This window comes from Schistocerca gregaria, chromosome X (genome assembly GCF_023897955.1).
Source record: "Schistocerca gregaria isolate iqSchGreg1 chromosome X, iqSchGreg1.2, whole genome shotgun sequence".
Lineage (NCBI taxonomy): Eukaryota > Metazoa > Arthropoda > Insecta > Orthoptera > Acrididae > Schistocerca > Schistocerca gregaria.
This window is the reverse complement of record NC_064931.1, coordinates 403,246,374-403,390,552: the sequence shown is the minus strand read 5'-3', so window position 1 is coordinate 403,390,552 and position 144,179 is coordinate 403,246,374.

Sequence of the window (144,179 nt, the reverse complement as noted above, 5' to 3'; positions counted from 1 at the left end):
CACTGAAAAATCTCCAAAATCTCATGATATACCACTACACCTACCTGAACCCGAAGACAAGGGCAGCAAGGCAAATGTTTTTATTTGATCAGAAAAAATGTATCATTTCACGACTTAAATTAGAATTACCTAGGAAATGGACCACACTTAATAATACCTATGCTACATATACTACAGTTGGAGTACCCTCTGAGGAATGATACAGCGTGTTGTCACCTTGCATGAGAGCTTGTGACAGCAAAATGCATATCCGTCCAGAATCCACCGATACTCCTCGGTGATGAAGACAGCGCTAAAATCTAGAACCTTTGTCAAAACGATGTTATGCTCATGTAGTATAATACTAACATGCCAAGCAGTTTTGTGACGGATAGACTTATCTCATCCTATGACATCCATTAAAAAAAAATATGTACTTGTTTCTGTCTCTGACGCCATACACAACGTTACAAGTTACACGTGACTTCACCCGAAGTTACGCACATCGGCAAAGACATACATACATTTAAAATAGTTTTGCATCACCTCGGTTCCGAGAGTTCCGGAACCTGTACAGAACATTGCAGTAGTGATCAAAATAAATATCATTTCTGCCCTTTTTATTGCTCATAAAAACCACACGTTGCATGTTGTACCACCATACCACGAAACCTTCAGAGGTGGTGGTCCAGATTGCTGCACACACCGGTACCTCTAATATCCAGTAGCTCGTCCTCTTGCATTGATGCATGCCTATGTTCGTCGTGGCATACTATCCACAAGTTCATCAATGCACTGTTGGTTCAGATTGTCCCATCCTCAACGGCGTTTCGGCGTAGATCCCTCAGAGTGGTTGATGGGTCGCGTTGTCCATAAACAGCTCTAATCAATACATCCCAGGCATGAATGATAGTGATCATATCTGGAAAACATGCTGGCCTCTCTAGTCGAGCGATGTCGTTATCCTGAAAGAAGTCATTCACAAGACGTACTCGACGGGAGCGCGAATTGTAGTCCATGAAGATGAATTCCTCGCCAATATGTTGTCGATATGGTTGCACTATTGGTCGGAGGATGACATTCACGTGTCGCACAGCCGTTACGGCACCTTCCATGAGCACCAGCGGCGTACGACGGCCCCACATAATGCCACCCCAAAACAGCACGGAGTCTGCACCTTGCTGCACTCGCTGGAGAGTGTGTCTAAGGCGTTCAGCCCGACCGTGTTGCCTCCAAACACGTCTCCGATGATTGTCTGGTTGAAGGCATATACGACACTCATCGGTGAAGAGAATGTAATGCCAATCCTGAGCGATCCATTCGGCATATTGTTGGGCCCATCTGTACCGCGCTGCATGTTGTCGTGGTTGCAAAGATGGATCTCGCCATTGTCGTCGGGAGTGAAGTTGCGCATCATGCAGCTTTCTACGCACAGTTGGAGAAGTCCTGTGGCTGCACGAAAAGCATTATTCGACAGGGTGACGTTTCTGTCAGGGCTCCTCCGAGCCATAATTCGTAGATAGTGGTCATCCACTGCAGTAGTAGCTCTTGGGCGTCCTGAGAGAGACATGTCATCGACAGTTCCTGTCTCTCTGTGTCTCCTCCATGTCAGAACATCGCTTTGGTTCACTCCGAGACGCCTGGACACTTCCCTTGTTGAGAGCCCTTCCGGGCACAAAGTAACAATGCGGACGCGATCGAACCGCGGTATTGACCATCTTGGCGTGATTGAACTGCAAACAACACGAGCCGTGTACCTCATTCCCGGTGGAATGACCGGAACTGATTGGCTGTCGGATCCCCTCCGTCTAATAGGTGCTGCTATTGCAGGGTTGTTTACATCTTTGGGCTGATTTAGTGACACCTCTGAACCGTCAGAGTGACTGTGTCTGTGATACAATATCCACAGTTGTAAGGTGGTAGCTTCAATGAATGTAAATTTCGCACCTTAAATGAGATTTTATACTTCGTTTATGTGTTTTGAGTAAAAGTAGTTGTGTATGACAAACTGTGAAAGGCGTTGATAATCATGTGTTAATGTCAAAAGAGATTTCTATGATAATTTGGAGACGTGTCACCTCGTATAACTTCATGTTGACTAGATCTCAGGCTCGCACACATCGTCAAGGACAGAGGTCAGTTAAACGGTCTGAGATGGTAGAAGGACGCAGATCATCGCATGTAGGGCAAACTGAAGATATTGATAGAATAGAAAATGACGTACAACAAAATGTATCGAATGCGAGTCACGAAACCGAACCAAGTGGCAATGCAGAGGCAAAGGTGGCAGTTTCGCGATCGGTATCTCTGGTTGAAACCGCACAAAACCGAAGAGATGACGGATCTGGTGGTTAAGGAGCGGAATCAGAGGGTGAAACTTCAATACATTGAACCGAACTTTGTAATTATGAATCAAACTGGACAGTTTCCTACGGAAAGAATGTGTGTAAGTGCGTAGGCACCAGACACAGAAGTCGCTGAGACGTCACAAGAAAGACGCGAATGGCAAAATTTACAGCAGACGATGACAGATGACGATGGCGAAGCGTCTGACAGTGTGTTCGCAATGTTGAAGCAACTCACTATTGTTGTCAAGCAAACAAGTGAAACAATGAGAGCAGGGTTAGCAGACTTAAAAACACAACACATGCAGGGTTAGCAGACTTAAAATCAGAAAAAAATGCTGCTTTGAATGGTCTAAAAATTGAAATCAATGTTGGGTTAGAAAAAGTGCACAAAGATCAGCAAAAGACTCAAACGGAAGTTAATGAACAGTTTATTGAAATCCGGAAAGAGGCAAGAGACTCTCGTGAACTATTTCAATCGATTATGGACGATAAGAAAAAGATGCGTACTGACATTGACCAGGTGCAGGATGCAGTGTCTAATACCAACCAAAGAGTTGATAATGTAGCACGTAAGGCGTCTAGTAAGGCACAACAAATCGTGGAAGAACTCAACGTAAGAAAAAGATTCGATACACGCACTGTAAACAACGTCTCGAAAAAAAGCAGCAGTATCATCAGCTTCGTACAAAACTGAACCAGTATATTGAGAACCGTTCAGAAAGCAGTAATGAGGCGACGGAATCGGTAGTATTATCTGACACAATGGGGGAAAAATATCCAGAGATAACCAAGTCCGTTATGCAATCTTTCGTTTCAGTTGCTGAACACAAAAAAGGTCATGAGATTCCACTTGTATGTTCACACGATGTTGCGTCGGTATTTTTCGACCCGAAACAGAAGCAAATGGTAGAAGTACAGTTGAGACAGGTGAGAGAAGCAGGTAATGTGTGTTCACAGCAGACAATGGTAACTCCGCACATACCAGCAGAGCGGCAACCGACCCTCGGAACGTACGCGAATGACGCGATAACAGAGCAGTTTACTGTGCAACGTGTACCTAATTCTCAAATTTATGAGTTGTAGTACAACAGGCCATATACCGCAGGTCAATATGAAGCAAGTACAAAGACACAACACTGATCCAGTAACGGAAAATTTAAAGTGTCTTGTAGTTCCATACACGAGGAACTGTACGGTTTAGATAACTGCACACCACAGCGTAGATGCGATGCTAGATGAGGCTCAGATGTGTCGTCTCAGGATACAAATTTGTAGTACGAATAAAGGAAAACATAACGCAATTGAAGGGAAAGGAGAATGTTGAGAAAACACGAACGCCACATGGTGCAATACAAAAGTTTGACAATGATCATTTTTTGAAAGTCAGAAAATTCCTACATTACAGGGAAAAAGGGAACAGCTTACACACTCGTACGTTTATACACCAATTCCAAATTGGTTTACCAGAACACTGGCCACTTAGACATAAGCTTGATTTCATTTGTGGTCATATGAAAGGCGCAATAGCGGAAATGATGCAAAGAGTCCCTATAAACTGTCAGTCGTATGAACAACTCAAGTCTGCGTTCTTTGGGCGATATTGGTCCTCGGAAACCCAAAATGGGATAAAATATGAATAGTTGCAGATGACGTCATTTGAAAATTCGGGAGGAAAGAGGCTAATTAGATTTTTTGAAGAAATGACGAAAAAGAATCAGTGTTTAGACTATAAATACAGTCGTGGGGACTCACAGAGGTCAAACAATAATTATGGTTTTGATGAGCCACGGAATTATAACAGCTTTGGTTCCAGAAATTATGGTGGTAACTATAAATCGCGATATGCTCATCATTCAAACGAAGCAGGAAGAAGGTTTAGAGGTTTTCCATCACAAAACCCGAAGTATTCGGGTGGGACTAGAGTGCCTAGTTTTCCACAGAAAAAGACGCTGGATTCGGTGTCAAGGTGCGGAGTTTTTATAATTTGATGTACCTATAGTTAAATAAAAAAATAGGCTCTAACCACCATTACCATCAATTTTCCTCTTACTATCCATTGTGCTGAAGTTGAGGAAACCACTACCTTCATACTAATATGGAAAAATGTATATATAGAATGGGGATGGATGTCGATCTGTTGAAGTGGATGTAAAGTTATGAAGAGTATAATAAGGAGAGTCTTACGTATAATTTAAATGCGGAACTTTTGTAAAGTCTCTTAGTACTTTAGTATTTGTAAAACTTGTAATGTATCTTAAGGGAGAAAGGGTTGCGAAAAGATAGGTGGTAGTGACATGTAAATGAGAGAAATTTGGGGAATTTAAGATGGACAAAAGTGTGCACAATGTTGTATTATACACGACGTCATCAAGAACGATGCGTCATCAAAATATCCACAGGTGTACTGCCGGTCTACAGTGTCTAACGGGCACAATATTTCCGCAGTCATACATATCGCCATCATCAGGTGAACTGACGGACTGAGCTCCTGTGAACGTGCCGGCACGGAGATCCGTACGCTATGGCTGCTCAGGGGGAACTGGGTTCGGTCGCGGCGGCTGATTTAAATACCCTCCGCCCGCCGCGCTCACCCCGCCGTACGCGCCTCGCGCAACGGTCGCGCTTTGGAACAGATTGCGACGGTGTCTGAGATGACGGTGTGATGGCTCTGTCCGCCGTGGTCGTCACAACTATACGTTTGCTCGATTTACTCTTGATTAATCCAATCGCTGGTTCCCAAGCCTAGCAACAGTCACGGTTTATGAGGTCGTTATTGGTGCGAATTTCGATGGCCTCTCTAACAACGCTGTCCCAGTATCTCGACATCTGTACCAGAATCCTCGTGCGGTCATACTCCATAGCGTGATTTTCCGACGAACAATGTTCAGCGACCGCCGACTTGCTCCGATACATCAGTCGAGTGTGCCTCTGGTGTTCACGGCATCGATCCTCGACGGTACGCATCGTCTGACCAATATACGACTCGCCACATTGACACGGAATCTGGTACACGCCGGCCTTCCTCAAACCGAGGTCATCATATGCGCTCCCCACCAGTGTACGAGTTTTATTCGGAGGACAAAACACAGTTCAGACCCGGTGTTTCTTCAAAATGCGGGCGATTTTCCCCGAGAGTGCACCTGTATATGGAATAAACGCAGTGCCTACCTCCTCCCTCGTCATTTCATCCATCTCCACAGGTTGTGCTGTAGTGGTTGGGCGGAGAGCACGTTGAATGTGCCACTCTGAGTATCCATTTTTTCGAAATACAGTTCTCAGATGTTCCTATTCCTGGGGTGGACTCTCTGCGTCAGAGATAGTGCGCGCCCTATGTACTAGAGTTTTAAGTACCCCATTCCTCTGTGAAGGGAGGTGGCAGCTGTCTGCGTGCAAATACAGATCAGTGTGCGTTGTCTTCCGATACACCCCATGACCTAGGGTGCCGTCAGCCCTTCTCTTGACCAAGACGTCTAGGAAAGGTAATTTATTCTCCGTTTCAGTCTCCATAGTGCATTTGATGTTGGGGTGTATGGAATTTAGATGTGTAAGGAAGTCAAGGAGTTTATCCATACCATGCGGCAAGATGACGAACGTGTCGTCCACGTAACGGAAAAAGCAAGTAGGTTTCCATTCGGATGACGACAGGGCTTCCTCCTCGAAGTTCTCCATGTACAAATTCGCTACCACCGGTGAGAGTGGGCTACCCACGGCGACTCCCTCCGTTTGTTCGTAGTATTCTCCATTAAAAAGAAAATACGTGGAAGTCAAGACATGCCTAAAAAGTTCAGTGGTCTTATCGTCAATCTTCTGACTAATCAATTCTAGTGACTCTCACCGGTGGTAGCGAATTTGTACATGGAGAACTTGGGTTAATCAAGAGTAAATCGAGGAAACGTATAGTTGTGACGACCACGGCGGACAGAGCCATCACACCGACGTCATCTCAGACGCTGTCGCAATTTGTTCCACCGCGGGACCGTGGCGCGGGGCGCGGACGGCGGAGGGAGTAGGAGTAATCCATTTAACTACAGACCTATATCATTGACGTCGGTTTGCAGTAGGGTTTTGGAGCATATACTGTATTCAAACATCATGAATCACCTCGAAGGGCACGATCTATTGACACGTAATCAGCATGGCTTCAGAAAACATCGCTCTTGTGCAACGCAGCTAGCTCTTTATTCGCACGAAGTAATGGCCGCTATCGACAGGGGATCTCAAGTTGATTCCGTATTTCTAGATTTCCGGAAAGCTTTTGACACCGTTCCTCACAAGCGACTTCTAATCAAGCTGCGGAGCTATGGGGTATCGTCTCAGCTGTGCGACTGGATTCGTGATTTCCTGTCAGGAAGGTCGCAGTTCGTAGTAATAGACGGAAAATCATCGAGTAAAACTGAAGTGATATCAGGTGTTCCCCAGGGAAGCGTCCTGGGACCTCTACTGTTCCTGATCTATATAAATGATCTGGGTGACAATCTGAGCAGTTCTCTTAGACTGTTCGCAGATGATGCTGTAATTTACCGTCTAGTAAGGTCATCCGAGGACCAGTATCAGCTGCAAAGCGATTTAGAAAAGATTGCTGTATGGTGTGTCAGGTGGCAGTTGACGCTAAATAACGAAAAGTGTTAGATGATCCACATGAGTTCCAAAAGAAATCCGTTGGAATTCGATTACTCGATAAATAGTACAATTCTCAAGGCTGTCAATTCAACTAAGTACCTGGGTGTTAAAATTACGAACAACTTCAGTTGGAAGTACCACATAGATAATATTGTCGGGAAGGCGAGCCAAAGGTTGCGTTTCATTGGCAGGACACTTAGAAGATGCAACAAGTCCACTAAAGAGACAGCTTACACTACACTCGTTCGTCCTCTGTTAGAATATTGCTGCGCGGTGTGGGATCCTTACCAGGTGGGATTGACGGAGGACATCGAGAGGGTGCAAAGAAGGGCAGCTCGTTTTGTATTATTGCGTTATAGGGGAGAGAGTGTGGCAGATATGATACACGAGTTGGGATGGAAGTCATTACAGCATAGACGTTTTTCGTCGCGGCGAGACCTTTTTACGAAATTTCAGTCACCAACTTTCTCTTCCGAATGCGAAAATATTTTGTTGAGCCCAACCTACATAGGTAGGAATGATAATCAAAATAAAATAAGAGAAATCAGAGCTCGAACAGAAAGGTTTAGGTGTTCGTTTTTCCCGCTCGCTGTTCGGGAGTGGAATAGTAGAGAGATAGTATGATTGTGGTTCGATGAACCCTCTGCCAAGCACTTAAATGTGAATTGCAGAGTAGTCATGTAGATGTAGATGTAGATGTAGAGGGTATTTAAATCGGCCGCCGCCGCGACCACACCCAGTTCCCTCTGAGCAGCCATAGCGTACGGATCTCCGTGCCGGCACGTTCACAGGTGCTCAGTCCGTCAGTTCACCTAATGATGTATGATCGCCGAAATATTGTGCCCGTTGGACACTGTAGACTGGCAGTACACCCGTGGATATTTTGATTAGTAAAACCATGTTAAATTCTGGAAAAACATTACTTCAGTGCTCAAATCTGTAGTATATTGTAAGTCAATTGCGGTGGAAAAATAACAAAAAGAGACTGAAAGAACAACTGTTTGAATATCCCATATTAAAATAAAGAGTTGGTCAATATAAATATATAACAGTTACCACATTCAGCAGTAGACAACAATTTTGCATTGACTTCAATCAATTTCTCAACCGTTCATTGGCCCAGCGCGAAATTGAAAATGGAAGGAGGCGGATATGTAACGTGCCAGATTGAATGAAAGTTAATTTCGTACCTTACAAGAGATTTTATATGTCGTAACAAGTAGATGGATATGGCACCTGATATACTTCTGCGATAATGAGCAGATTTGCCTATAAAAGTATACAGTATGTTATGCTGAGGGATGGCACTCCATTCATCAATATTAACACACCGAACTCAAATCCTGCATGTCAACCACCAAAAGGTGAAAAATGCTGATGGAAGAAACGTTTTAGTTTGGGGGCAGACGCGAGTTGCGCCATCACGGCCCGCATACAGTGAAAGGCTTCTAACAGGGGTTGGTCACGCGCGGTGTGAGGGACAATGAGGGCGCAGAGCGATACATAGAGGGAAGAAGGTAGTGGCCCAGCGCTGCTTGCGGTGGAGAGAAATTCTTTAGGAAACTGCGTTGGGGAATTTCCAGATGGGTACAAACAGGCCAAAAACGCAGTTGATCACATGAAAGGCCCGTGGAGACCTCGTGATCTATGAGGGTAGCTCTTAGGCGTCAGTAGCGGGCACAAAATGTCTGTTTGGCTGAAATGCCTAGGAAGGAGTAAAAGTGGCAATATTTCGATGCACTTTAAAGGTAGACTCTTTGCGATTGGCAGAGATAGTGTCCGCAACATGAAAGGAATGCTCCCATTGGTCTGAAAAAGCCGTGACGTGAAGCACGAAAGGACACAGGTGGAGGACAGTTTGCTATGAAGGACACAACACCAAAAACTTTGGGGGCTCTCCTCTGAACCAGCGTCAAGTGTAGAACATGGCGCATCACGCTCTGTACGAATCCAAAAGGGGAATTTTTGTGTGATCACTGCTTTCACGTCTGCTGACATTCAGCTAGAAATTAGCTGAAGAGTTGTTGAGCTCCGATATCGGAAAATGAAACAGTCACGTAGTTAATTGTTCTTGGGAGAACTGAGAGGGCACTGAAGTATACACGCTGCTCCATCCATGCACGTGTATATCGACATATTTTCCACAGTAGGAATGATTGCATGTTTTCTCATCTAATGTGAAACAGAGGATGGTTTCAGTCGATAAAATCAGTAAAGACTTTGATTAGCTTTCTACAGGATTTTAAGAGGGCGAGAGCAACCATGCAGCCGACAGCACGTTGCAGCTAAATGTAAATGCCGCTTGCAGAGGCGTAAAATTGTTGGATCACCAACTTGCGTCCACTGTGACCTCCAGCAACCTTGAGTTATATTTTGATCATTTTGTCACATAAACTGAACATCCTCCATAGACTTGATTGTCATACTAAATAGTACCGAACTTAGAACCGGAATCGGATAATTTGTCGAAGTGTTGATGAAGTTAGACAGCATCTCACTGTCTATAGGTGCGAAAAATCTTGCAGAGAAACTTCTATTTAAATTTGATGTTGTTGTGTACAGTGTTATTTCTGCTAAACAGGACATAATACGTTATCTTGACAACTGTCCTGAAATTTTCGTGTCACAATCTATGCAAATCCATGTGCTTCTTTGACAACAACAGAGAAATTTAACAAATTTTACAGTTAAACACCGATGCGTTCTGTCATAGAATAAGGATCCACTCCTAGCCCCAGTAATTTATTCTAATGACGCTGACGCTCTCACAGTGTGCTTTTGCTGATGTCTGACGAATGTGAAAAGGAGTGGAGTGTCAGACAGTCAATGTCTATCTTCAGGAGTTCTGGGAACCAGAGTGATGCAAAACTTTTTTTTTACATGTCTACTAACCACAAGAAAACAGCTCATTATACAAAAACACGAATATATACTTCCAGATAACCACAAGCAAGGATTTGTGGGCAAGGTGAAGCTGCTTAATTTATTTCCATAGTAGTCCCAGACTGCTCAGACAACTGTACTGTAAAATGCCTACTTGTTTGAAAAGTGAATGATTCTTCTTGTCCATGACGTTTCCAGCACTGCTTTGTTTGCAAAAAAACAGGTGCTAGGTGCTTTATTCTAAATGATCCAACATACATCGAGAATAGTTCTTGTGAACTTGTCTTGGCTTGCAGGAGAGACACTGATTTTTCACTAGGACCTTCTACTCAGGATAGATGAAACACTGTTCTGTATTCCTGGTATCCCTCCTTTGCCATTGTAATGCCGCTCTCCTTATGTTATTGAGTGCTCCTTCAACCATCTGCCTGTACCTGGCCAATTGCTGAGGCAGAAAGACAGTCACAGCCCGGATTTTGTACTCCGGGTGTTGGTTAAGTACAAATCTTATTGGAGACATCTCAGTTGAGCTGTGAGGGAGCTGATTCATTACTAACTTAAAGCCCTAGATGTACTCGTCCCAAATGCCATGCTTTTTTTTCGATTGGTCCAGTAAAGCCTCGTCAGCTCCCGCACAATCCTTTGTGTTGAGCTCGCTTGTGGGTGATATGCTGCAGAATAGATTGCCTTCACCCATCTCCTCTTTAGCATGACTGACAATGCCTTCTAAACGATCAGCTTGCCATTGTCTGAGAGTATACATCTCAAGTGTCCAACTACATCCAGGAAGTCTCTGGCAAAAGGTTTCACGACAGAAGTCCCAGTAGTGTTACTCAGAAATATGAGTGTAAAGCACTTTGACACCAACGCGACGGGGACCAAAATATATCAGAGTCTGCCTTTTGTCCTCACGTTAGACAGAACAATAACGGCACGTGGTCGCAGGAACAGTATAACAATTGGTATATTCATAAAGCAAATCACTGAGACGATAGGCCCAACTAGGAAAAGACTTTTCCATTTCCCCACTGCTTCTTCCGTGAGTTTCAATGCTGATACCGCCCAGAAACAGGGATCATTTCATTGTTTCGTCATATGTAATCATCTAAGTCAATTATAACCGACATAAACGCCTCCAGATCTCTCTTCTACGCGCAAAGCAACGATCTTTTGTGCTCAGTTGATAGTGTCCTCGTGAAAAGTTGGATCAGTCATCCAGCATTGTATGAGTGATCAAAATGCTGTTTCCTCTTCAACATCTAGTCAAAATAGAACTGGAAGTGTGTTGCTGTCAGGGGTGGAGCTTTTATTACACTTAATTACATCCTGTTTTATTCTGTGGCAGAGTAATACACTATCATGATTTCCTCTTTGAATTCTGTGAACGTGGTTCACTGTCTGGTGATTCATAACACTTTCGCTATAATATCTCCACTCATGTGATTGTTCATGACGTCTAATTTTACCTGGTTTTGGTCAAAAGTCTGGTAGTTGTCTCAAAATTGTACTACTCAGGTTATGATGGGAGTAAGTCTCAGCCGGCGGAATACTGAGAAAAAAATCTTTTCATCAACGCCCTGTGTGAAATCAGACACATGAATCTACGACTGAAACGCTCCTCTGACAACCGCCCTGAGCAGTCTCGCTGACGGCGCGTCACTTTATTCTGATTTCGCAGAGCTGTACCGTTCATTGTTAATGCGTAAACTACTCTCCGCAGGAGGCATTGATAGGTCCACAACTCGTCGCTGCCCTGCTCATTTTCTTACATTCTCAATGCTGTGTTTAAGTGACAAAAACACCTCAGTTTCAGAGAATCGCAGGGGTTCCGTATTTTCAGACTCAGTTCGTTTCTCCAAACACTACGTTTTACCAGAAAGCAAGATGTCTGCCTCTTCTCTTTTTTTTAATTTGCTCAGCCTAACTCACCCTGGTCATGCTGTTCCCGGCTGTCTTTGACACCTAATTCACCATTTCTTCAACAGATTTAATTCTTCTATCAACTTCTCAGTGCAGCGCCGTATATATTCTCTAAACAGTTTCCTGCCTGCTTTAGCCTTTTCCCTTTCTCCTTCTGTCTTTCTCCCCTGCGTACCTCCTATATTGTTCTTCCTTTTTCTGTTTTTTTCTTAGATCTATTATTTAACATGTTTCCAAATTCCTTGTTCTCCTGTGCCACGCACTATTCTGCCTCACGAATGTCGTTATAGTTACTAAATTCAACTGCCACTTCAGTATCCTGGGTTACAGGTAACGCAGAAAATTTTCTCGCTATCTCCCCCTACAAGATTCAACACAAAGAAATTAATTTGTAAATAAGAAAAATGTTTTCACGTGCAAGGCTATGAATCATCACATTAACCGACGTATAAGATCTGCACTTTGCAAATTAATTCTCTATACAAATCACCAAAATATGGGTACATCCTCCAGTAGTCTACACACATCACATAATGTGCAAGCACGGTGTGTGCTTGAAACAAGAACCACGACGGGTTGACATGAAAAGGGGCTCGTCTCAAATTAAAGCTCTACTTGCTCGGTAGAGCATGTGTGCTAAAACTGCTTCTGGCCACTGTAAACAAAGGACAACAATGACACAGCAAAGCACAACTTGATAGTACACTTGGTTGTCTTCATTCTGTTTAATTTTGTAAGCTATGGCACAGGTTAAGGGTCTTGTAATGGAAGTCAGATCTGCATTTAACAACTTTATTATTGATTACAAAGATGAACCAAACAGTTGTTTGTCTTTAACAGGATTATTAATTTTTATGAAACTGAGGTTACTTACAATAACTCTGCTTTCATCAGAATGTTATTTTTCTCTTAAGTTAAGCAGGTACTGAACAAACTTCAACAATGAAGAAGGAAATCAATTAGTCTTCGAATTAGTTCAACCAAATGCATGATAGAGATGACCCCTACGGAAGTAAGACTCTATGGAAGCAACAACTACTATATGTCGCTGATGTAATATTAAAGAAATGGAATTCAAATTGGAATGAAATCAGCAACTTGGACTGTACATATGAGAAACGAAAGCCTCACTTTTAGGATCGTGCTATCGTGGATTGTGAAAACCCATCTCTTGTTCAGGACAGCAAAATAGCCGGTCGCTTCCGTGTCTCTCAGTCAGCGTGTGCGCCGCTCGGACCACTGTACCCAGTTCACTGAAAAAATTCCTTCCTCGCGCTCAGCTCCAAACCTCTCAAATCATAGGTGGAGAGGCTGAATCTATACCATTGCCAATGTGATGGCCGATAGATACACAAATTTTTGGCAAACCACAAAAAGTTTGCAAAATACTTCTCTCTGCATATGCGGAACACATTTAATTTCCACAGAGTTGGTACTAGCCTGAAACCAAGCAGTTTCCGACTGTCCGGCTCGTCTGCGACGTGCGTTAGACCAACAGAAACTCGTTGGCTGAATTACAAGCTTTGGAACAAAAAAGAAAGGCGCCACTCCAACGTTCTGTTAGCGTTTGGACGTCGATCCTCAAAAGGCCAAGGCAGAGCAGACATACCGTAATCACTTACCTTCACGTGTTGGTGGGACAGGTTCCACTGCCAAATTCTCGCTTCCACTCCTCAAAACACTGTGGGGGGTCCAAAGTGACCCAAAGACGACAAAGTTATTCCACCCACAAGAGGGGCGTGGTTGATGGCCTTATCCGTCACTACAATCGCATCCTCAGCGCACTCCAGCCTCGGCAGTCGGATGCGAAACAAAACTCTTTTCTAACACGCAGTTCGGAGACTAACAACTAAGAATGGAAAAATATGCTGACTGTGTAAATGAATCGGTATCATGGTCAGGTCAAAAGTGAATGTGAGCATTTAAGACAGAAACCACCTGGAATTAATTTGCTGCCAATATCAGTTTACACTAAGTGCCAAAATACAAAAGGGATCAAACTATTGACATTTTTATCCGTTTTCCGCCTAGTTTCTCTAAATTCGTGAGGGTATGTACCGTCTATGCTACTAAATGAAGACAGTTTGTTTGTTGCCACACGCGATTCGCTTCATTTGTTTGGGAATCATCATCAGTAAGCTGAAATAGATCTTTCTTTTTATACATACAATAAACATATTATGTGCTAGATATAATATACTGATACATTACATTTAGTTGCGTTTTCTCTTGCTTTTTAGGTTAGAAGCAACTTTCGTAGAGAAGTTCCGTATTGTATATGTATCGTTCTGTGTTACGATTTCCAACGCTGTTAACACATGTATGTGTTCCTGGAGATGTATTTGTTGGTCTTCACGCTCCAGCTGGCCGATTTCTGGTGGTGTCACATTGCATGTTTCACTTTCACTTCCATTTGGTGATCAACATATCTGTGTTTTCGGTGTGTAGTGTTGCCAACTGTTGTTGTGTGTTTGTCTATCTTTTGTTTCTGGCCGATCGGGTTAGCCGAGGGGTTCTAGGCGCTACAGTCTTGAACCACGTGACCGCTACGGTCGCAGGTTCGAATCCTGCCTCGTGCATGGATGTGTGTGGTATCCTTAGGTTAGTTAGGTTTAAGTAGTTCAAGGTTCTAGGGGACTGATGACCTCAGGTGTTAAGTCCCATAGTGCTCAGAGCCATTTGAACATTCATAGATTCATTAATTATTGATCCCGGTTACATTTCGGTTTGTTATGTTTTGGTTGCGAGCATGATCAGGGAGTTATTGTTTATATGGATTGGGTCATTGAATGTATTCTTTTCCATTTCAATGGCTCTTTGTATGTGAAAGTCTTATTGCAATGCCAGGAGCTTTTTGTTGTGACTATTCACTCTGATAACTGTCATGTCACATTCCATATTGAATGGTTCATGCCCATGTTTTATCAGGTATTCAGCGAAGGTAGAGTGACTGTTTACATATTTCCAACTTCTTATATGTTCTTTATATCTAGTTTTAAAGTTCCTGCTTGTCATCCTCAGATATACTGATTTACATTCTTGGCACTCTAGCTGGTATATACCTGCTTCTTGGTATTTATTTGCTTTTTCTGTTGTTTGTAAATGTAATTGGAGTGTGTTTCTCGTTCTGTAAGCTATTTTTAATCCCTGTTTATTTAGTGTATTTGCTATCTTGTGTGTTGCTTTATGTCTGCATGTATGAGTGTACCACTTTTTTCGGTTGTTCATGTCATGAGTGTTATTGTTTTGTGTTTCCGTGTGTGCTGTAGTGTCTGTGTGGTTCCGTGCTCTCTGCTTGTTTTGATTTTTCTTTAGCTGTGTTTTAATTTTTTGACTGAGTTTATGTTCTGTATTAGTGCTGTAACCATTGTTAGTGGCTATGAGTTGTATTGTTTGTAACTCTTTTTCGTAATTTTCTTTGCTGAGTTGGATGTTATTTAGCCTGTGTAAAATCTGTCGTAGGGCCGCTAATTTTTGATTATGAAGGTGGTTGGATGAAGTATGTATGATTATGTCTGTGGCTGTTGGTTTTCTGAAGATGTCAAATGTGTGTCTATTCTTCTCTCTCTTTATTGTTATATCCAACAACTGTATTTGTTTTTGTGTTTCTTTTTCTATGGTAAACTGAATATTTTTGTATATGTTGTTTATATCTGTATGAAGTTCATCAATTTTCTCTGTTGTTTCTTCTACCGTACAGATTATGTCGTCCACATATCTGTACCAGTAAACAATTTTGTATCCTTCCTTTGTGATGACTGTATGAAAGATATGGTTTTCTTTATTGTTGACGAATATGTTTACTAGTGTTCCTGAAATTGGGGATCCCATTGAAAGTCCATCTTCTAGTAAGTAAAATTCCTTTTCAAATTGGAAGTAATTTTGGGATGTGATTGCTTTGAGGGTTTTTCTTATTTCGTTAATATTGTCTGCAGGTAGATTGTTGTATGTCAATAACATTTTTTCTATTAGTTTTATTGTGCCAGCAGTGGGTATTGAGGTGTACATGTTCTGTACATCAAATGAGATGAGTGATGCTGTTCGTGGGATTTATTTTATTTAATCGTATGGCTAGGGCCCCCCGCCGGGCAGGCCGTTCGCCGGGTGCCGGTCTTTCAGTTGATGCCACTTCGACGACTTGTAGTCGATGAGGATGATAGGATGATGATGAGGACAGCACAACACCAGTCCCTGGGAGGAGAAAATTCCCCGACCCAGCCTTGTGTTGCTTTCTGAGTGTTGGTGCTTTCGGGTTCTTCTGTGTGATGTCTTGTTTTTGTTTATCTGTGAGTAAGTGTCTGATCTCTTTGGGGTGGTTTTTTACGTATTTTTATGTATGTCTGAAAGCCTGCTGTTGGATCAGATTTTTCAGTTTTGTGATATTGTTAGAATAGATAAAACCTTTACTTTTTTATATATAATGTTCTTTATTGGTCACTCCTATGCTGTTTTCTTTATCAGCTCTTGTGACTATGAAGTTGTTAGCTTGTAGTTTTTCTTTTAATTTCTTAGTGTTTTTTTCTATTTAAAGCACACACAGAAACACAAAACAGTAACACTCATGACATGAATAACAGAAGAAAATGGTACCCTCTTACATACAGACACAAAGCAACACACAAGACAGCAAATATACCAAAGAAACAGCGATTACAATAAGCTTACAGAACAAGACTGGCAATGACAAGGAAAGCGTTTCTGAAGAAGAGGGATTTGTTCACATCGAGCATAGATTTAAGTGTCAGGAAGTTGTTTCTGAAAATATTTGTATGGAGTGTAGCCTTGTATGGAAGTGAAACGTGGACGATAAATAGTTTGGACAAGAAGAGAATAGAAGCTTCCGAAATGTGGTGCTACAGAAGAATGCTGAAGATTAGATGGGTAGATCACGTAACTAATGAGGAGGTATTGAATAGGATTGGTGAGAAGAGGAGTTTGTGGCACAACTTGACTAGAAGAAGCGATCAGTTGGTAGGACATGTTCTAAGGCATCAAGGGATAACCAACCAATTTAGTATTGGAGGGCAGCGTGGAGGGTAAAAATCATAGAGGGAGGCCAAGAGATGAATACATTAAGCAGATTCAGAATGACGTAGGTTGCAGTAGGTACTGGGAGATGAAGAAGCTTGCACAGGATAGAGTAGCATGGATAGCTGCATCAAACCAGTCACAGGACTGAAGACTACAACAACAGCAGAACAGGAAACACACTCCAATTACATTTACAAACAACATAAAAAGCAAATAAATACCAAGGAGCAGGTATATACCAGCTAGAGTGACAATAATGTAAATCAGTATATCAGGCGTTGACAAGCCGGAACTTTAAAACTAGATATAAAGAACATACAAGAAGTTGGAAATATGGAAACAGTCACTCTACCTTCGCTGAACATCTGATAAAATATGTACATGAACCATCTAACATGGAATGTGACATGACAGTTATCAGACTGAGTAATCACAACAAAAAGCTCCTGACATTGCAAGATACTTTCACATACAAAGAGCCGTTGCAGTGGAAAAGAAGGTACTCAGTGACCAAATCAATATAAACAATAATTCCCTGATCATGCTAGCCACCAAAACATAACAAACCGAAATGTAACGAGGATAAATAATTGATGACTCTCCTTCCCCTCTTCTCCCTCCCTCTCTCTCTCTCTCTCTCTCTCTGCCTCTCCCCCTTCCCTCCCCCCTACCCCCACAGACACAGACACATGAACTTATATTTATTAATACAAATAAAAAGAAGAAAATTAAAAAAAAGACAATGTTATATTTGCGCACAGTAAATTACACACACACACACACACACACACACACACACACACACACACACACACACATACACAAACTCATAACTATTTAATAATAATATTAATAATAATACATTTGCACACAGCAAATTATGTGCCTACATAAACTAATATTAATTTTTTTTAAAGCGGAACTCACGCCCATACACACACGCACACACACACACACTTACGCGCACGAGTGCACAATCACACACACACACACAAACACACACACACAATGAAAAACATCAATCACAACAGAAAGAAAAAACAGACAAACACACAACAACAGTTAGGAACACTACATACCGAAAACACACATATGTTGATCACCAAATTAAAGTGAAAGTGAAACATGAGACGAAGACCACCAAATACATCTCCAGGATCACATACATGTGTTAACAGTACTGGAAATCGTAACTAACACCGAATGATACATTCATAATACGAAACTTACGTTACAAAAGTTGCTTCTAACCTGAAAAGCGCCCGCCACGGTGGCCGAGCGGTTCTGGACACTACAGTCAGGAACCGAGCGACTGCTACGGTCGCAGGTTCGAATCCTGCCTCGAGCATGGATGTGTGTGATGTCCTTAGGTTAGTTAGGTTTAAGTAGTTCTAAGTTCTAGGCGACTGATGACGTAAATGCTCAGAGCCATTTGAACCATTTTTTGAACCTGAAAAGCAATAGAAAAACACGACAAAGTGTAATGTATCAGCACATTATATCTATCACATAATACGTTTATTGTATGTGATGATGCCTCCCAAACAAATGAAGCGAAACGCGTGTGGCAACAACCAAACTGCCTTTATTTAGTTGCATAGACGGTACGTACCTCTACGAATCAATCTGTTGTTTGCTAGTAAAAGAAAGAAATTATTTCCACAGACTGGGCCTACAGCCTTCGGGAAGCACATTGACTGTTTGTTTATACAAGGAATCAACGTTACAGTCTAATGGGCCATGATAATGTGGTGACTAGAGACAGAGTAAAAGAAGGGAAGGGAAGGGAAGGAATATGACAGCATTCTTTCAAGGAAACCATCCACGCATTTGCCTTAAGCGATTTAGGAAAACCACTGAAAACACAAATCTGCATTGCGGGATAAGGATTTAGACTGCCATCCTCTGGCTGGTAGATGGTTTGGGGGATGGAAACAAACAGCGAGTTCATCGGTATCATCGGATTAGGGAAGGATGAGGAAGGAACTCAGCTGTGGCGTTTCAACGGAACTATCCCGGCATTTACCTGAAGCGACTTAGGGATATCACAGAAAACCGACGTCAGAATGCCCGGACGCGCGTTTGAATCGTCGTCCTTCCGAATGCGAGTCAATTATGCTAACTACTGCGCTATGCTCTGGAATACAAGTCTACTTCATATGAGTGTGTGAGTGTGTGTGTGCGTACAGTGACCAGCGAACTGTTATTGGTGCATATAGTATCAGTGAGCGTGCTTCGGTTGTGTGAAAGGGGAGGGCGCGCGATCTGTCTGAGTTTGACAGAGTGCTGACTGTAACGGATGGCTTGGAGGCTCAGTACAAGCATTTTGGCAATTGCACGAACTATCAGGTGTTTGAGGAATGTTGTGGCGAATGTCTTCAACTCGTGGCGAAACCAAGGTGAAACCACGTCCAAATGTCGTGGGGTTGAGCAGCCATCCCTAATTACATATGTCGGACGTCGTAGACTGGGCAGACTGGAACAACAGGGCAGGTGGTGACCTGTGGTGGAACTAACAGCAGACTTTAATGTTGTGAAAGATGGACCGCCGCAGCCAGTCGCCTATGTTAACACCACGACAGCGCTAACTACGACTGAAATGGGTGCTGTACCATGGGCACTGCAAGTTGTCGCAGTGGTAGAACGTTTCAGAGCCAGATGACTCCCGACACATTCTTTATCACGGCGATGGGAGGGCGCGAATCCGTAGTCTTTCAGGCGAACGGGTCGTTGACACCTGTAATGTTGGAGGGAGACAGGCTGACGGTGGCTTCATTATGCTCGGGAGAACATACACTTTGACATACATGGGACCAGTCGAGCTCGTACAAGGTACCATTACGGCCAACGAGTTTCGTACTCTGGTTGCAGACCACGTATACTCCTTTACGATGATCATGTTTCCCGGCGACAGTGGCATTTTTCGGCAAGATAATGTGCCATGTTACAAGGCAAGGAATGTGATGGAGTGGTTCGAAGAACACAGTGGCGAATTACAATTGATTCACTGGCCCCCCAATTCACCAAATCTGAACCCGGTCGAACACATCTGGAAAATGATTGGACGTAGTGTCAGATCTCATCGCCACCCTCCCAGGGATTTATGAAAATTTGGTTACTTGTTTGTGCAGATATGATTGCAGCTGCCTACCAAAGCCTCATTACCTCCATGCCAAGACGCGTCGCCGCTGTTATTGGTGCCAAGGATGGACGTGCCACGTATTAGGCAGGTAATCATAACGTTTTGGTCAGTGCACTTCTGCCTCAGATTACAGAAGTTTGTCATTAACTGATAAATCAAGCTACTGTAAGACACTGGACGAATGTCTAATAGTTGCCCGATTTATAAATTGTTTCATGTTACCTCTTAAGTGTACGCTTGTGGCCGCTAATACAAGTTTGCTACTTGGAGATGACATCCGCAAGCAGGCGTCATCTTGAAACATTGCTATTAGCCTAAAATCGTTGCAACGATATGATTATTTCGGGCGCGCAGTTTCTGGTGTTTAGCGTCTCCCAAGATGCATGTGAAAGTTGTTCCTAGATTGCCTTGTCCTCTGCACTTTGAGCCAACAGGTTGGCCGAAACACAAGTATCTTATCGAAAGTTCTTTGCATGTCGTGACGAAAGGCGGCCCGCTAACACACCACAGGAGTGAGTTGTGTTAGAATTTGTAGTTATTCTCTTCCATTGTCCGGATATGAAGGACCTCATCACCCTGTTTGCAGTTTTATTCAGTGATATTTACACTGGAGCCCAAAATTAAAGCCACAAACGGAAATTTTGCAAGGTTGTATTTATTTTGCCACAAAATAGTATTACAAGGTAGAAACAATGTAAAGAATACACTCCGTGAACAATTGCTATATACATAACGGTAGACAAAAATGTTCTTCATGATTTCCAACTTAACGCATTTGGTCACACACTCCAACAACTGATTAATGTGCTCAGCATGGGGTGTGACCACCTCTGGCAGCAATGCAAACCTGACAACGACGGGAGCATGCTGTGAATGATATCATCAGTATCATGTTGAGGCCATAACGTCCATTCGTCTTGGAGTGTTGCTCGAAAATCTTGGGGAGTGGTTGGTGGATGCTGAAGTGATGCAACCTGTCTTCCTAGCGCACACCAGACATTCTCTATGGGATTAAAATCGATAGAGCGAGCTGATCACACCACGCGTGCAATAACTCCCTTTACCAAGAAAATATCAACCACTCTTGTTCTATGAGTTCGATCAATATCGTCCATCAAAATGAAGTCTCGGCCCGCACCACCTCGGCACAACCGCACATGAAATCCCAAGATCTCGTCACGATGCCTGACAGTAGTTAAACTTTGCCCATCACGTTGAAGAAGCACTGTCTGTGCGGGTGAGGGGGCTTGTGTGTTTGCAGGAAGCTGAGGGCTATGCCGGCTGTGGGAACCTACAGCCGGTAAGGCCTTGGCTGGTGGACCAGACTATGTGTGTCCGACAACGACTTGTCATCCCACATCCACTCCTTGTCCTTTCCCACTTTCCCAACTCCTCAATACCCAAGCCAACATGTGATGCGATCCATGCCGAGGGGTATGTGGCACATGGGAAGATGTGTCGTGAACGGAGCCTCAGGGTTACTGGGCGACCTCCCTGAGAAATACCTCAGACATCCAAACATCGGTGCTGGAACTGATGGAAAATAGCCTCTCAACTGAACAGGGGCAGAACTGTTCAAGGAGTGGGAATGGTTACTAAGAAGTTGGATCAGATTAAGATCAAAGACTTATCTGGGGCTCAGAGTAGGAAACTTCTTAGAGAACAAAAGCTAAAGGAAGGAAAACAGTGGCTTCCTAAACAAAAGCAGAGGGAACTAAAACGGTTTGAGCCCAAGACCTCCAAGAAAAGACTGTCTCAGCGTGAAGGGGGTGTACAAATCCCTTCTACATTGAGGGCAGGCAGTAAGCGAACAAGGGAGGAATCTAAGGCTGCCACTTCTCAGGATAAGCATATCCAGAAAAAGCCAAGGCAAGAAATAGGGAAACCAGACCTACAGTACCACAGTCAGGGTTTTTAGGGTGGTAGTTATCCAGCAAGGCTATTCACTGGTCAAGATCACCTCTCAGCAGGAGGAGCTCATGCAGATGGATCTCTTTGAGAAGATTAGGGGGGAAGGACGCTGGTGCAGGATCCAATTTTAGGAGAGTCTATCGGGATCGCAGTGTTCTTATCTTCGTCTGTGAGGGGGTGGGTACAGTGGAGACGGTTAAGGAAAAGGTACCCCTAATATCACTATGGGATTATGCAAAACTGCTGGTAAAGACAGCGGCTGAGCACTTAAAGATATTGATCTGGGTGCCTCTCCAGAGACTCTGAGTGAAAAAATAGGGTCCCAAAATGAAGAAGTCTCGACAGAGGATTGGAAGGTAATCAAACGGAAGATTGCACCAATTGGCCAAACACTTGTGGTGGATGTGGGACAGAAGTCCCTGATGGCCATGTGGGAACAGGTCCAGAGACTATTCTTGGGGTTCTCACAGGTTGCTGTCAGGATAATCAAAGATATCAGAAGCGACAATGGCGGCAAGATGAACACTGAACGTGCTGAAGTAAAATTTGCAGCACTGCTGCGATGAGTCTTTTTCTGGGAAGACAAGAAGTGGATGTGGCCCTGATTCAGGAACCCAACTTATATGAGGGGGGTGTATTGGGCCTCGGCTGCACTGGAGGTAAGCTGGTTTATGTTGGAAATTAAGAAACTCCAGGATGTACATTTCTGTAAAAAAATGGAATCCCCTTCACGCCGATGGCGGACTTTCGTTCTAGAGACTTAGTGACCATCAGGATGCGGTAACGTGAGGAAGGCATCACGAGGAAATTTGTAATGGCCTCGGCATACTTTCCTTATGAGGACAGTGCTCCTCCTTCTCAAAAGGTTAGGAGACTGACAGTAGCCTGTGCACAACAGGGCGACCAACTATTGGTTGGATGCACTACTAATGCCCAAAACTTAGTGAGGGGCAGTACCGACATCTACAGTGAAGGTAAAAACCTTCTAGAATTTCTTCTAGCTAATAACTTAGAGATCCTCAATAGGGGCAAGGAAGCTTCATTTAGAAGTATAAGAAGGAAAGAAGTAATTGACATAACCTTCAGTTCCACTTTGGTGGATAGTTACGTCAAACAATGGTAGGTGGCTTCATAGGCATCCTCTTCAGACCACATATATATTAAGTTCGAGGTTGAAATTGGCATTAGACAGGTCATGTCCTATAGGATTCCCAGGAAAACGGACTGGGAGGCGTATCGTAATGACCTCGTCTCAAGCCTATCGGAAATCAGTACTTCGATAAGGAATCCATTAGAGTTTGAGGAGGTAGCAGAGGCAGTGAACCCTGCCATCATGACTTCATATCATGACAACTGCTCAGTCATCAAGAAGTGCACGAATAGGAATGTGTCTTGGTGGAACAACAACCTGAAACCGCAGAGGAAACATGCACAAAGACTGTTTAACCTTGCGAGAAGGGAAGAACAATGGGCAGAATATCGGGAGCCCTTGCCAAATAAAATCTTGCAATTAAGCAATAACGTAGAGGGTACGGCTGTTCAGGCCAGACTTCACAAAATCCTCACTAGGAAACCAACTAATCCAACAGGAACTTAAAGGAAAGAGGATGGGTAGCATATAAGGACAGCACATGAAATGCTGGAACTACTCCTAAAGACTCATTTTCCTCAATGTACTCTGACAGACAACATATACTAGGACGAGAGTCCAGGGAGATATCAGTTTTCAGGTATTTGAAGGGATAACTGGGAATCTGCCAGAGAATGTATTGACCATAGTAAAATCCAATGGGACGTGGGAACATTCCAACTGTTCAAGTCACCTGGCTCAGATGTAATTTCTCCAGCGCTCCTGCCACAAGCAGGAGTGAAAGTAATAAGATTTCTATGCAGGTTGTCATCATTCGAAAGCCAGGGTGAATTGATCAACCAAGGCCAAGGATACGAGACCAATGATTCTGTCCTCCTCTCTTCTTAAAACATTAGAAAAACTGGTCTACGTGCATGTTAGGGAGACGAGGTTAAGTAGGGTCCCTCTACACATATACCAATATGCATACCAACCAGGAAAATAGTGTGAAACTGGACTCCACCAACTTTTTGGTAAGGGGGAGAAAGCACTACACTTTCAGGAAATATCCCTCTGCATCTTCTTGGACATCGAAGGGGCTTTTAGCAACACAACCTTCGAATTCATGGTTAAGGCAGCAAGCATGGCTTGGAGACCACCATTTGCAGGTGGATTAGAGCTATGCTTAGTAGTAGAAAGGTAGAAGCCAGCATGATGCAAGAAGAAATGGTAATCAACGCCAACAGAGGCTGTTCACAAGTAGGGGTACTGTCCCCTCTACTGTGGAACCTTATGGTGAATAAACTCAATGTAGAATTAAACTCTACACAGTACTTTTGCCGCTGATACGCAGATGATCTTGTCATAGTAATACTTTGCAAATTTTCAAGTACAGTCAGAGCTATGGTACAAGGAGCATTGAACATTGTGCAAAATTGGTGCATGAAACAGGATCTAAGGGTCCATCCTAAAAGGACTGTTGTAATACCATTTACAAGGAAGCAGATCCTACACACATCTTGGAATCTAAGGCTTCTTGATGAAACTCTACCAGTGAAGGGGATAGTGAAATATCTAGGGGTAACCCTGGATGAGAAACTATCGTGGAACTCTTAGATAAGGAGCACCTGTTCGAAGGCAAGAGGTACTCTAATAAGTACCAGGAGGGCTTGTGGTAAAACTGCGGCTTAAGCCCCAAGAGTATGTACTGGATACACACCACTGTAATAAGACCTATGATCACTTATGGACCTACAGTGTGGTGAAAAAAGGTAAAACAGCAGATAGATGCTAAGGTGCAGAGATTTCCAGCTTAGGCATTACAGGCGGAAATAGCAGCATACCCATAACTGGGATGGGAACCATGCTGGACATGCCCTCATTACACCTGTGGGTAAAGGTAAAGGCAGCAGCTGGAGCACACAGCTTAAACACTGGCAAAAACTGTAACTCACTTGGCTATACAGGATCTCACACTAAAATAATGAGTGAGGTACACATAGGTATGGTTGGAGAAATGCTGGCCGACTATATAATAATTCCCAGCTGCTTCAACAAGCCTTTCAGTGTAATAATTGTAAGTAGAGAGCTCCGGGAGAACAAATTTCGACACCGTACTTGGAAGGCCAAGGTGTTGGGTCCAAGGTATATGGAGTGACGATGATGATGTTTGGTTTGCGGCCGCTCAACTGAGCGGTCATCAGCGCCCATTCAAATCCCAATCTTTACAGAGTCATATCTAGCCTCGTTAACGAATGGTGATGATGGCGATATGATGAGGAAAATACAAACACCTAGTCTACAGGCACATGAAATCCCTAACCCGGCTGGGAATCAAACCTCGTGATCCAGAGACAGCAAAGCTAGCCACTAGACCACGAGGTGCGGATGATATACGGAATGCAGCCAAGGCTGGAAGAGCAACCTCTCTAGGGAAGATGACCACTGTGTTTCAAGCAAAAATATCTGCTGTCAGGGTGTGCGTGGTGGAGAATTTCGAGAGGTGCTACAGAGGTCATAGTATTTTCATTTATTCAGACAGCCAAACAACCCTGGAAGCACTGGCAGCCTCTGCTACAAGATCAAAGATTGTGGCAGAATGCCACAAAGTCCTTGTGGAGCTAGGGGAAAGCAATAGGGTAAACGTATTGTCAGTCCCTGGTCACTCAGGGATTAGTGGTAATGAGTAAACCGATAGATTGGTCAGGATAGGGGCAATGACACCATTTGTTGGACCGGAACCTGTCCTGATAATCACCAAGGCGATGATCAAAATAAAACTACGAGACTGGACCAGGAGACAGCATGTAGAATATTGGGCTAACATCCAGATGTAAAAACATGGCAGGATATGTCTGCACAGCCCTGGGATGAAGAAATTCCCACCAAAATGTGAAATTCCTGCCAAAATTCGAAATTCCCGCTGAAATTCGAAATTCCTGCCAAAAGGGTAGATTAGGGTGAGGAGGGCTGAGGGAGAGGAGGAGACTGGGGCACACGTGCGGAGGAGAAAACACGTTACGTCTTCCGGGGGTGGGGGTGGGCGTGATCGGGGGTGGGGGTTGTTTGGGGTGAGTGTGATTAATTGATCAATTTAATTGATTTGCATATCGATTTGATATCACAATTGCACCGGCTCCGCCAGTTCCTTACTACTCTCTTGCTACCTGGAAAGAAGCAGGGTGTGGGTAAGAACTAACTACCTTCAATAGGGATGGGGGTAATAAAGTAGTGTAACACACCGCGTGCAAATACCCATACTGTATCATCCAGTGTATGAAGTGAGAGCACTCAGTGACTAGCAACAAATATTCCAAACGTTTAAGAAACTTTTTTATGACAACTGCAATAGGATGATAAAAGGAAAAATGTTTCTCTCTTATTAACTTTTCGCTGTTCATGCAGTTAAACTGCCTCATGAGGCATAACGTTTTAATATATTACTCCTATATTCGTAACACTTTTTCAGGGAGTATTCACATGTATCATGGAATATACCTGCAAAGTAGTTCAGGAGATGTGATATCATAAGCGTTCAGCCGAGTGGTAAACTTCCTTTTCTTAAAACGGAACGCACGCAGATTACTCCAACTATAGTCATCCAGACACTCAGCTCCTTCAAACAATCTATAAATGTAATTTCAAACCTTTTCTTGTTTACGTGTTTAACGTCAGATATTTAACACATTAACTCATTGTAAAGTAATCATAAGTTTGAAGCTGTTTTATGAAGGGAATTTCCATTCTCTAAAAAATCGAGGAATTACTGGTTACCTACTCTCTGGAAAGATGCACTATGGGACCATATTTGTTAGTTACATGGCCTACTTGCATAAAAATACTGTGAGAATAAGATTCCTCACTACCACTAAATGTGTGTGTGCATGAGAAAGAGTCACGCAAAATGTTCTGAAATGACCTGCTCGTATTTATTTTCTGTATATAGTTGACTTGGAACACTTTTAAACGTATAGGCGCACTTCATACATTTAAAACCAGGTCGCGCGTATAAGCTCTGCAGAAGCCAATAATTTTGTCAAAGTGTTTTGAGACCTAAGATATAGCCACATGGATAGATACCATTAACAAATATAGCAACCTCACTGGAGCGACGCTGTGTAAAACACCAGAGAATCAGGCAGACACAGAGTGTCAGCTGCCCCTACCGATGTCGATTTATACAACCAACAATGTTATATCTGACCTACTAAAACTACAAGCAAGATTTCCATATGCTCTCACTCGCAACGTTTCTATTATTAGTGACACAGGAAAAAATTAACTGTTTCACCTAGTCGTAAGAAATTTGGCGTAGTTAAATTTTGTGCTGGATACGTTCTCACTGGACTCCAAGGTTTTCGAATTATTCAAGAAAAATGTACCAACGTGATCTCTAAAGGTTTTTTTGGCCATTCAGATGAACTGCCGCAGGAGGCAAGACGCTTTAATATGTTACTTGTGTGTTGGCAACACTTATCCCTCTATAGTCAGGATTTCCAATATGTTGTTTGTGGCATTCCTCCCTACCACTATTAAAAAATTTTCGGGTACACGGACTATTCCCGATATTCTACGTTCTCTGGTCTCTATTAATTACGCTACAGCGCCGCCAGCATAGTCGTCTATCTCGTTAATATTATTAATTAAAATGTGCCCTTGAGGGAATTGAAAGAAAAAGACTTTGTAAACGTTACCCTAAAACTGTTTATGTTGACAATTCGAACCAAACGTAACCCTTACAAGTCCGGTAGTTTCTTAGTCAGAACTCTTATGTATTTTATGCTGTTAAAATTAACAAAATTTTAAGTAAAATTTACACAGATGTCAGTTTTACAATTTTTAAACGCTCGACTAAGCCTGTGGCTTAATAACGCCAGCCAACGACCTAAAAATGGTTTAATGTGGGAAATAATTCGTGGAATCGCAATTTTTTTTACAGTGGTAAGAAGGAGTGCCAAGAACAACATATTAGAAATCTTAAACGGTGGTGGTGAATGTGGAACTGGGTTTTCAATTGCGGCTTACCTTTGTTTCTTGAATCAGACAAAAACTAGTGGTATTCTGGTTCGAAATTTAACTACAATGAATATTCTACAAAATGGTCCTGTTCATTTTTTCTGTTGGACTAATAGTTTTTGCAAGGCATGAAATTCACGCACTCGCTTTCTGAAGGGCAGCTATAACACTACAGTTTGCATAAAACGAGATCGGTAGGGGTGCTGTATCATCCTGAATATTTGCAGTAAATGTCATACACAAATCTCCTTCTAGCCAAAAATGGTTCAAATAGCTCTGAGCACTATGGGACTTAACTGCTGAGGTCATCAGTCCTCTTGAACATAGAACTACTTAAACCTAACTAACCTAAGGACATCACACACATCCATGCCCGAGACAGGATTCGAATCTATGACCGTAGCGGTCGCGCGGTGCCAGACTGTAGCGCTTAGAACCTCTCGACCACCCGGACCGGCTAATGTGTAGGGAAAAAACCACCAACCGCTCATTGTGGTGGGGGTGTAGGTGCTAAAAGGCTAACCTACAGAGAAGGGAGGGGGTGGAGGAGATGGACGGACAGAGGTGAAATGAAGAGATGGACGGAGAGGGGGAGGAAGAGACTGACGGAGAGAGAGGGATGAGGAGATGGGCACATACAGGGGGGGGGGGAGGAGATGGACAGGGAGAGAGGGAGTAGGAGATGGACTAATAGACGGCTAGAGTAAATAAATGCCCAGGTAACGCTAGGTTTATGAGATAGTATACGATAAAAACGGCGACATACGTAAATGTACATCAGTGGTGAGTCTTATTCGAATATTGTCTTTGTGAGCGTATCAAAGGCATCTCGTAACCAATAGACGGTAAGACCCCATTATTTGACAGCAGTCTTGCGCATCTAATCACTCGTTGATCACCGTAAACATCCTTCACAAAAAGGGGAGCCAAACTGGATTAATTAGCGCGCGGTTTGTGATGGCAATGTTATTCATTAGACGAGCTCTGGAGCCGCTGCCGGCCAGTGGCGCTTTGTAGCGCGCTTTCATGGGCGGATCAAACAACACAGCCGGCTGCGCTACACCTGCCCAATTAGACTGCAGTGACAGAGACTCCAGCGCCGCTACCGCGTGTAAACAGTGTGACATTTCTAAAGGCCCTCGTAAACGATCAGACTTGTTTGTGAAATTTTCTCTTGTCTAGTCTCTGATTTATAGAACGAGCCTGTACATGTACCAACAGAGTTTGTCAATTAAACGTGACTTTTGAAGTAGATGCTGTTCATGTATACTGTATTTTGACACTAGTGGGAATGGCTGCAAATGCAGACAAAGCATTCCGGACAATGACTGTAGGCTGTGTTTAAGGAAGAAGAAAGAGAGAAAACAAGATGTTCAAATGTTTCAAAATACGAAAGAAATCGTTAAACTCGAAACGTGATGATAACATTAACTTTAAGCGAATAGACAGTGAAACTTTTAATAAAGTGTTTAAACTAACTTCACCCTCACATTGAAAAACAAGACACCAAGTGTGCGAAAAATTATTCTATTCTACTTGTACCGCTAATGATAATTCATCAAAATACTATACTGCTGGAATACACTATGTGATTTAAGGTATTCGGACACCCCCAAAAACATATGCTTTTCATATTAGGTGCATTGTGCTGCCACGTACTGCCAGGTACTCCATATCAGCGACCTCAATAGTCATTACACTTCGTGAGAGAGCAGAATGGGGCGCTCCATGGAACTCACGGCCTTCGAACTTGGTCAGGTGATTGGGTGTCACTTGTGTCACACGTCTGTACGCGATATTTCCACACCCCTAAACATCCCTAGGTCCATTGTTTCAGATGTGATAGTGAAATGGAAACGTGAACGAACACGTAAGCCACAAAAGCGTACAGGCCGACCTGTTGACTAACAGACAGCCTTCAGTTGAAGAGGGTCGTAATGTGTAATAGGCAGGCATCTATCCAGACCCTCACACAGGAATTCCAAACTGCATCAGGATCCACTGCAAGTACTATGATAGTTAGGGATAAAGTGAGAAAACTTGGATTTCATGGTCGAACGGCTGGTCATAAGCCACACATCACGCCGGGAAAGTCCAAACGACGCCTCGTTTGGTGTACGGACCGTAAACATTGAACAATTGAGCAGTGGAAAAACGTTGTGTGGAGTGACGAATCACGGTACACAATGTGGCGATCCGATGGCAGGGTGTGGGTATGGCGAATGCCTGGTGAACGTCATCAGCCAGCGTGTGTAGTGCCAACAGTAAAATTCGGAGGCGGTAATGTTAGAATGTGATCGTGTTTTTCACAGAAGGGGCTTGCATTCTCTTTTTGCATGGTGCTATCACAGCACAGGCATACATCGATGTTTTAAGCACCTTCTTGCTTCCTACTATTGAAGAACAATTCGGGGACAGTGAGCAGCATGTTCATAATGCACGACCTGTGGCGTAGTGGTTACACGACAATAACATCCCTGTAATGGACTGGCCTGCGCAGCGTCCTGACCTGAATCCTATAGAACACCTTTGGAATTTTTTGGAGCACCAAATTCATGCCAGGCCCCACCGACCGACATCGATACCTCTCCTCAGTGCAGCACTCAGTGAAGAATGGGTTGCCATTCCCCAAGAAACCATCCAGCACCTGACTGAACGTATGCCTGCGAGAGTGGAAGCTGTCATCAAGGTTAAGGATGAGCCAACACCATATTGAATTCCAACATTACCGATGGATGGCACCACGATCTTGTAAGTCATTTTCAGCCAGGTGTCCAGATACTTTCGGTCACATAGTGTATGTAGTTACTTCGTCTGTAAAATAACTGGAGAACTTAGATTATTTTTTATTTTATTGTGCTTCCCTTTGTATGTTGTGCAGTTTCTGACAAACATATCAGACACGCACGATGTTTGACAAATACGTCAAGCAGCACCATATGCTAACAAATATTAGACAAACATTGTAAAAATCGACAAATTCTCTTGATCGTTGACAGGGGCCTTAAACAGTGATAAGCTGAGAGGTCATTGAGCACCTGGGCAAATGGGCTTTATCTGTAATCTACTGCTTGTCAGTATGAGTTTCTGTAGGTGTAGTGTTTATGCAATTTGTTTAGTATAATTAAAAGCCTGCGTCCTACAGGCAGGGCTTGAGATGAACTACTCAACAAAACTTGCTGTGGACACTCAGATTTCTACATGCTACATGCAGTTGAGAAAGGACAAGTTACTCTCTCACCTATTTTTCATATACGCAAAATTATTAAAGATTTCATTACAACTGGACGTACCTTGAGCGAGGCTCTAGAAAGTTATCAGCCCGAGCAGACGTTGATGGAGCATAATAGGGCATTAAAAGCATGAGGGTTTTTTATGGTTCTTTGCTCATAGAAATGGCATTTGGAAGTTGAAAGCAATTGGCCGCGAGCCCATCTGTTAGTAAATTCTGCCGCACAGATCCACAGATGTACAGGCAGATAGGGCAGCCCCTTGTTGAGACAAGTCTCCAGCAGAACAATGCTGCGCTACCTGCCGAGGCACCAGCAGAAACCGGGGCTGGGGGCCACGGACTGAAGGAACAGGTCTAAACAGTGGAGTTGTGAACCTGACATTGTGTTCAGAGCCACACATAATAAAAAAATCACCTGTTATTGTGTTCACCAATAGTGCAAATAGGCCTGTGAACCATTTCCATCAGCCACCTCAGTTTTGTAAGAAACTCAAACGTGTGAGAAACATTTAGAGATAGAATCTTTATTACACCTCATAGCTAGGAGTAACAAGCTCCAAGGCACAGGTGATTTAGATAAAGATATTTAAGATTGTATCTGTTTGCTTGTTGCTATGGGAAGTGATACAACTTCTTCCCCCTCTGCAAAAACTTAAAAAAGCCTGTAATTGGCAGTTTATTTTTTTCCTGAGACGAAGGTTTCTTAACTCTTGCCCTCGTTTGACATGAGTTTCGGTGTCGTTCGTGGACTTTGTGGGAAAACGGTTTTTTTTTTCTTTCGGGAGAGGTGCGAAGCACTTGGGTGTGTGACTTCAGTCTGGAAGGACTTCTCGTCAAGGCTGTGGCACATGTGCTACCAACCATCTGTCCTGGGACTGATTTCACTTGCGAGTAGTTCAGACTGGGCATCCTATGGTGAACTTCTTACTGCACCGACAGTGTGGCTCCAAATGTCTCGGATTGCTCATTTGTCGAGGGCACACTTCTTCATTTTTGGTTTACCAATCTTGATGTTTGGCATTCTTGTGCACTCTGTCATATATGGGAGCCAGATTGGTCCTTGGTATGACCAGCGAACGGGTATGTCACCCACTGAAATCTCCCATGATTTCGGGCTCTGGTAGAGAGTAAATTGCGATTAATCTGCCTGATTCCTAGACTGTGAGATTTTCGCATTTGTTTCGTGGCCGCGATCGATTCACATGTGCCACCTCCACGTCTCGCCTCCACCACACACATCTCGCCAGCTGCAATTTACATCGCTGTGCGAAGGAAACAGGGTAACGTACTGCCACTCCGGCATTGTACAGATCTCAGTCGCCACTTGTTCTCGGCTGCATTTATACAGATAAACGTCAGTAGATTTGATCAATCAAAGTCTGCTTAGCGTCAGATCAATTCACATTGCATTATCCACATTTTTAGGCCCAGAGTTAAACTGTCTTTGCCAACCCAGGATCCTTGTCCAGAGTAGACTTAAACCACCTGTTATTTGTTTACGGTATTTAAGCAGTAACTTGCTTATGTCTGTTTTTTTAGGAAAAATAAATGTTGTTTGGACCCTAAAATTATGCCACACACAATCAATCATTTAAACAGTCCTCACTTGGGTTACCTTCCCCAGGGTACCTCGTTAAGGAGTCTATCATGACCATAATACAGAGACAAAGCTTCAACCTGAAACAGTCGTATGTAAGAGACACATTGTAGTTATCCAGCTGTGCTTCCACATTCAGCTACCTTCAGACTAACATATTTCTTAATGTAGCTATGGTATGTGATGTAGTGTCAAGGAAAAGCTGCATACTCGGTTCACTAGACAAACAAACCAGTCGTATTAATGACTTATTTCAATTAGAAAATTACAATACTTAACTTAAGCAATTACACAGATGTGTCACAAGCAAAGAGCACCATACAAAATAACCAATCTTCTTCAATACAGACAATCCCAAGTCTGTGCTACATAGAGAGTACAAGCGAAGTGTCTAGCGTTGATGCTGCTATCGAAGGCGCTAATCCTGAAGCTGCTATTGAAAGGAGTCGTCACCAGGCGGTCGCGGTGCTTATGGTCCCTTCACTTAGGGGCCACTGTTGTCGCTTTGTCGTCCTGGAGGGAAATCCGTTCAGTGTGTGATTGGCTGACTTCGTCTCACAGTCTTCTCTTCCCTGTCGTTCCCGACGTGCCGTAACAGTCCTCCCCCCCCCCCCCCCCCCCAAAGCGACGGACCGTCGTCGTATAAGGAGCACTACAACGGGAGGCGACGCAGGCATGTGAAATCTCTGAGAGACCGGAAGCTGTGACTGCAGGGGACGTCAGACTTCCGGTCGTACCTCGCCCTCCGGGGTTCCCTCTGGTGGGAACGTCCCTCGTAAAATGCCCAGAAGGGTACGTGTCCACCTCCTGAGGCCCCTGACAGAAGGAGGCGACTGCTGCGGCGTGGGCGGGTCCTGCTCCGTCGGTAGAACGAGAGGAGGCGAAGGCTCCGTCTCCATGAGGTCATCCCACGGTGTTGTGATGACACCCTCTGATAGCTGCTGTATCCGTGCTGTCCTCGGGGTCCGTGAATCTGGGGGAGGAGATACATAAGGATCGCCGTGCACATGACAGTGGCAAATTGATTTTTATGTCGGCTCTGCAATCCGTCTGGGCCTGGGCCAAGTCGACGAAAGATCTCGCCTCGCGTCCACCGTGTGCTGCCGCAAAAAACCTTGAAAAACACAGTATCGTGAGGCGCGAGTCTTACTTCGGCGTCCGATGCTGAGGAGGGTGGACCAGATGGAGAGCACTATCCGATGGCGGCGGCCGTGAAGCAATTCCTCCGGCGATGGTCAATTTCGTAAATGCGAACGGTAGGAGGCGAGAAACAGTCCCCTGTGTGTGCAATGCGAAGTCTGGCCATCTGGTGCTAGAATCTTCTGACAAAATGTTCCGCTTCTCCATTTGACTGTGGATGGAACGGTGCACGAGGCAAAAAATAGGGGACAACGCCAGAACTGTGCTACGTGACGTTGTCGACCTATTGGCACTGCGAAAGGAAACTTGCTGTAAGACTCTACCACAATCAACCACACTGTGACGTCACGTGTTTCATTTGGGTGTCCATACCTTGCCAAGCATAGTGTCGACGCGCTAACTGTTTCATACGAACAATCCGCCAGTGCCCTTGGTGAAGTAACTGTAACATGTCTTTTTGCACGGCTTTAGGGATCAACACACGTGACTGTCCACTGTCATTTTGGGCAAGTATCACACCTTGCAGTATAGCGAGGCTATACCGACGTGCAACAGAGTTCTTTATGCTATGCAATGAGCGAGGCCAAGGTGTGCGAATGTATTTTAGCAAAATGTTCAAATTTGAATCAGCTTCCATGGCCAGTGCAATTTTTCTGTAGATCAGAGGAAAGGATTGAAGCAGTTCAGAATCGTGAGCATCGATGTGACAACAAAATGCAGCAGAAGCGTCAAAGTCTTTATCAGAGCAAATCGGAGGACGTGAAACTGCGTCCGCTTACAATGTTGAGCTATCGGACGACACACAATCTCGCATTGGTATTGAGACAACAACAATGCCCATCTTTGCAATTTTTCGGCAGTTCGTACAGGAATCGGCTTCATCGGATGAAACAAGGACTGCAGTGACTTGTGATTCGTTACTACGTAGAATTTTCTGCCATACAAATATGGTGGAATTTGGTGACACTATACACAATAGCCAATGCCTCTCTCTGTATTTGTGAACAGTTACATTAAGCTTTGGACATGACGTTTGATGCGAAAGTAATAGGCCTGTCTCTAGCACCAAATCTGTGTGAAAGCACAACACCGATTCCCTATGAAGAAGCGTCAACTTGCAACACAGCTGGTTTCTCAGGATCAAAGTGGACCAAGCATCGATCACTGAGCAATGCAACTGTAAGTTTTTGAAAAGCTTCTTGGCACTAATCTATCCAGACAAAGAGGACGTTCTTGCGACGCAAGCGATGCAATGGAGCTGCGATTTGTGCAGCATTCGGTATGAACCGAATATAATAGTTGATTTTCCTAAGCCTAACTGCAATTCTGTGAGATTGCGAGGAACTGGAAGGCCTCGTATGGCTAACAAATGTGACTGCAGAGAATGTACAACTTGACTGTTTATGATATGACGAAGGTACTGCAACTCATGTTTAAAAAAAATCGCACTTGTCCAGTCAACACTTTAGTCCTGCATCAGATAACACACGAAACAAAGCATGTAAATTCGCGATGTGTTCTTCAGCTGTACGACCTGCTACGACAATATCGTCCAAATAGTTTGAACAGTTTTGTACTTGAGCTGTCAGCTGTTCCAAATACCGTTGGAAAATGGATGGTGCGGAAGCACTGCCAAAAGGCAAACGCAGTTATTTAAACAAGCCCAAATCAGTGTTCACAACACATTCTCCATCGAGTGGTATTTGAAGATATGCGTTCCGCAAATCAGTTTTTGAAAAGTAGTGACCAGCGCCTAATCTGTCCATGAGACCCTCTGGGTGTGGCAATGGTTAAGTATCAATCACAGTTTGTGAGTTGACTGTAGACTTGAAGTCAACACAGAGACGAATGCAACCTGAAGGCTTGGGGAGTAAAACCAGTGGACTTGCCCACTGACTAGCTCGTATGGGCGCAATAGCTCTTCTATCTTGCAATTAAGCAACAACTTTGTTTCCTAACGCAATGGGCCAGGCGAAATTGCGGCTGATCATTGTCTTTCACAATAATATGTGCAACAAAATTGTTAGCCTTGCCTAAACCTTCAGATAAGAGTTCAGGGAATTCTTTCAACAAGCGAGCTACACTATCTTTGGCATTGAATACAGACACTGACAACATGTTATCCTGAATTTGAAAGCCAAACAAATAAGACGAATCAAGGCCAAATATGTTCTCACAATCGCCTGATGGTAGCACAGTTGAAGTCACGGTTCGCGTATACATGGCAGCCAAAGTACATTTTTCGAGAACAGCAATGTCTTGTCCATTGGCAGCCGTCAGGTGCGTGCTCGTTATAGACAGACGTGGGGAGCCTAATAGTTCAGCAATGTAACAGAGGCACCCATTCCCTACTAAAATTCACACGTTTTCCACAAATATGCAAATGAACAAAAAAGCTTGTTGAACTGGCGTAGCGCTGAAGAAACTTTTTGCTTGCTAATTTTGCTACTGCCTGCAGCAGGCTTTGAATACAACGCATGGATTACTTGGACCTTGTGACGACAATTGTGCGGGTGGGCAGAATTCGTATGTTTGTTCCGTTGCAAATATACGCTTTGTGCGTGACCTTTCTGGGAACGAGGATCACACTATGCTTGTCTGGACGAGCAGTCTTGGCGTTTGTGCAGTGAATAACACTGAGGGCATGACGTAATTCTCTTCACCTCTTAACAGAACTGTTCACACGGACTGGCACGCATGGGCTGTTGCTGCCTACTGGGCCAGTCGTGAGCAAGGGACGACTCAGCCTGACAAATTGCTGGCTGCTCAGATTTATTGGCCGCAATGGCACCTGAATCATACTGATGTAGAATTTGCACTACGAGCTGAAATGATGGATCTCACTGTTTCAAAATCTGTTCTCAAAGTCTGACATCAGTGACATTGTACATGATCGCATCACGCAACGTAACATCTGAATATAAAGCATCACAATCACATTTGAATTTGTATTTCCTCGTCATACCCTGTAAATCTGTTACCCACTCGCGATAAGTTTGTTCTGACCTTTCCTTGCAACGAAAAAAAGACACCTAGCTACCACCACATTCACTTCTCGGTCGCAATAGTTAGTTAGAAAATCTATGACCTGATCATACGGAAGTTCACTCAGAGTGGCGTTAGGGAACAATTTCTGAATGATGTGAAAGACTGCACTTCCAACCACTGATAAAAAGTAATGTACTTTCACAGTATCTGATACTCTGTGATCAATGGTGTGGGCTTCATACTGTTGCAACGACTCGAGCCATTCCCCTTCTTTTTCGTTAAACGCGAGGTGCCACACCAGGGGGTGGGACAGGTGGGCTACTCACTTTGAACAGGCAAATGCAATAAACAGACAATGCAAGCAATACAAATACGCACACAAGCAAAGAAAATTTCTTCAACGCCCACTTGAAAACCCTGAATAGAAGAAACACTATAAGATACTGTTAAAACATGTAGACACATCCCTGCAAAGAAAAGACAAAGAAAAGGCCCAGTTCAAGACAAAAGCCCAAGACAAAACAAAATTATTGCAGCTTGGATTTGGGTTGTCGCATTGGTGCTCGTTCACTTCCTCGTCACAAAATATGTAGTGTCTAGGAAACCTGCATAGGTTCGCTAGACAAACAATCAAACAAGTAGTATTAATGACTTTTATTCTAATAAGAAAATTACAATACTTAACTTTGGCAATTACACAGATGTGTTGCAAGCAAAGGGTGACATACAAAATAACCAGTATCCTTAAGTACAAACAATCCCAAGTCTGTGTACATAGAGAGTACAAGCGAAGTATCTGGCGATGACGGTGCTATCGAAGACGCTAATCTTGAAGCTGCTATTGAACTGAGTCGTCACCAGTCGATCACGGCGCTTACGTTCTCTTCACATAGGGGCCGCTGCTGTCGCGTTGTCATCCTGGAGGGAGGTCCAGTCAGCATGCTGTTGGCTAACTTTTTCTCACAGCTTTCTCTTCCTTGTCGTTCCCGACTGGCGTGCCGGCGCTTGCCTTTACGCGGTTGCATTGCAAATCGTGGGCTCTGCATCAGGTGGATATTTCCCTGAACGCTGAAAACTGAAGCCAATGTACGTTGATGGTAATAATAGAAGGATATTGTAGTCAACAAAGGGCATCATTAACAACGATGAGGAAAATTGGAATACATCAAGCGTAAAGAAGCGTAACAAACATGGAATTTATTTATAATCATTAGTCTGCTGACAGGAAATCCCAAACAGTACTGAACTGTCCTGCATCTGAAAGGAATTTTTCACTCTGGGGGTGTATACGCATAAGACATAATGATTCACTTAATGGTGATAATGGTGACATGCATCAAACGAGGCAGAAAATTTCACAAAAGACTGAGAATATCATTACTACTTCTGAAAAGAACAAAACAACAAGAAAAGTGATGCAATTCTTATTACAAGCATTGAAAGACTGAAGTTAATTCTGTATCACAGTGAAATGTAAAGTAGCTAGGCTTTTTGGCAAAAGAATGTCCTACTCACTGAACCAAGAAGCCAGAGGCAGTTGTAATCAGTGAGACAAATGTGTATTTATTACGTGGGATTGTTTACCACATAAACATTCTAAAACACGTTCCGTATACTCCCTAGTCATATCAAATAGGAAGGCTACTTTCAAATACGAAAAATTTCCTAACAGGTGGCGCTTTTAAACACCTGACCAAGAATCTGAATAAACTCATAACAAAGAGAGACCACAAATAATTATTTATTGACAAAACTACGTGAATGTTCCACCAGATAAAAAGGGGGTCCCATAAAGAACGCAATTCTTAAATAGAGAACCTCTTGTAGTTTGTTAGATTGTCGGACGTGAAATTCAAGCGACTGTTATCTGTTGATATTGCGATTATCAGTTGTCATTGTCAATTGGCATCTGTGCGTACTAAAACGGAGCGGCACACGATGGACCAACACATTCATATTTTGAAACTGTATTTCTAGTACACCGAATGACATTCAGAATCCGTTCGGTGACTTAGTTAATTTTAGGTAGGTGAAATGCGTCTAATGTGTCAACAGTGCAGAAACTGGTAAGGAAATTTGACACAGGATCGAGAGTGAACATCAGATGACTTGGACATCCTCATTCCCGACGATCGGTCAAGAATGTCGCTGTCTTCAAGTCCAATGAAGTCGATTCGCCGCCGTTTTCAACAGTTAGCCATACCGAAAAGCAGTTTAGTTTGCATCGAATCTTAACGAAAGATCTGCATTTGCATTTTTTTACTATCCAGCTAACACAAGAGCTGAAGCCGATTGACCATCTGAAACGTAGAGCATTTTCTGATGGCGTACTCATAAAACAAGAATTCGATAGTGATTTTCATAAGGCATTACTTTTTTGACGAGGCAAACTTCCAGATTAATGGCTATGTGAATAAAAAAAGTACCAGATTTGTGGCACAGGAAACCTCACATGGTTCATGAGAAGTGTTCTTATCCAGAACCAGTCACTGTTTAGTGTGTTTTATGGGCTGGCGAACTAATTGGGTGACACGTTTTTGAAGACGCTACTGGACAATCTATCACAGCCACTGGTGTTCGTTATTGGCATATGATATCACAGTTTTTAAGCCCGCCATTATGCAAGAACTGAATGTGGAACATACGTTGTTCCAACAGAATGGGGCAGCCTGCTGCACTGTCGTTGCAACAACAAGGTTGCTGAGACAAATATTCCCTGGTCGGACTCTTTTCAAACTTTGTTTATCTTACATAGAGCCCGACGTCATCAGACGTGAATTAGGTGAAAAGCGATACATTAACTTCAATGATCGAAAGCATTCACGATAATAGATCTATAGAAGTATCGTTTACCTCACGACATAAGCTTCCATAACATTGCTAATACGTTATCGAGACAAACGATCTATATAATTAAGGCTTTCACTGTCGGTTGTCTTACCTGCTGCTGACTCTTCTTGGTTGTACGGTTGTGGCTCACGAATCTTCGAAGTGACAGGTTGTGAGTCTCGACTTAGTTTGTCCGTTTAATGGCTGACCCTGTCTGGGCATCTGAAAATGAGAACACTCACCATGTGATCATATACGTAATGTAAAAATTTAGCACAATGGATAGCACAAAAAGATATTCATAAATGAACCATTGGAGCTAGTCTTGCACAAATTGTTAAATGATATTGGCAGGGATTGACTAACTAAGAAACATGTGTCAGTGAGCCTCGGTGAACTGCTAAAAACAAACGAAAATGATCGTCTCTGAGGATCTCGTTCAGATTTATGTTCACAAGTGATGCAGAGGCACTGGGCATCTAATACGGAGAGGGAATTTGATCCGACATGCAAGAAGTTAAAGGTGAGTCCTTGGCGCTGTTGATCAATCTTATAGAAAAGTGTGCAACGATTCATTAAAACAAGGCCCACTCGTGAACCAGAGAAAAGAAACAATGATACAATTAATGTTTTACTGAATAAATGACACATGCCTATAAAATACCTTAAGAATTAACAACGCCTACCTGAGCCTTCGTCCTATCCCCTTTCCATCTATGTAGTTTCCCGGAACTAAGCGGCACTTGAAGGTAGAGTCTGTGCCCATCGAAATCTGCTAGCAGAGTGTGGTAAAATTTCACGTTCATATGCTACCTAGCGCCCCCATGAAAAAGAAGCCGCAACTACACTTAGATCAGCCAGTGAAGATGAGTAACCAGTGGTGACACATTGAGATGAGAGGAGATCGACATTCCGAATCCCCCTCCAACGACAATTTTGAAAATAACTGACTGGACGTTCCCATGCTAGAAGAGAAAGGTTTCTAGTAACTCACTGGCGTGGTGTCTCCTCGCTGATACGTTCCTTTATATAGAAAACTTCAAACGCATCCGACAAGTCGCTTCTGCGAAACAGAGGGATATGCCTTGGTTTGGCAATCGCCAGTCGTGGCACCAGGCTGTTGTCTCCCTATTGTCGAGAGTGGCGACCGGCGTCAGAAGTTTCTACTCAGGGAGTTTAAGCCTAACAGACTGCATGCTTTTGCAAGATAAGAAAGGCCTGCCTGTTGACAGTTGTAAAGCTGGGCCAACTGTCCATCCAAACTTGAATACTCAAAATATCTTTTCAGCCCATGGGCATAAATTAGTTTGGAGTGACGTCATCTAGGTTCTGTATATTACACAGCAGATCTCTTATTCAGTAATCATTATTGAGTTGTTTGTGAGAAGATAGTGTTATACTTTGTGCAAGGAGGATACTCGTTTATCCACGTATGTCGACATTCGACAGCTGCAGAATCGTGGCCTTTCGACTCTGGTTTATCGCTCCCCGATATTGCTGCTCGTGTTATTCAGGATACCATGACTATCATGCGACTACTATGTAAACGTTTGTATCTCGTCGAGATAGGAATGACGATTGCTCCACAGGCAGTACACAGTCTAAACAGTGAGGTTGCTGGGCATAGAAACTTACGACAGACGGCGCTTCTCGACCTGGCAACGCCATCTGAGGAGTTATTGCTTTATAAACCAGAATCAGTACCATCACGCGTAGAATTATCACTGAATAAAGACTACTTACGTCCTCTTCGTGACGCATGTCTGGAGTCTGGTAGCTCTCTATTGAATATCGATTTCGACTGATAATTCCTGTGCTGCTAACAACGTCTGCGAGGAAAAACGGTCTTTCTGCTATTATTCTTTACCAGTCTAGTTTGATAGCTCTGGCCAACTCATCACGTTCAGGTTTTGTAAGTTTTTACTTTGTTTCTTGATTACATTAATTCATAATTAATAAAGACTGTACACGTTGACACACAGGAGCCTTACTATACTAACATTGTCCATAAAACGAAGGCCATAATCATCGCCTTGCACGATCTCGGTGGTCCCGTACGACTAGTGTCCGAAGGGACACACATATTATTCGATTGTTCATGCAAGATCACACACACACGTCACACGTCACGTACCTTCTGTCAGGTCATGGAATTGTTTGCAGCAAGACAAGTACAGACAAGGACATTTTTGTTTTATTTTTTCATCCTTCAAAACTGCATTATTGGAAACTAACACATGCCATACAAATATTATTTTTGTATATAACAAAAGGTATAAAAATAAATATCTGTACCTGGCACTTACAACATTACGAAACTAAATTGTCATGCTACAAAAAATTCTAATACTGCAACAAAGAAACAAAACTGAAGAAAACTGCTTTCTGCCACTGCAAAACTATCATTAACCCCTTAACCATTTCCCAACTACTATTGCTGCTCTTGGTACTGCATTTTATGTGAGGGAAATCAGTACATTTCTGTTTCAGTTCAATCATCAAGATACATTTAAACTGTAGATGGGTGCTAGATCTGGCGTCAAACTACTTGTAATCCTGTCAACAGCCATTGTCTGCTGGACTCCTAGGGCATAGGGCAGCACGTCAGCAGCGTTTCCACTGTGGCAATAGAATACGTGTTTCACTGTAACTTTCTAGAATGCACTGTTCTGTAACCCTTTGCAGCCACGATATAGATAGTCTTCAAAACTGTACTATTCTGTGATAGCCAACCTCAGTCGTTTTCTATGCATTTGTACGGAATATTCTATTTCCAGTACGGCAAAATGCCGATGTTTGGTTGAATGCCTCGAGAAATCTTCCTTTACTTCCTGGATACTGCGGCTGCAGTATCGTCCAAGATGCACCAGGACGACTCGTTGCCCTGCACTGCTTTGGGATCCATCGTCCTTAATACCAGATAAATATTACCAGCTCCATCTTCGTAGAGTTTACTATCTCAAAAGTGTGTTTCGGAATCCCGATAATGTTACATGCGCAATTACCATTGATTTATGATTTATTTCGTACAGATATTTCACATACGTAACATGACTGGTCAGGTAAAGGATCAGTACACTTGACGGGTAAATAAATCTAATTTTTAGCCTCTTCCTGACTTTATGAAGAAATTTGTATGTTCTCTTTCCAGTGGCTGAAGTGTGCCATTCATTTCTCAACAGTTGTAATATGCGATTTGGCATTAAATTTTTAGTATAGACCTTTGTTTCAAGTTTCCTACGTACCTTCTTTCGACTGTCTTCATTTAAATGATACATGGCTGCTCTTTCTCTGATTTGCAAATCCAGTGGATGTATTCGTGAGAGCCATTGTTGCTGCCAGAGCTGGCTATTCTGTATACAAAACTTCGCACCCGGTTTCAGTCGAACTACATACAAGTTTAACGGCGCATTCTTCCTGCTGTATTGCGTACACATAAAAAATAAAATTTCGATATCTGCTATACTTCCTGGTGCTCAGTATGAATCACCAGCTGATTAGAAGTGTCAATCTCCAACACCTCTCTTTTCTTATATGTTTAGTTAGGTGCTAAACGTTCTTTGGATTATTTGCTGACATCTGCTCTCGTTCAGACGTAACATTATCAGAAAGTATTAGAACTAATAGGCTAGCTGGAGCTATTGGAGTCTGATGCTGGGATGAAGAGCATCTGGACACTTGTGTGGGGAGTCTACAGTTTAGTATCCTCGCTGGGAGATGATGGATTTAATAGTTCCACATACTGTCCCTGCGCTCGATTCGAAGTTATAGAGCATGATTGGCGCAATCGATATTTAGTGACTAACAGCCAGGTAAACGTTGACACAGAGACAGAGTAAGTCCACCATAAGCCGTTTACGAAGGCCGCTCCACCGCAGGGAACACATCCGCCGCAATGCATTCTGCTAAAGCCCCTGAATCACATGTCGTTTAAGAACCCCAAATAATCACATATGAGCCAGAACGTTATGACCACTTGCTTAACAGCGTATTGGCGCACGTTTCGAACGCAGTGTAGCATGAATTCTGCGTGGCATGAATTAGACAAGTCACTGGAAGATTTCCGGAGGTATGTGGCACCGGATGTAGCTTTAAGGGTCGGGCAATTACTCTTCTATCCATCAGGCAAACATGTAGGGGTCGACTGAGAAAGCCTCATGTTCAACAACGTACGCTGAACATCTGGACCAGAACTTCCATTGTTTTCTGTTATCATATCCTCCACACATCGCTGCCTATCCTGTTTTATAGTGTGTGCAAACATCCGACCTCTGTGTTCTGTTGTGAGGCGTAGATATCCAACACATTTTCATAAGTAGTAGGACAGTAACAAATCTGGTGCCAGATTCAACGCCACATCCAGTGTACCATCTTACACCTGAACCAGTTCTACAAGGTACAGGGAGTCCAGAATTAAAGTTCATGTTTCAAAACGCAGTAGAAAGAGAACCATTGCTCTCAATGAAGTCAAATTTGAACAGCGTATTATTGACACAGAGAGAATCGACATGTAACAAAAAAATTTAACGAAAACCTTGTCATCAGGTGGCGCTGTAAGAGTTAACGTAAACGGGGTCAGCTATAAATGACAAATGAATCACAATATGGTGGCTATGATTTGATTTGCATGTTACACTATGCATACTCTTCAGTGTGTGTAACTGCACATGTCTGGCAGTAAACCGTTGGGACACTGTTAGTTAGGTAAGCCCATCCACCATGCAAAAGGTCGTACCATATTGTATGGGAAAAATCGGCTTTAATAGTTCTAAGGCAAAAAACCGCATAGAAATCAAAATGACATTGGTTTCTAATTGTTCTGAGACTGGTGCAACACACGTTCAACATGTTGCCTACCACTTTCTGCCAAAAGTTGAAATCGAGAAACAGAATATTCCACAAAAGATCAGAGTGTCTCAGGGATCGCTTTCAGACTATGTTGTTCAATGTGTGCCTTCGGCTCAGCTACATTCGTAATTGGGGCATTGAACACAACATCTTGCAGATCAACCCACAGCCAGAAGTCACAGGGTTTAAGATCAAATCTTCAGAACAGCCAGACTGTAGGAAAATGACATCTGATATTTCTAGCATTTCGGGAATCCCTCTGCGTCAGCCACTTCACCGGCTGTGCAATATGCAGAGGAGTACCATCTTGTATAAAAATGATCTTTCACACACATCCATGCTGTTGAATGGTTGCAATGGCGTTGGTGTACAAGAGGCTCTCAAAGGGTTTGCTAGTGACGGTTCAGGTAACAGGACACAAAGGACTCATCTGCTTGAAAAAATATGGCCATACGATAAACAATGCCATTAACCTGGACCACACAGTCACATCTGCAGAACGAAGTGGTACTGGTTGGCGAGCATGAGAAATTTCTGTTACCATATTATGCAATTCTGAGTACTGACATGTTGTTGAAAATGGAAACGGGCTTCATTTGTACACTGTGTTGATTCATTGTCCACTTCAATGTAAGCAATAATATTAGTATTCTTGGAGAATTGTGACATGGTATCATTGTAATAAAACTGGTAGAGAATATTGACGTAATTAATTACTAAAAATGTGTGCTTTCACATATTGTATCTTAACACAAGCATCAGCGAAGTATTGGGCATTTCCTGTAAGCACGACCAACCCCCCATTGCAGATGGTTTCAGTTTTACCGATTTTCTAAATAATCACATTTCAGTCCTAAGATATACGTAAATGCATTGTTCAACAAATACCCGAGCACTATATTTAAACAAGTTATGATGAAATTTCCCATTAAATGATTTCCAGAATACATTATTAACAACAAATTCACCCTTTCTGAGAGTTCAAATGACATGATATTTAAGTAAATCAGCTCTTGCTAAATACCAGATCTACATTATCCGTACATTACTACTGTGTGCGATGTCATACTGTGTGTGTTAGAACGGATGCATTACCCTACTGACAAAAAATGGTTCAAATGGCTCTGAGCACTATGGGACTTAACATCTATGGTCATCAGTCCCCTAGAACTTAGAACTACTTAAACCTAACTAACCTAAGGACAGCACACAACGCCCAGCCATCACGAGGCAGAGAAAATCCCTGACCCGCCGGGAATCGAACCCGGGAACCCGGCCCTACTGACAGTAATACTAAAACGTACTAACGTCATGACGTTTTATCTAAGCTATAACAACATGCAAGTGGTTTGTGAAACCACAGAGTATATTTTGACAGTAATACAACGCCTGACAATGTCTGACAATGGACTGCAGGTAGCTATCTCATTAGTACCTTTAAGTGACTGCAATAGGAGTATCTGGTATTTTAGCAATAGCACTTCAGAGTATCTTCCAGCTTCACTTTGGTTACTCCTGTACACACATGTACGCAATATTTTATTTGTTTAGCATTATAACAGAGGTTTCCTTCCTTAGTACTTTATTTTAGTGTCTTGTAAGTATTGTAATTACATAGAATATTCTTACAAGGCAGAAGAGTAGTAAATTAGTTGTCATTATTATTTTTCAACACAAATAAGAAAGAACATGTGAAAGAAGAGAATTCTTGAGGCATCTTTCTTTTGAGCCTCAGCAAGACCACCTTCAGCAAAGGGCAATTTCAAAAACTTTGCCAGAATAGGTAACTAAGAGAACTGGAGAGCTTTTTGATGTAAAACACTCTGGTTAGAATCATCAGGAAGCTCACAATCATGGCTTGTGGACTGCAAAAGCAAAAACAGAAAAAACGAGATGTGTTTGTAGAGCTGTAGGAGATACATTTCCCTTGAACATTTTATTACTGTGTGCCAAGGCTGTATGGACAATACGAGGTGCATTCAAGTTCTAAGGCCTCCGATTTTTTTCTAATTAACTACTCACCCGAAATCGATGAAACTGGCGTTACGTCTCGACGTAATCGCCCTGCAGACGTACACCTTTTTCACAACGATGACGCCACGATTCCATGGCAGCGGCGAAGGCTTCTTTAGGAGTCTGTTTTGGCCACTGGAAAATCGCTGAGGCAACAGCAGCACGGCTGGTGAATGTGCGGCCACGGAGAGTGTCTTTCATTGTTGGAAAAAGCCAAAAGTCACTAGGAGCCAGGTCAGGTGAGTAGGGAGCATGAGGAATCACTTCAAAGTTGTTATCACGAAGAAACTGTTGCGTAATGTTAGCTCGATGTGCGGGTGCGTTGTCTCGGTGAAACAGCACACGCGCAGCGCTTCCCGGAAGTTTTTGTTGCAGTGCAGGAAGGAATTTGTTCTTCAAAACATTTTCGTACACTGCACCTGTTACCGTAGTGCCCTTTGGAACGCAATGGGTAAGGATTACGCCCTCACTGTCCCAGAACATGGACACCATCATTTTTTCAGCACTGGCGGTTACCCGAAATTTTTTTGGTGGCGGTGAATCTGTGTGCTTCCATTGATCTGACTGGCGCTTTGTTTCTGGATTGAAAAATGGCATCCACGTCTCATCCATTGTCACAACCGGCGAAAAGAAAGTCCCATTTGTGCTGTCGTTGCGCGTCAACATTGCTCGGCAACGTGCCACACGGGCAGCTGTGTGTTCGTCTGTCAGCATTCGTGGCACCCACCAGGATGACACTTTTCGCATTTTCAGGTCGTCGTGCAGGATTGTGTGTACAGAACCCACAGAAATGCCAACTCTGGAGACGATCTGTTCAACAGTCATTCGGCGATCCCCCAAAACAATTCTCTCCACTTTCTCGATCGTGTCGTCAGACCGGCTTGTGCGAGCCCGAGGTTGTTTCGGTTTGTTGTCACACGATGTTCTGCCTTCATTAAACTGTCGCACCCACGAACGCACTTTCGACACATCCATAACTCCATCACCACATGTCTCCTTCAACTTTCGATGAAATTCAATTGGTTTCACACCACGAAAATTCAGAAAACGAATGATTGCACGCTGTTCAAGTAAGGAAAACGTCGCTATTTTAAGTATTTAAAACAGTTCTCATTCTCGCCGCTGGCTGTACAATTCCATCTGCCGTCCGGTGCTGCCATCTCTGGGACGTATTGACAATGAATGCGGCCTCATTTTAAAACAATGCGCATGTTTCTATCTCTTTCCAGTCCGGAGAAAAAAAATCAGAGGCCTTAGAACTTGAATGCACCTCGTATATCCCATTGAATATGTGTCTTATTTTTATGTTTCTCCATTTGCCATAAATGTCTTAGATCAAAATATAGATTTCTTCTTTCAAACACATATATTAAAGTCACTGGAAATAATACTACTTCATTACGAATAATCCCTTCCTTAATACATACAACAACGCAAATTAAAATTGATGAAACTCTGGCTGTATTTAAAACCAGCTATATGTACTGACATCATGTTTCTAGTCATGTGCACCATCGGGTTACACACTGGAAAATATGATCACCACTCAGTATTGCAAATCACATATGTTAATACGAGACTCTTGAATGTTTAACAGTTTCTGCAGTGCATTTTTCAACAACAAATATGCACTTGCTAAGTATCAAGTGTGCATTAACCATGCACTGTTACCGTGTGACGTCACTATAAGATTGCCACTATTAGAGTGATAAATAACGATGGAAGAATCCCAATATGTACCCTCACAACACATCACTAAATCCCATCCCGCCACAAGTGTTAACAAAATGATACCATAGAATGTTAAAACAATAAGACTGGTCACAGGAGATTTATAAGTAATGACTGTAGTTCTGAAGTACATAGACACACTCTCAAGGACATATTGTTAAAAAATGTATGGTATTCTCTTACAGAGCTTATTCATTAAGAGTACCTCAGAGGCCAGTTTTGGGGGAAATATCAGTGAGTGTTATGCTTATGTAAACAGCATATACTTCTGATGCATCATTACTGCCTGATGTAGGCAAAGAACCACGTGCATATCTGTGCACCCCACAAAACTAGCTGAGCTCACAAAAAAAAAAAAATAGGTGTCTCTAATATTCAGTGTATTATTCAGCACACTTTTCAGGAAGAATATGCACGTAACTGCTTGATAGGACAACTAGCACACATACTATTAGTACATATGTTCCGTTCTCCACTGCCCCCACCATCCCTGACACTGCCACCACTGCCCTACAGAACGGCCACCAGCACTGCCACCACTACCAACACAGTTGCCAATGCACAGATCACCAATGTCACCACCACCATCCCGGTCTACAGTATATTGTTGACAATACTCGCGGCTGTGACGGTTTTCTCCGCACCAGGACCATACCACGATCAATAGTAACGACCACAGCGTTCCGCACACCACTAATTTTACTGGATATAGCGGAAGCAGAGAAGCACCCAAGAGCAATTGAGGGAGAATGCAGCCAGGCTTAAAAAACGATTTAAAATTTACTATTAGATCTATGTATTTCGAGAAATGAGCAAACTTCAGCTGTGTAGATAGCTTTAAAAGTCAGAATAGCAGTAAATTAGTTGCCATTATTATTTTCAACACTAATGAGAAAGAACATCTGCAAAGAAGAGAATTTTTGAGTCAACTTCCTTTCGCACCTCAGCAAGATATCTTCAGCAAAGGGCAATTTCAAAAACTTTGCCAGAAAAGGTACCTGAGAGAACTGGAGAGCTTTTTGATGTGAAAAACTCTGAAGTGGAATCAACGGCTAGCTCACAATCATGGCGTGTGGACTGCAAAAGCAAAACAAAAACGAGATATCTTTGTAGAGTTGCAAGAGATACATACGCCTTCAACATTTTGTTACTGTATGGCAAGGCTGTATCGACAATATATCCCACTGAATACACGTATTATTTTGGTAGCAGCTTTTTTATGCACATTCATTACCCGTAAATCACTTAGAGCAAAATATAAATTTCTTTTTAAACCAATATATTAAAGTGATTGGTAATGATACTACCTCATTTACGAATACTCCCTTCCATAATACATAGGAAAATGCAAATTAAAATCAATGGAAACTCTATCGGCCTTTGAGACAAGGCGTGTGTACTACAGTTACAGTCATTTTTAATTTATTGTTTAACACAATTGCTGCTTGTGTAAACATGAAAATGCAGTTACAAACTCCTTAGGTCCTGATGGATGATATTATCGAAGGTTGCTCATGGATATCTGGGTTTGTTGTACAGGTAATTGCATTTATTTTAAGATGGGTTGTTATCAACATTCCAGCATTATGAGATTGCAACACATACTATTAGTGATTCTTGAGTTTCTCCCGGCGTATTTGATAATCAAAATATCCACGGGTGTACTGCCGGTCTACAGTGTCCAACGGGTACAATATTTCGGCGATCATACATGTCGCCATCATCAGGTGAACTGACGGACTGAGCTCCTGTGAACGTGCCGGTTCGGAGGTCCGTACGCTATGGCTGCTCAGGGGGAACTGGGTTGGGTCGCGGCGGCGGCCGATTTAAATACCCTCCGCCCGCGGCGCACTCCCTCTTCCGTCCGCTCCCCGCGCCACAGTCACGCGGTGGAACAGATTGCGACGGCGTCTGAGATGGCGTCGGTGTGATGGATCTGTCCGCCGTGGTCGTCACAACTATACGTTTGCTCGATTGACTCTTGATTAACACAATCGCAGGTTCGCAAGCCTTGCTAAGATTATAGCTACAGTCACGGTTTATGAGCTCGTCATTGGTGCGAATTTCTATGGCTTCTCTAACAACGCTGTGCCAGTATCTCGACGTCTGTACCAGAATCCTCGTGCGTTCATACTTCATAGCGTGATTTTCTGACAAACAATGTTCAGCGACCGCCGACTTGCTCCGATACATCTGTCGATGATAACAAAAAACATTTAGATATGGTTCCTAACTGAGTTTTGAAACATAAGTGTCGGTTTTAGGACTTTTAAGTAATTTTCTCAATCTTAGTAACTATAATAGACAAAAATCTATTATCCCTTCTTTAATGACAAGAGATTGTGTACCAAGTTTGAACAAAATCGGATGATAATTACTATGGTTTATTTATTTTCGTGTGGGGTATGATTTGCGTGCCGCCTGAATGTTACATGAGACCTTTCTCACGGCTGATAGCGCCAGCTGTGCTGTGAGTCAGGGCAAAGAAAAAAACGTAGCCATCCTGAAGCTACCGTGCTACATGGCTGCGTGCCGTACTGCAACGAATGTTATCTCGTAATAACATGCTACGTTAAAAAGAGAAGACGAGGAGATTGACAGACAGTGAGAGAGAAGGAAAACATAGGCAGAGACATGAGGATTAGTAGGCGGACAGTGATAGAGGAAGGGAAAATGGATGGAGAGAGGAGAGAGGAGGAGGTAGACAGAGAAAGAAAAGATGGGTAGGCGGACAGATGGCTGCGGACAGGTTGAGATGTATAGAGGACGGGATGGACAGGGTGAGAGAAGGGAATATCAGAGACAGGGGAAGGAAGAATCTCAGTTTGAAAAAAATTTGCGCTTGTCTCTGTTACACTTTAATCCTCCCCGCAAAAGTACAGTAAATAAGGCACGCAAATTCTGCAAATGTTCGTCAGGGGTGCGACGTGATACAACAATATCGTCCAGATAACTGGAATAACCAGGGACAGAAGCACACAGTTGCTGCAAATAAGACTCAAAAATCGCAGGAGCCGAAGCACAACCAAACGGAAGGCGGCGAAACTTGAACAATCCAAGGTGGGTGTTGATCAGAAAATAGCGCTGCGACTGTTCGTCAAGCGGAATCTAAAAGTATGCGTCCCACAAGTCAATTGTGGAAAAGAATTTTTCCGCACCATGCTTATCAAAAATGTCTTCAGGACGCGGTAAAGGAAACGTAGCTACCACCGTCTGTAGACTTAAAGTCAGCACAAATACGGATACAACTGTCTGGTTTCTTCACACACACACTATAGGCGAAGTCCATGGAACAGAAACAGGTTCAATGACACCACTGTTTTGCAAATGCGTTAGTTCAACAGCTACGGCGTCGCGCACCCCGGAAAGCATGCATGGCATTGCCTTTGACTACAACATGTGCTGAAAAGTCCGTGGCACAACCAAGGCCATCAGGAAAGTTCAGCAAAATCACCGCATAGTGCGGCAACACTGTCTGCATGGACACTAGCGTTGATGCAAAGTACGTTGTCCTGAATGGCGCGGCCAAAAAGTTCAAATGCTTCCATGCCAAAAATGTTCGTAGCATCACTAGAGCGGAGTACATGGAAAGACACTGTACGTGGCTTGCAAACTACACACGCCGAGCACTGAGATTTCCTGTCCAGCAAATGCAGTCATTGTGGAATGTGAATGATGAAGTGGGGCCAAACCAAGCAAGTCATACGTTGATTTGTTCAGTGAAGTCACAAAACGTTTCCTCGAATCGTGCTGAATACGTGAGGAAGTGTCTGGCAAAACTTGATTCACACGACGAGGTGTGGAAGCATGTGAATCATAAGGCTTTGAATAAATGGTATTAACATCCATATGCTGATGTGAATGATGATTACGGCGATTTCCGTTGCGGTGGCGCCCAAGCGAGTCACGTGAATAGGAGACAAGTTGGGAATTAGAGTTTCTCTTACTACACACAGCTTGTACATGCCCTTTCTTATTACAAAAATAACACAGTGCTTGACGGGGTAGGCAACTGTCCCGTGGGTGGGCACGAAAGCAAATCGGACAAGATTTAAGATTCTTAGTGGGTGCCTGGCTTGAAACGTTGTTTACTTGCGCACGAGCGGCGCGGCGTGGCTTGCCGTGCTGGGGGATGGGAGGGCACGTGTTGTGCCGCGCAAACAGTACACACACCCGGAGTCACGTCGAACGCGGAAGTAGCCACGTCTAATGTATCTTGTCTGTCTATCAAGTCCACTACTTCCTGCAAAGACGGGTTTTTAAACTGTAAGATTTGCTTGCGGATGCGGTGATCCCCCCATTCTGCGTAATAGCGTCGCTAACCATTATATCTGCGTATGAGTGTCCATATGAGCAAAAAAGTTGTTCAAATGGCTCTGATCACTATGGGACTTAACATATGAGGTCATCAGTCCCCTACAACTTAGAACTACGTAAACCAAACTAACCTAAGGAAATCACACACATCCATGCCCGAGGTTTACATGAGCAATTAAAGTCACAATCAGAAGTTAGTCCCTGAAGGCCCGCTAACCAAGATTTATTGGACTGAGGAGGGCCACGCCGGAGACGAAAGACTTTGTAGCGTGCAGCTACCACATTTACACTGTCACGGAAGTGGGAGTTCAAAGCATCAATCACTTCGTTGTAAGTTTTAGTTTCTGGGCGGGTGGGAGTGGCCGAGCGGTTCTAGGCGCTACAGTCTGGAACTGCACGACCGCTGCGGTCGTAGGTTCGAATCCTGCCTCGGGCATGAATGTGTGTGGTGTCCTTATGTTAGTTAGGTTTAAGTAGTTCTAAGTTCTAGGGGACTGATGACCTCAGAAGTTAAGTCCCATAGTTCTCAGAGCCATTTGAACCTGGGTGGGTGGTGGGAAACAACGTGACGAGTACACGGTATAACACAACACCCGCGTTGATAATGAAAAAGGCAAGCTTCTCTGTACCTAGTATGTTGTATGCTGCGAAGTGTGCCTCGAGCTGTGCGATGTATTCTGGCCAGCGTTCAACGTCAGGATTGAAGGCATGAAATAGCGACGCCGTCGGAGACGGTGTCGATACAGGCGGTGGCGTCGGAGGCGCTGTAGTAGCTGCAGTTTGTAGTGTTAACAGTCCATTTACGGCAGCGAGTAGCTGCGTCATTTGCTGAGCCTGAAAATTTACAAGATCGGACGGTGAAGCCTGTTCCTGTGGCGAAGCCATGGTTTACACAAATGAAAGTCTTACACCGAAAGATGGGATCACGAAAAGAAAGCAGTAGCGAGCAAGAAAGAAATATAGGAGAGGGGATAAAAATGTTTGTCCCTACTTGTCGCCACTTTTTGAATCCCACCTGGAAGGCGGCACGTGGGTCTCCTCCTGTAAACTGATTGGTAGGCCGAATATAGGAAGTGAGTAGGAGCAGGTGAGGTAAAAATCTCGGCACTGCTTTTTACGTTAAAGTACATTTAAGTCAATGACATACGTAACTTTGCACTGAGGAACACGTAGGTGCGAAGCCGGATCTATCAAAGCTCACAAAAGTTACACAAGCAAAATTTATAGTAGCTCGCCAACTATGAAATAGAAACACTGTTGCTTGGTCGTCTACTCGGAATCAAATGGGCTGAATCCGGAGCGGCACTCATAGAGCTGCACTGCGCCCGCTAAAGGGTGCTGTCGTCGGTGTCGGTGTCATAGTGCCAACCTAGCAGAGCGCACCTACGTTGTGGCATCGTAGCTATCGATACCACACTTATCCCCTAAGGAGAAATAAAAAAAAAATGCGTGCATGGAATTCTCATCAGTCATTTCCGGTTGGGGTGGTATGTCTTGCGGCTGAAGGAATGCGCACATGATTGATCGCGACAGATTTCATGTGAAGTAGTTTCGTTATTATTTAGTTGGAGGTGAGTTTAGTGGAAGAAACAGACTTCGTCAGGGTTAGTAACAGATAACCAGCAACACTTGTTTCTTTATAAATTGATTTCGGTATGGTTGTCGACCGACATAAATTTGAGCATTTACCTTGTCAACCTTTTGTGCATTTCCTGCGGAAATTGCAAAGAAACAGCTGCTGGTGGTGTTAACGGTTCGCGGTGTGCGTTGTTAGCTCCAGTGGTCGGATATGTCTGTAAGCAGTGTAAGTAGGGCATTTACCATTAGTGTTGGGGTAGTCACAATTCTAACTCTGTCTCGGACGTCAAAACCTGTCTGGTGGCCTTATTTAACTCAATATTACAAGTGTAGCAGTGCAGAGGGGCAGTCGGGGACTGCTAACACACGTTTCTCTGCTGATCACTGGTCCAATACATTGCGTAATCTGTCTCGTGCCCAACACGCCACTAATGCAATCCGCTGTCGTGATCTGCACCACTCTGCAGGACGTTCAGAAATGATCTGTGTTTCTGCTACGATAGCGACCGACCGCCATGTCATCCGCCGCCAATAGCGACGCTGGATGCGGTATGGTGAGGCGTAGGGTCAGCGCACCACTCTCCAAGTCGTTGTCGGTTTTCCTGACCTTGAATCGCCGCTACTGGGTCAAGTACAGTAACTGGTTGAGAACACCGCGTTCCAATCTTCCAACCAAGGAAATATCCATTTCAGTACCGGGAATCGAAACCGGACCCTCCGCATGGCAGTCAGCTACCCTGACCACTCAGCTACGGATATGGAATTACGGTACGTGTACCTCGACTTAACCATGTGCCGCAGCTGCTCGCTTCAGTGCTAACTGGCGGCTACAGATGAAGCTACACAGTCACACATTTGTTCTACCAATAATTAAGGGTGAAGTACGAGATGTGCTAAAAAAAGTAAAGAGAATTTTGTTTTTTTGGTAGTATTTTATTTATTCCTCCATCTCAACGCTATTACTTCAGAACAGTCCTCGCTAGATACTAAATACACTGCTGGCCAACAAAATTGCTAGACCACGAAAATGACGTGCTACAGACGCGATATTTAACCGACAGGAAGAAGATGCTGTGATATGCAAATGATTAGATCTTCAGAATATTCACACAAGGGTGCCGCCGGTGGCGACACCTACGACGTGCAGACAGGACGAAAGTTTCCAAACGACTTCTCATACGCTAAAAGCAGTTGACCGGCGTTGCCTGGTGAAACGTTGTTGTGATGCCTCATGTAAGGAAGAGAAATGCGTACCACACGTTTGCGACTTTGATCAAGGTCGGATTGTAGACTATCGCGATTCCTTTCTCGTATCGCGACATTGCTGCTCGCGTTGGTCGAGATGCAATAACTGTTAGAATATGGAATCGGTAGGTTCAGGAGGGTAATACGGAACGACGTGCTAAACCCCAACGGCCTCGTATCACTAGCAGTCGAGATGACAGGCATTTTATCCGCATGGCTGTAACGGATCGTGCAGCCACGTATCGATCCCTGAGTCAATAGATGGGGACGTTTGCAAGACAAAAACCATCTGCACGAACAGTTCGACGATGTTTGCAGCAGCATGGGCTATCAGCTCGGAGACCATGGCTGCGGTTTCCCTTCACGCTGCATCACAGGAGCACCTGCGATTGTGTACTCAACGACGAACCTGGGTGCACGAATGGCAAAACGTCATTTTTTCGGATGAATCCAGGTTCTGTTTACAGAATCGTGATGGTCGCATCCGTGTTTGGTGACATCGTGGTGAACGCACAGTGGAAGCGTGTATTCGTCATCGTCATACTGGCGTATCACCCGGCGTGATGGTATGGGATGCCATTGGTTACACGTCTCGGTCACCTCTTGTTCGCATTGACGGCACTTTGAACAGTGGACGTTACGTTTCAGATATGTAACGACCCGTGGCTCTACCCTTCATTCGATCCCTGCGAAACGCTACATTTCAGCAGGATAATGCACGACCGCATGTTGCAGGTCCTGTACGGTCCTTTCTGGATACAGAAAATGTTCGACTGCAGCCCTGGCCAGCACGTTCTCCAGATCTCTCACCAATTGAAAACGTCTAGTCAATGGTGGCCGAGCAACTGGCTCGTCACAATACGCCAGTCACAACTCTTGATGAACTGTGGTATCGTGTTGAAGCTGCATGGGCAGCTGTACCTGTACACGCCATCCAAGCTCTGTTTGACTCAATGCCCAGGCGTAACAAGACCGTTATTACGGCTAGAAGTGGTTGTTCTGGGTACCGATTTCTCAGGACCTATGCACCCAAATTGCGTGAAAATGACTCACTTGACAGTTCTAGTATAATAGGTTTGTCCAATGAATACCCGTTTATCATCTGCATTTCTTCTTGGTGTAGCAGTTTTAATGGCCAGTAGTGTAGTTCTCATTAGATATCGAACTCTATCTTTGAGATAGCTTTTAGCTGTCTCAGCGATACGTTCTTGATCTCATCTGTCTCTGTTGAATGACGTTCTTTTAAGGTTTTCTTTATTTTCTGAACATTAATAAGGCACATGAGGCCATGTTTGGAGAATATGAAAGCTTAAGCATCGTGACAGCATTGTTTTGGGCCAAAAAATCACGAACAAGCAACGAAGTATGAGCAGTATGTAAGGTTTTCGTTATGTCACATATAACGCAATTCGTCAGAATATCTGTAATTTCTGTACTGAAAGAATTTGGTAATTGTTAAGGTCTTCTTATGTAGTACAGTCTTATCTTGACAATAATCAGAGTTTAATTTTTAGAGAACGACTTTGTTTAAAATAGAATCCTTCCTCATCATACTTAGTAAAGTTTAGTACACCAGACACAAAATAGTGAGGTAAGTTGCTTTTATTTCAGTGCAGATCTCACTTTGCATTCTTATGAGGAAACAGATGTAGTTAGAATTATCAGGCACTGTGCAGATTAATTTACTGTGAACAGTGTAGTTAATCTCAAACCGTTATTTTTCTCAAGTAGAGCGGTATTTTACTTTTGTGTACGTTTCAAGTCTGAAATTGCCCTTTATGTTGAAGTAACTTTCATAATGTACTTGAGTTTCAGTTAAATATTTTTTCACTGAGTACAGAATTACTTACTTTTGGCGATTAAGTAGATTAGTATTTATTATTTAAAATTCAATATTTCTACATCTCTAAGGTTTTGTTACAAGACTCTGTTCACATGCGCAACGCAGGGCCAACCAACAATTGCTATTGTTCATCGGTTGAGTACAGTATCTAAAGCTCACGTCACACGAGAAGAAAGTTTTTCAAAAATGAATACTCACTATTTTCAATTATAGATATATTTTTATAGAAAGCTTACAAACTCATTTTCGTGTCGCAAAAGACATTAATTAGATCGTCACAAATCCCATTTTTTTTTCTTTTTTCCCTTACTCATTCCTCCATACGAACGACGTTGAACTTGTAAGTCGTACTCCTTTGTGATCTTTCGACCTCCTGGTGGATTATATTTCATAAGACCACAAACTAAATATCTGATATGGAAGACACTGTACACATGCTTTTCGGACACGTTTACGAACACAACAACGAAAAAATCGTGCGAATCGCACTAACACAAAACTCGGATGTACAATATCTTCTTTTCTTATTCAACATTCCTCTTATCATCTCATTTTGTTAATGAAAAAAGATTGAGCATCTGTGCTACAATGCTTTTTATGGTAATCGGTAGTTTTGACGTTGTGGAGGCAGCATTCTTCTTCAAATGCTAGCGATATACATAATACTGTTCCCATGTCCACTTAGCCGTGATGCTCTCTCTGAATTCAAACGAGAAGCGACCTTTATGTGTCGTAGGTGGGGTTTTTATTAATACATTTCATTGGTCCATGTTCATAATATTTGACATGCTTATTACTGCTCTGCACATTTGAAAAATCTCTGCAACGTTTGTTTTCCACGCTCCGACGTCAGAAATTTGTCACGTAGCACGCTAAGGTTCAAATTTACAGCCTGTGTGATAACACCTTTAGATTTTTCATCTTTATTTCTACAGAATCTTTAATTACAATGTCCCAGCAACTCGTCATTAACACAAAGATTTCAATTTCCTGATTATATTTGAGGCAGATATCGGTGATAACTTGTTTGCTTGTCTGTTTTAGACGAATGTGTCGCTGATATTCCTTGCACCTCTCCTCGACTGCTCTGATGGACTGCTCGATGTAAGACAAGGCATTCACGGTGTGCCAAACATTATGCGTGCCGGATGTTAGGGGGCCGGTCAGGACCCGACCTGTCACTCGGCTTTGTTCGGTCAGAAGTACCCGGAACAAAGTGACATTTCATTTACCCTTGTGGTGCGGCGTCTTGCTGTCAGCACAACTTTCAAAGTTCGGCAGAATCGCGGTGTCAGCGCTGTTTACCCTTCGCTATTTGTTCATGATATGAAGGACGTCACAGGTCCAGTCGCTCTTTGCACAAGAGGCAGTCTAGAGATCTATCGTCACAATCATTTAAAATGAGTGGTAATGACAGCAGAGAAGGATGAGAATTCTCAGTTCGCATAAACGACAGGTACTGCTTATTTCCTACGAATCTATATTATAGTACCATGCAGAAGGAATTTTAACTTTAAGATGACAATGAAAGAGCAAAAAAAATACGATGATCGACAGCTAGGATTCGTTGTTCGGTGCATCAAGAAGCACTTTGTGTTAAATTTGCAGGCATACAGCACTTGAAGAAATTAATGGTACGAAGACTAAAATTTCTGAAGTGGCACCAGTTATTCCATTTTCAGTTGTAACAGATATCACTGAAAATGAGCAAAGAATATGGAAGATTTATATATTACTGCACAATTCGTTGGTTAAGTCAAAGAGCATCCCTGCAACGATTTTTCGATTAAAATCTTGCTATCAGTGAATTTATAAAGGAAAGAGAAGTACGGGAACGAAAATAAGAATATCCAGAATGGGTTTCACACTTCGCATTTTAAGTGGACTTGACTGCACCCAGTAAGACGTTCCAATGCAACGTCTTTCTGATTTGATGGAGATGAATTTAAAAATAAAATCACGTTGTAGAAGGTTCACATTCTGACAATGACAATCCAGTTCCCTAAACTCATTTGCGCTAAAGAAAGAGCGAGGTTTGAAAAATCATTATGATCTTGCATAATTACAACGACGGTCTCATAAAGGCTTTGAGAACACTGTCAGTCTTACATCTGTTTTCGAGCTGTTTTAGGGGCTGCTTGCCTTTTCTGTGCATGTACAGATTGCCCTGCAATGTAATTCCAGTTTCAATTACAAATCGTACGTTGGACCTGTCCAGGACGTACACATTGCTATTCTCAGGCAGATTTTCCAAGTCTCCATACCGAAGTTGCGATGGTGCTACAATATTCCAATCGACGTATTTGTGAGGAAGACCTATTTTCGATTATGAAACGAAATACGTCACGATTACTTGGCATATTGTATACGAAACTCTAAAATTGTGCTGGCCGTGGTGGCCGAGCGGTTCTAGGCGCTACAGTTTGGAACTGCGCGACCGCTACGGTCGCAGGTTCGAATCCTGCTTCGGGCATGGATGTGCGTGATGTCCTTAGGTTAGTTAGGTTTAAGTAGTTCTAATTTCCAGGGGACTGATGACCTCAGAAGTTAAGTCCCATAGTGCTCAGAGCCATTTTTTTCTAAAATTGTCTGTGTCTGTCCATATGCCGACAGTTTGTACCAGGTAAAATTATGTTATGTCTTCAGCTCGCCAAAAATAATTAATTAATACTGAAAACTTGTTTTCTTTGTAATCCATGTTGTTGAGAAATGTGAAACATAAAACCAAGTCGTATGCAGTACTGCGTTCACTGTTTTCCCTCTTCCCCCTTCACGCGCTCAGACAGCGCGGCGTGGTGGTGGGTGAACCCTGAAGCGAGGCTGACGCTTTGACACGCGTGTCCGGGTATAGGCCGCGAGCCGAAATCTTGGCCACAACTGATGTAAGACATGCCACATTTGCGTGGATTGTGGTACACAACCACCTGTAGGAGACCTAGATCGTATTTAACATTACAAAGAAGACCTTTTACCTTTTCTGGTGAGTGAAAAATACCCTGGATGCCATGTTTCTGTAGGTGCCTACCTATCTTCCTCGAGACTGTGCCAGCATAATTGATAAGTGATTCTTGGTTTTCCTTTTCTTTCACATTGTCGCCCTCTTCTTCAAGCGTTTTGATACTGAAGGCAATTTCCGCTCAGTTTATCGATCTGATTCTCCATTTCTTTGGAACATTATTTTTGTAACCCTTTCGGCAGGACTCTCGTGGTCTGACAGCAAATAAGAGTCTTTTGCATGGAATTTATTTGTGACGAATGGTGAAGGCTCGAGATGCAGAGATTATAACGAACCATGATTCACAGTAACTACTTGAGATAATCCAAGTTTGCGATACCAGCCAGCTACAAATTATGTGATTTATGTTTCTTTCCAAATTTGTTCACAACAGAATAATAATACTAATAATTTTGCGTATGTCTGCGGATTTACCTTGTTGCTGAGAAAATGAGTTATCCCATAGATTCCATTTTACATGAGTTACTAAAAAGGCCATGTATTTCAGACAATCGCCAAGAGATTACTTATGCAATTGTTCACGAAGTTCATTTATTCAATAAACGTAATATTACTGTGTATCAAGGACAAGTCCAATTTTGCAAAAATTCAATCATTCAGCAGAAAAGCTAAATATTCGTTGTCTTGCACACGTGGCGTATTTGAAGATTTCATATAATATATTTCTTAACTATGGAAAACGAACTATATTACCAATTTTATCCTTACATTTTTGTAAACTTTAAAATATGTACCTTTGTTCAATTTATTCACTACTAAAAAACAGGAAGTCATCACAAATGGTAATTTGAAACATAACCGTTCCTAGAACTTTCGAGAAAGTTATGTTCTAACGTACAGAACAAATTCTGTGCAAAGTAGTGAGTCGATTTACCGTCGTCGTTGAGACTTCTAGCGTGTAACTTGTGCGCCAAAAACTTGTTCAAAAAATGGTTCAAATGGCTCTGAGCACTATGGGACTTAACATCTGAGGTCATCAGTCCCCTAGAACTTAGAGCTACTTAAACGTAACTAACCTAAGGACATCACGACCATCCATGCCCGAGGCAGGATTCGAGCCTGCGACCGTAGCGATCGCGCGGTTCTCGACTGAAGTGCCTAGAACCGATCGGTCACAGCGGCTGACATTTAAAGTCAGCCCGTCATAGTACAATAATCACGATGGAGCACTTGGGCTGCCGCAGCCGACTCGGCGCGCTTTTGGTTTCAAGGGACGTATTACGTCAATTACAGCGTTATAGGAACGTCTATTAGCAGCAGGCGGCGTCTCTTTTGTTGGAAATGCCACCCAGAGAGTTAAGTCGCAGATAATACCACAGACTTCCATGATATACAGGCTGTAAATTTTAAGTTGACAAACCAGAATAACTAGAAAAATAAGCTTCACACAAAAAAGTGTGGAAACCAAAGAAGCGGACATCCACTGGTGCTAAAATTTCAAATGGTAACCCCATTTTTTTTATTGCAGAATCAGATTCTACACAAAAAATTACGTATATTTTTATTTAAAAATTTGTTTTGATTCTTCGTAGTTGGCGCTGCAATTCAAGAAAATCCATGTTCTCATTTTTGCGTAGAAAATGGTTACGAATAAATAAAAAATACTTAAGTTAGTAAGTACGATGTTTGGTTAGTTAGTTAGCTAGTCAGATGATTTGGTTCCATAAACACTTACCAAAAATTTTCAACATTTTGTGAGGCAACTGGTCACCTGCTCTCCCAGAAGAAATTTCAAATGACCATTTAATTCGAACTTCCGAATCATGTTCTTCAACCCCGGTGTGGAAAGAGGACGTCTTGGTATTTATTTCACTTTAATGCATCGATACTGGCGAACAGCTGCAGCTTTATTGCTGTTGTTTTGATAAAACTGGTTTACAATTAAAGGCCTGCTCACCCACGTCAACTGACTGCAATTGCAATGCACACTGACGTTTGTGTTTCAACCCTACGTCTAACGGCAAGTCATAATACTAACACAAATAACAATGCAAATCCTACAGCATAAAGTCTGAGCGTCAGCCCTATAAAGTTTGGTACCCATGAGATAAATAGTTTTCCTTTTACAATCCCTCAAATGGTGAAAGTTTAAGTATAACCACTCTGTGTTATATGTTATTTCGGAGAGCTGTCCTCGATAGTTTCTGACGAAAATAAAGTGCGCGAAAACACACTGTTTGATTTTTCCTAGGATTCATTTTACGTAAATCATAAAAAGACCGCAAAAGTAGATCTTAATTTTGTGTGTAACGGGTCGGCTAGCTACATGTGCGGGTACACAAAGTAACTCCAAATGTCAATACCGCCAGTGTCAAAGCTTCAACTGAGACAGAGTGAGAAAATGTTACGAACTCGTTTTTGAACACAACGTAACTTCAAATGTCAATATTGTTAGTGTCATAGTTTCAACTGAGACAGTATTTGAACCTGTTACTTTCATATTCTATACAACTAGGAAGTACACTATGTGATCAAAAGTATCCGGACACCCCCAAAACTTACGTTATTCATATTTGGTGCATTGTGCTGCCAGGTACTCCATATCAGCGACCTCAGTAGTCATTTGACAACGTGAGAGAGCAGAATGGGGCGATCCGCGGAACTTGGGGACTTCGAAAGTGGTTAGGTGATTGGATGTCACTTGTGTCATACCTCTGTACGCGAGATTTCCACACTCCTAAACATCCCTAGATCCAGTGTTTCCGATGTGACAGCGAAGTGGAACCGTGAAGGGACACGTACAGCACAAAAGCGCACAGGCTGACCTCGTCTGTTGACTGACAGTGACCACCGACAATTAAAGAGGTCGTAATGTGTAATAGGTAGACATCTATCCAGACCATCACACAGGAATTCCAAACTGCATCAGGATCCACTGTACGTACTATGACAGCTAGGCGGAAGGTGAGAATACTTGGATTTCATTGTCGAGCGGCTGCTCATAAGACAAACATCACGTCGGTAAATTCCAAATGGCGCCTCGCTTGGTGTAAGGGGCGTAGACATTGGACGATTGAACAGTGGAAAACGTTGTGTGGAGTGACGAATCACGGTACACAATGTGGCGATCCAATGGCAGGGTGTGGGTATGGCGAATACCCGGTAAACGTCATCTGCCAGCGTGTGTAGTGCCAACAGTAAAATTCGGAGGCGGGGGTGTTACGCTGTGGTCGTGATTTTCATGGAGGGGCTTGCACCTCTTGTTGTTTTGCGTGGCACTAACGCAGCACAGGCCTACAATGATGGTTTAAGCACCTTCTTGCTTCCCACTGTTGAAGAGCAATTCGGGGATGGCTATTTCATCTTTCAACACGATCGAGCACCTGTTCGTAATACACGGCCTGTGGCCAAGTGGTTACACGGCAATAACATCCCTGTAATGGACTGGCATTCACAGAGTCCTGACCTGAATTCTATAGAACACCTTTGAGATGTTTTGGAACGCCGACTTCGTGCCAGGCCTCACTGGCCGACATCGATACCTCTCCTCAGTGCAGCAATCTTTGATGAATGGGCTCCCATTCACGAAGAAATCTTCCAGCACCTGATTGAACGTATGACCTCGAGAGTGAAAGCTGTCATCAAGGCTAAGGGTGGGCCAACACCATATTGAATTCTAGCATTACCGATGCAGTGCGCCACGAACTTTTAAGTCATTTTCAGTGAGGTGTCCGGATACTTTTGATCACATTTCGTATCTCCCAATAGTCTACTAGACTGTAAGTACACATCCCTGTGGATACTTATTTCTTGGACCGAGCGAGGTGGCGCAGTGGTTAAGACACTGGACTCGCATTCGGGAGGACGACGGTTCAATCCCGCGTCCGGCCATCCTGATTTAGTTTTCCCGTGATTTCCCTAAATCACTCCAGGCAAATGCCGGGATGGTTCCTCTGAAAGGGCACGGCCGACTTCCTTCCCCATCCTTCACTAATCCGATGAGACCGATGAACTCGCTGTCTGGTCTCCTTCCCCGAAACCAACCAACCAACCAACTAATTTCATGAAAAGTAATTTGACGGTCTCCAAATGCTACTCTTGCAATATCGGTACTTGTCGCTATATTTCGTGTCCTTACGAGGCGACTACTACTGCCAACCACAAAGATGTAACAGCTGCAGCACTCTTGTAATATCGTGACAAACCATTGAATTGGTTGTTTCAGTTAGGTTTATGTGACTGCGGATTGAGTTCGATTATTCTATGTTCAAATGTGTGTGAAATCTTATGGGACTTAACTGCTAAGGTCATCAGTCCCTAAGCTTACACACTAATTAACCTAAATTATCCTAAGGACAAACACACATACCCATGCCCGAGGGAGGACTCGAACCTCCCCCGGGACCAGCCGCACAGTCCACAACTGCAGCGCCCCTGACCGCTCGGCTAATCCCGCGCGGCTCGATTATTCTGTTTATAGCTTTATGTAGGATGTATCCTGTTAATAAAGTTTGTTTTATTTAAAAAGATTGAAGAGTTTTCACATAAAAATTGGGAGGCATTAATTCGTAGCAGGCTCCCGCAATATAGAATCGTGGACAAGGGCAACTTTAGCAAAGTGAGTACTCCCCATACACCCACAAAAAGTAATCTTTATCGTGACGCGGATGAAACAGGTAAATATATTACACAGAAAAAATGGGCCAAAAACTTTGATACGACGGTACAGAAGACAAGAAAAACCGCAAAAGTGTACGATAATGTTGTATTGCAAAAGTATTACAGTTCATGGGAAATCGGAGATGACTGGTGAAATTCACAAACATTTTCGTTATTTCTTGACACAGTTCTAATGTACCTAAATAAACGGTTTAATTTTAGTGACACAATCTGTTTCCTTAAAGTAAGTAATATAATTTTTTTAAACGTTGAATTTTCCCTTTTTGCAACGAAGCTGAAACTGACACCTGAGAAAAACTCAGTTTAAATATGGATTGTCTTTACAAGGAAATAGCGTTATTGGAGAATTACAAGACGAAATATATATTTCTAAGGTTTCTGCAGATTTATTCACTCCACAAAAATGGCAACAAATACTTAGCATGAAAAATGATGATTTTACAAATTTGTAGCCGGCCGAAATGCCCGAGCGGTTCTAGACGCTTCAGTCTGGAATCGCGCGACCGCTACGGTCGCAGGTTCGAATCCTGCCTCGGGCTTGGATGTGTGTGATGTCCTTAGATTAGTTAGGTTTAATTAGTTCTAAGTTCTAGGGACTGATGACCTCAGATGTTAAGTCCCATAGTGCTCAGAGCCATTTTACAAATTTGTACAAATTACTTTCATTCCTGATCATAAACTGAAGGCCTTCACGACCCGATGACATAGCTGCTGGTAAACCTTTCTTGATGTAATGTCGTGGTCCAAGAAACTCTTCTGTTCCTAACATTTTGTCCAGGACTGCGATGGACATCATCAGAGGCGCTCATCCACTGAGTCTTGCCGACTGACCGGGCGGAAGTCCAAGAGCGATGTATGTACTTTAGGAAAGGGGTTGTAATCGGAGTAACACGTGATGAGCAGAGATAATCCTTCACAAAGATAAAACTTTACTATCGATTGTCGTCTTGGCAAAGACAAAATTCTCTTGTTATTCTGCAGAACTACTGTTCATATGTCGCTAAGTTTCATTGCCTCCTCTTCCCTATTAAAATTATCCGGAAGCTTATAAGTTTCAGTGGCTTCTCTACATAGTCATGGGCAATAATTTTACGTTGTAGATAGAATTCCTGTTTCGGAAAACTTCACTTCGTGGTTTCCTGACTGAAGAGCATGCTCTGCTGCAGCTTATTTCTCTATTTTTTCTAGTCTGCAAAGACTTTTGTGCTCTTTTAAAGGTGTATTTACTCTCATCTTGGTAGTTACAATATAAAATTTCCCACACGTACACCGAATTTTTTATACACCTCATGTCGACTGAGGGAGACGTTTATCCTTCACAGATCGGAGTACTTGACTTATTTTCTTTGTTGGTCTAAAGACTGGTCTGATGTCATGTTTCTGTAAAAACTTACCGATCTTATCCGTTACTTTTTTAATAAAAAGGAGAGAAACTGTATTTTTCCGTCGTTGTCGCTCATCATTGTCCTTAGGTCTTCTGTCTCTTGGTCGAGTTTTCGAGTTTTTATGCAAATATCTGTCGGTATGTGTTACTTTCCGAAAACCTTTATCTTCCAAACTTCCCTCGAGCCGTCTCGTAACTAAAATTTCCAAGAAAGATATGCTGCTATTTTCCATGGTGAACTGTATTTTTGGATTAATTTTGTTTAGATGATCAATGAATTCGTCCAAAGCCTTTCTTCTATGGGACCAAACCACAAATGTGTCATCTTCAAACCGATACCAGCGAGATGGTTTCTTATTAGCTTTTTCGAGAGCCAACTGTTCGAATTTCTCTACATAGAAATTAGCGATCGCAGGACGTAATGGGTTACCCATCGTTACACCGTCAGGTTGCTCATAAAATTCATCGCCCCCTTACCGTCAAATATTTGTATAAAAAGTCGAATCACCATACACAACGAAAGACAGGTGTCATTAAATCTCATTTCGATAGAGCCAAGGCCGGCCGGAGTGGCCGAGCGGTTCTAGGCGCTTCAGTCTGGTACTGCGCGACCGCTAAGGTCGCAGGTTCGAATCCTGCTTCGAGCATGGGTGTGTGTGATGTCCTTAGGTTAGTCAGGTTTAAGTAGTTCTAAGTTCTAGGGGACTGATGACCTCAGATGTTAAGTCCCATAGTGCTCAGAGCCATTTGAACCATTTTTGATAGAGCCGAACGGATGTACACATCGGAACACGTAGATGCTGAAATAAAATATCTGAAGCAGGTCTTCGAGAAAAATGGCTACTCAGGGAAAGAAGTAAAGAGAATTTTGCGACAAAGGGACAGAAGACCGAAGGACAAGGATGAACCACAACGAGGGAAAAAAACAGTTTCTCTCCCTTTTATTAAAAAAATAACGGATCAGATCGGTAAGGTTTTACAGAAACATGTCATCAGACCAGTCTTTAGACCAACAAAAAAAAGCAAAGTACTCCAATCTGTGAAGGATAAACGCCTCCCCTCTGTCGACATGAGGTGTATAAAAAATTCCATGTACGTGTGGGAAAGTTTATATTGGAACTACCAAGAGGAGCGTAAATACCCGGCTAAAAGAGCACAAAAGTCTTTGCCGACTAGAAAAAATAGAGAAATAAGCTGCAGCAGAGCATGCTCTTCAGTCAGGAAACCACGAAGTGAAGTTTTCTGAAGCAGAAATTTTATCTACAACGTCAAATTATTATATACGACTATGTAGAGAAGCCATTGAAATTTATAAGCCTCCGGATAATTTAAATAGGGAAGAGGAGGCAATGAAACTTAGCGACATATGGACAGTAGTTCTGCAGAATCGCAAGAGAATTTTATCTTTGACAAGATGACGATCGACAATTAAATTCATCTTTGACAAGCATTATCTCTGCTCATCGCGTCTTACTTCGACGACGCTCCCTTTCCTAAAGGACATGTATCGCTCTCGGACGGCCGACCGGTCGGTCGCCAAGACACAGCGCAGGAGCGTCTCTGAGGTTGTCCAGCGCAGTCCTGGACGATATGTTAGGTACAGAAGAGTTTCTTGGACCACGACCTTACATCTCGAAAGGTTCACCAGCTACTAGATTCATTGCTGTTGGTTGATTCCTGCTACTTCTGCATTCATGGATATAATTTTTTCTGTGATGAACATTAAGAAGTCTGATGAAAGAAATAAACCATATCTGGATTTGGTCAAAATTACTTATTTATTTATTTTAACACAAAAATAGATCGGTAAGATGTTGTGAAGCACTTAAGCAATGACTATTATTTGTTTAATAGTTCTGAAAGAAATAAAGATATGTTATTAAACAAAATGAATGATACGTTATTTTGATATTACACACACTTTTTCCTACCTTCAACAAGCGATATACTTTATTTTCTCAAAAAATGGCAGCCCTAAGTTGTATTCACCTGAGGGAAGTGACGCCTACTCTTTGTGGGTCGGACAGTAGTAATGAAAGGATCAACGGCAGATGACGTGGGTCTGTGTACAAGAACACTGATAAAATAACATTTGGGATAGTATATCGTTGGTGCAAAAATGATACGAGTAGTACAAGAAAATAACTGAATAATTCATCTAAATCTACCTCTACGTAAAAACTCGGCAATTCGCAATTAAGTGGCTGGGAGAGGGTACATTGAATCACCTTCAACCCAATTCTCTACTGTTTCACTATCGAACAGCGTGCGGGAAAAAAAGCACTTAAATCTTTCCGTGCGAGGTCTGATTTCTGTTACGATATGATGATCATCATTTCTACCTATGTAGGCAGGAGCAAGCAATATATTTTTATACACCTAGCAGAAAGTTGCCTACTAAAATTTCATGAGAAGATCCTGTGGCAACGAAAAGCCCCTTTGTTTTAATGATTGCCACCGCAATTCGAGTATCATATCCGTGGCACTCTTTCCCCTATTTCGTGGTAATACAGAACGAACTGCCCTTCTTTCGACTTTTGTCCATGTCCTCCTTCAATCTTACCTCATGCTAATCCCATACCGCACAGCAACACTCCAGACGAGTGCGGACAAGCTCACTGTAAGCAGTCTCTTTAGTAGACATATTGCATTTTCTAAGCGTTCTGCTAACAAATGGTAGTCTTTGATTTGCTTTCCACACAACATTATCTATGTGATCGTTCCATTCATAACTGTAGTCCCTAGGTATTTAGTAGAATTCACAATCTTTAGACTTGTGTTATGTAGCTTGTAACCGAAATTTAGCGGATTCTTTTTAGTACTAATGTGGATGACTTCACACGTTTCATTATTTACAGTCAATTGCCACTTTTCGCACCGTACAGATATTTTGTCCAAATCATTTTGCAAATGCTTTTGGCCATCTGATGACTTGACACGGCGCTAAATGACAGCATCGTCAGCAGATAATGTAACAAGGCTGCTCATATTGTCTCCCAAACAGTTTATGAAGACTAAGGACAGCAGAGGGCCTACAACACTTTTTTTGGGGAAAGCCACATATTACTTCTGTTTTACTACATAAATTTCCATCAGTTAGTACGAAGTGTGGAGTTTTCGACAGGATATCACGAATACAATCGCATAACTGATATGATACTCCATACGCAAGCAATTTGATTAGAAGTCTTGTGAGGAACTGTGTTAAAAGCCTTCTGGAAATCTAATAATATGGAATCAATTTGTCATTCCTTGTCGATAGCACTCTTTACTTTGTGAGAGTAAGCAGCTTAATGCGTTGCACAAGTACGATGTTTTCTGAATTCGTGATGTCAATAGGTTGGTTTGTTCGAGATAATTCATAGTGTCCGAACACAGTATATGTTGTAAAATCCTACTGCACATCGATACTTATGATATGGGTCTGTATTTCAGCGCATTACTCTTGTTTCCTTTCTTCGGTATTGGTGTGACTTGTGCAGCTTTCCAGTCCATATGTACGGATCTTTCGATGAGCTAGCGGTTGTATATGATTGCTAATAATTATATTTGATAAGCGATATGATTAGCAAAAGTGGTGCTGTCGGTTCTTATTGTATACATTAACAGTTGGTACCAGTAAACTAACTCGAAATTAATAATGTACAGCTTGAAACGAATAATTGTGTATTTCTTCTTTCATTTTATCATTTTCCCACAAAACGTGAGCATGAAAGGACTGACATTCCTAAATAGATTTCATCGTTGTCTTGAAGGTAAATTGGAGTAGTACGTTTCTGGTATGCTCCGGAAACCATTTTTTCAAGCGTGGAAGACAGATCACGATACACTTTTAACACACAGTTTATGGGAATCAGTGCTCAAGTACAGATACTGCAAGTCGAAGGCTCTTTCACTATTGCTTCCTTTTGTAGTTAGATTAAATCATACAAAAATTAAAACCGTCACGCGAAAAAAGTAAGAATTGATATTTACGATGTCGAAATTCATTATCAGCTTCTTTAAACCATTTAATGACATCATGCCTCTCCTCAGACCTTTCAGTCGGCGATACTCTCTCAGTGCAGCACTGTAATTGCTGCCATTCACATAAATCAGTTTCACCAACAGCGCACGGTCTGTCTTCTCGATTGCTGTAATAATGTTCACGCACGTTATGGCTTGTCGAGTGACAGCGTGGATGTCATACCGTCATACAGACAGTGTACTGCGGCAGATTAGCAGCTTGTGGCCGCACTTGGAACTAATTTGTTTTCCAGCGTAAATCGTTTCCGGAACAACGGATTACCATGTCTATAAAGTTTCGCTGTTGTACAATAATTACAGTCCACACTCGATCTCCTTGATTAGCTGCACTTTAAATATAACCATCCAGTAAACCTTTGGCACCCAATATATTTGAGTAATAGAGTTAAAATTGTACTAATACAGGTACTGTCATTGTGGTGAGGCCTTTCCTTTTCACATAAACCCCGTGATTATTCTTAACTAACCAATGTGTCACTGATTGCATGTTTCAGGCCTGGATGTGGGACAGAGAAAGGTGCTTTCGAGCCTACACGGCAGGGAATCTCCTCCTTGGGGTTCCATTTATTGGAGGAATTCATTCTCTGCAGCGCCATATAGCGTTAACTTAATATGTGATTGCACATTACAAAAATTCAACGTTAATAACGAGAGTATGATAAAATGTTTATTTGCTACAATTCAGGGTCACATACCTAAGTTATTTTTTGTAAGTTTAAGTTGTTGTGGACTTATTATTTCTTTTGGGCTTCGTTTGGGTCTCGAATTTGTCATTGTCTGCTATCGCGCGCAAAATCAAACGCGCCCTTATGAAATGGACCACTCCAATATTTGCCTTAAACGATTTAGACTATGTCTGCTCTGATTGACGGAGATTTGAAGTTGTTTCCTCCAGTTGCGAGTTCTCTCACCTCGTCACTCGCTGAGAACTTATAACCTACGCGTCTTTAGCCACCGCACTAGTTTACCAAGTGTAAGTCTTCTCCTGTGGCGACGTGTGTTATTACAGCTCCTGTCTGCCGTGGAACAGCGAGGGCTTGGAAGGTAATTACAGACTGCTACGCAACCCTACTCCTGTTAGCTCTCGCAGGCGCTGCTGCGCAATATTAATATAATCACTGAAAGTCAAATAAAAACGACCACAATTAACACACACCGTGAGTGGCTATGACATTTGGTAATTATTCTCCATTTCTCGCAAAAACAACAACTTCATGTAGCTGATTTTGACACTGAAAATACAACAGTGAACAAACTGAGATTTTTTTATTTAAAAAAATAGAGGGTGCGTGGAGGATCAGGCGTTAGGAGAATCTCTGCAGCAGTCGCTTGCAGCTTCCGTGTCACATTTTTTTCCTGTGGCTGGTGCAGGTTTGTGCTTTTAAACTGTAAGGAAAAGGAAGGAAGGAAGATTATAGTTTAAGGTCCTGTAGACATCGAGGTCAGTAGAGACGGAGGACAAGCTCGTATTCTTTCAAGAACGGGGAAGGAAATCACCGGCCCTCTTTCAGAGGAACCATCGTGGCAGCTGCCTGGAGCGATTTATGGAAACGGAACACCTACAGAAGTTTGGTCAGAAGCTTATTTGAACAGTCGTCCTCCAGCATGCGAGTCCAATGTACTAACCCCTGCACCATCTCGCTCGACAGAAGTGTTGGGTTTTTGCTAGTCCATTACTGGTACAGACTGTGTTTCTTCCATGTGTCCCATAACTTACAGCACGTTTTCTACATCCTCTATGTTCCTTCCTCAGTAACAACGGAGCAGTCATGGAGTTCTGAGACCACCTGGTAGAGACTGATAATTTGTGTATGTGTTAAAGAAGTTTGGCGACAAAATATTGACTTCTGGTGGCTCATTTCCTTGATTTCTTCCTCTGAAAATCGTATCCAATAGAACCCAGTAAATTGTTCTCGACGGCCAGTGTTCATCAGGAGTGTTCCTGGGAAGAATTATAGGGTCACTCTTATTCTATAAATGATGTGACGGCCAAGGTGGGTAGCAATCTGCGGCTGTTTGCTTGTGGCGGAGAGGTGTACGGGAAGTTGTCGTCGTAGAGTGACTGTAGGAGGACTCAAGACAACTTAGACAATTTTTTTAGTTGAATGATGAATGGCAGCATGTAGAAAAATGTAAGTTAATGCAGATGAGTAGGAAAAACAAACCGTAAAGTTCGAATACAGCATTGGTAGTGTGCTACGTGACACGATAACATTGATTAAACATCCAACCTTAGCGTTGCTAAACGATATGGTATTTAACGAGCACGTATTGGTGGTATTAGGGAAGGCGAATTTTCGACATGGGTTTATTGAGAGAATTTTAGGAAAGTGTAGCTCATCTACAAAGGGGACGGCGTATGCAACACTAATGTTACCCTTGCTTGGCTACCGCATGAATGTTTGAGTTCCCATCAGCTCGGTATAAAGAAAGACAGCGAAGAAATTCAGTGGCAATCCGCTATATTTGTTACCGGCAGGTTCGATCAACACACGAGTATTACGGTGATACTTCATGAACTCAAATCGGAGTAGCTGAAGGGCAGGTTCTTATCGCGAAACACTGTTGAGAAAATTTAGACAACCGGCATTTGAAGCTTACTGCAGAACGATTTCCCGCCACCAACGTACTTCTCGTGTGAGGACCACAAAGACATGAGCCTGTAGCTTTCATTGATTTCAAAAGTAATATTTTGCCAACCCATAGAATAAAAAAACCTAAGAGATTTTAGTCTGACGTAAAGTGAATAAGTGGATCGAAATCATCGATTGAGTCGCTCTGTTACAGTATTGACACCTAAACGAAATACAACAGAAAGGAGGTCGAGAGAACAAATTCGGTTTTCGTAAAACGTTTCCCTAAGGATGGTCGTAATATGGTTCCTCCGATCAATCATTGCACGACAGATTTTGAGATAATGATCACGGAACAGAATATCAACTAAAGTCGCTCAATAGTTGACGAGTTACCCGTAAGATTCTAGGTAGCCTGTGCGAAGGAGCTTGTTCCTCCTCCAGCAGCAGTTTTTATAGGTCGTTGGAGTAATAACGAGATTCATGTGATTGAAAAAAAAAGCACATGCTATTCCCATTATCAAGAAAGGGTATTAGGCTGATGAACATAAATGTCGGACAGTCTCGCTGACGTCAGTCTATTGGAAATTCATAGAACACATTTTTTGTTCACGCATTATGAACTTACAGACAACGAAAATCTCCTGTGTAGCATCAAAGAGCGTTCCGAAAACCGAGATCCTGCGAGATTAAGGTCGCTCTTTTCGTGCATGAAAGCCCGAGAACCCTAACTACGAGTATAACAACCAGGTTGCTGTAATGTTAGCTGACTTCCGCAAGGCAGTCGATAATGTAACGCACTGCGGTGAATGAACAAAACGCGAACATACCGTTTGGCGGAGCATATTTATGATCAAATTCAGGGCTTCGTTGCAGATAAAGCAAAATATATCATTTTTCCCTCGTTCTGTTTGGGAGATGAACAGGAAAGAAAATTATTTGTAGTGGTACAAGGTACCCCCCGCCACGCAATGTACAGTGGCTTGCAAAGTGTATATGCAGATGTAGATGAAAAGAACAAATTCGACAGATGTGAAGGTAATTTTAGTAGTACTCCAAGGAAGGGTTAATGGCCATTACTGTTCATACTATACGTACACTGGAGAGTCAAAGACACATACCTAATATTGTGTAGGGCCCCGCGAGCACCCAAAAGTGCCGCAACACGACGTGGCATGGACTCGACTAATCTCTGAAATAGTGCTGGAGAGAACTGACGCCATGAATCTTGCAGGGCTGTCCATAGATCCACAAGAGTACGATGAGGTGGAAATCTCTCCTGAACAGCAGGTTGCAAGACATACCACATGAGCTCAATAGTATTCATGTATGGGGAGTTAGGTGGCCAGCGGAAGTGTTTTAACTCAAGATAGTGTTCCTGGAGCCACTCGGTGTGAATACTGGACATGTGGGGTGTCGCATTGTCCTGCTGCAGTTTCCCAAGTCCGTCGGAAAGCATAATAGACATGAAGGGAGGCAGGTGATCAGACAGGATGCTTGCTTACGTGTCATCTGTCAGTCATATCTAGAAGTATCAAGGGTCCCATATCACTCCAACTGCACACGCTCCACGCCATTATAACGCCTCCTTCAGCTTAAACAGCCCCTGCTGATATGCAGGGTGCATGGAGCCACGAGGTTGTATCCGTCGGCGAAATACAATTTCAAACAAGACTCGTCAGTTCAGGCAACATGTTTCCAGTCATCAAGAGTCCAATGACGGTGTTGACTGGCCCAGGATAGGCGTAAACCTTCGCGTCATGCAGTCATCAAGGGTACACGAGTGAACCTTCGGCTCCGAAAGCCCATATCGATTATGTTCCGTTGAGGTTCGCACGCTGACACTTGATGGCCCAGCACTGAAATATGCAGCAGTTTGTGAAACGGTTGCACTTCTGTTACGATGAACAATTCTCCTCAGTCGTCGTTGGACCCTTTCTTGTAGGATTTTTTCCGGCCGCAGCGATGTCGGAGATTTGATGTTTTACCGGATTCCTGTTATTCACGGTGCACTCGTGAAATGGTCGTACGGGAAAATTCCCATTTCATCGCTACCTCGGAGATACTGTGACCCATCGCTTTTTCTCCAACTATAACTATAATACCACGTTCGAACTCACGTAAATCTTGAAAACCTGTCGTTGTAGCAACAGTGGCAGATCTAACAACTTCGCCAGTCACGTGTCTTATAAAGGCGCTGCCGATCGCAGCGCCGTATTCTGTCTGTTTACATATATCTGTATTTGAATATTTCCATGCACATACCAGATTATACAGCGCTTCAGTGCATATAATCTAGCGTTTAACTTTGGGATGTCTGTGAATCTGTTCAGGGACGTTGATGTTGCGTATAGGAAAGGTGGAACACCTGAATGGTCTGACGAATTTCAAGAATGCCGACGGAGGTCCGAAGATTTGTGCACGGTCTGACAGTTGACTCTCAACGTAATTAAATTTAAGATTCTGCGCTTAAAGAGGCAAACAGATGCATTACTCTTCGATTACGATAGTGGCAATTAATCGATCGAAAGGTTATCGACCGTGTAGTACCTACAATTAACGGCTTGGAGAGACAAAAAGTTTAACGAGTACATAAATATAGTTATAGGGAAAACAAATAGCAGTCTGAGATTTATTGACAGATTCTTAAGGAAGTACGATTCTAACAAAGAAACGTATAACAAAATTCTCGTTCGAACGACTTTTGAGTGAGCATTGCGCATCTGTCTGTGACCCTTACAGGACTGGATTTGTACGAAAACGTGCTGAACAGTAATTCTTACGAATTTTTATGTGAAAATTCTTGAAGCTGTTTAAATAAAATAAACATTTTTGACATTTTACACCTTCATTCTTCACGTCTACATATTTGCAGCACTCTGGCGCTATTGGGCTCTCAATTGCAACGTGTAATATGACGGTGTGTAACGTAACTATGTCTGAGCGAGAGAAACAGGGTCCTGTAATCGAGTTTCGAATTCGAAGACTTCGTACACTCATGGAGAACCCTCTCCCTCAGCATGACAATTCCAGATCACATACGAACGCTGAGACATCTGCAGCAATCGGACGACTCAGGTAACTGTCATCGATCATTCTCCTTACATTCCCAGCTTGGTTCAATCCGATTTTCATCTGCTTCCAAAACCTAAAAAAACACTTTAGAGGACTCTACTTTGATGGTGATGAAGCGGTGGAAGTAGAAGTGAGGTTGTGGCTCCATCAACAAAGTCACACATTCTGCAATGACGGTATCAGCAGACTGATATCTCGTTGGGAGAAATGTGTTCGTCGACAGGGTGACTATATTGCGAAATATATATTTAGACATAAAGAATAATGGTGTAGCATTATTGTCGGCAAACCTTCGTACAAGAGATAAAGAAGAGAAAAACAAGAGTAGCGCCATTGTTCGCGGTAAACGAGAGTGTTTTTGAGTTTTCCAACAAGCTCAGTGTGTTGCATCTCGCGTAAGACGGCTACTGTCGGTACCCCGACAACGTACACTCCAAGAAGAGACGGGAAACATATTACTTGCTCCTACATAAGTCTCGCGAAATGACTGCGAAGAGAAAATCAGATAAATTAGAGTTCATACGGCGGCTTACCAAATGTCGTTCTTACCACTCGCAATTCTGGAATCCAATACGGATGAAGGTAAATGATGACTGCTATTAGACGTACACTCCGCTATTCGCTGTTTGCGCAGTAAATAATCGTATACACACATTGAACAAAAATTCGCGCACTCCGACTCTGCAACGCCATTTCACATACACCTCCAATACAAAAAAGTCTGTCAAAATATTTAGTCCTGCCCATATTTCTGGCAGTAAATGCACGTTAAAAACTGAAAAGCGTTCAATATTGTAATCAGATGTGCTATCTCTGTCACCCAACAGCAGCAGTGCAGTGCAGTTGCTGCAGGGATAGACCTTTCGTTACCGTGCAGCATGTCGAGATCTCGATTTTGGGCGTAGGCATGTTTGTTTCTATGTGCCAATTCCATTCTGCCATACATACTGAAGTACCAAAGAAACTGGTATAGGCTTGCGTATTCAAATACAGAGATATGTTCTGAAGTGTGGGGTTGATCTGTTATTCTGTTATTCTGCGCAATGGATTAATCTGAGATGTACCCTTTACCCTGTGGCCCCTGCAAGATGCAATTTCCACCCCCACACTACTACAGAAGTCAGACAGACGCTCCTAACGTTCTAAAGAGAAATGCCTGAAAAACTTTCAGCAATAAATATCTTCTGGAGTCGTCCGCTGTAAGGAAATGACACAAAAATTCTCAAAATTTCTTACTTAACTAGTGGGATACTTGGGTACTGGAGTAGTGCTAGTTAGTGTAACAAAAACTTGAAACTAACGAAAGTTATTATTTATTTTGCAAAAATTCTGAGAAATCACAATGACACTTTTAGTTATGAATTGAACAAGTTATATCCTAGTTCTTTTCGGAATGTGAAGTTACCTTTCAAGGATAGGATGCGCTAATGAAATTTCTACACAAAGTTTAAGATACTTGTTGCCTTGGCAGAATGGCTGAGAGTCGCGCCTGCTCAACTTGAATAATTATCCTTTAGAATGTTGTTAGGTACGGTTGAGGCTGTCGCGTGTGAAATGCAGTGAAGTGTACTGTTGTGGAGGAAAATTCGCTCGGAGGCGTTTAACTATAACTCTGTCCGCTCACACCGCACAATAAGTTTGTCGGTCAACACAGTGAACAACGCTTAATCGTAAAGACTCAATAGAGAGTAGCACTTCGATTCGCTCTCGACAGAGATGCTCTCCCAGCGAAGTACTGAGCTCTTTCGAGTACACGTATGAGCGCGCATGCTCTCTTTATGTGTTCTCGCTCCAAGAGCAACAATGGGACGGCGCCTCTCCATGCCAGACGTGAGGGGGTATATCTTTCGGTCTCTCCCATTATTCCTTCAGCTCAAGGCGTCAGAAATATCGTCTGCCAATCAGCATTGCTCTTCTAAAACGCGAGAATGACGTTTCGTTTAAGGCGACCAATCCGGAAACTTGTAGCTTTGGCATTTGGCGTTTGCTGTCTCCCTGTGAAAATCTCTGAAACTGAATGCTATGTGTAAAGAATGCATATGCTGGCCGCTCCCACACAATGTAGCGGAATTTGCTTTTAAGCTACATGGGATCGTTCCCCCTTTTTACTCGAGCCCACGCTGTCCACTACACGGGCGGTCACCGGCCGACATGGGCTGGATCATCCTCTGAAGGGCCTCGCGTCCGGCTGTGAGGCCTCTCTCTGGAATGTATGTGTGCACGCCAGCCTCAAGTATTTCATCCACGCTGCACTCACTTGTCAATTGCATACCGTTTACATGAATTCATACAACATTGACTTTCCAGAATGAGATTTTCACTCTGCAGCGGAGTGTGCGCTGATATGAAACTTCCTGGCAGATTAAAACTGTGTGCCCGACCGAGACTCGAACTCGGGACCTTTGCCTTTCGCGGGCAAGTGCTCTACCAACTGAGCTACCGAAGCACTTGCCCGCGAAAGGCAAAGGTCCCGAGTTCGAGTCCCGGTCGGGCACACAGTTTTAATCTGCCAGGAAGTTTCAACATTGACTTTGTCTTATCGAGTTTGGGTTTGAATGGAGCGTCTTGATGAGCGGAATATGATTGTGAGGGTGGAACATGTAAGCAATGAAGGTCAGGAGACCGCGATGCCTTACAATGTAAACAGACAGAATATAGCGGCGCGGTCGCCAACAACAAGTGTCTGGCGCAGTTGTTATATCGGTTACGCTGCTACAATGGTAGGTTATCAAGATTTAAGTGAGTTTCAACGTGATGTTCTAGTCTGTGAACAAGCTATGGGATACAGCATCTCCGAGGTAGCATGAAGTGGGGAGCTCCCCACACGACCATTTCAAGAGTGTACCATGAATATCAGGAATCCAGTAAAACATCAAATCTCTGAGATCGTTGCGACCGAAAAAATATCCTGCAATAACGGAACCAACGACGACTGAAGAGAATCGTTCACCATGACAGAAGTGTAAGTGTTTCGCAAACTGCTGCAGATTTCGGTGATGGGCCATCAACAAGTATCAGCGTGCGAACCATTCAACGAAACATCATCTACATGGGCTTTCGGAGCTGAAGGCCCATTGGTGAACCCTTAATGACTGCATAACACAAAGCTTTGCGCCTAGCCTGGGTCCTTCAACATCGATAATGGACCGTTGATGACTAATCAGACGAGTCTCGTTTTAAATTGCATCGAGCGGATGGAAGTGAGCGGGAATGGAGACAATCTCATCAATCAATGGACTCTGTATGTCAGCAGGGCACTGTTCAAGCTGGTGGGGGGTCGGTAATGGTGTGGGGCGAGTGCAGTTGGAGTGATGTGGGACCCCTGATACGTCTAGATATGACTCTGACAGGTGACACGTAAGCAAGCATCCTGTCTGATCACCTGGCTCCATTCATGTCTATTGTACATTACGACAGACTTGGGAAATTCGAGCAGGACAATGCGATGCTCCACACGTCCAGAGTTGCTACAGAGTGGCTCCAGGAACACTCTTTTGAATTTAAACACTTCCGCTGGCCATCAGCCCTCCAGGGATGAACATCATTGAACATATCTGGGATGTCTTGCAGCGTGCTGTTCAGAAGAGATCTCCACCCCCTCGAGCTCTTACGGATTTATGGACAGCCCTGCCGGATTCATTGCGTCAATTCTCTCCAGAACTACTTCAGACCTTATTTGAGTCCATATCAAGTCGTGCTGCGGCACTCCTGTGTGCTCGACAGGCCCTGCACGATATATGTAGGTGTACCAGTTTCTTTGGCTCTTCAGTGTAATACTGTATGCACTCGTAGTATACACAGTTTCTTAAGCCACACATATCCGACGTTTACATAGTATTGTGTTTCGTGATGGTGAACATAACAAAAACCTGGCCCGCAACTCAGAAAGAGACAGTTGAAACAAATGACGTGTCACAGGACAAAATAACTCCAAAAACAATTTCAATTTCGAGATCCTAAAGATGATTGCACAGTTCGTCCTTTCAGATGTAACACATCAGCAGCCAGTGGCAATAATAATTTCCATATTAACGACCCAAGACGTTTACAGAAAAATACGTAATCGTCAGAGCAGATGCTCAAAGTGACCCCGCTGTATGTCCAAAGACTGCGCAACCCCATGAGTCATACAGCTCTAACTATTCGCAACATGGCTGCACCCGCAGGTACAAGAGCAGCACGATCAAGCGCTATCAGTTCGTCTACATGTGTCGGCGGAGTAGAAAACATGTGCTCCTTCAAGTGCCCCCGCAGGAAGAAATCCAGGGGATTTAGGTCAGCTGAACGCGGAGGCCATACAACTAGACCTCCCCGTTCGAGCCATTTCCCTGGAAATGTTCTGTCTAAATACCGTTGCACATTAATTTCAAAGTGTGGAGGTGCACCATCATGTTGGAACCATAACCGCTCTCGAACGTGAAGTGGAAAATCTTCTAGTGTGTTAGGCAAATACTTTGAGAGGAATGCAAGATACCTTCGTGCAGTCAACCGGTCAAGCAACAAGTAGGAACTCAAACTCCATTCTCACAATATTCCGGCCCAGACGTTGATGCCAAAGCGGAGATGATAACCATGGTCGCTGGTAACGTGTTGGTTAGCAATGGTGAACATTGTGCACATTGAAGACCCCCTCACGGTTGAACGGAGCTTCATCCAACCAAGTCACAGTGTTTATGAAGACGTCATTGGCCTCCTACTGTTGTTGGAACCATCCGCTGGCGGCAGTCTGCAGGATGCAGATGTGGCAATAAAGAACAATGATAGTCCACGCTCGTGCAGCACGTTAACGACCGTGTGTTGCAGGACACACATTTGCCTTGCTGCGCTACGTGTACTTCGCTTAGGTTCTTGGTGTATGACCTCCAGAATAGCTTCCTCAGTAGCTGGGGTACGGCTAGTCCGTGGACGACCTCTGTCACGCTATGGTGGAAGGAGAGAACCTGGCTGCTGAAGGCGAAGCCCCAGACGAATGAATTCATTTAAACAAGTAATTATTCGCGGCTGGCTGTATCACCTAACGCGCATCATCTCTCTTACAGTTTTTGTTCTGCATGATTCATCCCGACACCGCTAATTGTGAAATTATCGTTTTCCAATTATGCTGTTTCCCTAACGGTAATGGACGTGATGTTCCCACATTTCCAGCGATTATAATAATAATAATAATAATAGTATTAACGCATGGAGATACTTGCTGAACAGCATGCGCGTATAAGACTCAATGCTGAAAGTCATAATTAGTGGTTCCATGGTGATAACACATGAAAATGGTAATCGAGTGTGGAAATTATTTGCAAAGAACGTTTCTACCACTACTGGCGACGTAAAGCCCTAACGAAATGTAATGTACAATGAGAGGCAAAAAGATTGCCCTGGTCGAATAATTTAGGAGTCCAAGAACAGAGCACTGCGCATATCCAAGTTCAGAAGTGACTGTTCTCAGCTCTAGCGATCTGTGGAACTTTAGCTTGGTATTTACATCGTCAAATAGAAGCAATGTAATAGCTATGACACAGTATATGCCGAAATTCATTGTAGCTTAACTCATCGTATCCCTTCCTTTGAAAATCATTACTCCAGTACGTTGAAGCGGTTGGAATGTTAGAACGCCACGTCGGAAGAATTACTACAACGAGGAGCATTTTGCTTCTGTTACAATGGCTGAGTGGTTGCCGGCTCGGTAGCTCAGCGTGTTCAGAGGGTTAGCTGCCATCTGTAATTTAAGAAAACTGAGTGAATTAATCAACGATGGGCTTCAATGGGTGTCAGGGGACTTCTGATCCGAAAAAAGCACAAAGAAGAATGCCGAACAAAATACAATTAAGAAAAAAAAGAAATTGGAAGACGGTCTGCGAAGGTGACAGACGAGCGTTTGGATCTAACTGACGTCAATTGTCACTTTTTAATTTAGACCTATGTAGGTAATATTTTAAACCTTAATCCGCTACAAATTGTGCACTTGTAGGCTTTTCTAGGTTCATCATTCTTTCAAAAGATTCAATTTTATACTAGTCTAATCTTTAAGCAAACAGACAAATCGTCATAGTAAATATGATGAAAATGGACACATTTATTTGTAATTACTTCGAGCGTCTCTCTATAGTTTTCAGCTAAGGCCCGTTTCACACTGGGTCACTGGTGACGGTCACCAGTGACGGTCACCGGTAATTGTGGTGAACACTCCTGGATCACTGGAGTCCGACATCGCAGGTATTGCCAGTTGATAAGATAGTGAGATGCGCTCGAGAGTGGAGGAACTGTTGTTAGCAATTCTAAGCAGCAAGAGGAGGAGAATGAAGACAATACGTTCATTACAAGTACATCTACTGCTACGTGATCAGCTGGAGAAAGGATTGTTTTATATTCTTTATGTCGATCTGAGAGAAGATGAGAAGAAGTTTTTTCAGTATTTTCAAATCTCTAAAACTTCATTTGATGAACTGCTAGGAGAAGTGAAAGAAGAAATCACAGGAATGGACACTATACTACGGAAGGTTATTCCAGCAGAGGAAAAACTTGCTCTCACATTAAAGTAGGTACTGTAATATTAAGTTATTTTATTGAAAGCATATGTCACAGATTTCACAGCAACTTTGATGCTATAGTCATCGCTTCTGACATCCAAAATAGCAGGTCAACTTTCAACTTCACTTACAAAATCTTCCGTGTTTATCACATCTAAACTCGTGGCTGCAATTTGTACAGTACAATGTACAATGAATGTTTCTCGTCACTCTCTCAGAAATGCTTGTCTGTTGACAAATCTGCAGCGCATTGTCTGTGGTCAGTGTCCCACTGCGGACACTCAAATTCGAACTCATGCATGTCTGGCGGTGACAGCTGTGAACACAGTGACATTTTCCGTCATATATGGTGACGGTGAGTCACTGTCGCGTCACAGTGGCTCGGTGAGGCAGTGCAGCGTCTCGGTGCGAATGCTCCAGTTGAAACAAATGTATCTCTGTCGGTGATCGTCGCTGGTGTCCCAGTCAATAGTGTCCCAGTGTGAAAAGGACCTAAGTGAAACGTGTCAGCTGATTGGCATATTTTTCTAAGTCCCTACGGGCGATTTATACGAGTGAGTGGATGTGCCTTCAGTATCTGTTGTTTCGAGTTCAACATTCGTTCTTTACCCACGGTAGGCGTATTCCACCGTCAGGCTAAAACGAAAAGGTCGATAGCTCCTTGATTGCTCCGATAATGGTAGCTGTAGTATGTGTTGGGCAGAACCTCACAGGAGCCTTTTTTTTAAAAAAAAAAAATTATCGCATCGCAAATATTTCATGCTTTATTTACTTTTTGTTATTACATTACATTTTTTTCTTTTTACTTTTTTTATCACACTCTTCAGTAAATAACTAACCATGGTTTGCGAATTTTATGTCTAAAAACAATCTTCCTAGGGTGGTAATATTTATCTCACCCCCTGTACCAAAAAAAAAGGAAAAAAACTCGTTGGAGGCTGATATTCATCTGACGTCGTATAAAAATGATAATTATGTAGTAGCAAGTAGATCTGTATTCTGAAATTAATATTGCTAGCCTAATAACTGTGTATGCCTTTTACAGAAAATTGAAATAAAATTAAATAAAGATTAGGCTACTTATAGCTTCAGTATTTTGTCCATACGCCATTGGCATCAAGAACAGCTTGAATCCTTCGAGGCACAGAATTTACAATTCTATGAAAAAAGTCCTCATCCATGGTAGTTCTCTCTCATGAAGAACCAATCAGATCTCATAGGCCATTCACAGTGCCTGGAGGAGGGTATGGCCAATTTTCCCACAGAGTCTTCTTAAGTTGAGTCCATACGTGTCGTATGTGATTGAGATCAGATGACTTTCGAGGCCATGGAAGGCATTGAATAATATTCTCCCTCCTTTGAAACCATCTCTGGAGTCTAATACTAGTGTGTGATGGATGATTATCATGTTGATAAGTGAGACATCCTTGGGGGTACCAAACTCGAGCTCCAGGGATGATTACATTTTCAAGGAAATGCTCACAGCATGCTGAATTGAACTTGCCTTGGGTACGCTATAAAGTTCCTGCATGCATGTAAGACATCAATCCCCAGCATTTCACCCTTACGAGTCCACTTCTAGAGCATGTGCCCACGAAGCCCGCGTCAGCTCGTTGCACATTTGTGTTGTAAACAAGCACAGAACCTCTGCTCGTCAACTCAGCCGTGCACTTGTCAGGGAAAATGACTTTCCTCCAATCGACATCTTCCCAGGAGCTCATAACTGCTAGTCTATCCACATATTGTTTGCCAGACAACGGTTCTTTGATAAGAGCACGACGGGATCTGGTTCCATGGTCCTTTAATCCTCTGAGAGCAATTCTAGACGAGCCCAGGAAATTTCTAGCTCTCCATAGTTCCTGGATGATTGAAAAAGGAGCATTCTGTGCCACCCTGACCAATTATTCATGTTGAGTTGCTATCATGTTTACCCATGTAGCACTAGTGGAATGGTTGAATTCACGACGTCTAGCGTCTTATGGAACTATATGACATTTTCGTTTATTTGGAGAGATGCGTATGGGTCCTGATGGCGTAGTGCAATGCCGAAACTGGTAGCCTTCAAAATAAAATAAAATAACCTCTCGGTTACACGGCTGTTGGAGAATTTCATTGATACTGACAGTTATTAACCAACCTATATCCCCTGTCCATCATGAATCAAAACAGAATTCTTCATCTTGCCTCCGTGTAGAGATTCGTGGGCGTCCAGGTATTGGACGTCTCGCTACCTGACTATTACCTATAAATCACCTAATCCATCTCCTTTCTGTGGAAGCATCAACACACAAACGACCTTCTGCCTCAGATGCTCTTACACCGTTTTCAAAAAGAGAAGTTATTCGCTCTCGAACATTCACATCAGCCATTTTGAAGGAGACCTATGACGTATGCCATTCAGCTGATACGTTTCTCTAAGCTAAAAACTAGAGAGACACCACGTGGAGTAATTACAAATAAATACATCCATTTTAGTATCTTTACTATGACCATTTATCTGTTTGTTTAAAGATTCGACTATTATAAAATGGAATCTTTTGAAAGAATGTGAAATCTAGAAAAGCCAATAGGTACACAATTTGTAGTGAATTAAGGTTTAAACTATTATCTGCACAGGTCTAAAAAAAAAAAGTGACGTTGGCTCCAGTTTGATCCGAACGCTCGTTCTTTAAGTTTGTAAAGCATCAGCGCTACAGAATGTCAATCCTAAGGGATCCGATCCGGATCCCAATCCGGTTGGGTCGGAGATTTTCTCCGCTCAGGGACTGGGTGTTGTGTTGTCCTAATCGTCATCATTTCATCCCCATCGACGCGCAAGTCGCGGAAGTGGCGTCAAATCGAAAGACTTGCACCAGGCGAACGGTCTATCCGACGGGAGGCCCTAGTCATACCACATTTACATTTAGCCTATTTACTTATTTCCAATAGGAGCCTTCTTGCGCCCAAAAGTAGGGGTGGGGGGAAAATTGGGCGGGGGTCGCAACCTGAGGCCCGCCCACCATGTACCGTTCCCACCCTCCAAGAACAAAGGAAAGCATAGGGAACATGTAATAGAGGTACAATAAACATCAATAGTATATTTATTTATTTCTCTTTTCCTTAATTAACTTTAATACCACCAAGAACAGCAGGTACCGACGTCGGGAGGAGGATGGCGCGGCACGACGTCAGACTCATTGAGGCAATCGACATATAGTTTTTCAGAGAAGCACATTCCGATGACTATAGAATATACCGGTTGTAAGAGTGGAAGAGGCGGGAATCAAGTTCTCATAGCAGGTAAACCCCAGCTCTGGGTGGGTGGGGTGAGGTTAAGGAAGACAATACAAAGGGAATAATGTAATGGGAGAAAAATTGTCTATGTTTCGGATTGCGGACAACTGCACAATGGCGTTCATTAAGGAAGTGCCAAAAATGAAGGACATTTTTCTCGCTGTCAGCAAAGAAGTAGTGAAATGCGTGACCACGAATCCACTTCACAGGGTTCGTCATCGGTTGTGAAAAATGAATTGCGTTCGGAAAGAGGAGCAGTTCAGTAGGTATCTGATGAGGAGACGTAAGGGTGATTAGGGCCAGCATCAGTCACACCAATAACCAGATATCTCTTGCCGATCAGCACACCAAGCGATGCTCGTTCGTGTCCAAAACATCGCAGGCGACACACAACGGGGTGTCTGCGAAATTAATTCCTTGAAGGCCATTTTGATGTACTTGCTTCCCATTGACTGTGGGGTACCATGCAGGCTGGATGTCCGTGTCAAAAAAGGAGCGCACACCGATAGCAAAACGGCACTCCAATCGACTTGGGGATGCTTCCCCTCAACCACATTCGGTGACCTGTGCTGCTGAAGGAAGCCAAAGATAGCCTTTGTCGATGTCAAGTGCGCTGGCGTTATCGCAGTACGGACGTAGCTCAGTTGAAGTAAAAAGTGGCGAAAGTAAACGAAGGGTGGTGGGACGTCCGAAAGCGGGATAGGTGCTGAGAGAGTGTGTGGAGCAAGGGCCTCCAGCAATAGGCTGGAAAGGCACGTAGGAAAAAATAGGACATTTGTGGTAAGGTCTTATGGGACCAAACTGCTGAGGTCATCGGTGCCTAAGCTTACGCACTACTTAATCTAACTTAAACCAACTTACATGAAGGACAACACACACACCCATGCCCGAGGGAGGATTCGAACCTCCGACGGGGCGAACCGCGCGGACCGTGACAAGGCGCCTTAGACAGTGTGGCTAACCCGCGGGCACGTAGGACAACGGGGCCGCAACCCATATGAGAGCCGATGAAAAGAGCTATAGCTCTGTCAGGCACATTTTGCAGACCTTAACCGCCCCTGCAGCGCGCAAAGGTGAGTGTCTCGTACCAGATCCTGAACAGCAAGTTGTGCTTATCATATGAATCAAATGCCGCTAGCATGTGACGGGCCAGGGATGGCGGAATGGGAAGCGTCTGTGCCACGTGGGATATACATGACACCAAATATACATTTACATATTGTGTCCGTTGTAGAAGATTGATCTAAGAGCTCAGCTCGTAGTTGGATAGTATCAGCTAGAGGCAAAGGAGCAGCGCTGTCCGCAGGAAGACCCGCACTTAAAGCCATGGCACTCGATTTGCGGACGTTCAGGCAGCTACCAGAAGCTTCACCGTAGGCGGTAACCTATGCCACTGACTCCCTGACCTCAGCAGCGCTACGAAGCACGACTGCATAAGCAGTGCAGTTGAATACATGGCCACCGAGAGACATCCCAGAGAGGCGGCCCAAGGAGGCCGCGGAACAACGGTTCCATGGCGAATGCATACAACAGTGCAGAGAGTGGGCAGCCTTGACACTCGGATCGACGGATCGAGATGGGAGGAGTGAGACGGCCACTGTAGAGTACACGCGACATAGCTCCATGAAAGAGACGCAATATGTGTTCCATATTGCGAAGCACCCGTTCCAGGAAGTCATGATCGACTCGACCGAACTCCTGGCTAAAGTCAAGAGCTGTCAAAAGTCCAGGCTCGCGAGAAGCGTGAGCAAGAGTGATTATGTCCCGATAGCAACAGAGGCCAGTGAGCATCTTATTGACAGCTCCTAAAGAAGTTTCATCAGGGGAAACCACGTACCGAGCGATCCATTTAAACCACCCAGCCAACAGCCAGGTAAAGATATTTGTGTAGCTGTTGAGCAACGTCAGCGGGTGGTAATGGCCTACCCGTCAGGTACCCCCAGGCTTGTGGATGGTAATGAGGAATCTGTCGAGGTAGCCGTCTGGGATTGGCACGGGAGGTGACATAAAGCCCCGACAAATTTCCATCCATACTGCCGCCAGTAGGGGCGGAAATATCAGATAAAAGTCCAGTGGGACTCTGTGAGTGTGATGTAATCTGTTCCTTGAACCCACCTGGATAGCATCATGGACTTCGTCCTCGGTGATGTTAGCAAGCTCTTCCATCGTTGCATCCCCAGAAACTGGGCCAGAGGAGAGCCTGGAGACCGCGGTAATGTAGGCAAGCACAGGGAACTCCCGGTTAGGACCCCATAGAGGGGCACGTCACTCTGACAAAGAGGGAGCCGACTCCACTAACGAAGGTCCATCACTCTGTACATCTTCAGAAAGTCCATCCTCAGCATCGACGTCGTCCGCCCGGGAGACAGACGTGTCAACCCTCTGACTCAGTGGAGCACTATCAGAGATGCGAGCAAAGGTAGCATCAGACACAGAAAGGGAGGCAACCGCTTCAGACGCATGCGGGGGAGGGTCGGTGTCCGGAGGTTCAGATTGAAGACGGAGACGGGGAAGGACGTCGCGTCGTCAGGTGCCAGGCGTCGGAGAACAGCGAATCGTCGATAGCAGGGTCGTCACCCTGTGCACACATCCGATGGAGGAAGTCATCAGAAGGGGTTCGGCGTTGTCTCTTCCGTTTCCTCGGCGACCGGTGCTACCTAACATGCTGTTTGCTGTCGGATGGCGGGGGAGCCCGACATGTGACATGTGACAGAGAAGCGGAGGTCGGTACAGCTCCACGATCAACAACCGTGAGGTCGGGACAAACATCTTGTGCCTGCTGACGGTTATCGTTCGTTTGTACTCCCTCCATCAGCAGCAATGTAGGAGAGACAGTCTAACGTCCATCGCGTCGTCGAGAGGACTCGACGCCGGTACTGACTGATTCAGAGGGGGCACAATAGGCAGCGCCGCTGCCGACGCGTAAGATAGAGGTAACACAGCGGGCGCCGCTCGAAGAGTGACATCTCCGAACGGCTTCTGAACCTGTCTACGTCCTGGCCATAGCCTAAACAAGTGGGCAGCTGGCTATCGTACATGACGACAGCTCTGCAGCCGGCAATAACCAAGAAAGGAGACACGTGTTTCCGTAGTTCAGTTTTTATATAACGGGCACCATTAAGGTCACTGTAGTTCTCGAACGCCTTCCACGTTTCAGCAACATGACTAATTACATCGCCTTAAGGTTTAAAGGCCTCCACCACAACGTGCGAGGGTACCTCAAACGGAAGTTCGAAAACCATCAGCATTCGGAGGCGAAACTCAGCGAGATCAACCACGACAGCTCCTATATGTCCATTAGAGTATCGGAACTTGAGATTGTCAGCATGGCGCCGCACAATGTCGGCACACAACTCGTCATTCGCCAGGTTTATGTACTCAGTAGTGGTGAGGATCGAAAAATGAATTCCGGTAACAACTTGCGGCAGGAGACGGATTTAATCCCGTATAAACCGTTCTAATTCATACGTCGCTGGCCGGTGTAGCAGAGCGGTTCTAGGCGCTTCAGTCTGGATCCGCGCGACCACTACTGTCGCAGGTTCGAATCCTGCCTCTGGCATGGATGTGTGTAATGTCCTTAGGTTAGTTAGATTTAAGTAATTCTAAGTTCTAGGGGACTGATGACCTCAGCTGTTAAGTCCCATAGTGCTCAGAGCCATTAAAAAAAATTCATACACCGCCGATCGTTTGTTATCCAAAGGAAAAGTTAATTCACTTGTGGCTTGGCGTCAAGAAAACGCCATGATGAAGGCGTACTCTGAGACAAGTCGCTACGAGCGAGTATGCAAATGCGCGCTCGCTCACAATCAGCACAATAGGCGAGACGCAAACAAGGAGAGTACGGATCACCATTGCGGAAGGCAGACTTCCACTCAGCCATTCAAACAGGTGTGAAACGCTCATCATTGTAATGATTTTATGGACGTGGAGTTCTTATATTTCTGCCGTTTCTACATGCTCGAATAATTTACAAAAGAAACGATACGATGAGTTAAATTGCAATAAATCTCGACGTATACTGTATCTTTCCTTAGCTTCTATTTGACGATGTAAACGGCAAACTGAAGCTCCACAGACCGCTATAGTTGTGAACACTAGCATTTCTGAACTTGGGTATGTGCAGTGCTCAGTTCTTGGACTCTAAATTATTGGGACCGGGCAATCTTTTCAGTTCTCATTTATACCTTGTATCTGAACGTAGCAGGAATAACGGTACTAATCTGTGGAACCATTGGGGGAGGGTACACAGAAAATAGGTTTGCAGTCTAGTAGATGCAGTGGTGCTAAACAATAATCGTCCACGACGTGCAAAAGGCTTCTTTAAAAGCTGGGCAATGAAAACAACTTTACTACCATTTCTATGTAGATAGTACATGAATACTTACCGTACATGACAATACATGTGATTACAGTTTTGCCGGATTGCCAATCTGTAATGTCGATTTACTGCAGGAAATATAAGGACGAAATATGTGAGAGACATTTTTGTATTGCTACTATGTAAGGAATCGCGCTGCGAAGTCAGAATGTGCGAATTTTTCTTCACTCTGTACATATACATGTATGTGTGATAACAACTTCAGCTGAAGCCCATCACTGTTCCCGACACACAAGGTAAACCGCCTAAATTGTTCTCTTGGAAAGCAACGTTAAGCCATAAGTTTGGTAATGTTTTAAATGAAAGTTTAGCAAAAAATTACTAGTAGACACCAAGACCCTTTCTTTCTATCTCTCGAGATACTGTTGACCCCTTCACCGAACTTCGTACACTTTTACAGAAAATTACATAGTTCTTGTTGTGAAGGTTTTACTGGTACTCTTAACAAACATTGTTTCAGACAACTACTCTTTCCGAGAAGTTTCGACTACCGTTAAAAAACGTTTATCGTTCCAGTAATACTAAACAGATATTTCAATAGGTCGGGAAACTAAAATGATTCCGTTGCAGGAAGTTATTTGTTTTATCGTGTACTATTATTTGTAGGAAAATACATTTTGACCTCTGGAACCGTTACGCGGTTCACCCAGTACATGAATGACCTGCTTGGTAACGTCGGACGCTATATTTTGCTGTTTGAAGTTGATGCTTTCGTATATGGGGTAGCAGTGACGCTGGGCAAATATGCAAAATTATTGCGAAATGTAGGAAGACTTGCAAGGGTTAAACACACTTCGTAGTTCACCAGAGACATTAACAAAAAATGGTTCAAATGGCTCTGAGCACTATGGGACTCAACTGCTGTGGTCATCAGTCCCCTAGAACTTAGAACTACTTAAACCTAACTAACCTAAGGACATCACACACATCCATGCCCGAGGCAGGATTCGAACCTGCGACCGTAGCAGTCTCACGGTTCCGGACTGCGCGCCTAGAACCGTGAGACCACCGCGGCCGGCAGACATTAACAAATGTAAGGTTTCGAATATAAATAACTGGAATTATTCAATAACACATCGACAGTTAGTGAAAAAAGTCACAGCCATAAAACATCTGAGACCATGTTCTGAGCGATGCATAATTCAGGTCACTGGAGCTGGGGTGCAAGCTGGCACTGGGAAAGGATGTGGAAGGAAATCGGCTATATCAATTTTCGAAGAAACGTGCCCTGTAATTGCTTAATGCGATTCGCAGAAACCACGTAAGAACCAATAAAGACTGAAAGGTGATTGTATACAATAATAAGCTTTCGTCACTCTTTCGTTACTAAATGTGTGTGAATTCCTAAGGGACCTAACTGCTGAGTTCATCGGTCCCTAGACTTACACACTACATAAACTAACTTATTCCAAGAACAACACACACACCCATGCCCGAGGGAGGACTCGAACTTCCGGCGGGAGGGGCCGCGCAATTCGTGATATGACGCCTCTAACCGCTCGGCCATCCCGCGCGGCTTTAATTACTACTTAAGCAAACGAAGTGCGCTAAAATAGAGATTTCCTTTTGGTTTTGTTAAACGTGAAGGAGGAAAGCCTTTGGGCCCTAGCATGCATGCTTTAGATTTCGCTTTGCTCGATGTTTTGGGAACGGAACGTCAACTTCCGTTGGCGGAAATGCAGGAAAAGCTATTGTATATGTGCACTCTCTTATGGTTGTCGTCGCAAGGAGGGCCGCGCTACAAACTGTGGAATTGGTGGTGAGAAACTATTATTTTCTTGAGAAAGGCCTTTGGCCTACTTCCTATTAAACAAGAGAGATTAAATACCAAAAAGCCTCCAGATAGTTTGTCTGAATTAGTAGAATAAATTCAAGTTCAAAAAATGGTTCAAACGGCTCTGAGCACTATGGGACTTAACATCTATGGTCATCAGTCCCCTAGAACTTAGAACTACTTAAACCTAACTAACCTAAGGACAACACACAACACCCAGCCATCACGAGGCAGATAAAAACCCTGACCCCGCCGGGAATCGAACCCAGGAACCCGGGCGCGGGAAGCGAGAACGCTACCGCACGACCACGAGATGCGGGCTAAATTCAAGTGATGACGGCTTATAACAGTATGCAGTGGCAGAATCTAGGGAGAGTGGGCACTGCTTTCCACCTGTCATGGGCAGAACAGGCAAATAGGTCCACAGTTACATGACTAAATGGTTCAAATGGCTCTGACTACTACGGGACTTAACATCTGAGGTCATCAGTTCCCTAGAACTTAGAACTACTTAAACCTAGCTAACCTACAAACATCACACAGATCCATGCCTGAAGCAGGTTTCGAACCTGCGGCCGCAGCGGTCGCGCGATTCCGGACTGAAGCGCCTATAACCGATCGGCTACAGCGGCTGGCCAACCTGAGCATCTCTGGTTCACTCTTTCTGGGATAGTGGAAGAGGAAAAAGTTTTCTACTGCCCTGTGAACTGGTCACTTATTTAAAAAAAGAAAAAAAATCGGCTCCAGCACAGGCATTAGTCTCTATGAGTTGTGAAATGCATCCTCAGTCTATCCTGCTTCATCACCGTTATTTGCTAATAAGTATTCCTCCTAAGTTCATCTGTTATCACTTCCTTCGCTTCCTTGTGTAAGAAGCTGTCGATGGAGTCCTCAGCTGTATGCTTACAGGTAATACACTCATTAAACTCCCCCCTGCCCAACACCAACATCTCACCAATTGCATACATTTCCTGTCAAACCCACAGACAGCACTTTCTTCTCCAGCTTTATTCACACCAACTGTAGAACAGGCCAAATGTAAATAAATAAAGACATTACCTTACGTCCTTCCTCTCCAGCTCCTCAGAGCATACTGAGTCTTCTTCCCACCAATTCACAAGTGTTTGGCGCAGGGAAGTGGGGAAAGGAGGGTGGGGGAAATGAGGGAGATGAGAGAAAATGGATGAGGGGGGAGTAGTGGGGGTGGTGACATCATTAATTTGATGTTGTCGCATGTACCTCGCCCCCTGGGAGAGGAGGTGGGGGGACTCAATCAGGCACAGCTGCCGTCTTGAATAAATTAAAACTGCAGCAGAAAGAACATAGCTCCCCTGCTAGCATACAGCAAGCAGCTTCTTTAAGAGAGCTGTTGGATTTTCTGAGTGCTCTGCCAATAAATAGTAGTCTTTGGTTCGTTTTCTAAACAGCATTATCTATGTGATTCTTCCAGTTGTAACCGAAATTTGGCTGTTCCCTTCATTACTCATGTGGATGACTTAAGATTTTTCATTATTTAGAATCAATTGCCACTTTTTTGACCATACGTATATCTTTACTAATCATTTTGCAACTGGTTTTTATCAACTGATGATTTTAGAAGACGCTAAATGACAGCATCATCTGCAAACATTCTAAGAGGGGAACCCAGATCGTTACCTAAATCTTTTGTATAGAGGAGGAATAGCAGAGGGCCTGTAACACTTCCTTGAGGAATGCCCAGACGTTACTTGTGTTTTACTCAATGGCTTTCCGTCAATTACACCTTTCTGACAGGAAATCACGAATCCACTCACACAACTGAGACCATAGTTCATAAGCACAATATTTGATTAAAAATCGCTTTTGAGGAACGGTATCAGAAGTCTTCTGGGAACCTGAAAATTCATTATGTTAGAACGTAGTATGTGTTCCAAAATCGTATGGCACATCGGCATTAGCGATATGGATCTATAAATCAGCGGATTATTCCTATTTCCTTTCTTGGGTATTGTTGTGACTTGTGCAATTTTCCAGTTCTTAGGTAAGGACCTATCGACTGGCGAGTGGTTGCACATGACTGCTAAGTATGGAGCTATTGTGTCAGCATACTCTGAAAGAAACCGTACTGGTATACAGCCTGGACCGTCTGCGGTGTTCCTGACTCGTAGCACTTTCTATGTGGGTACTTGTATTGCCTGCCGGCCGAGGTGGCCGAGCTGTTCTAGGCGCTGCAGTCTGGAACCGCGCGACCGCTACCGACGCAGGTTCGAATCCTGCTTTGGGCATGGATGTGTGTGATGTCCTTAGGTTAGTTAGGTTTAAGTATTTCTAATTTCTAGGGGACTGATGACCTCAGAAGTTGTCCCATAGTGCTCAGAGCCATTTGAACCATTTTTGTACTTGTCTTGCCGTAAACAAGCCTATTTCCTGATTCAGGGTTCGCGACGTAACGGTACCATCCTGCAGAACCGAGAAATAAATACGTCTGTCCTCTCGAACGCTACTGATGCGTGGCCTCTGAAACTTTTCATGGCTGTGAGTCGAGTCCTCCTGAACCCATCGGATCCATATTCGAAGGACAATCGTGGGATCCCGACCAGCGTGAGCGGCCATGTAGCGGAACGATGAACTGCAGTCTCCACAGGCCGCTATGCACGTGCTAGTAGACGTTTCTCGTTAGTACACGAAGCATTTCTAGCAAACAAACAACATTCAAATGCGTTTGCTGAATGAGTAGCCGTTGTAGACATACATAACGGAGATGACGTTTACTCGTCCCTTCAATGTGCTATTACGCATAAACATCGGTTTGCAGCAGAATTCTCTAACATATTCTCCTTTTGAATACAATAAAGTTCCTTGAGACGGAAAAGGCCGTGTGCACAAATCAATACGGTTTCAGGAACCGTCGCCCGTGAGAAACTCAGCTTGTCATTTCCACATATGATGTCGTCGGAATTATGAATGAAGGGCAACAGTCAGATTCCGTATTCCTAGGTTTTTGAAAAGCGTTTGACACGGTGACACCCTGCATACTGTTAACGAAAGTATAAGCGTACGGGAGAGGTTCCAAGATATCTGAGTGGTACGAAGCCTTCTTAAGGATCCAGTACGTTGTTCTCGACGACGAGTGTTCATCACAGACAAGGGTATCGTCAGGAGTGCCACAGGGAAACGTGATTATTTTCTTTATACATAAAAGATTTGACGGACAGCGTGATCAGCGATCTTCTACAGTTTGTTGAAGATTCTGTGATGTACAGGAAGGTCTAAACATTCATGGTGTTTGTTCTATATCGTGTCTCCCTACCACTTTCGCGCAACGACGCTCTGAGCGTGTTTTTTAGGGAATTGACTAGTTTGAACCTGGGACCTGTTGCTGGGAAGGAGACGCCAGACCACACATGACATGTAGAATTCAGAAGAGTTCAGTGAGACTAGCGATGATATAACCAAATACTAAATGATCTCAGCGTCAGCTCCACTGCACTCCCTGTAAAAGAATCTTAATACTATCTAAATTTAGTGGAAGGGGTTCAAGGCTTTCCTATTTTTAGTTATCTGGTAAAATAACGTCGAAGAAGCAATTAAGTTTACCATTGGAAATTTTATTCTACTCACAAAACATTGTTTATAAATTGCACTATTGATAAAAGGAAATGTTTCAATACAGGATGGTAAAAACCAACTGCGTTCAACAAAAATGTGAATGAGTATTCCCTGAGTGGGTTTCCAAGTTCTACTATGGATCGAAGGATGACCTATGCCATATCACACCTATATTCTAGGTTTAAATTAAGTTTCACAAAAGAGAAAACTAACAAAATGGTCTACAGTGACCCTCAATTATCTTTAATTACTTATCTAACTTGTCGTAAATTACAGTGGCTGATGTGGCTTCTCAATAACTATATAACAGAATAATCATCGCGTTTCAGATCTTTTCTTCAAGTGGCAAATGTGAACACCATGAGTTTTAATTAACGATCGACACTAGTATTACCCAAAAAGGGGGTGTAAGAGATGAGACTTCTGCAGTTCTGAGTGAAGCCTTATGCGCTCAAAAATGCGGCATCGCGTGCGTTCATTACCTTGTCGGTGTTTAGGCAGCTTCAGGGGGGCAGCGGCCGCCGCACAGCTCCGCTCACCTCGCCATCTCGGAAGCAACTCTCCTCTCCTAACTTCTCCTTACTACAATTTCCCGAAGTTGGTTTAAAAAAGCTATCTGGCTGTGTTTTCATCTGACCAATCAGGGTCTCAATGTTAACCTTAAGATCCGCCTACAAAAATTCTGTCTATCCAATGAGAAACGTTATACTTTTCGTGGTGGGGCAATGTTTTTAAAGTTTGCAACGTAACAGAGATGCGAAAAAGTCTCACGCTAAAACCTGCAGTTGGTGTGGTCCTTTTAGCGTTATCGTAAGATCTATACTGTTCTTCTGGAGGGCTCTATCTTTTAACATGGGCTGGGGGGTGGTCCTTGACGTGACAGAGATGCGAAAAACTCTCACGCTAAAACTTGCGCGTGGTAGTGGCCCTTTTTGTGTGAGCGTAAGATCTATACTGTTTTTCTGGAGGGCTCTATCTTTTAACATGGGCTGGGGGGTGGTCCTTGAAGTAACAGAGACGCGAAAAAGTCTCACGCTAAAACTTGCGGGTTGTGTGGCCCTAGTGGTTAGCTGGCGACGTGGGTGTCCAGTCCGTCCCTTATCGTAGGGCCTTCTAGCTTAACACGATTCTGCTCTCGGCTTCTGTTCTTGTTTCTCCCCCCGGAACTGCGTCAGTCTCACGGTGGGAAGGTACGACATGCATTTAGGGGTTCTTGTGTTAGTCTGTGGTATTCCATTTGCTCACTCGTTACTCGTATTACTTTGGTTAATTTAATGTCACGATTTATTCGGAGCTATACTACTGGATTTGCTTATCATGTCAGAGTTTTCATGGAAGGTGTCGGATTTGCCTGACACCTTACAAAGGTGTAGTCGTTGAATGACTGTGATGACTGTTGGAGGATACTAGATGACTTAAACAAAATTTCTGATAGGGGTACTGAATGTCAGCTAGCTCTATATGTAGAAAAATGTAAGCTAATGGTGATGAGTAGGAAAAACAATCCCATAATTTTCGAATACGGCATTAGTAGTGTGCTACTAGACACAGTAAGGTCGATTAAATACCTCGACGAAACGTTGCAAACCAATATGAAACCAAAGGAGCGTGTAAGGATTGTAGTGGGGAAGGCGAATGGTCGACGTTGGTTTATTGGGAGATTTTTAGAAAAGAGCGGTTCATCCGTTACGGAGACCGCATATACACTGAAGAGCCAAAGAAACTGCTACACCTGCGTAATATCGTGTAGGGCACCCGCGAGAACGCCGAAGTGCCGCAAAGCGACGTGACGTGGACTCGACTAATGTCTGACACCATGAATCCTTCAGGACTGCCCATAAATCCGTATCAGTACGAGGGGTGGAGTTCTCTTCTGAATAGCACGTTCCAGGGCACCCCAGATATGCTCAATAATCTTCGTGGTTTGTTAGTTTGGTAGCCAGCGGAAATATTTAAACTCAGAAGAGTGCTCCTGGACGCACTCTGTAGCAATTCTGGACGTGTGGGGTGTCGGATTGTCCTACTGGAATTGCCCAAGTCCATCTGAATGCACAACGGACATTAATGGACGCATGTGATCAGACAGGATGCTTACGTACGTGTCACCTGTCAGAGTCGCGTCTAGACGTATCAGAGGTCCTTTATCCCTCCAACTGCACACGACTCACATCATTAAGGAGGCCTCCATCTCACTGAACAGTCCTCTGCTGACATGCAGAGTCCATGGATTCATGAGATTATCTCCATACTCGTACACATCCCTCCACTCGATACAATTTGAAAGGAGATTCGTCCGACCAGGCAACATGTTTCCAGTCATCAACAGTCCAATGTCGGTGTTGACGGGCCCAGGCGAGTCGTAAAGCTTCGTGTAATTCAGTCATCAAGGTTACACGAGTGGGCCTTCGGATCCGAAAGCCTATATCGATGATGTTTCGTTGAATGGTTCGCACGCTGACAGTTCTTGATGGCCTAGCATTGAAATCGGCAGCGATCTGCCGAAGGGTTGCATTTCTGTCACGTAGAAAAATTCTCTTCAGTCGTCGTTGGTCCCGTTCTTGCAGGATCTTTTTCCGGTCGCAGTGTGGTCGGAGATTTGATGTTTTACCGGATTCCTGATATATATGGCTTTACACAACGTGGAATTGAAGACTACGGTTGTCACACAAAGAATAAAGTTAAAGTTAAAGGCATCGCTTCCCATGTTGTTATTGATGGACCATGTGGGTATTTGGTTATAGATTTGATTTTGCTGCAAGTAAGGTTGGTGCTACGCCACCTGGTAACCATAATGGTTGGTTAAGTGTTGTGTTTGCTAGAGGTGCAGGCATACGTGATTACGGTGGCCTTGAGAGTTTGTTCGTAGAGATGTAATCTGTTATCATACTTTTCAGTCTAGTGAAGTAGAGGGTGGTAGTAGTTCTTATTTATTTCCTGTGCAAGCTCTGTTTATACTTACTCGTGGTCACACGTAGGTAGATGATGATGAGGCTGTATATTTTTTGTGTAAAGGACATGGTTACTGTGAAGATGTATCACTTGTTCATGACTTAACTCTGTGTTATGTTAAATAAAGTGCTGACCTTGAATAAAAGACAACACATTGATGTTGCCAAAACCCAAGAAGCGATTCTTCTTGGTGTTTTAGCTCTCTGGGTCACTCTGGGACGCTCTCTAAGATACTCATGTGTCACTGGGTGTCTCTTTGAATCTATGTCTTCTAAGTAGGCTGTTTAGGTTTTTATGTTGGTAACGCCACGTAGGGCTCTGTATGAAAATCACTGACTGTGCTGTGTGCAGTCTGTGGCTGGTTTGCATTGTTGGAATATTTGCTATTGTAGTGTTGGGCAGTTGGGTGTGAACAACGCGTAGCGTTGTGCAGTTGGAGATTAGCCGCCAGAATTGGTGGATATGGGGAGAGAGATGGCAGAATTTTGAGAGCGGACGATCTGGGAGTGTGTCTGTCAGAAAAAGGAAATTTGTAAGACTGGATTTGAACACTATTAGTCCGCAGCTCGTGGTCGTGCGGTAGCGTTCTCGCTTCCCGCACCCGGGTTCCCGGGTTCGATTCCCGGCGGGGTCAGGGATTTTCTCTGCCTCGTGATGACTGGGTGTTGTGCGCTGTCCTTAGGTTAGTTAGGTTTAAGTAGTTCCAAGTTCTAGGGGACTGATGACCATAAGTCCCATAGTGCTCAGAGCCATTTGAAACATTTGAACACTATTAAGGTAAATACATTGTTTGTTCTCCATCAAAATCTTTCATTTTCTAACTATGCCTATCAGTAGGTAGAATCTTTTATTTAGCTGGCAGTATTGGCGCTCGCTACATTGCAGTAGTTCCAGTAACGAAGATTTATGTGAGGTAAGTGATTCATGAAAGATATAGGTTATTGTTAGTCAGGACCATTCTTTTGTAGGGATTATTGAAAGTCAGATTGAGTTGCGCTAAAAATATTGTGTATCAGTTTAGTGTTGTTCAGAATAAGTAAAGAGAGAAATGTCTGAGTACGTTCAGTTTTGCTCAGCTGTATGAAAATCAAATAACATAGAGGTTTTCCAGCACTGTCATTTATAAAATTTTCAGTCTTTGGTTAAGTGAAAGGAAAATCCCCACTTCATCGCTACCTCGGAGACGCTGTGTCCCATCGCTCGTGCGCAGACTGTAACACCACGTTCAAACTCACTTAAATCTTGATAACCTGCCATTGTAGCAGCAGTAACCGATCCATGTGTTGCCGACCACACGCCATATCCTGCCTGTTTACATATTTCTGTATTTGGATACGCATGTCTATAACAGTTTCTTTCGCTCTTCCGTGTAGAACACTAATGCGACCCATTCTTGAGTACTCCTCCAGTTTTTGGCGTCCCCAGAAGGTCGTATTAAAAGACGACATCGAAGCAACTCAAAGGTCAGCTGCTAGACTTGTTACCGTTGGCAAGTATTACGGTGATGCTTCAGGAACTGAAATTGGAACCCCTGGGGGGAAGGCGGCGTTCTTTTTGTGGAACGCTATTCAGAAAATTTAGAGAAGCGGCATTTGAAGCCGAATGCGGATCGACCGTACTACTACCAAGGTACATTTCGCGTAAGCGCCACGAACATAAAATGTGAGAAATTACTGCTCATGTCGTTTTTCCCTCGCTCCATGCGCGAGTCGAACAGAAAGGGGAATGATTGTTAATAGTGCGACATACCCTCCGCCACCCACCGCACGGTAGCTTGCGGAGTATGTGTGTATATGTAGATGAAATGCTTACCATTTGCATTTCCAAGCATGTAGCACGCCTCCTGCCGATTTGACATTTGTTGCGTGCCTTCATAGTGTTGCAAATTTATTGGCCAGCAGCGCGTTTTGTTATCCTGCAGGCGGATATGAATTCGACATCTGTAATGCGAATGCGAGGCCGACGAGTTGCTTTGTCCCTCGGACCAGTACGTTCGATTGCGGCGAGAGGCAGGCGGCAGGTAGCGAGCGGTTGGCTCACCGCCAACCGTGCCTGTGACGTCACCCCAGCGCGGCGTCACTGTGGCGCCGGCACCGCTTCCGCCATTATTACTGTCTCTAACTTCGTCAGGAGCCGCTCGTCACGTTCCTGTCACCATTCTCCTTATCTGGACAGCTCCCTTGCCAAGGACGTCAGTTTGTTAAGCGCTCATTATAAGAACGGCAGGCACAATATCCATCCCTGACACTACGTCACAAGCTGGCCGCCCATACCTTTGCACAGAAACACCGACGGAATGTAACTCTACTAGATTATTGTTCAAAAGCGAAGCGTAATCAAGGAACCCGTGCAACTAGTACGTGCATATCACTAATCTCTATGTCCACGTTACCTTTAAAAAATGTTTTCTTTCCTCCTTCACAAAATCCACTGGAGTGCAAAATTTAAGGACGAAAATGACTTTCACATGACGCGTTACTGCCTCATAACATAGCACAGATGCAACTTGGCTCATCTGTAGAAACAGTTGCTACAGTATGGCACAGAAGGTTGTAAGGTGGCAGGCAAATCCAGCACCTTCCATGAAAACCCTGACATGATAAGCAAATCCAGTAGTATGTCACATAGCTCCGAATAATTCGTGACATCAATTAAAGCTCATGATGTTCACATTTGCCACTTGAAGTAAAAATCTGAAACGCGATGACTTTTCTGTTATATAGTTATTGAGAAGCCACATCAGCCACTGTAATTTACGACAAGTTAGATAAGTAATTAAAGATAATTGAAGGTCACTGTAGACCATTTTGTTAGTTTTCTCTTTTGTGAAACTTAATTTAAACCTAGATTATAAATGTGATATGGCATAGGTCATCCTTCGATCCATTGTAGAACTTGGAAACCCATTCAGGGAATATTCGTTCACATTTTTGTTGAACGCAGTTGGTTTTTACCATCCTGTATTAATACATTTCTTTTTATCAATAGTGCAATTTATAAACAATGTTTTGTGAGTAGAATAAAATTTCCAGTGGTATACTTAACTGCTTTCTCGACGTTATTTTACCAGCTAACTAAAAATAGGAAAGCCTTAAACCCCTTCCACTAAATTTAGTTATCATTAAGATTCTTTTACAGGGAGTGCAGTGGAGCTGACATCTTTAAGTATTTGGTTATATCATCGCTAGTCTCACTGAACTCTTTTGAACTCTACATGTCATGTGTGGTCTGACGTCTCCTTATCAGCAACAGGTCCCAGGTTGAAACTAGTCAACTCCCTAAAAAACACGCCCAGAGCGTCGCTGCGCGAAAGTGGTAGGGAGACACGATATAGACACCAGACACCACGCTGAATGTTAGAAGGTAACTGAAAAACTACGATATGAGACGCACAGAAATAGTTTTATTCGAAGACAATAATTACAGTCAAGTCTCCGCGATTTATGATGGCCCCCTGGGGATTAAAAAAGGCGAGATATGGCTATAAATAGGGTGTGTCATCAGTACTGACGGCAATTCATACTCTGTAACATGTGTAAGTAGGCTGTTTAGGTTTTCTTATTGGTAACGCCGCTTAGCGCTCGGTATGAAAAATCACTGGGTGTGCTGTGGGCAGTCTGTGTTTAGTTTGCATTGTTGTCTTCCATTGTAGTGTTGGGCAGCGGCAGCTGGATGCTAACAGCGCGTAGCGTTGCGCAGTTGGAGGTGAGCCGCCAGCAGTGGTGGACGTGGGGAGAGAGATGGCGGAGTTTTGAAATATGTAAGAATTGGTGTCATGAACTGATATATATATATATTATGACTATTAAGGTAAATACATTGTTTGTTCTCTATTAAAATCTTTCATTCGCTAACTATGCCTATCAGTAGTTAGTGCTTTCCATAGTTTGAATCTTTTATTTAGCTGGCAGTAGTGGTGCTCGCTGTATTGCAGTAGTTCGAGTCACGAAGATTTTTGTGAGGTAAGTGATTTGTGAAACATATAGGTTAATGTCAATCAGGGCCATTCTTTAGTAGGGATTTTTGGAAGTCAGATTGCGTTGCGCTAAAAATATTGTGTGTCAGCTTAAGCACATTCGTGTATAATTGTTCAAAGGAGACGTTTCACATAGACCAGTCTTGTATAATTTTTCTAAGGGGACGTTTCATATGGCGACCCTGCCAGGATTCGAACCTGGAATATTCCTCAGGGGGGTACACGCTTACTTTGTGTACCATGTGTTTGGCAAGCACAAGGAGCCCTAGCTAATATGGTATTTGTTTATACAACTTTACACATCGGTACCATATTTCTCTAACACATAAATTACACAGCTATCTGATCATTTAACTGAGAGAGACAAACATTTACTTTACTACATCAGTGACAGATGTTTACGTAATTACACCATTGGATAACTTCACACTTACGAAGTTGTATTTTGTCTGTACTTTGTGAACTGTTCATATTTTTTCGGAACCATTGTGATACTATGAGAGCTTTGAATGACATATTTGGTATGGGATGATGATTTTTAAAGTACGTTTGAGGCAGATGACACTTTTGATATGAGCAGAGAATTTTTTTAGGTTTTGAAATTATTGGAGGAAGCTACGACGATTTTGAGAATGTGACTGAGGTGTTATGATGTTATTATTACGATGACTATGTGTATTACGCTGTTGCGGTATGTTTATGATCAATAAGCTGAAGCTATATGAGTTATCTGATTATGCTACTTATCTGTTATGATGGAATATTGAAAAAGTGTCGACGAATAAGGTAAGAAATAATGAGTAGAGGTTAGGGACTCTGGTTTGTGTAAAAGGTTGTTGGAAACCAAGAATCGTACTTTAAGAGCTATGAAATGTATGTAAATGCGTGAATGTATTACAATGCCGACGAAAATTTTTTGGACACTGTTATATTTATAGGATTTTATTTTCTACACATTTGTAACGCAAACTCTCAACCTGTGAAAATATTTTTATATGAGACTGCCACTGTAGCGGAAACTGGTGTCGTAAATATTTCGGTAAGACAATTAAGTGACCACCTGCACGTAATGCGTCGTGGGCACCCAGCTGCGCGCCACCACCTGACAAAAGAGAGCCATTAGTGTGTGCCTTTCAGAGGCACAGGTAAAAAAAAAGGCCATTATCCTCGCTATTGACATTCCTTTGTAGAAAGCACCGCAAATACTACACGCTCATTACTGAGAAAGATACTTACATCTGACACCTGATTATAACAAACGTCTTTGTACGAGAGTTGACAGAATTTGTACTAACTTATGAAATGTCACATGACTATCGAATGATATTTTTATGCTTTGCCTTTCATAGTTGCTTGTTTCATTTGATATCTGTTTTCCAGCTGCGTTACAGCATTGGTTTTATAAAATTAAATTTAATGCATTTGCTAATGTGAAAACTTTCTGTCAACAGATATGTTAAATAATAATTTTATGATCCACATTCTTCAAAAAAAGGAGCGCTTGGAAAGGAAAGAACAATAAGAAGGGACTAGTAACAGTAACTGTATATATAATTTTCTTTTCAAGTACTTGGTAATTTATTTCATTGAATAAGTAGTGGTGCAACACTTTAATTATATAGACATTAAGATGTGAATCGACATCTCCCTTTTCTGCAGTGTTGTCTTTACTGTAATATTTTTTCTGCTTGAGCTTTGTCATGTTTAGTTATAAGCTGTTGCATTTGCTGCTGCTGTTTTCTAGGCATAGTCCTACTAAATTTCACTTTGCACTTCTCTGTTAAGCCAGTTTTACTACTGATTTATTTTTTCTTGTTTGCTGCGCACTGCCTTATATTAGTTGTAATATTGCTGCCTTTTTTGCCAATTTCCATTTTTTAACATAGCTGTTTGTGTAAATTGTTTTGTGCTGCTGCATTGCCTCGTCCCTTAGTTTAGTATCTGAGCTCAGTAGATTTAAGTTAGCTTAAGAGGGGGTAGACTATATAAGAAACTAACTATGATGAATTGGAAGAAAAGCATTGAGAAGCTTTAAGAAAATGGTTTGGCCAAAAAAGTAGTGTACAGTGGAGAAAAACTATTTTTTGAAAGAGGATGTGAACAGAATACAGAAAGCAGGTTTAGATAGGACTTTTTGGTAATAATGATGAACTAAGGGAGATCTCTATGCAAAAAACTGCAGTAAAACAAACCCTGTCCTTTCCTTTTGTATTATCCCTCTATGTGTTTATGTACCCTTGTGTATTTGTCTTTTTCCTGTTGTCTTTATGTGTTTAGCTAATAAGATTTATGTTGTAGAATGTTTCAAATACTGTGTCATTTTCTTTGTAAATATGTCAGACATTATTTATAGTGTTTTGTTTTAATGCTCATGTGTGAAGTTGATGTTTCAAAAGTTATTCTGATCTTTGATGTATGTACTCATGTCACAATTCCTCTAACACTGATGTATATGTTATTTCGATTCTTTTGTAGAGCCTGTATTAATGCAAATGTTATCTGTACTATTATGTTCTTTAAGGATATTTTTTTGTACCTTTGTTATTGTATTCTCATGTTATAAAATTGTAATTGACACCAGTTCATAAAATTAAGTAACTTGTAAGTTACATTTCACTGCACATGTTTCTGTTGGTCATAGTATGTGGGCAATATGTGAGAAGTAGGGACTGATAGTGTTTGCACGTGTGTTAATAATTCAGTAAGGGACTGGATAACAGCATTGCTGGTTCTAAGGACATTTCAAAAACAATTTTTGTGAGTGCATAAGTGGTGGTTATGGACTTGCTATATTATCCGCAAGGCTCTTCAATGGTGATTGTGCGCCTGCACAGTCAAACAGATGGCTGCTGGCCATCTCTACAAGGACTACAGTGGGTCTACACCTTCGATGACCCACCAATACCATTATTTCTACAAGGACTGCAGTGGGTCTGCACCTCTGGTGGCCCACCAATAGTAATCTCTACCAGGACTACAGTGGGTCTGCTCTGTCATGACCTACCTACCGATAGTCTTCAACGTCGACTGACTCTGCTGTGGCCCATTACCTGTCTGCATGTCAAGAGTCAGCACTGTCTTTCATTGGAAGGACAACACTACTTCTTCAAGACTGCTTAGAAATCCACTACTTCCAAGTGCAATTCTTTTATTGCTCAGACTTTGAAAAAAAAAACACTGTAATTTTACTGTGATGAACGATCAGGACTGTCTTTATGGACTGTGAGAGAATTTTAGCTTCTGACCAACATTGTATCAATAAGTGTGTGCATTTGATATCTTTGTAATAGTAATTATGAAAAATTTTATCAAATCATTATTGGCCACTGCCCAAAACAATTTGTAAAAATTTTTTGTTGGGAGCATGGGGGCTATGTAAGTAGGCTGTTTAGGTTTTCTTATTGGTAACGCCGCTTAGCGCTCGGTATGAAAAATCACTGGGTGTGCTGTGCACAGTCTGTGTTTAGTTTGCATTGTTGTCTGCCATTGTAGTGTTGGGCAGCGGCAGCTGGATGCTAACAGCGCGTAGCGTTGCGCAGTTGGAGGTGAGCTGCCAGCAGTGGTGGACGTGGGGAGAGAGATGGCGGAGTTTTGAAATATGTAAGAATTGGTGTCATGAACTGATATATATATATTATGACTATTAAGGTAAATACATTGTTTGTTCTCTATTAAAATCTTTCATTCGCTAACTATGCCTATCAGTAGTTAGTGCCTTCCATAGTTTGAATCTTTTATTTAGCTGGCAGTAGTGGTGCTCGCTGTATTGCAGTAGTTCGAGTCACGAAGATTTTTGTGAGGTAAGTGATTTGTGAAACATATAGGTTAATGTTAATCAGGGCCATTCTTTAGTAGGGATTTTTGGAAGTCAGATTGCGTTGCGCTAAAAATATTGTGTGTCAGCTTAAGCACATTCGTGTATAATTGTTCAAAGGAGACGTTTCACATAGACCAGTCTTGTATAATTTTTCTAAGGGGACGTTTCACATGCTCCCATACTGGCTACAAGGTTGGTAGGGGGTTCTTGTGTTAGGGCGTTCCTTTTGGTCCATCAGGAAGGTGGACATCTGCTAGATGGTGGCTGGCGAATGTGGACGAGCTGCAGCACACCTGCCCAACGCGCCCACACATCTTGATTTAAGTGGGGGGGGGGGGATGAGGCAGGCCAGTCCACTAGCTGAATATCCTCTCGTCCCAAGAGCTCCTGTACCTGAGCAAATCGATGCGGCCGAGCTTTGTCATTCTTAAAAATATTACATCAGTGTGATATCAGACACAAAATCCGTCTGTCAGAAGCTGATGAAACTGCTCATACAATGGCACAGGCACAGTCTTGGTGTGTACAGGTACTACATTGCTGTTCAAAACCTAATCGTACCCATGCATACCTGTACATCTACATCTTTACTTCACATCTACTTGGAATCTTTAAATATATATCATTTCCTCCTTTACCAAATACAATTAATAAGGTCGCTGAAGAAGAGTCAGACCTGCTTATATCACTATATAAATAACTAATTTAGGACAGATGTTATGAAAATCTGTTTAAATAAGAATGTAATAGTTGCATACACGTATTTTCTCCGAATGGTGAATTTTATTTGCACCAGGATTCACGATAGTTACCATTGGTCAATATGCAGATAGAAGACCAAGAAAAGTTTCAGGTTATTTGTATGCATTTAGGCAACTTTCGGTTTCAAAAAGAGTTTTAGTTTTCGGAACCTTATCAGCAAATGCCTTTCTTCCAACTTCCAGAAAGTATTTTCATTTGATAAATTTTAACTTCCAATAACGTTTAGTTTTTCAAAAACAGCGATGATAAGAAGACATCGTTTTTATAGTGACCATAGGGTTAAGACTGGCTACGTTTCGAGAGAATTTCGATATATCAGCAGATCTTAATTTCTGGGAGAATTTTCACTTCTAAGGCTGTAGCTATAGCCCGATTAAAATGACTTTTTGATGGATATTTCAACAGGTAGAGTTTCTCGAGCACCGAGCTCACTGCGTTGTCTGTTTGACAACACCTTCATGAAGCATAGCTGGCTGCCCCCACTGACTACACTGCCCATCATCACTACAAGCTGTTAACTACAAGTAATTTTACTTGTACTATATGAAGTAGAATTATTGGCTCTGAGCACTATGGGACTTAACATCTGAGGTCATCAGTCCCTTAGAACTTAGAACTACTTAAACGTAACCAACCTAAGGACATCACACACATCCATGCCCGAGGCAGGATTCGAACCTGCCACCGTAGCGCCTAGAAACGCTCGGCCACCCGGCCGGCTCAAGTAGAATTAATGCCCACCCAGCTGGCCGCGCGGTCTAACACGCTGCTTCCCGAGCGGGAAGGCGTGCCGGTCCCCAGCACGAATCTCCCATGCGGAGTAATGTCGAGGTCGGTGTGCCAGCCAGCCTGTGGATGTTTTTTAAGGCGGTTTTCCATCTACCTCGGTGAATGCACGGACGTTCTCTGGGGACTGGATAGAGGGAGGGGGAGGGGCTTGGCACTGGGGGCTGAACCGCACAATAACCCTGCATTCGGTATGGGTGTGGGGCGGCGGTGGGGTGCACGGAGTGCTGTGGCCTGTTGTGGCGTTGTGAATCAATGAGCGCTATGGTGGACCGGAGCCTCTCCGTCGTTTCTAGCTCCGCGGTTTAATACAGTACAATACAATACAAATACAATTAGTGCATAGTAATTAAACTGAGTTAGCTCATTCATTACTAAATGTGGACATACTACTATTGATCAGTTGTGCTGCGAGTTCTAAAATTCCGTAGGCTCATGTGAGAGGACTGAATTGTGCACAAAGGATAAAACTGCTTCAAAAAGGGTGGCCTAATGAAACATAAGACTTGAGTTAGCCATCTAACAACAAATTTGATTTGTACCAAGTGGGTCATGTAATTACCAAATAAAACAGTATTCCAAATCAAATTAATTTATTACGAATCGTAGTAAGCAAACAATAAAAAGAATTTAATCGTATGATCTGACTGAAAATCAGAAATAGGGAACTACATGGGCTGAAAAACTGTTTAACACAAATGATCATTAAATCTTGGGAAAGACATTCATAAAAGGGAGAGGTTATCGTCTCATAAATCGTCTGTACAAATACGAACTCGCTGAACCTGCTCATTGATTGCACGATTACAATGAAAGAAAGATTACCTAAAGCATGCTTACTACATCAATAAATAAACTGAATGATGACACAAACTCTCCATGAAATAACAAGACCGAAACCATTGCTCATTTCTAACATTGTGCCTACCAGTAACTTCTGAGTCAGCCATTTGCGCTAACCATGCGTCATCTCACCAAACTCCGCACATCGCTGAGCAGAAGTCATCATCTGCTGCTAAATGTTGCTGGCTGGGAAGTCCGTGTGCTGAGGAAAAGTCTGTATTGTCCAGATGCGTTGTGAAGAAGTTCTCCAGACTAATTCTCACTTCCGCATCTGTACATTTTCCTGTGCACTAATAAGACGATTTTACTAAACTCCACCAAATAGAGTGGTCTCAGTTAACAAACAATATTCCGAGTTCGTAATGTTAACCTATGGAAGAACTCAGTTCTGAACAAAGCTTCCTGATGCCCCCCCTCTGCTACCAAGTTGTCTCCAGCCAGTCAGCTGGCTCCACGTTTTGGACTACCTAGAAGACAGCGCTCGCCTCCTCCCCTTTGTTATAACTAGTGAAGAGTCTCGTTCTAAATTTTCAACTAACTGGCCAGGCTGTCCCGTGTGAAGACTTGGACCACACTGTTTCTCAAGGCTCTCCAGGGTTCGTCCAAACCACTCGATTGTAGTAAGGACTTTCCTACTTGAAAACAAACTTATTTCGTCAGTTACCCCTGGCTGACTGGTTCGCTAAGCTCGGCGAGTCGGCGGAACTCAAGTGTTCTCCTGTACCATTATCCGATGCCCTGCGAAGTCTCCCGGAGCACACCTAGTGTGAAATACCAAACGGAAACTGCTCTGAGTAGTTTCACCATAGGCGACGCGTAAGACTCAGACGCACCAGCCCCCACGGTACCTGGTCCCTAAGCCGAAAGGCTAGTTGTCGCTGCCGAGTGATACATAGGACTTCACTGCGCTATCGAAAACAAGATTCATAGGTGGTTTCTCGGCCTGCTATTCACCATTCACGAAAGGTACAGAAATATTTGAATACAACTACCACTACACAGATACAGAAGTAGTATGTTAATTGACGTTCTAATCTCCACAACCATTGAATAACGCTTTCTACAGACATGAGCATACATCAACTAGCCTTAATTAAACTCTAAACAAATGAAGTAAATTGTATTGTGACCATAAAATATGAAACTTGTCCGTGCTGCAATAGACTAGCACGTATCAATACATACACACACATGTTTCTTAATTTTAGTATTTATAACTGAGGGACCTTTGCACCCCTTCTCTCTGTGTGTAGGACTTCTACATCTATTTTTCATGTTTGCGAAATAAATTTGGGTTATTTTAAACTGCGTGTTTCTTTTTTATTTACCCAGATATGTTTTGACACCTACATCCATACTCCGCAAGCCACCTGACGGTGTGTGGCGGAGGGTACTTTGAGTATCTCTATCGGTTTTCCCTTCTATTCCAGTCTCGTATTGTTCTTACAAAGAAAGATTGTCGGTATGCCTCTGAGTGGGCTCTAATCTCTCTGATTTTATCCTCATGGTCTCTTCGCGAGATATACGTAGGAGGGACCAATGTACTGCATGACTCATCGGTGAAGGTATGTTCTCTAAACCTCAACAAAAGCCCGTACCGAGCTACTGAGCGTCTCTCCTGCAGAGTCTTCCACCGGAGTTTCTATCATCTCCGTAACGCTTTCGCGACTACTAAATGATCCTGTAACGAAGCGCGCTGCTCTCCGTTGGATCTTCTCTATCTCTTCTATCAACCCTATCTGGTACAGACCCCACACTGGTGAGCAATGTTCAAGCAGTGGGCGAACAAGTGTACTGTAACCTATTTCCTTTGTTTTCGGATTGCGTTTCCTTAGGATTCTTCCAATGAATCTCAGTCTGGCATCTGCTTTACCGACGATCAACTTTATATGATCATTCCATTTTACATCACTCCTAATGCCTTCTCCCAGATAATTTATGGAATTAACTGCTTCCAGTTACTGACCTGCTATATTGTAGCTAAATGATAAAGGATCGTTCTTTCTATGTATTCGCAGCACATTACACCTGTCTATATTGAGATTCAATTGCCATTCCCTGCACCATTCGTCAATTCGTTGCAGATCCTCCTGCATTTCAGTACAATTTTCCGTTGTTACAACCTCTCGATATACTACAGCATCATCGGCAAAAAGCCTCAGTGAACTTCCGATGTTATCCACAAGGTCATTTATGTATATTGTGAATAGCAACCGTCCCACGACACTCCCCTGCGGGACACCTTACTTCGCAAGACTTCTCTCCATTGAGAATGACATGCTGCGTTCTGTTACCTAGGAACTCTTCAGTACAATCACACAATTGGTCTGATAGTCCATATGCTCTTACTTTGTTCATTATCTGTGGGTGTCGATCTTGAATTTGTTGCAGAACTTCCAGGGAAATGTTTTGCGTGGCTCTAGAGAATCATAATGATCTTGTTGAAATGCTCTTGTTAACGATTTTTTTTTTCGTGTTGGAGAATTAGATTTGTTATTTTTAAAACTCCGTGTTATGAGAAACGATGTATTTCTTTTTTTACTTACCCAGAGATTTTCGCCATCTATGTGTCATCTTTTGTGGGTCTCTATCTTGAATTTACTGTAGCGCTTTGTTGGAAACGCTTGACATGCCTTTGAGAGAATTGTCTTGCCTACACTGGAAGTTCCTGTTGAGGTTTTTTTTATGTTTACGAAATTAATTTAGGCTGTTCTAAACTCGGCCTTCTTCAAAACACTATGTATTTCTTTTTTATTTCCTCAGACATGTTTCGACACCTATGTATCACATTCTGTGGGTTTCGATCTTGAATTTGTTGTAAAGCTTCTTTGGCAACTGTGAGGTTCCTCTTATTTTGGACACTATTTTATTTTCTAAATTTTAAATTTTATCGCGACGCTGCATCTAGCAGAAGTAAGTCACTCCCTTAAGTCGCACTCAGAATACAAATCTAGTGGGAGAGGAGCTGTTTGCCACGCAGACATCAGTAACGGGGGGATTATATAGCGCAGTAGCGTTTCATTGGAGTGCAGAGATGTAAGCGAGCCACGAGAAAGGATCTTGCTTGGCGATCTATACATAGGGGAATTACATACCAATGGCAGGCAATAAAAACCTAGTAACTCCATTTGTCTGTGAAAACCTCCTAACTCTAGTAATCAGTAATTCCACTTGCAAAAAGAGATTTGGAAGTGCATGGATTTTTGCAATCTGCCAGTAACTATGCTTCTATTATACAGTAGCCATGTAGAAAAGTCATCTGTATTATTTTGTATATTTCTTTTAATAAATCGTATTTGCTTCTCGTGCAAAATTTAGCTAAATGGAGTTACGAGGTTTCCATTGCCTACCATCGTTACGATTAGGCCTGAAATTCAGAATTTCCTTTAACAAATATTAATTATTAGAGTACATCTTTGGCATCGTGAATGCTAGGAGTAGTCTTATTTTCATAAACCTGTTAAAGCTGAACACGAATGACAATTATTCAGCTGCCTATCACAAATGAATAGATACAATTTTCTAAAAAGTACACACGAGATTAATGCTGCACACCAGTCTCGTTAATGGATAATACCGTGTAACTGAGACTGTCCTCTATAGTAGTTGTCTTAACCATGCTCTCGGTTTTTAACAACGCTAATAAGCGTTTCGTAATGGTATCCCAGGACTTATTTCAAATAAATTAGCTGCCTGAACTCCCAGTTTAGAGGCACAGATAGTCTGCTTACACCATTAAACAAAACCAATACGCAACAAGAATAGTTTTAAGTGACAACATCAATGAAAGATCTGTAGAAATCAGATTGGAGGAAATCATATTCATTAAGGTTCTCCAAGAAAGCGTTAACATAATTTTTGCAGTCTTGATTGGAAAGGTGTGCCCATTTGTACTGTAGGTCACCTGTACCACTTTCTACAGGCTCGTAGCTATACTGAGAAATTTTATGGAGGTTTACTACCACAAGACAATCTTGCAAAATGCTTGGCATGGCTCTGACAGAATCGTCAATAGGAGCTTCCAACCACAGCAAGATGATTCTTTCAAAGCCATACCAAACATTTCCCATGAAGCTTTACAAGAAATTTTAGACAGGGACCCACAGAAGGCGACACACACGTGTCGAAACATGTCTGAGTAAATAAAAATGAAATACATTGTGTTTTGCGCAATAAGAAGTTTACACAAACGAATGTACTATAATGCATACATCTTTAACGCCATCTATATCTTCTTTATTAAGTTGTTTGCATCCTCATCTTCTGAGCTAGTCTCAATTCGTGTTTTAATATCTGCATGACTGGCCACGGTGGTCTCGCGGTTCTAGGCGCGCAGTCCGGAACCGTGCGACTGCTACGGTCACAGGTTCGAATCCTGCCTCGGGCATGGATGTGTGTGATGTCCTTAGGTTAGTTAGGTTTAAGTAGTTCTAAGTTCTAGGGGACTAATGACCACCGCAGTTGTGTCCCATAGTGCTCAGAGCCATTTGAACCATTTGAACCATTTTAATATCTGCATGATCTGTAGAGATGCAGAGAGATATTGGCTGAACAAAACATCTGGGGAGGCTTATATTCCTATCCTATACCTTTGAATTTAACAGCATCTGTGGTATATTAAGAGTGCGGGTGACCGCAAGTAATATTAGGGAATGGGGAGAAACAATAGGAAATTATGACAACCCCGCCCCAGAACTGAACCTTGGGTCCATATCTGGTTGTTGGGCGTTTGCATGGGAGGATGGCCAAACCTCCTGTAGATCAATAATGTAATCTCCTCCAGTTTAGTTAATGTCGCTGTTAATGTTCGTAGATACCATTTTGGCATGCGCTTGTGACGAAGTTGGAAATACACGTTTCCTCATAGCACCCCATGCTGATGTCTGTGATGCACGTCTGCCGAAAATGTAGAGCACTCCATGTCTTCAGTCTCACCTGTCCCAGCAACGTCAGCCCCTTTGCGGAGGTCATGTACTGCGTTGAAAATATCCTTTTCCCCATTTGAAATCTGCGATCTCCGAGTCGGTGTCTTCCACCGCATTGTGTCATGGGGACGCTGCTCTAGTGGTACACCTGGAATTTGGCGACAGCCAACCAGGCTCTTACATTTCTCACAAATACTATACAGTAAGTATGTGTTTATAGCAGCCACGTCACTAGTTTAATGCATGGATAAAGAACTCTGGATGTAGGAGTTAAGGACTGCAAGTAGTCCTATCAGTGCAGAAATTTATTTGAAATCAGATTGCGAGTGCACGCTGCCTCGTTGACTCGACTGGCTCTGTGTGAGAGGGGTGGGAGAACGCCACTAAGCTTATTTTTAGCCTAGTAACAGCAATTGCTGTTAATCGTTAGGTCTTACAGGAGAACGCCAGACACATGTAAACAAAGCATTGCAATGATACATATAAATAAGTAATTTATTAAACAAATCAATTAAAATTGCGGAAATCAATGGAACAGAAGATTGGATAGTGTAGTCAAAGTGATGCCGAATTTTGTTTAAAAATTGAATACTATATTGGCAGTAAACTCAATCAGATGCAATAATGGCCTTACGAAAGGTAATTAAGAGCGTGTCTTTTCACCCTCAAGTTGAATAAAAAAATCTAAATCTACATGCATATTCTGCAAATAACATGTAAGTGCCTGGCAGAGGGTTCATCGAACCACCTTCACAATTCTCTATTATTCCAATCTCGCATAGCGCGCGAAAAGAATGAACACCTATATCTTTCAGTACGAGCTCTGATTTTCCTTATTTCATCATGGTGATCGTTTCTCCCCATATTTTCGCATGCGGAGGAGGAGAAAGTTGGTGGTTGGAATTTAGTGAGAAGATTCCTCTGCAACGGAAAACGTCTTTGTTTTAACGATGTCCGTCCCAAGTCCTGTATCGTTTCAGTGATACGCTCTCCCCTATTTCATGATAATAAAGAAACTTGCTCTCCTTCTTTGAAGATTTTCGATGTACTCCATCAGTCCTGTCTGGTAAGGATCCCACACTGCACAACAGTATTTTAAACAGGACGAACAAGCGTAGTGTAGGCATTCTCCTCAGTAGATCTGTTACATTTTCTAAGTGTCCTGTCAATAAAACGCAGTCTTTGGTCAGCCTTCCCCATAACACATTCTATGTGTTCCCTCCAATTTAAATTGTTCGTAATTGTAATTCCTAGGTATTTAGTTGATTTTACAGCCTTTAGATTTGACTGATTAATCGTGTAACCGGAGTTTAACGAATTCCTTTTGTCACTCACGTGGATGATCTCACAGTTTTCGTTATTTAGGGTCAACTGCACTGTTCACACCATTCAGAATTTTTTTCTCAATAATTTTGCAATTTGTTTTGATCTTCTGATGACCTTGGTAGTCGATAAACGACAGTGTCATCTGCAAACAACCTAATATGGCTGCTCAGATTGTCTCCCAAATCGTTTATACTAGAGGAACAGCAAAGAGCCTATAACAATAACTTGGGGACCGCCAGAAATCACTTCTGTTTTACTCGATTACTTTCCGTCAATTACTATGAACTGTTACCTATCTGACTGGAAACCACCAATCCTGTCATATAACTGATACGATATTCCATAAGCACGCAGTCTCACTACAAGCCGCTTGTGAGATACAGTGACAAAATCCTTCCAGAAATTAAGAAATATGGAATCAATTTGTAATACCATATCAATAGCAATCAACACTTCGTGCGAGTAAGGAGCTAGTTGTGTTTCACAAGAACGATGTCTTCTAAATCCGTGTTGAATGTGTGTCAATAGACGCGAGGTGATTCATAATGTTCGAACTCAATATGCGTTCCAAAATCCTGCTGCATACCGGCGTTAATGATATGGGATTGTAATTTGGTGGGGTGTGACGTATGCAACTTTCCAGTCTTTGGGTACGGATCTTTCATCGAGCAAACGGTTGTATATGATTGTTAAGTATGGAGCTATAGCATCAGCATACTCCGAAAGGTACCTAATTTGTCTACAGTCTGGACAAGAAGACTTGCTTTTATTGAGTGATTTCAATTGATTCATTATTCCGAGGATATCTACTTCTACGTTACACGTGTTGGCAGCTATAGGAAGTGCAGTTTATGTTGCGTAAAATAGCGACCTTATTGGCAGAGTCCATTATACTTTCAGTTAACCAAGTTGTAAAATCGAATTCCAAATCCCGGCGAAATAGCACAATGTAATTTCCTAGGTAATACCGCACCACTGTTGGTAAAAGGTCATCACGATCACTCACGTCAAATCAATGTCACTCAGTAGCGAGACAAACACGGCGCTCAAAAGCAATGTGGCAATGACTAAGTCGACGATGCTGTTCAGTTTCTAGCCCCATGAATTTTCTAAGTGTAGAAACGGTGCAGCTGTGCTGCCGCTCAGCAGAATTAAGTCCAGCTTCAGTCTGTAACGACGGCCGACCACCGTCTACTGCTATCCTTCATCAAGCCAAAGCCTCCACCAAAGACCACAAGGCGTTCCAGCACCGACTATACCAAGCCATGGAAACCAGACCACGTTAATAAAATTCATGACGCGTTAGAGAATTGTCGTTAAAATTACTTTCAAATTTTATGTTCTAGTTTTTGTAAAGGCTTGCCATTGCTACTCTGTTTTAAGGTCACATATACAGGACGCGCGAATGTAACGGGAGGCGTAGTAGGAGAAGCTATGCACAGCTTATGTACCTATATACGAGAAAACTCCTGACCTTTCAGTTAGTATTACAGCTCATATTATGTACTTTACACTAAATATACCATCCGCAAGTATGAACCATATTTTATTTCATGTTTGTTTAAAAATGTGCTTTTGTCAAGTATGGGAGACATGATTTTTAAATTGCCTACTTCTAATTTATTTTTCTTTGTTTTTGGAGATAGTCATCGTTGGCTGAAACTGATCGTAAGCAAAATTTTTGTTGTTGCGTCAGAGAAACAATAAAGTAAATTATTAAACAGTCAAGCACGCTACTCCATTCATGAAATGTCCTTTCTTTACAGAAGGTGATCATGTTCTGTTACGAATTTTTCGTAATAACCCGACTTCTCTCACTCTTCATCTAGACACTGAACTAATTAAATGCCAAAAGTAAATAATCATTTAGTCCTGTTTGAAATCAGCTTATAAGCGTATCAGTGTTTCCTTGTTTAAATTTATAAGGTACTATTTACAATTTGCACTTTATATATATATATATATATATATATATATATATATAACTAGGCCGATGATTTATTCAAATTTTTGGAAGCAGGGGACTGCTTTCAGACAAGCCCTGTTGTCACCATCCTTTTCGTACCTTTTCACTATTTTTTCTAACGATGTAACAAGTTTCACGAAGGTTGTTTTCTTTCGCATACTTGCATTTTTAACTCTGGCCACATTAATGCACACGCCGAGTTCTTGGTTTTCAGAGCTAATGATTAATTTAGTTGAGCCAGCATTCTACAGTGTTGGTGGTATGACGGCATGTCTATAGCAGCTACAAAGATAGATCGGAACTTCATCATTTTCCAGCCAGCTATCTATAAAACAGAACTTGGAAAGGCTGGCGATATGTGGGCTGATGAATGTACCTTGAGCCAGCCATCGCAGGCATCTTCAGGTCGAAGGAGTGTCAGAGCAGCACACATAAGGCTTTATAGCCTCACTTCTTCATTTTCTCTGTATTCGCAAGTAAGTCTCAAATCTTAAACCTTCCTCCAGAGAGATTTCTTTATGTGGAAATAGCAGCCACAAGCTTCAGCCGATGGGAGCTTAACTTTTAACTCATACATCGCAGCTTATTCAAAATGAACGGTGACATTTCTGAGTTCAGTTTCGATATATTGTCGATAAAACTGTGGAAAAGGCGTATGTACGTTTCTTTTCCCTTATCAGGTAAGAACACAAAGGCCATCATACAGATGTTTGTTTCATATTTTGATCTTCCAAACTTTGCATGAACAGCGCATATTTCAGAAAAGTGCTTGCTACAACGTTTGAAGTCCCCATCCATCAATAAGTTTTGTTTCCTCTTTACAGCTTCTCTTCCTGCTTTTGCACTAATAACTATGATGCCATCTCCAAAATTATCGTCCGTCATAACAAAGCTGCCACCATCATTCATACGAGGGCGTGCTGAAAAGTAATACCTCCGAATATTTTAATCTGATCTCACTATTGGTTGAGATATTACATGTCATGCAAATTACTCGACCGAATTTCCCTTTTTGCTGACCCTATGATGGCTCCGAAATGCAGCGTGTAACAAGGCGATGTGTTAGGTAACAATGTTAACTATGCTGGAAAATAACAAATATCTTGCTGTAAACCCTCAAAAAAAATGAAAGTGCAAATTCTAAGAGTTGGTCAACAAATGGGTCATCCTCTAATTCAGCATGACAAAGCTAAACCATACACGAGCGCTGTTTCGATCATTACACAGTGTTGATGTCATGTAAAGTATGAGTGGAACCGTTCGAGAGCAGATGAAAATACTTTACTTATGATTTTGACAAATAGAATATCACAGTTGACATCGTTGAAAGCTTTGTTGCAATCCAAAAGTAAAAGTCGCCTCTATTTTGATCATAGCTTGTTTCATTTTGTCAGTCACTTTTATCAAAACCGTTATAGTGCTACGATTGTTTCGGAAATCTGACTGCTATTCATCTGAAACGTTATTTGAGTCTAAGTAATTTGTATGTTGATTGTGAACTCAAAAATTAGACAATTACAGTAAAATGTAGTGAGGCCCATGATGCAGGATTCTTTGGCAGATTCCATTTTGGATAACGGATTCGTCCTTATCACAAGGCTGCTCGGAGGATGCTGGAAGCTAGAGAATTGTTACAAATGTCTGCTATTTTGGACGTTAATGAATCGATAAGAAATCTATCATTTACGCCGCAATATTATCGTGTCCTGTGCTGCAAACGAATTCGTGAAATTGACTTCCTGGCTGTACTAAAGCTTGCAGAAAAAATGTTTCCTAAGTAAACTGACAGAAAAAATCACAACACCAAAAATTAATTAATATACAGTAGTGAAATTTCGAAAATACATTTGTCTAGGTAATATATTTAAGTCATTAACATTACAGGCTCGCAGGTTGAGCGTGATATAAACCACTACAAATGCGAAATGCTTGTGCATTAATAACCTGTTACACACCAGAATGTTTAATGGAAACATCGAAACATGCATGCATTGTGTTCTACTCATGTTGGATGTCAGTTCGTACGCTGGAGTTCCATGCCTGTTGCACTTGGTCGGTCAGTCCAGAGTCGGTTAATCCTCTTTGTGGATGATGTCCCATATGTGCTCAATTGGAGACAGTTGTGGTGATCAAGCACACATCGTCAGGTGGCTTGCGGAGTATGGATGTAGATGTAGATGTAGAACATGCCATCACTCTGTAAAGCCTATTAGGCTACAACAGCGGTATGTTGGGCGAGTTTTATCCTGTTGGAAAATGTAGTCTCGTATGCTGTTCATGAATGGCTGCACAACAGGTTGAATCACCAGACTGACATACAAATTCACAGTCAGGATGCATGAGATAACAACGACAGTGCTCCTGCTGTCATATGTTATTGCACCCCGGGACCATAAAAAACTGGGTGTGGGCCCAGTGTGGGTAGCACGCAGATGGCTTGGTTGTAGCCCCTCAACTGAGATCCTTCTAGCTAACACACAGCCAATGCTGTCACTGAAGCAGAACCAGCTTCCATAAAAAACACAACAGTAAATGGAAAGTGTAGGTTCTAGCTCATTTTTTATTTTCTATTTTGATTCACACGTTCTTTTCAAAAGAAAATGAAAAATTACCCAGAACCTCCACTTTCCATCTATTTGAAACCACTCTTCAGGTCTAAATCACTTAGAAACATTAATGACAATGAATATTTTTTTCATATCACATTCACCAATTTTCGAAACTAATAATTTTTTTGTACAAAAGGTGAACATTAGAAAATAAAATTTAATGTTTTTATATAAGGTGAATGTAAGAAAATAAAATTTAATACTTTTAATGAAAGTTGAATGTAAGAAAATAAAATAAACGAATAAATGTAAAAAATCTATTCCTTTCTAATTCTTTCTTCTTGAGCAGTCATAAGATTTTTATGAACAGTCGATTATACAAGATTTTTTAGTGTGCTTTCACCAACAGTTCTCCCTGTGATTACGCCATTTTTGGTCCCCTTAGAAAGGCTCTGAGGGACAAATGATACACCTTTGACGACGACATCCAGCTGTATGTGTGGAACTGGTTAACATCACAGTTCCGAGAACTTTATGAGACATTCACCAATTTGTGTCACAATGGGGGAAGCATCTCAACAGCCAGTGTCAATACTTCTAACATACAGGTACTAGTTTCTGTGATTATGCTTCCAGCTCGTTTTTTGAATGCCCCTCATAAAACAGTTTTCTCTAACTAACTTAATTCTGTAATTTCTTTTGAGACACTTACATTGTTAAACTTCTTGATTAGCAGCTCCATTTATATAGAAAAATTTTATTAGATTTTTTATAATTTGTAATGTCTATACAGTAATGTATATATTTTATCATCATGAGGACTCAGTGCTTTCTTGTTTATTTCATCTGCATATATATCGTGTTTTTCACTTCGAATCATAGTAATTCCTCTGTACTGTTATCTATTGTTAAACAAACAATTTTTATAATCTTCTAGGCTAATTCTTTTTACGACAATACATTTCTTAACTTCTTTAGATTTTTCCATATTTTATCATCAACTTTATAAGCATACAATTTTGCTCTCAGTCCTCAAAATTCTTCCATTGTTTTTCCATTGCATTAATTTTTCATTTTTCCTAGAACTTTCTTCTTAACTTGTGGAATATTATAAACATTACTTTCAGGATCATCAAATTTATCAATCATAGATTTTGTGTCTTCATAGAAAACCTCATATTGTTTATTATAAATTTAACAGTCTGCATCTTGATATCAAAATTCAATATTTTCTCCATATTTCGGTTTCATTATTCTGGTGTGAAAATCATACATCAGTTATTTAGATAAATCAAGTTTACTCGTTGCAACATAGATTGCTTTATTAAATGTAATGTTTATCTTACTCATATGACTAGCAGGAAGATCTTCATTTAATATAGTTTTCGCTTTTATGTTAGTTTTAGCTACTAATTTATGACATTTCTTTTCATCAGATACTAACTTTTTATCTGTTCTGTTTCTTCTATTTTCCACTGTCTTACCAAATAACGAATTATTCGTCAACTTGTAGAAATCGATTTCAATTTTATTTTTTGCTTTAGTTCTCAATTTAGTATACAAAACTATATATTTCTTCAACCACTGTTTGTTTAAATTTTAAACCTCGTCTATATTGTATTTTGGTTAATTTTATTCCTAATGATCAATACTGTTTAATATTTCTCTAATGAACTACATATTTATTTTTGTTTTCTGAAGTGTTCAACAACTTGAATATTCTAGATCTACTTCAAACATGTATCAAACTAGAGTAGTGTTTGACATAGCACTGATTTTTGCACAATTAAAGTGATCTTGGTTAACCCATTCAAATCCACCACCTGGAAAATATTGACTCATACCATATCCATATAAATTATTCACATCATAAAATCCTGGACAATTCGATATCATTTTAATATCAAATTCCTTCATATATTTCTCATTTGCTATAACTTATATTTTACAAGACTGATATTTCTCCTCTTTCTCTTTTTCAAGAAATAAATACATATCATAATCATGTAAAAAATCTAATTTAACTTTTGTCATTTTCAACATTGCATCCCAAGATAATCCTAGCACTGTAAAATACCAAAATCGATCTGCTCCATATGCTTTTACTCAAGATTTTCTGAAAACATCAGAAAGTAACAATACATCACTTTTGAGATGTAAGTCATGATAATCGCCAAGATTCTAGATTTTTAATTTTTTTCAAATAGTGTTGCCATGTTTATAATCTTCATCATTTATTTCACAGTTATTCACTGTACTGTAAAATTTTTCCTTTTCTGCAAATTGTGTCTCTTCATATATGTTCCAAGAATCCATGTAATCATATAAATATCACTTTTTCTGACCCCTAAATTAAATAAAACTTTTGGGAAAAGCTTCCAGTTTTTTCAAGTAATCTCTTCTTGAATTTGATGACAATTTATCAAGTTACAAAACCTTAAATTTAAATGTGTAAATAAATCTCATTTTTAAACTTTCTGATCTCTTACCAAAAGTAATATATCTATGTTCATTGCTTCACATTAAATCTCTTTCTTTTTCATCATAACATAGTTGTTTCACAAACAGATATGTATAATGTCCTGGTAAATTATGTCAATAACTTGGTACAAAACTGATGTTTTAACTGTTAATTACATTTAACGCATAATAGATTTATAAATTTTCCAGTTAAATGTTCATCATTATGAACCTTTTATTTTTTATTTTTCAGTGAGTAATAACAGTTAAACAATGCATATTTTTTCGATCTTGCATATCTTGATTGTTCTTCAGGAGCTAATGATTTCATTTATTCAACTTCAGAATAAGTTCTTCCAATTTCTTGAGCCTCTTTTTTTATACACTTAATAATTTTTATGACACTCCACTTTGTTTATATTCATGATATTTCATTCTATACAAATTTTCTGGATCTGATTGACAGTTATCAATCTTCAACAGCAAGTTTTCAGAAACAGTAGGAATAACAAAAGGGACTTTCGGTGTATGTTGATAATTTTTGAAACATATGTAGGAACCTTCTGTGGCATTTCTACTTTTAATGATTAGTTAACTAAACAGCTTGATGTGTGATTATCTAATTTTTCCCTTGCTAGTGAAAAGCAGTAAACCCATGTCACAAATAAATTTTGCTTATCCGTGTTTACGAATTTGACTCAAGAAATTTTTATATTACATTAATATGAATAATTTTCTTCCCTAAAATGGAGAAGATTTACGTGTTTCTCTTTCTTACTTTCCATTATTTTTAATGGATACACTTGACAATTTTCATCAAATGAGTAAATGTTGATAGATACATTAATTCTATTATCCGTTTTTGGAATTGATCAACCACTACAGCATACTCAAAATTTTCAAGTTTCTGATCAAGATCAGGACTAACATTTTATATTTTCTAACTCTTTCTGATATTTTATCTACTGGGTTTAATGCAAATTTTGTACCCACAGAAAACGCATCTGATCTTTATTTTCCACGTTAATACATACCTTTCTATTTCTTATTGTATCTGGTAATTCGGTATGAGATGATCCTCTCAATGCAACATATCTGTTAATTCAGAATAAGAAACCAATGATTCTATTTACTGATCATTCTGAACCATGTTTTCGAAAATCACCCTTTTCTGATTAAATATTTTATTTAAGAATCTAAAATTTTTTAATTATCTCTCCTTCATTTGTGATATTATTCAATTCCATAATATTTCTATTTTTGTGCATTTGGTACTCACAAATATTTTAAGAGATATTGTTAATTCACAATGTATTCCTCAATTACCTTTTACAGTTTTCAAGATTTTTTGTTTTCCTGCAGCTAAGATATGATTCTTTTAAACTGAGTTGATATTATTTTCAAAATATATATAATTTCTAATCTGCCTGAAATTCAGTAACAACTTGCTAATCTCGAACTGTGCATCTATCTCTTGGCTTCTCAAATAAATTAGTATAAAAAGGGAAGGATATTTCTCTTCCAGTTATAGATTTTGGATTATCAAAGATATTGTTAGAAAAGGGAAATTATTCTCGATGCTTTATCTTCTTTAGTTTCGAAAACATAGTTATTATTTTTAATTTTACGATTAGATAATTGTTTCTTAAAACCTCACCCTTTCATTAGCTTATCTTTTTTAATAAATCTAATTAGAGCAACTTTATTTAATGCACTATTTACAATAATCACGAAGTTGAAGAATGGTGAATCTGTCCATTTGACATTTCTATTTATACAAAGTATACACCATTAGATTTGTAAAAAATTATTTTTCAAAATTGATATGTAGGCAGTCTTACTTAATATGTATTAATTTTATGTATGAGATGATCAACATTTTTCATTTTTTCAAATTCAAAAAGACTTTTTTTTACTATTACATTTATTGTTATGAGAAGGATCTAAATTTTTTTCACTCTTGGCAAGTTTTAGAATTCTTGGCCTGTGTATTGGTTTCTTGTTTTTCTTCATTTTCCTTTTACAATAATAATTTGGAACATTAACTACTTGGACTTCGTTCTAAATGATTTTTATAATAATATTTAGAAATAGTTCTTCCTCATAGACTAGGAACTCAATTATCATTATAATTTTTTATGGGATAATCATTTACACGTTGTCTACACATTGTTCTATACCTGTGAAGTAATATTATCAATTAACGTCTCAGTACTATAATATTTTCAAAGTTCGGATTTGATCTGCTATATTCATATAGAAAAAAAATTTATTAGCATTGTGAAAATTAAAATTCTCTAATTGTTCTATTGTACCTTTTGACATATTTATTACATTATGCATTAATGTCATACAGTTAATACCAAATAAAGATAAATCAGCTGCACCAGCTCTAACTTCTTTCTTTGTAAATTTGTTATATGTATAAAAATGATCATCGTTGAAAAAGTACAAGGACCCATTAAAGCATCTGACTGCTGAATTCATTGTCATGCGTAACCCTGGAAATTCTCCAGTTATAACCCCTCATGATTTATGTATAAAATTACATTCATCTAATTCACATAGAAAAGCTTATTAAAGAATATAAATGTTCTATGTAATAAAGTTGACTAAAACATTTAATAAAAAGTTTTTATGTAAGCCTGTACTAGATGTTGACTTTGGATATTCTGGAATTAATTTTAATTTTTGTAAATTTGCCATATATATCATATTGCTACCAAATAATACAACTTCACCACTTTGTCTTTTTTTATTCTATCTATTTAGTGTAAACACAGCAGTAAAAATTTTATCCAATTAGTTATTAATTGCGATTTTATATCACCATATACCCATACTCACATATGATAAAAGATATATAGAACTCCATTCATATTTAATAAGTGATAAAATTTATTAATTTTACAGAGTACTTTAACTGATTTATTTAAATTATCTGCTGATGTAGATTTTTTACCATATATACTTTGGATACCATCAATATCATCTTGAAATAATTCTAAATTTAAACAATTGTATAATGGTTTTATTACTGATTCATATACATCTAAAGGATGTAAGCCTAATGAGGTTCGTATTTCATAAACGAAAACTCCAAACAAACTGGTTTGATATTTTGGTGTACCTTTATTAATTTCCGTATATCAAACTTCACCTGAATTCGTATGTATCTATGAAGGAGCATTAGTCTTATTTGGAAAAAAGTTCATATTCTAACACATTTCCTTTTCCATACAGGGACTCTGATGAATGATGACAAGATAATTTATGTGAATGGTTGCATCTTTTACTTGTAATTGAAATATCAGGATAATTAATATCGCAAGGTGACTGCATAGTAATCTATTTTCACGCAAGCTAAATACTCCCTCTGCTACTTATAACATTTTTATTTCCTCCTTTATAATTCCTTTACATCCTTTTCTTATTCCATTCATGTATACTAGTTCCATAACTACCAAAAAAACCTTTTTCATCAAATCTAGGACTGTTCAAAAAATTTAAAGTTTCTTCACTTACCTCACCAGTTATCTCACGATCGTCTGTTAATTGAAGTAACATTAATAGTGCCCATCGTAAATCACTATTTACTTGAGTAAGTATTGTTTCATCTGTCTTTCTGAGAACGTGGACATCTTTTGAACTAATATGAGGATTTAATACCTGTTTCCCTTTTGAAATAATGCATGTATTTGGTTCTAAATATTATTTATAATAGTTGGATAACATTTTGTGATTTCAAATTCAATATAATATGCAATTAAATTTTTTTATAATTTTTATGATAAATGAAGCATTCTACCACTTCTACATTCTTGTGAGTGTGGAAAGTTTCATCCACATAAATTAATTTTGTCTCATTATCCGAATTTATTTGCTAATTTCTTAATGTCTTCGGGACTGATTTTGGTTGTGAATCACTAGTTGTGAATCACTAGCTCCTTTTATAGCCAAATTATTAAGTAATTCTAAATTCTCATAAAAAATGTCATTAAATTGTCTTTATAAGGCACATTTCTGCAGGTGTCTATATGTTTAAATACCTAAATAGATTTATTATCATTTTCACAATTTATTTGCTTTCTTTTAAGTCCTAGGATCTGAATTTGGTTGTAAGTCATATTTAAAATTTGTTTTGACAAGTGGTCAAATTTTTGATAACTTGCAAATATTCATAAGTAAAGTATAAAATATCATTTATAATTAACATATTTTTCTGTTATACAGATTAAATATTATAAGATTACTCTATTCTTAATCATCATTATCATTTTCGCCATAAGGTTCACCAACAGTTACTAAAATATCATCATTTTGATTTATAAGAAACTTTTAGTTAAATGTTTTAATTATTCTTATACAAATTCGACGTTTAATTTACTCTTTTAACCAATCATGATGAGAGCTTTTTTTACAAACTTATGATTTTCAGTACCTAACCGTATGAGGCATTCACACCATTCAGACTGTTGCGTTATTTCATACAATTTGAATATTTTTTGTATAAAAGATTCAGACAGTTATTGCCATTTTAAAATTACTTCCCAATTTACGTTATCTGTAAATTCCACTATACAACTGTCAGACAACGTTTGTTCAACTGATAAACCATATAAATTTTATTTATATTGAAATTCTCCAATAAAATCTTGAGACATTTCTAGTGTATATGGTAAAGTTTCCCAGTTTAATTTGTCTTGAAACTCTCTCATAAAATCTTGGGCAATTTCTGATCTTCTGACATGAATTCAAAATTTAATTTATCCTGAAATTTTGCATCACATATTCAGATATTTTTTGAAGATTGTGTAGCATTCCAGTCTAATTTATCTCGAAATTCTCTCATAAAATCTTTATTCAGTTTTTGATTACATGATATTTCTTCTGAATTTATTTTACTGTAAGTTGTGATTTGACACTGTATCACAATCAATTTTATCTTGAAATTCTTTATTAACTCCAGTGATAATTTTGCTTTGTCTGATATAACCAACGAAACTAATCTATCATGAAATTTTCTCATGAAATAAATTACGTTATGTTATCAAATTTCAATTTAATTTACCTTGAAATTCACTTATAAAATGTTCTATATCTTGGCAACAGAGCACAGCTAATTTTATCTAGAATTTCTCTAAGAAACCTTCAAATAAGTTTAGTTATAATGTTAACTTAATTCCCAATCTAATTCATCTAGATATTCACCCATAAAAGTTTCACACATTTCATAATGTCCTGATATATAGCTCTATACAAGTTTACCAAATGTGTCATCATTTCTAATGGACTCATCATTTGCTACATATTTCAACTGTTGTCGAAAACATTATATGTAGTTCCTTAAAATTTAAATTTTAGAAATTACAATTAATGAATGCATTCAGTTCTTTTTAATCCTTTTTATAAAGTCTTTAATTACTAATTCTTTTGCTCTAAGTTTTAATTCCTTTAAAGTACTATTTTTCATATCAATGTGTTGTTATTCTTTTCTTGATCATTAACATCAATCAATAAATTGTTGTTTATCATCCATAGAATATTCTCATCTCTGAATAACCTTTCAGTCCTCGTTCTTCTGCTCTAACTTTCAGTTTAATGACGTTCAGAGTAATTAATCTTTACATTTATTAAAAACAATTTTCATTAGATTTGTAAGAAATGAAAAAGTAACATTTTTCTTTTTAAAAATTAATTAATTCTTTCAACAAAGAAATGCATTGGTAATTTAAACATTCCTCTATGTAATTCCAGGCATGGAAGAATTTACCACCAGCAGACCTTAAATAAAAGAAGATTAATTATGTTCAGTATCCAATAAGATGGACAACAGAAATATATTACTATCTATGTATTTTGTATTTCGTTCGTTATGTAAATGTAGACTCAGGTGTCACAGACCCTTTAAAACAAACACCGATTTTCAGGTATGAAAAGACTTACAGACATAGAATAACATAGATTTTGTAGTCATCAAATAACTGTGAACCTACATAAAACGACACCAAATGATTTACATAAAAAGTCAGAATTCAGAAAGTTAATAATTTTATTGATAAAATAAAGATCTAATAGAATTATTTTTAATAGACGACAGCTATTCCACTGACTGCCAATGCAGTGGTCGCTAGTTCAGAATCATTTACACTTAATATATTTTAATTCGTTAACGAAAACAACCATCAACTAAATCTGTGTTCTTGGTTGGAAGATATTTGGATTGCTTAATTTGAAGGGAAAAATGTTTTAATTACAAATGATATTTTATATTTCAATTTTGTAGAATTTCAAGAGAAGGGAAGTTTGGCCTCTTACGAATATGTATATTTTCATCGCTATAAAGGCCATTGTAAGGCATTACTCCAGAAAAATATTATACTACCATTTTCGATGATTACCATTGCTGGAAGATGAACTAATAACTTATAATAAACATGCATTAGTACAAGAAACTTGTTTAAAATTCTCAATTGAAAATTTTAAAGAATCAATAATGATAACAAAAATCAGAAATGTAAATCTGTTAGAATATAGTATATGACATAAGAAGAAAAACTAGTTAACGCTCTAAAATACACAGCATCAGTTGAGAAAGATAAATCTAAACAACTAGGTGTCGAATTTCAAAATCGGTTTAGAATCAAAGATAAAGCAAAAGAAGAAGTAGAAAATAACAAAAAATGTTGGAAAAATTCCATGTGAATATGAAAATCTTTAATGATAAGTTTAAACAAAGAACAAAAATTTGTTATATTTATATAACAACCTCAAAAAGACATACTTTACTCAATAATTTTAAACTAGAAAACACAGTGAATTTGTATATTTTAATTCTAATTGTAGTTCTTCACACAATCAACAAGATAATTTTTATGAATTTTGCTATGATAAAGTATTGATGTAAATGAAGCACAAAAATAAATTATTGAATTACTTGATGACTTGAGAGGAAATTTTTTTTTATACTTTATGCTGTTCCCTGAGGTTCTTAAAATAATGATTAAAAATCTAAGTGAACCTTTTAATTATGGTATCAGTTACAGATAACGAAATAGAAGCAGATGATGAGGGATTACAAGAGAAAATATATAAGTTATGGATGATTGTATAAATTAAAATAATTTTTAACTTCAACTAGAAATCAATTATTAGACAGAGTGAAAATTGATCTTGTTAGTAATAAAAAGGTGTGGAATTGGTTTAAGAACGAAAACGTAGGAAAAGTAACAGAGAACCACAACAACATGGGGAAACTGAAATTAGGATTATACATTAATTATTTCTCAATAGAAGTAAATTTTCTATTTTTTCATAATTAAGTTTTGAATAACACGAATAGGAATTTTTATGTTCATCTGATAAACAATATTCAATAAATTTACCGTTAAATTCCATCAACTAGGATATAAAGTCCTCAAATAATGTTGACATAAATCTTATTTGTTAACCCTTCTTTGAATGTAAGAATAAAGTAAGACAGCACAAGGCTGCTTCAGCTCCCACTTATCTTCTCTGATAAAACAATTTGCTGAATGAATTTTAAAACCAATATGAAACATCTCTCTCTTTTTAATAAGGAACTACATTTTAAAAATTACTTTTGTTTTTTACCTAAGTATTGTGTGAATTGCCAAAGGCTTACTATATAGGATAAACCTTCTCTTCTTTCTATCTCAAAACTATTTCAACAAGATAAACATCAGAATATTTTTTCTTTGTGATTCATACTTCTTCACCATTTAACTATTCCAATTTATTTGTAATTCGATTTGGATGAATAACATATTCAGTTTCTAATATTTCTGTTGACCAGTTGGCAAAATATCCTTTATCAAAAAGTCCTTTAACTTTTCTGCTTCTAACTATATCTCCTTATTTAAATTTCACTTTTTAATTAGATACTGCAGAAGTTGGTTTATAATTCTTTTCGTAACTCATATTAGTTACATTTTTATCGTTGAATGTTTTCTGTTATTGTATTCATCCACTAATTTCAAAACTGGTTCAACCAATTTATAATGTGCTTGAAGAGAATTTTTTCCACTTCTTTTCTTTCAATGTTTTATTTAATGGTTCAACATCAGATGCTTTAAGTTATGTAAAAGTTGAAAAATGATTAATATTTTATGTTCCATCAATTCTTTGAAAATATTGATTTTCAAGTTCTTGACAGTTATCTTTTGTATATTTCTTGGTTTTCTGGCGATGCATATTTTTGCGAAAGAATCAAATATACTTTTTCGTGTTTTATTCCCCCAGTAAATTTTGAAAAACAACAAAAACAGTTAACAAATATTTACATCCTTTATTTATGTTGAAATTCCTTTTTAATTTTCCATAGTCCTTTAAATCACCTTGCATAAACCGTCATTTCCAAAATAAATTACATTTTTTTAAAATTTTTCTTATTGGCTTATGTAATTAATTAAAATTTTTTCATGAATATTAATGGCGAATTATTTGCTCATCAACATATCTACAAATTTCTTTTAGCTAATTTAATCTATTTAGTTTTACATAATGTACAAAGACATTTAATTCTTTTCTACCATTTTATTAGTCTGTGAGGATTATGTGTTTCAGAAAACTTTTTATACTTCCAACAGTTGATAAAATTTTCCATTATATCGAATCAAAATTTAATAAGATGTAAATAGTTTCAACAAATATAATCAACTTTAATCAACAGGGACAGTTTTAACAGAATCTTTTGATCTTATATTCAGAAAACATGAATTTCTTTACTATTATTGGATGATTAGTAGGATTTATTTCAGAAAGAGTATCGTAAACACTAACTGTAATATGACAGTCATGAAAAGAGGACTCTTTACTTATGTTTCCACCAAAAACAACAATTTTTAAAAAATAAACATATCCCCAAAATTGTGTAATTATTTGTTTGTCTCCAGTCATAAAAGTAAATTCAATAATATAATTATCACACACTTTTTCTTTAAGATAACTTAAATTGATTAAGTATGGATTTAATTCTGTTTATGGGAAATAATCTGTAAAAGCTTTTTTTATTTTTTTGTATAGTAATTAGTTGGATTAGTTGTGCTGATATAGTTATTCAAATAGTTTAAAATAGTTGTATATTCAGGGTTTATAACATATTCTTTTGCTAAGTATTGTTTAGTAATGAAATCATAACCATTTACAGGTTCATTCATATTCTCAATTCTTCTACGTTTAATTCGATGTGTCCTTTAATCACTTTAAGAATAACATGTACCTCCTTAGGGAATAGTTTAATTAAATTTTCTATTTTGGCTTCTAAATCATCTGTTATGATTTTTCCACTAATTGCTTGACTGTTATGTTGTCCTTGATTTTTAAAAATGTTCATTTATTAAAGTCAAATTTTAAAACAAATAGTCACCATTGTCCACATACTACTTCATCAAAATCCTGAATTCTTTGTTCATTATAGTACAGCTAGTTTGAACTGATGAATTTAACCAATTCTTTCTGAGTATTTCCACCAAATGAATCAAACACAAATGGTTTATTATTATTCTTATAATAACAAATCCGTTGAGTACTATGATGATCAGATGTATCTCAATTAACTATTCCACATTCTAAATTTTTCAGTTCATTTACTAATTCATCAATCATAAAAACACTACGAAATATATAATTTTTACTTGTTTAACTAATTATTGTATGTCGAAAATAGACAAAGGATTATTATATTTTTGGATTATGTTTTCAAAACTTGTTTTGCTTCTTTTACTTTCTTTTCCAGTTCCAAATTATTTCCTTTTTGTTCTTCTGATTCTGCATTAGCATCTTTCTTGGTTATTACTGCATTTGCTATTGCTACAGAGTCACCAGGATGTTAGTCAATAGTTGCTAAATAAGTTAATGCAGCTAATAGTGATGGAAGAGATTCATCTTCATTTTTGTTAGTCCTTTTGCTTCTTTGTTTTTGTTAGGTGTTCAGTAATCTTTTTCACAACATGAATACCTAATGTAATAAGTAAATTTCCATCTGTTTTCTTTCTTTTTTCTGCATCAGTTAAAATGGTTCAGTAACTTGTAATTGTTCATTGTTTAATTTAATTTCAATTGATTTGGTAGCAAACCATAACCCATTGAAGACTTATTCATTTACATAAATAAAATTTTATAAGGAATAATATTTTTGCAGTCCCCATCCATTTTTGTCAAATCAGTTGCCAATTTTTACTTTCCATACATAACTTTTCTAACTGCAGCAGCTCTAATTTTCTCTTTCAAACTAGTATCTGAATTGTGCATTCTTTCTTTTGCAGCATTGAAGTTCTTTATTTGTTTGATGTCTTGATCCAAAATCTTTATGATCACAATAAGCAATATCATGTTTTTACAAACTTCATCTAGTGGATTAATTCTTTTATCTTCACATGTTTGTCATTCTTTAAGCTTAGTAAGCAGTCTCCAGTCATTAAATCCCGAAAGATGCCTCTCTGTAATTAGAAAATTATTTAAATTCCAATTTATTAACCCTTTACCATGTTTTTCACTTTTCCAAAATGTGTGTGGTAGGTTATTCTGAAATCTTATTAAATAAGAAATTTTATGAGATTAATTCTAAAATCACTAAATTTGTTTTTAACATTGGTATTATTCCAACTTTTTTGTTCTGATAATTTATCTTTCCAGCTAATCCTTTATCATAAATTAATATTAATCAGATCTCTAACATCATTCATCCAAATATTTTTGACCTGTGTTTCTGAATATTTTTTTACTATCCTTCACCTCTTTTTGCATCTGAATGATCTGATGAATCTGATGATACTTGATATACTTTTGGAAAATAAACATTATCAAATTCTTTTATCAGTTTACTGTTGTAGTTTTTACCAGTACTTTATTTTGGTTTATTTGGGGTACTCTCAGAATATAATGAAACTCAAAGGTACAATGTATCTGCATTATTTCATAATCAACATAATCACATTTTCACCCTTATCATCCATAGTAATTTGTTATTTTGTTAAAGGAGTCAGTAAATCATCTATGCCTTTGTATTCTTTGCCATCAGTTTTTAATTTATCGTCATCAAAATCAACTGGAAAACCTTCAACATATTTAAATCTGTCAACAGGTTTTAATAGAAATGTTGGATCATCACTATGATTAATGTACTTTAACATTCTTTCAATAAAATTTATTTATTTATTTATTTAACGTCATGTGTCTGTTTATTTTTTTATCAGTACCTCTAATCTACAACTTCTATGTCAGATTTTGTAAACATTTATTACAGATGAAAAAACATTTATTAAACATATTTAATATCTAATCTTTATTTTTTCCTATTAAGCTTTATGATCTTGAAAATACCTTCTCTGAATTTTTCTCTTGTTTCCTTTACTGCTTGTTCAATATACACATTGAATAACATCAGGGAGAGGCTACAACCTTGTCTCTGTCCCTTCCCAACCACTGCTTCCCTTTCATGTCCCCAGACTCCTGTAAGTGCCATCTGGTTTCCGTACAAATTGTAAATATCCTTTTGCTCTCTGTATATTACTCGTGCCACCTTCAGAATTTCTTTTGTACAATTGAAAGTTCATAAAAATCTTATTACTGCTCAAGAAGAATGAATTAGAAAGGAACAGATTTCTAATGTTCATTCATTCAATTCATTTATTTTGTATGAAGAAATGATTGTTTAATAAAATTAGTGAATGTGATACAAAAAATACTCATTGTTATTAATTTTTCTAAGTAAGTTAGACCCAAAGAGTGGAGAATAGTAGATGGATTCAATAGTTCTAGATAAGTTTTCATTTTCTAGTGATAAGAACGATTTTCAGCAGAAAATAAAAAGTGAGCTACAACCTACTAAATCCGTGTACCCACAACAGACCTCCACCTTGTTTTTCATTGAGCTCTCGCTTGACACCATTGAAGCTGCAAATGTCCGGTGCTTTTGGAGTCAGTTGAATGCACCCTACAGATCCTCTGGGTATGAGATGTCCTTGAAATAACTGACTTGTAACAGATTGTTGTCTCACTGTGGTGCCAATTGCTGCTCCAATTACTGCTGTAGATGCAGTACAATGCGGCAGATCGAAACGCCAGACACAATGCTCTTCTCTGTCCATAGTGCCACATTGCTGTCCGAAGCCCAGTCTTCTTTTGACTGATCAATGTCACCATTTCTAGCAATCATGACAATGGCTACATTCCTGTGAAGTCTTTCTGAAATATCGCAACAGCAATATCCAGCTTCTCATAGCGCTGTTACACAGCCTACTTCAAACTCACTAAGGTGTTGATAATGGTATCTTTGACACCTTAAAGGACTTCTTGACTAACGTCAACTTACCACATCCTATCTCAACGGTAACTAACACTCACGACCCTTACACCGTGTATTTAGATCAAACCTCATTAGCATCACGATAGTGGTGTGCTCTTATGCGACTGGCACGTAATTTGAAACATTATCTTTCAGAAGTAGAAATACGCCTACGCCTGCCAGATTTCGATTACTTAGCACAAATTTTTCATGATGTGGCCTTTTTTTTGCTGTCGGTGTAATTACTGATTCTTTAAGAGAATCGATGGTTTACACTCTTATGCACTGGTCAGTTGTTGATGTCCATGACGAAATACTGATTGAAATCCTCGCTGTGAAATAGAAATTCGGCCGTAGATTTGGGTTTGCCTATTCTCAGGACTCCCAGATTTTTCCACGAGACAGCGCGCGCCTGCGGATTTTCTCAGCTAACTACTAAGCATGTCTGTGTTTTTACATATTTTATTGATTGACTTACTTTGTTCTGTAGCTGCTTGTAGAGCAGATGATTACAACAGATCGGGTGCAATTTATGTGTCCTGTTTTACGTCACTAATGCTGACAAAGTGTTCAAGATATTATGTAAGCTATGGTGTAGGTGTTCTCTTTACTCTTACAACTTTCATATCTACATCTACATCTACATTTATACTCCGCAAGCCACCCAACGGTGTGTGGCGGAGGGCACTTAACGTGCCACTGTCATTACCTCTCTTTCCTGTTCCAGTCTTGTATGGTTCGCGGAAAGAACGACTGTCTGAAAGCCTCCTTGCGCGCTCTAATCTCTCTAATTTTACATTCGTGATCTCCTTGGGAGGTATAAGTAGGGGGAAGCAATATATTAGATACCTCATCCAGAAACGCCCCCTTTCGAAACCTGGCGAGCAAGCTACACCAGGATGCAGGGCGCCTCTCTTGCAGAGTTTGCCACTTGAGTTTGTTAAACATCTCCGTAACGCTATCACGGTTACCAAATAACCCTGTGACGAAACGCGCCGCTCTTCTTTGGATCTTCTCTATCTCCTCCGTCAACCCGATCTGGTACGGATCCCACACTGATGAGCAATACTCAAGTATAGGTCGAACGAGTGTTTTGTAAGCCACCTCCTATGTTGATGGACTACATTTTCTAAGGACTCTCCCAATGAATCTCAACCTGGTACCCGCCTTACCAACAATTAATTTTATATGATCATTTCACTTCAAATCGTTCCACATGCATACTCCCAGATATTTTACAGAAGTAACTGCTACCAGTGTTTGTTCTGCTATCATATAATCACACAATAAAGGATCCTTCTTTCTATGTATTCGCAATACATTACATTTGTCTGTGTTAAGGGTCAGTTGCCACTCCCTGCACCAAGTGCCTATCCGCTGCAGATCTTCCTGCATTTCGCTACAATTTTCTAATGCTGCAACTTCTCTGTATACTACAGCATCATCCACGAAAGCCGCATGGAACTTCCGGCACTATCTACTAGGTCATTTATATACATTGTGAAAAGTAATGGTCCCATAACACTCCCCTGTGGCGCGACAGAGGTTACTTTAACGTCTGTAGACGTCTCTCCATTGAGAACAACATGCTGTGTTCTGTTTGCTAAAAACTCTTCAATCCAGCCATACAGCTGGTCTGATATTCTGTAGGCTCTTACTTTGTTTATCAGGTGACAGTGCAGAACTGTATCGAACACCTTCCGGAAGTCAAGCAAAATAGCATCTACCTGGGAGCCTGTATCTAATATTTTCTTGGTCTCATGAACAAATAAAGCGAGTTGGGTCTCACACGACCGCTGTTTCCGGAATCCATGTTGATTCCTACAGAGTACATTCTGGGTTTCCAAAAACGACATGATACTCGAGCAAAAAACATGTTCTAAAATTCTACAACAGATCGACGTCAGAGATAGAGGTCTATAGTTTTGCGCATCTGCTCGACGACCCTTCCTGAAGACTCGGACTACCTGTGCTCATAGAGGAAATTGTTTATGGCATATATTACTGAATACTCGAGTGAAATTAAATACTTTATAGTTTATATTGAAGTTATTTCCTCCCATTGCCTATCAAGAAATATTGTAGTTGTCAGCAGCAAGCTCAGATATATTCATGAACTTGAAACCATTAAGAGTCGTCATTTGCAGTTCGTTCTTTGAATATTGCAACGAATAAATAATGAATATTACACCGAGAACAGACAATCCACGTATAGAAAGCAGGTCAGTAAGAGTTAACTGTGTTTGGAGACTTGGTTGCAAATGTATCAATTAACATATGAACGTTTTCTTTATGGTGTGTTGACCCAAGTAAAATCTGTTTGACTTGAATAGGAAAATATAGCGTCGCAGATATTGAAGTCACTGGTATTAAAAACGACAGACACTGCACGAGACAAGAAATTACCTGTTTATGACAGAAAGTGCAGCCCACACTTTGATAGCTCCATAAAACGATTACAGTAACGCGTCTGATACTGGTGTGTTTAATAACGCTCTTTGGTCCATGTGTCGCAGTCGATGCAATATTTGATTAATTATTTACGTATCCATAAAGCGAGGAAAGTTTTTGTCCGACCAGGCCCGAATGACGTCACTCGCTTTTTACTCAAATATCAACAAGTGGATTGCTGTGTAAGCCTAACGACTGCAGGCACATTTTAATTGTAATATTTCTGTTTTACGGGCAATGGCAGACCCCACAGTTCGTCTCGTTGTCCTATATCCAAATTCACGGTGTCATTAACTCTGCCTGTTTACACAGCCGTTTCCTGTTACTCGAAAGCAATTGAGACCAAGCGAGATTCGGTTTTGGTAAACGTTCTCCTCTGACTACAAATGCGATTTACTGCTTATTTTAACTGTCGATCAGTGGTCGTTACACAGACTGTTAAGGAAGAGCGTGATCAGCGTTATAGATACATGGTATATCATCTTAGTTCTTTCACAGCCCGACAGAGGAAACCTTCGGCCTTCACGCAATGTCCATAAAGCATTGGTGTACTTCAAATTCTTGGCTGAGATACACAAGAAGAGACATGATTGCAGGTTACGTGTCGCATTTATCATAGACGTTTGATGCCGACTGCTAAATGTTGGCTCATTGACAAAAATGAAGATTGGATACTGCATGAGGACAATGATCTGAGGCACCACAGCAGGCTTTACAGTGACTCAAAAAAGAAAGGTGTAGTGTTGCTGCATTGGTCCTCACAGTCGCCTGACGATAATCCTATTGAAAATGCATGGTCTTAAATCAAACAGAAGTTACTAGGATAAAAGGTCGTCACCTTGAAGAACATGTCAACGCAAATTTGACACATTTGGAAATCGCTTCTAGGTGAATACGTGGAAATCTTGATTTCAGACATGTTTCGGAAATGGCAATCAGTTATCGATGTAGCGGGTGACTGTAGGTATTGTTAATTGTAACTGGATTTTTTGTTCATATATTTCTTATCAGACTGTACATCCTTATTTAAGGTTTCGATGATTTCTGTAGAAATTTTGGTGAAAGTATCCATCCGTTTCCAGCGTTTATAATATTCGCTCGCTTTCTCTCATTTATCATTTTGTTTCACATTCTTACAACTCAAGATTTTTTTCCTATTTAGCTATCTTAAATTCCTTATTTTAATCCTAAATGTTTCACTTATACCTGGTTATGGAATATCTCTTTCTCACCAAAATACTCTATGATTTTTATGATCGAAATCATATTTAAGGACTACGTATACATCAGTGCTCTAGTTTCGATTAAACTTCATCAGGGTAGTGAGAAATACAGATTCGAATGGGATGTCAGGAAAAGTGGTGACATACCACCGAAACTACTCGCTACATCCATGGTGCAAATTTCATTACGTGGAACCTGCAACAGATGATGGAATATTTATTAATGGAACGTGCTTGAGACACTGTTGTTTTGATGATGACATTATACATCTACACACGAAGCTCACGAGACACAAACAAAACCCTTTATGATCAGGCTCACAGGACTTCTCATTCAAGAATCCTGATTAAACTATGCCCTTTAGCGTTAGCTGGTTCCTCAACGTGATTCCGTGGAGTGTTTGGTTTGTACAGCACTAGAAGTTCCATCAAATCTTTCTTATACGTGCTACGTTCAACTTTATCCAAAGGACCATTTCTTTCTGCCCAGAGCAAAAATCCTCCACTGTTTTGTTGGAGCTTTATCGATCACAGCTGAGTGGTGTATGCGTATTGTCCATTACTATTGTCGAATTCGGAGGAATATTTTTCAGCAGAATATTCTTGGACGTCAGCTTTTATTGACAACCTCGTGTTCAGAGGTGCTACGCTGTTGTTATTAATGCAACGCCAACACAAAACACTTTTTTACAGTACCTGATGGCTGCAGAACGCTTTAACACCAGAAAATATCACTTTACAACGAGAGCTCAAGAGGGCAAATACACATCTAGTGCGCGATACCACCTGGTTCTGTTTATCCAAAGCGTATTATCGCGAAATAGGGGAGAGAGTGCCCCAGACATATGACATTTACTGGGGTGGCAATAATTAAAAGAAAGGCTTTTTTGTTGCGACAGAAACTTCTCGTCAAATATCGATCACCAGCTTTTCCCTCCGATTGCAAAAATATTCAATTGGACCACGCATGCAGAGGGACAAAAGATCATCATGACAAAATTAGAGATAGAAGATCTCACACAGGAAGATTTAAGTGATCGTTATCCCCGTACGCCATTCGAAAATATAATGCAATACAAATAGATTGAAGGTGGTTCGATGAACTGCTCATAAGGCACTTAACTGTGAACTGCAGAGTAATCACGTAGATGCAGACGTGGATAATGAATTGAAAAATGTGCCCAGAGTAACTGCAAAGAGTACCATTACTGTTTCAAATTATAACTCTTATACCGCTTTTGTTTGACCCGCACGGATAGCCACTAGTGTCAGCATGCCACTTTCCATTATTCGAGCAGACGTGTCTGTCCCGGATAGATTCCGCCAGTGGATTAACGACAACTGCTGGTATAACGAGTAGCCTGGATGTGGTTTGGAGCCTGTTTCCGACATCCAACTAGGTGGGTACAGGACGACGGTAAGGGCATCAGGCCACCTTTCACCAGTAACATTGCCACATTCATATTAACATATCGGCCCTGCGAAGATACGGGATAAGGCTAGCAAACACAAGAAGATCCTATACACTTGTCTGAAGTTTGAAAACGTGTCCATATTTCCTGCATTTTTTCTCAAAAAAATAGGCCTTTAGCAAAGAATTGAGAGTAAATATGAATAATGTGTAACCAGAAGGCACTAACTGTTATGCAGTGATGACAGGGGCCTAAGTTACGTTGAACATAAAGAAAACAAATGGCATGAGTCTTAGTTTCAAGGGAAAAATGGCTGTTAAATGCAATGTAGATACCACCTGTGTAGAATTTGTAACAAACATAAAATTTGCAGAAATGGATCTTAAGTGCTAATTCATTTAGTAACAAAGATACTATCGAAAGGAATGTAATAAAAGTGCATTGAACACAAAGAAAACTAATGGCAAGAACTTTAGTTTGAACAGAATAAGTGTTGGTTAAATTAAATATAGATATTTATAGCTTGTGTAACAAACACAAAATTTGTAGAAATAAATATTAAATGTTGTTGGTAGGAACACACAAAGACACTAGTAAAAAGAATGCCATAACATGCAGATGTTTGTGTGTTCACATCAACTTAATTTATAATTAATATTCATTCCTACTAATTTTGCGTTTCCTACAGGGTTTGTAAAGGTGATATATGCATTTAATTTAACTGCCTGTTTTTTTCTCTTCAAACTGAAATTCATGCCATTTGTTTTTTTTTGTGTTCAGTATACTTTTATTGCATAGTGACCAGTTATAAATGAGCTTGCTCTATCTACAACGATTTCTCATGTTTTCTGTTGAGTATAACTTGATGTCATCAGTGAACAAAAAATTTTCCCATGATTAACACTATTAGGAAATTCGTTAATGGGAATCAGGACCTACAATGGACCTAATAACCTCAGGAACTCTTAGCAATGTAGTTTGAGTCTGATAAATGTTTCACTAAAAGTTATTTGAAGTTCATATTCTACTCTTTTCAACCTATCTAATAGTTATGACTGAAATGTGTCGTCAACTGTATCCCATATTCCTAATGATTCCAACTTATTTAACAGAAGTTTATAGTCAACAGTATCAAAATCAATGCAAAGATCTGAGGCATTCTTGCGACGCACTTATCCTTGCCAAGATCATCAAGTACCACATTGTAAGCATTTAAATGTGAAGTCATAGCTATTTATCTTAATGTGCGTCTCTGTTTCCTCGTGCTACAGGTCATTTGATGATGTTCGACAAACGCAGCCTGTAGCCATAATTGAAGCATTTTTAAACAACATCTAAGTTCCCAGAATGAGATTTTCACTCTGCAGCGGAGTGTGCGCTGATATGAAACTTCCTGGCAGATTAAAACTGTGTGCCCGACCGAGACTCGAACTCGGGACCTTTGCCTTTCGCGGGCAAGTGCTCTACCAACTGAGCTACCGAAGCACGACTCACGCCCGGTACTCACAGCTTTACTTCTGCCAGTATCCGTCTCCTACCTTCCAAACTTTACAGAAGCTCTTCTGCGAACCTTGCAGAACTAGCACTCCTGAAAGAAAGGATATTGCGGAGACATGGCTTAGCCACAGCCTGGGGGATGTTTCCAGAATGAGATTTTCACTCTGCAGCGGAGTGTGCGCTGATATGAAACTTCCTGGCAGATTAAAACTGTGTGCCCGACCGAGACTCGAACTCGGGACCTTTGCCTTTCGCGGGCAAGTGCTCTACCAACTGAGCTACCGAAGCACGACTCACGCCCGGTACTCACAGCTTTACTTCTGCCAGTATCCGTCTCCTACCTTCCAAACTTTACAGAAGCTCTTCTGCGAACCTTGCAGAACTAGCACTCCTGAAAGAAAGGATATTGCGGAGACATGGCTTAGCCACAGCCTGGGGGATGTTTCCAGAATGAGATTTTCACTCTGCAGCGGAGTGTGCGCTGATATGAAACTTCCTGGCAGATTAAAACTGTGTGCCCGACCGAGACTCGAACTCGGGACCTTTGCCTTTCGCGGGCAAGTGCTCTACCAACTGAGCTACCGAAGCACGACTCACGCCCGGTACTCACAGCTTTACTTCTGCCAGTATCCGTCTCCTACCTTCCAAACTTTACAGAAGCTCTTCTGCGAACCTTGCAGAACTAGCACTCCTGAAAGAAAGGATATTGCGGAGACATGGCTTAGCCACAGCCTGGGGGATGTTTCCAGAATGAGATTTTCACTCTGCAGCGGAGTGTGCGCTGATATGAAACTTCCTGGCAGATTAAAACTGTGTGCCCGACCGAGACTCGAACTCGGGACCTTTGCCTTTCGCGGGCAAGTGCTCTACCAACTGAGCTACCGAAGCACGACTCACGCCCGGTACTCACAGCTTTACTTCTGCCAGTATCCGTCTCCTACCTTCCAAACTTTACAGAAGCTCTTCTGCGAACCTTGCAGAACTAGCACTCCTGAAAGAAAGGATATTGCGGAGACATGGCTTAGCCACAGCCTGGGGGATGTTTCCAGAATGAGATTTTCACTCTGCAGCGGAGTGTGCGCTGATATGAAACTTCCTGGCAGATTAAAACTGTGTGCCCGACCGAGACTCGAACTCGGGACCTTTGCCTTTCGCGGGCAAGTGCTCTACCAACTGAGCTACCGAAGCACGACTCACGCCCGGTACTCACAGCTTTACTTCTGCCAGTATCCGTCTCCTACCTTCCAAACTTTACAGAAGCTCTTCTGCGAACCTTGCAGAACTAGCACTCCTGAAAGAAAGGATATTGCGGAGACATGGCTTAGCCACAGCCTGGGGGATGTTTCCAGAATGAGATTTTCACTCTGCAGCGGAGTGTGCGCTGATATGAAACTTCCTGGCAGATTAAAACTGTGTGCCCGACCGAGACTCGAACTCGGGACCTTTGCCTTTCGCGGGCAAGTGCTCTACCAACTGAGCTACCGAAGCACGACTCACGCCCGGTACTCACAGCTTTACTTCTGCCAGTATCCGTCTCCTACCTTCCAAACTTTACAGAAGCTCTTCTGCGAACCTTGCAGAACTAGCACTCCTGAAAGAAAGGATATTGCGGAGACATGGCTTAGCCACAGCCTGGGGGATGTTTCCAGAATGAGATTTTCACTCTGCAGCGGAGTGTGCGCTGATATGAAACTTCCTGGCAGATTAAAACTGTGTGCCCGACCGAGACTCGAACTCGGGACCTTTGCCTTTCGCGGGCAAGTGCTCTACCAACTGAGCTACCGAAGCACGACTCACGCCCGGTACTCACAGCTTTACTTCTGCCAGTATCCGTCTCCTACCTTCCAAACTTTACAGAAGCTCTTCTGCGAACCTTGCAGAACTAGCACTCCTGAAAGAAAGGATATTGCGGAGACATGGCTTAGCCACAGCCTGGGGGATGTTTCCAGAATGAGATTTTCACTCTGCAGCGGAGTGTGCGCTGATATGAAACTTCCTGGCAGATTAAAACTGTGTGCCCGACCGAGACTCGAACTCGGGACCTTTGCCTTTCGCGGGCAAGTGCTCTACCAACTGAGCTACCGAAGCACGACTCACGCCCGGTACTCACAGCTTTACTTCTGCCAGTATCCGTCTAAGTTAATTATTTACATATACCTTGCAAACACCGTATGTAATGCTTTACACAGGAATCCTATGAAAAGGGGCTAATTTTCTGTCAATTAAAGACCATAAATAATTACCGTATAACGGTTCCATACTTTTTATTCATATACCTCAGTAGTAAATCGTCCGTGGCAGTCGTGATGCCCCTTGTTCTGATATTCTCTCATTTGCTGGAGCGGTACTGCTGAACATATTTGTACATTCCTGAACTGAGAAGATGAGATGTTGCACAGGAAAGAACACCGTGTTAGCCTAGAAGTGCCGCGCACTTTGCGACGCTCCGGAAAGGCGTACGCTTGAGATGGCCGACACAGCTCGCCGCGCTAGGTTCTTGTCGACGTTAACTGGCTTGCCTCCATTAATAAAAGTGCCCACTCGGAGACACAAAGCAGTAAACAGCTGTGTAACAATACGGCTCCGATTATTCACGTTCGCAATTACCCGAAAAGCGGCAATTAGGAATTTGCGTCTTTTCCTGAGATACAAAGACGTCTCCACTCGTCAGCTGCCTTTGTTTCGGTCGTTGACAGTATAGGTGCCTCTTCGGCTACAACCGCCATGCTTCGTAACTCTGTAAACTGCTCCATGGAGAAAGCTGCCAGAGTTACTCTCTAATCCTGTCAATGCTTTACTTCCCCGTGTTTACAGGGAAAAATCTAGTGCGTTCAAGGAATACGGATAAAAGACTAATAAGGTTTTGCAGACAAATAGGGAATTTACGGTGAGGCTCCCAACTTTCTCACGTCAATTAACTTTTTACTCGTTAGAGGCATTTGTAATCACCTAGACAAAAATGGTTCAAATGGCTCTGAGCAGTATAGGACTTAACTTCTGAGGTCATCAGTCCCCTAGAACTTAGAACTACTTAAACCTAACTAACCTAAGGACATCACACACGCCCATGCCCAAGGCAGGATTCGAACCTGCGACCGTAGCGGTCGCGCGGTTCCAGACTGTAGCACCTAGAACCGCTGGGCCACCCCGGCTGGCACACCTAGACAAATAAAGACAAGAGACCTATGTAACAAAGAACAGTTACATTTCGAACCTTCATTAATCACCGAGATGTAAGCATTAGTTTGTGTCTTATTATTAAGGAATTGTCTCACATTGTTTTGCTATGGAACAGCAAATCTGTGCAAGACAAATTATGTGATATAAACCTTTCATTTTATTTTTCATTTACCGGATGATCAAAAAGTCAGTACAAATTTGAAAACTGAATAAATCACAAAATAATGGAGATAGAGATG